Raw genomic sequence first — 130,835 nt, 5'->3', positions numbered from 1 at the left:
TCTCTCGCAGCACTGGAGGAGTCCCCAATGCTGCAAGAGAAATCTCCAGCGCCATCTCTCTTTGTCTGGAACGGCTTCTCTGCGTCTTCCAGCGTTGGGTTCAAACTTCTATGCATGTGCAGTCAGCTCAGCCATCAGGCCTCGGGCAGAGCAGACTGCACATGCCCGCGGCTATTTTACGTGGGCATGTGCAGTCGGCTCGGCCCGATGACAGAGCCAACTGCACATGCGTAGAAGTTTGAACTCGTGCCTGAAGAAGACGCGGAGAAAGGCCGTTCCAGACGAAGATAGAGGCGGCACTGGAGATTTCTCTTGCAGCATTGTGGACGCCCCCAGTGTTGTTTGAGCGCTGGAGACCGCCCCCAGTGCTGCAAGAGAACTCATTTGCATACCGATGAAAACTGGGATTTCTACGGAGGACAACTAAAGGTAGGAGAAGAGTAACCTTTTTAAGGCTAATCCTATGTGTCAGTGAGGGGGAAAATAGCATTTTAATGATAGGATCCCTTTAATGACAAAGTATCTTCCCATCGCTCTCTCCTCTCTATTGCTACAGCATGTGAGCCAGGAAGTTTAGGAGGAGAAGGCCGGGTTTAGGCTGAACACTTTGTCTATACAGTGAGTGCAGTATGAAATTATTACAGACGATATCCGGCACCAACGTGAAGTTTTCTTAAAACTTAGCCTTTATTTTCAGTGGTTAAAACCATACATCATCATATCTTTCTGTCCATGTCCATATACAAAAACATATCAGGAACTATTCACTGACCCGTTTCGAGGATGCATGATCCTCTTAGTCGTAGAAATTATTACTACTGTTCTCAACTGTGCCACCAGTAGTACACACAGTGACAACAATTCAATCCATTATAGCTCCACAGGCATCCAACTTTCCCAAACTGCTGAATGGCAATATATATAGTTATACTTTGATAACGCCCCTCTTTCCCATTACCCATGTTTGCTTTTTAAAAGCAGAGTACTAACCGATGCATAGGTATTGTGAATACCAATCCTCACTATTGACCTGAGACTGTGTACATGTATATGTACTAAATAGTGTGGCATACCATTCCAGATTTGCTTTTCAGAGTTCCTGGAAAGGTGAGTATCTTACCAGGTAATGCTGTAATAAGGATTGCTGAATAATATATGAAATAATATAAAATAAATTTACCTTTTAGACGTCTGGAAAGCTGTGTGACATAGCATGTGCAGCTGTAATAAGGAATAATGAATAGCATGTTTACCTCCATATACAGTATCTACCTCATTGTGCTATAATCCTACCATAGCAATCCAGGACTTCACTTTTAGTATTCTGGTAATGCTAAAAAGACTGCTGAATACTAAATAATACAAAAAAAATTGGTGTAAATGATACTGGAAATCTACACCATCTATAGATATTTTACAACAGAGAATGTAGACAGTCGCTGTAAAAAAAACTTAGTTTGTAAAAATAATCTAGGATCATTGTATTAATAATAGCTTGTATAATGACTCCGATACATTGAAGGCATCCACTGAAGCGATAGATCATGAAATCCTCCGATAGAAAACTATTAGGTTACTGTGGATGCAGACTTTACCGTCAGACCCGCTGCAATACAATGCATCCAGACTATGGAGACACTTTTACAGTCTACTCACTCTGTAGTAGCGCAATTTGGTACTTCAATGGAGCAGCATTTCAGTACAAAAACCCGCCACAACAAATCATATGATGAATGAGCAGATTGGCTCCGAGACTGTACCTGAACAGCCGGTCTGTGGGGGTCTTGGCTGTCAGACCTCAGACACATCTTATATTGATGGCCTATCCTAAGAATTGATATTAGGACCTGTATAACCTTTTATCATTTCTCTTCCTCACCCCTCTTTCCATTATCTGCAGTTGATGATTCTGGAGATGTTTTTGGGGGGTATGTAGGAGGCGCAAAGTTGTACTTTTTAATTGCAAACTCTGTGTTTACAAATGTGAATATTGTAACAGCCTTGTATATCTTGCCCTCCGAGAACATCCGGCTGTCAGTCAGTAACGAGAACAGGTCATGGATCTCTTGACATTGTACATAGTGTACCATTACTGTAATGCTTCAGTCTCTTGATAAGATTTTGATATAAAAGGTTATCAAAACTGATCTGAATTGTCCCTCTTGTCCCAGGGGTCCACCATAGTGACCTTCCTTCACTTCCCTGTCCTTCCAACTCTCCTACAGGTCCTTCTCCTGCTCTAACCCCCTTCCTCTTAGAGATTTCAACTGGTTTGAGAAAATCCCTGACTCTAACAGTCCCCGGAATAAAACCATTTCCGGTTAAGGACCAGGCCCAGAAGTACATTAAGGACCGGGCCTCTTTTTTCAAAACTGACATGTGTCACTTTAAATGGCAATAACTTTGAGACGCTTTAACTTACACAAGTGATTTTGAAATTGTTTTTTCGTAACACATTATACTTCACGTTAGTGGTAAACACTAATCAATATTTTTGTATTTATTTATAAAAAAACTAGCAAATTTGATGGAAATTTGGAAAAAATTGCAGTTTTCAAAATGTGAAATTCTCTGCTTTTCAGGCAGATAGTCATACCATCCAAATACATGAATAAATATTATCTCCCATATCTCTGCTTTATATCGGCATCATCTTTTGATCGTCTTTTAATTCATTTTGGACGTTACAAGGCTTACAAGTGTAACAGCGATTTTCCAGATTTACAAGAAAATTCCTCAAACTAATTTTTTAGGGAACACTTCAGTTCTGAAAGGAATTATAAAGGCCTATATAATAGAAACCCCCATAAATCACCCCATTTTCAAAACTACACCCCTCAAATTATTCAAAACAGCATTTGGGATGTTTGTTAACCCTTTAAGCATTTCATAAGAATAAAAATAATATGGAGGTCAAATTTAGACATTTCATTTTTTTTCACTAATACATTCATTTAGACCTAAAATTAACACATTCACAAAGGGTTAAAGGAGAAAATGCATCTCACATTTTGTTATACAATTTCTCCCGTGCACAGAAATACCCCACATGTGGGTGTAAACTGATTTTTGGGCACACGGCAGTGCACGAAAGGGAAGGAGTGACACTGGGTGTTTGAACAGCATATTTTGCTGGAATAATTTTCAGGCACCATGTCACATTTGCAGAGCCCTTAGCGTACCAAAACAATGGAAACCCCCCAAAAGTGACCCCATTTTAGAATCTACACCCCTCACAGAATTCATCAAGGGGTATAGTCAGCATTTTGACCCTACAGTTGTTCCACAGATTTTACTAACATTGGAATGTGTAAAAGAAAAATTACTAAAATGTCACTTTATCCCCAAAGTTTTCATTTTCACAAGGGGTTAAAGGAGTAAAAGCCCCCCAAAGTTTGTTAAACAATTTATCCTGAACACGGCAATACCCCATATGTGGCCATATTCTGCTGTATGGGAACATGGCGGGGCTCAGAATGGAAGGAGCGCTATTTGGCTTTTGGATGGCAGATTTTGCTGGAATAATTTTAGGTGCCATGTCTGATTTGCAGAGCCCCTAGAGAACCAATACAGTGGAAACCCCCTAAAAGTGACCCCATTTTGGAAACTACACCCCCCACAAAACATATCAAAGGGTAGAGTGAGCATTTTGACCCTACAGCTGTTTCACAGATTTTATTAACATTGGGACATGAAAATGAAAATTTACTTTTTTTCCAACAAACTGTCAATTTAGCCCCAAATTTTTCATTTTCACAAGAGGATAAAGGAAAAAAAGCTCCCTAAAGTTCGTTACACAATTTCTCCTGAACACAGAAATGCCCCATATGTGGTCATAATCTACTGTATGGGAACATGGTGGGGCTCAGAATGGAAAGAGCGCTATTTGGCTTTTGAAGGGCAGATTTTGCTGGAATATTTTTCAGGTGCCATGTCGAATTTGCAGAGCCCCTAGTGTACCAATAAAGTGGAAACCCCCTAAAAGTGACCCCATTTTGGAAACTACACCCCTCATAGAATTTATCTAGGGGTTTGGTGAGCATTTTGGCCTCACAGCTGATTCACAGATTTTATTAACAATGGGACGTAAAAATGAAAAATTACTTTTTTTTTCCAATTAATCGTCCATTTAGCGCCATATTTTTAATTTTGCAAGTAGCTGAAGAATTAAAAGCCCCCCAGAGTTTGTTACACAATTTCTTCTTAACACGGCAATACCCCATATGTGGCCATAATCTGCTGTATGGGTATACGGTGGGGCTCAGAATGGAAAGAGCGCTATTTGGCTTTTAGAAAGCAGAAGTGGCTAGAATAGTTCTCAGGTGTCATGTCGCATTAGCTGAGCCCCTAAAGTATCAATACAATGGAAACCCCCCATTGTGACCCCATTTTAGAAACTACACAGGTGACAGTAAACTGGAATTCACCAAGAAGTGACCCCATTTTGTAGGGACAATTTTAGGGCCTCTGCAAATGTGACGTGGTGTCCAAAAACAAAGAATCTAAATCTGCACTCCAAAAGCACATATCGCTCCTTCACATCTGCGCCCTGCTGTGTACCCAAATAGCGGTGTATGCCCACATGTATGACACTGGTGTACCCCGGATAACGGACTTAATGCCATATGTGGGTATAAATGGCTGTTTGGGCACAGCCGGGCACAGAAGGGAAGGAGCGCTATTTTGGTTTTTGGAGCACAGTTTGGTTTTAGGACACCATGCCACTTTTGCAAAGCCCCTGAATTGCCAATAAAGTGGAATCCGCAGACATGTCACCCCATTTTGGACACTAGCCCACTGATAGGATTTATGAAGTGTTGTAACGAGCGTTTTTAACCCTTGAGTGTTGCATTTATTTAGTTTCCAGAAATGAAATCACAGCTGATAATGAGAAGTTAAAAATGAAAAATTTCCAGAGATTCGCCATTTTAGTGCCCGATATGTTGTGCCCAACTTATGTCAGCAGAGACACTCCAAAAACTGGTAAGCGGGTATCCCGGGCACAACAGCTTTTAGAGCGTTCATCTCTGATACAAGGCGGGCACAACATATTACGCACTGAAATGACGTATTCCTGGAAAAATTGTCATTTTCACCTCTCACAATCAGCTTCGTATTCATTTATGGATAATAAGTTATAGCAACACTTGGGGGTTAAAAATGCTCTCTGTACCCCTGGAGAAATCCTTCAGGGGTGTAGTTTCCAAAATAAGGTCACATATCAGGGGATTCCACTTTACTGGCGTTTCAGATCTACAAAAGTGTCATGGCATCCAAAAACCAAACCGTCTGTGCTCCAAAAACCCAATAACCCTTCTTCCCTTTTGCGTCCAGCTGTGCCCTAATATCAGTTTATACCCACATATGACATTACGTCCGTTATCCTGGGTACACCAGTGTCATACATGTGTCATAAACTGCAGTTTGGGCACACAGCAGGGCGCAGAAGCGATGGAGCGCGATGCGGCTTTTGGAGTACAGATTTTGATGTTTGGTATCTGGACGCCATGTCATGTTTGTAGAGCCTGTAAGGTACCAGAAAAGTGGATTCCCCAAAGGAGTGACCCCATTTTGAAAACTGCACCCCTCAAAGAATTTCTCAGGGGGTGTAGTGAGTATTAGTATCCCAGACGTGACTGCACAGCGGATGGCGAAGAGGGAATGTATAAGCTGTGCGGAGAACATTGCAGACACCAAATTCCCTACTATGTCCCAGTAGCTCCTATGATTGGGGGAGTCACTCTGGGGGTCACTTTGGGGGTCACTTCTGGTGTTTTTTCGCTCATAAGCTGTAAATCTGGGGTGTCCCCTGATATTCGCTCGCACAGCTTATATATTCCCTACCTGCCGCAGCCAGTTGTGTTCTAATAATTTGGCGATTTTTGGGGGGTTTTGCCTTGACATTGCTAGATGCTATATTTTCTTTATTTTTCTGGTGACGTGGCCATATAAGGGCTTGTTGTTTGCAGGATGAGATGCATTTTGTAATGACACCATCTTTGGGTGCCTACAACTTACTGATTACATTTTATTAACTCTTTCTTGCTGGATTAAAAAAAAAAAAAAATCAATCCTGCATTGAGTTTTACATTTTAAATTTTTCGCCATGCAGCGTACAGCATAAGTAACATGTGTCCTTTATTCTGCGGGTCGGTACGGTTACGGCGATACCTCATTTATGTTATTTTTTTATGCGATACTAAGTCTGCAGAACAAAAACACATATGGGGACATAAATCAATGTTTTTTGCATCGCCATCTTCTGAGACGTAACATTTTTATTTTTCGGTTGACAGTGTTGGTTGAGGGCTTATTTTTTGCGGGAAAATGTGCGCTTTTTATTGGCACTGTTGTGGGGTGAATATGACTTTTTGATCACTTTTTATAGCATATTTTGTAGGATGAGATGGCAAAAAATCATTATTTCCGGCGAGTTTTTTCCGTTTTTTTTTTCCGACGTTCACCGTGTACATTAAATATTATTTCAGTTTTATTGTACAGGTTGTTACGGACGCGGCGATACCAAATATGCATTGCTTTTTTTAATTTTTAGTGCTTTTTTTTATATAATTCATTTTGTATAGAAAAAAAGGGATTTTTGGACTTTAGAACTTTATTACTTTTTTCATACACTTTATTATTTTTTTTTTAACTTTTTTTTTACTTTTTCATGTGTCCCTTTAGGACACTTGAATCAGTTGATGCTTTGATGAAAGCATCAACTGATTCTACACAGTAGCAGACAGGACACGAGCAGGACATGAACCTGCTCGTGTCCTGTAAGCTGCAGAGGAAGTGAGCTGCATCGCTCACTTCCTCCACCGCCTGGCAGGATCACCAGGTATGTGGGGGCTCCGGTAGTCTGGGGTCACTGGCCAGACCCCAGACTACCTGTTACTGACATCGGCACCCCTCGATCTCGCCGCGGGGGGTGCCGATCACTTTAAATTATCGGCGGATCCCTTTCGATCGCGCCGTGATGTTTCACGGCGCGATCGAAAGGGTTAACACGTCCAGTCGGACTGAGTTCCGACTGGACGTTATGGAGGAAGGGGTTAGGTGTTAGTAACACCTAACCCCTGTCCCCCCCGCACCCCTCCCCCCGCCAGAAAGGTACCTAAAGGCCGGACGTATTTCGGCAATAGTCCGGTCTTTAGGTACCAGCACATGAGGCCGTAAATTTACGTACGGCGGTCCTCATGTGGTTAAAAAAGGGAAAATAAAGTTTTTTAAAATATAAAACAATAAAAGTTTAAGGGCTAGTTCACACAGGGGTGCGGATTTTGGCACTGAGAGTGACGCGGGGAGTCGTGTCACTCTCGGGTCAAAACCCGCCTGCTACGATTGCCACGGTCGCGGCTTCCCCCTCTGGAGTCGGCTCAAATGAATGGGCCGACCTCGGAGGTTGCTGCCTCCAGGCGGACACCGTGTCTCAGCGAGCCACAGAATCTGCCTGAAGAAAGGTTAGCTCGCTTCTTTTTTTCTGCTAGCGGTCTCCATAGACCACCATTGTGAGAGGGCAGATTATGACGTGGATTACGCGCCATAATCCGCCCCCTCTGTACCCGTGTGAACGGGCCCTAAATCACCCCCTTTCCCTAGATCTCCTATAAATAAATAAACACACTAAGCATCTCAAAGTCCAAAAATGCCCATCAACTAAAATATATATTTTTTAAATTGTCCCATACAGTAAATGCTGTTGCAGGGGGAAGCCGTAAAAGAAAAACCCATAAGAAAATGGCAATACTGGGGGGGGGGGGGGGGGGGGTTTCTCAATTCCAGCTCATTCTGACTTTTTTTTTTTGTTTTTTTTTCCCCAGTACATTATATAAAATAATGGTACCATTTCGAAGTACAACTTGTCACATAATCAAACCTACGTAGACAGAAAAATGAGGAAATTAAAAGGACCCTATCAGTCAGACACAATTTTTTGTAGGTACCACGTCGGAATAGCCTTAAGAAAAGCTATTCATCTCCTACCTTTCATCGTCTTCTCCGCACCATCTTTCGCCTACAATCCCCGTTCTTGTCGGTATGTAAATGAGTCCTTTCGCAGCGCTGGGGGCGGGCCCAATGCTGCAATAGAACTCTCTCCAGTGCTGCCGCCTCAGCAGCATCATCTTTAGCCTCTTCTTCCGGCGATGGCTTGTAACTTCTAGGCCTCGGGCAGAGCAGATTGCAATACTGTGCAAGTGGCCATTTTCTCATGGCCTGTGGGCATGCGTAATGTGTTCTGCCCGAGGATTAGAAGTTACAAGCCATCGCTGGATGAAGAAGCTGAAGTTGACACTGCTGGAGAGAGTTATCTGGCAGCATTGGGGCCAATACTGTGCAAGCGGCCATTTTCTCGTGGCCTGTGGGCATGCGCGCAGTCTGTTCTGCCCAAGACCCAAGGATTAGAAGTTACAAGCCATCGCTGGAAGAAGAAGCTGAAGTTGACGCTGCTGAAGAAGAGGAGGCAGCGCTGGAGAGAGTTCTCTCGCAGCATTGGGGCCGCCCCCAGTGCTGTCTGAGTGCTGGGGCCCGCCCCCCGTGCTGTGAAAGAACTCATTTACATACTGACAAGAACCGGGATTGTAGGCGAACGGCGGCACGAAGATGATGAAAGGTAGGAGACGAATAGCCTTTCTTAACGCTATTCCGACGTGATACCTACAAAAAATTGTGTCTGACTGACAGGATCCCTTTAAGGCTTTTGGAATGTAAGGAGTGAAAAACGAAAACGCAAAAATTAAACAGATGTAATAAAACGTGGTCTGAATAGAGCCTTACATAGTTTATCAGGAGTTGGTGGTGCAAGAACAGTCCTTATACAGTCAGCAACAGAATAGAAGGGTTAACCTCCACAATACCCCCAATATACATACATATGAGGTACCTATAAGTATACATAGCACTCACACTGTGTGGCCCAGAGGCTTCTATGAGTCCTTAGACTGCATCACCTGCGTGCTATACTGCTCCATACATGTACAGGAGGATTTGGCGGGTGACAGCAGTGATGCAACATTGTCAGCAGCCACCCGTACTTATGTGCCCACTGCTAAAAACCATCAGTTGGGCTAACAATGTCCAAGGGGCACAGACATTGGCAGGACAGATATTTTTAGTAAAAATAAACTCACCAGAGAAGGGGGCTTATTTTCAGAGTACCCTGTAGCTCCCTAGCTGCCAAAAAAGTGTCAGTGCTTGCAGTTTATTAACCCTGCACCTTACGTAGGGTACAAATGTGATGTCGACTTATCTTAAAGGACCTAAAAAAGAAACTATATAAATGCTCAGGATGTACAGTACTATATCATTTTTTGCCATAAAAATATTTATGGTGTATTATTGCTGAAGCTCAAAGTATACCCAACCTTTCAATAGACTGCATAAATATACAATAATACATTGCATATACATACAGTAACATGTGGTCATTATAGACGTTATATTTTTGCTAATTTCTTTTTTGCAGTTTTCCCCTCTGAATGCGATCTGTAGTTTGCAGTTCTCTCTGAGCTTAGCAGTGGAGACCATGCCCAGTGATTGGAGAAGATTCTGCTCCATAATTGTCTGTGTTATCTTCTACACTTCAAGCTCACTCTCCCTTCCTTCTCCATAGACTCTCTATTGACATGTACAATGAGTCTAGTCTTGAAATGCATATCGTGAGGGAGGTAGCTCGGTAGCAGCAAAGGTGCTGACCCAAACAGACAGGGACTCAAAATATGCAGCAAACCGGTTTATTTAGAAAAAAAACAAGAAAATAAATAAACCTTGAATTCAGGCACGAAATGAGCAAAATAAAATACAGCCTTAACTTCAGGCAAATATAAAACAAAAACCTGCTCGTCTGAGCAACTAACTAAACAGAAATAACCTAACTATACATGTGGCTTACTATCAGCTACACGAACAAACAAGCGCAATATTGTCTCACCAGACCCAGATGCGCACTGGAATGCAGGATCTGCAGCCTTTTTTGGCCCAGTAATGAGCCAAGGATCTACACCTGGGCTGAGGCCTACTCAAGACCCGAACTGGACCACAAAAGTTAAAAATCTAGGGGAGATATAGTAAGATTCTAGCACTCTACCTGTCACCTTCTCACAATATAGCAGAAACTTTCAGATTAAAATATATTTTAGCAGAAAAAGGGTCAGTGAAACAGCATGATAAGAGCAAAAAGGGGCATTTTCCCTTGTTATTTTATGATGTATTACGTGTCCTATTCATTTAGGCAACGTTTCTTGAAAAGATAGTGACAATTTAAAGGGATTCTATCATTAAAATGGTATTTTTTCTGCCTATCACATCGGAATTGCCTTAAGAAAAGCTATTCTTCTCCTACCTTTAGATGTCTTCTCCGGGCCGCCATTAGGTGGAAATTCCAGTTTTCATCGGTATGCAAATGAGTTCTCTCGCAGCACTGGGGCTGGCCGCAGCGCTCAAACAACACTGAGGGCGTCCCCAATGCTGCGAGAGAACTTTCCAGTGCCGCCTCCATCTTCGTCTGGAACAGCCTCTCTTCGCGTCTTCTTCCGGCACTGGGTTCAAACTCTTCGTGTATTCTTCTGGTGCTGAGTTCAAACTTCTAGGCCTCGGGCAAAGTAAGTGTAAGCGGCCATTTTCTTGTGGCAGGCATGCGTAGTTTGAACCCAGTGTCGGAAGAAGACGCGAAGAGAGGCTGTTCCAGACGAAGATGGAGGCGGCGCTGGAGAGTTCTCTCACAGCATTGGGGCCCGCCCCCTGTGCTGTGAGAGAACTCATTTGCATACCGAGGAAAACCAGGATTTCCACCGAACGGCGGTGCGGAGAAGACATCTAAAGGTAGGAGAAGAATAGCCTTTCTTAAGGTTATTCCAATGTGGTAGGCAGAAAAAATACCATTTTAACGATAGAATCCCTTTAAGGGTATGTACACACTAAGCAGATTCACTTTACTCCATTCAATACATCTGACTGGGATGGTTTCTGTACATGAATGCCTGCAAGCTCTATGATAATTAATAGGATAGTGCCATAGCTATATATATGAAAATAATGTTAAAGCCACTACTTCAGGCTACAACATGTACAGTAAGGGCTAGATGCCCAGCTGCCACCTGTAATGTGATAAGCCGCCAGAATAACATTTTAATATCCTGTCCCTTTAACCAACCCCATCCCATTTTATGCCAAGCTTCAGTGATAGATTAGTCTTGCACACATTCCATGGTTTAGTTGGAGGTCAAGGAGATGTGACACTGACCAATGTTTACCCTCTTGCTAGAGAGATTGGAATCAGAAGACAGTCTGTCCTCGGAGGGCTACTAAATCCATATCTTCCCTGTCATATCCAAGGCTTCTTGCAACTTGTACTTTTGTAATGATCCTTGTAAACGTGAACTTGTACTCTGCAGACATCATCACATAATACGTAAGCAGGGACACGTCATCTCATGTATATTAGATATTTAGTATATAGAGATGCATAAGAAGTGTATTATAATGAACGTGTTTGATATATAGCAACAAAATATTCTGCACTGTCTTTAAAGGAAGAAGTAAGGGAGCCTGCACACGGAGTTTACGCTCGCTCATTCTGAACGTAAAATTCGTTCAGATTGAGCGGCGTAAAAACATCCCATTGACTTGAATGGGTGCCGGCATACGCGCGTATCACATTGAAGTGAATGGGAAGTGTTTAGAAGCACTGGCGTGTACGGCTCAGAATGAGCCGAGCGCTTACGCCATGTGAAGGGGCCCTAATGGTGTCCGCACCGCGGTTTTTGAAAGAATCCCATCCACTTTCTGTAAAACGTTGCGATTTTTCCCGTGGCGTTTCCGAGCAGTGGGGCACCGGCCTCCAGAACGTTTTTCACAATCATTTTGCACCTTAGTTGTTTGAATGTAGATTCAGGCTAAAGCTGGACATACACATTAGATCTTGTGAGATTGTTCCTATGAACCATCACGGGACGGAATTTACTTTAAAAATAAAACAAAGCAAAGTGACGCTTGGTTTACACTAAAATAATGGACTTATATAAACCCCAATGGGCCCCACTGACTATAATGGGGTCAGTCAGGAGTCCGATGTCTTTAACGCAAAGCATCAGACGAAAAAGTTGCGTGTACAGGACTTTTTCATCCACCGATTTTAGGAGGACACTGCAATGGAGTCTTCAAATGTATTCACTGATGCAGATGTGAATGTAGCCATAGCCTGCAGAAACTTAGGGCCCGTGCACACAATGTAACGCGGCGCTGATTCTGACACGTAAACTTGTGTCAGAGTCAGCGCTTCAAAACAGAATCCCATGGACTTCAATGGGTTCCATCTTATGCGCACTACACATTGAAATCAATGGGAGGCTTTTTAACCCATTGATTTCAATGTGTTACACATGTTAAACGGAACCCATTGAAGTCCATGGGATTCTGTTTTGAAGCGCTGACTCTGACACTAGTTTACGTGTCAGAATCAGCGCTGCGTTACATCGTGTGCACAGGTCCTAACTTAGCTTTTGGCTGATCATGTCGAACACCTGTTCCTGAAAATATCTAACAATCTTCTTTTGACAGGTAAAATTTAAAAAAATTAACCATTTCGGCTGACTTAAGTCTGATCCGTATAGCCGGCCGTTTAACGTCACACACAGCAGGAAGATGGGATTTGTTTAATTGATATGTTCCAACACTTGGGGAATCTTATGGGTGGTTTCAGTACCAAATACCCCCCTGAGCAGTTCAAAAGAAAACATTTGAGTTAAATAAAATCAAAATCCTTCTAGTGCTACTAAAAGGAGCAAAATAAATCCTATTGTAGTGAGCTGGAGGCAGGCAGAATTTTTTATATCTAAACAGTAAATCGATGATTTAGAGAGCTCTATAATCAAAAAATTAAGACCTCCCTTAAGAATTTTGTTCCAATTTAGATTAAATAAATTTAAATTTTAACATTCTAGGTATATTTTCCTATCCTGACCACTACCATTAACCCCTGTGTTTAATATTATGTAATATCAAATAAATTAGTAAACCACCCCAGATCTTTCAGGATATCAGACTTCAACCCCTTTAAACCTCATGAACAATGAAAATCTTTACTAATTCCTTCAGGCTCAGACTGGAGCAGGCGAATTCCAGGGTGAACCATTGACCCAGGAGAACTAGTGGGTTGTTAACCCCTCAACCCCTGCAAGATCCAACACGGTTTTTCCCGCTGCGGGATGTCCTGTGCGGCCTTAGCCTAAAAAGGGTTAGGTAGCAGGCTAATACTCAAAAAAGATGTGTGCAGTTTTATGAATTTGTGAATGGTTGGCAGGTAATATCCACATCGAGCTGTATAGTGGCCCCCAAAATGAATTCTACTAATTGGTCCTAGGCACCTCAGTAAGATACAGAATCCCCTCATCACTGTATAGGGGTGTTACCTCTGGGACATACAGATATCGGGAGAATACAGTTATGCAATTGCCTCTGAAAACCCCTGGTGAATACAGTGATGTTGCATAGATTTGTCCATCACCTATATAGGACAAACGAAGACTATTGTTCTGGAAGTCCCATAGAAGTAAATGGAGCATTGGCCACACTTGCAAACCACTGCTCTATTCACATGGGAAAGTCAGGGGCCCCTGTTCTCTTGATCTGACATTTATTCCCTATCCTGTTGATAGTGGATGAAGCCATCAATGGGAAAACTCCTGTAATTGCTAATGACTGTAGACACCTAGGTCAGGGGACACTCGTCCACATCAGATAGAGTGTGTGCCTACATAGGCAGTACGGAGATTTACAAGTCATTCCTGCTCCGATAGGGATTATGGGTAAAAAATATGCAATCTATTCTCCTGGATGGAATTAGGAGAACAGAGTGCACTCTGTACACCACCCTATAGAGGGCAGCATCCTTAACATCATGAACGACTCAGTTATAAAGTCTTTTAATCATGATGTGGATTTAATTGCCAAATCAGTATTTCTGTCCCAAAAGTTCTGTTCCTTTTGGGACAGAAATACTGATTTGGCAATTAAATCCACATCATGATTAAAAGACTTTATAACTGAGTCGTTCATGATGTTAAGGATGCTGCCCTCTATAGGGTGGTGTACAGAGTGCACTCTGTTCTCCTAATTCCATCCAGGAGACTAGATTTGCATATTTTTTACCTGTAGACACCTAGGCATGTTAGCCGAATACTATAAGTAAGTGACATGTGTAGTGCAAATAACTATGACATTAAACACTGAGCAACAAAATCTTGTACAATTTGTATCCAACACAATGTCACACACCAAGATTTTGTGGCCATATGCATGCATCTTCCAATTCCTGCCTGTTTTTTTCTGCCAATGCACAAATACACATTGATTCAACAATATAGGCAACGATCTGGACAGTAAGAAACATCACAGAAAGATTATATAAAACCAGAACAATGTACATAGAATAAGAACTTGAAAATGAAGAGAGATGAACCCTCCACGTTAAAGGTCCAACTCAGTGAATGTGCAGCTCCTGTGTGTCTTGCAAAACGGTGAGTGACTTGGAAGGTTCAGTTTATATTACCAAGAAAAGGACCAAAATCAAAGCAAAGTGGAACAACTTTAGTGTTCGCATCAAACACAATGGATGTTTATGGGACCAATGTTGCATGTGACAGTATATTGAGCATGTTTGGATTTTGTGTGACTATTGCGTCTCACTCATATCGTGTCGCATGTGACATTAATAGAAATACTTTGAATTTTTGGTGACTTTTTATATGCTTTTACCTATGACTACATTTAAGAATGATACAAGCAAAGCAAACTACACTTAACATGTCTTGTGCAAGAGTTTCCATACAAAATACAGGATTTTTTAAAATATCATTGAATAAGGAGATGTGGTTTTCTAGGCACTGGTATAGAAAGAGAAGATGCACATATGCTGTTACGTATGTGTGTACATGTGCCGAGTGTATTCTGCATGAGGTCACACCCACAATGGGATGGCTCTGTCTGACTAATATCTGCCTCTCTTTATAGCTCACACTTCATTCAGCTGCATAGACAACCTGCAAGCAGGATTTCTGCCCTAGGAACATGGCTCGGCCAGCTTCAACACTCTTGAGGACCTATCTGAACAGACTTCGCAGCCCTATGTGCCTTAAGAGTTATGCACAGGCGCTACCCAAGAGCTATACAAGGAGCTTCGCTACTTCTCCCAAATGCCAAGATGAAAAGTCTGACAATGGGTAAGAATAACATCCTAAATACTGTAATTACAGGGAAACCTGGTGCAGACACATTCCCTGGTTGGTATTCTATGGCAAGCTTTTTCCTATTCATTTCCTAAAGTTAGACCAGGTAGATTATAATTTACATTATTGCATTTGTGGGAAGTGCACAAGGCTGAGGCCCCAAATAGCGAGCGGCAGCCATAAAGCACTGCAAGAAAAATCACTGCGGAAACACCGTGAAATTCTGCAGAGATAAAAAAAAAGGTTTCCTATGTAGACTTTCTGTTTGGGCTCATTCACATCTGCGCCCGGTCTCCGTTCTGCAGGTTTCCGTTTCCTGCACAAAACTGAGCAAGAGACGGAAACCTGCATAAAACGCTCACCGCCGCTCACGGCCGGACCCGGTCTGACAGCTTTCCGTCTTCTGCATGCAGAAGACGGAAAGCTCAGAACGGACTCCGGGCGCTAGTGTGAACCCAGCGTTATATGTATACAGAAAACAACAGAGCTTCCATAGTTAAAACTGACATGCTGCAATTTACAAACATGCAACGGTTTTTGAAATGGCATGGATATTTTTCTGCAATGTGCGGATGAGATTAGACAGAATCTCATCCACTTTGCAGGTAATGTAATGTAACCTAAGACTGGGCCCCCACGATATGTAAACGCTGCGATTTCCGCCATGGGAAAAATCATGGCATTTTACAGTAGGGCAAAGTGGATGGGATTCTAGGAAATCCCATGCCCACTTTGTGGTAAAAATCGTGGTACAGACACGTTGCAATTTCCAAAACCGGCGCTGTTTTGGAATTCGTAGCATGTCAATTATACCTACGGGAACGCCAGCGGTTTTCTCATAGGTATAATTGAAACAGAAAGTTCGCAGAGGGTTCCTCTGCGGACATTCTGTCTATAATCGCGATGCGTTACCACCATGGTTTTTCCCACAGCGCTTTTTTGCTGCGGGACGACCTGTGTTTCCTTAGCCTAAAACAGTTTTTCCTGGGTTTTTTTTTATTTATTTTTGTTTAAAAGAGAACAAAAAATGGATCCTAGAAAGTGATAAAGGACAAGTGTTCTCTGTCATCTTTCAGTTAGGAGTTTTTGTTTATGTGTATTTTGGAGAGGTTTCCCCTCTAAAATCCATATTAAAAACTCCTCACATTATTTTCAATGGGAGAATAATGAAAAAAATCACCTGCTCTGTAATAATAAATAATAATAATAATAATAATACATTTTATTTATATAGCACCAACGTGCTCCGCAGTCTTTCTATTTTACATGAAAAATTGTGGGATCAGATCTACTATATTACTATATTTGTACAATATCGGAGCACATATACAGTACATATTGGTGCTATGTTATATATGTTTATCCAGTCTCCAATCGACAAGCATATTACAGATTAGAAGAATTCAGGGTCACAATAATACACCAAGGTCTTGTCAGACTACAGTAAAACTTCTGTGATGTCAGGAGTTTCAAGGTCCTTCTGATACGATAACAGTGGTCATTGACCTTCTACAATGCAAAGTGTAAAGGATGGTTGTGGAATATAGATAAATGTAAGTGTCACCCCGGGCTGTCCTGAAATGATGTGATAATACATGAGACTTTCTCACATCATAGAATGTTACCGATCAGTTATAGAATCTTATCTACGGAGTATTCTGCTAAGACACCTAATGATCTGTAGAAAGACTTGACAGCTAAGAGAGAAAACAATTGTGTGTAACCGAGTGATCATTTCCAGAAGGACCTTCCATGTCCTCGTAGATGGGTGGTCTTAAAGGGATTCTACCATTAAAACCTCTTTTTTTGTGGATAAGACATCGGAATAGGTTTTAAAAAGGCTATTCGTCTCTTACCTTTAGATTTGATCTCCACCGTGCTATTCCTTAGAAATACCGGTTTTTACCGGTATGTAAATTAGTTCTCTGGCAGCGATGGGTGCGGGCCCCAGCGCTGAAAATGCGATGGGGGCGTCTCCACTGCTGCTCGATAACACGCTCCAGCGACGCCTCTATCTTCGGCTGGATCCTCCCCTTCTCTGTCGTCTTCCTCCTGCGTCACCTCCGACGCCTGCGCAGTTAGCTCTGCCAGTGAGACACTAGTAGAGCCAACTGTGCATGCTGGCCGGCGGCCATTTTTGGGAGGCCGCTCTTGCTCTTGTAGTTCAATACAGGAGTAGCCTCCCAAAATGGCTGCCGGCCGGCATTCACGCTGGTGTCTCACTGGCAGAGCCAACTGCGCAGGTGTCGGAGGTGACGCAGGAGGAAGATGACAGAGAAGGGGAGGAATCAGTCGAAGATAGAGGCGTCGCAGGATCGTGTTCTCAAACTGCAGTGGGGCCGCCCCCATCGCATTTTCAGCCCTGGGGCCCACCCCCATCGCTGCCAGAGAACTAATTTGCATACCAGTAAAAAACTGTATTTCTAAGGAACGGCGCGGCAGAGACCACGTCTAAAGGTAAGAGACGAATAGCCCTTCTAAAAGCTATTCTGACGTCTTATCCACAAAAAAAGAGGTTTTAATGGTAGAATCCCTTTAAGTACTGTCAACTGGAAAGCTGAGCTTTGCACCCCAGGGGCCGGAGATATCTGTGCGGCCTTAGCTAGGCTTTGAGGGACTCTCCATCTGACAGTACTCTTCCATAGCCTTGCACTGTGAGGGGTAGGGGTTGGGTTGATGCTGAGCTATAAGGCCCCCTCTTCTGACAGTGGAGGGATATCAGTGCAGACACTTCTGGTCCCTGTGCGCATACAGGCAAAGCTGACAATGCGCTGAATACCACCCATCTCCAAGGACATGAAAGGTTCTCATTGGGCCCAATGCAAGATCTATAACAGGTCCCCTCAGACATCAGTGCTGGGTACAATTCAATGCTCAGCTCTGCCAATAATTATATTCCTGCTAAGAGCACAAGATAAGTGTGTGGGTCCTAGTGATCAGAAAATCAATAATGCCTGATTTTATTTATTTTTCCTTTAACGTTGATCAGAAATGGTACGGTATTGTTAAAGAGGTTGTCCAGGATATTTTTTAAATTTTAGGCTGGGGAAGATGTAACAAATCATTAAAAAAAAAAAAACATGCTCACCTGTTCCTGTTGCTCCGGTGCCTCCCAGCACAGTCCGGTCCTGCAGCTCCGCTGTTTTCTTCTGGTAGTAGTCCCCATCCTACGTGACCACTGAGGCCAATCAGCGGCCTTCGCAAAGGACACAAAAAGTCACTACTTGTGATGTTCTGACTTCCTTCCTTAGCCCACTGAGGGCGTTGATTGGAAGGGACACATGACATCACGGCCAGATGGGACTTCCAGCAAAAGAAGACACACGAGTAGCAGCACCAGACCACGCTGGGAGGCACTGGAGCATCCAGGGACAGATATGAATTTTTTTTTTTTCACCTTTGCCAATCTAATTTAAAAATAATTTTGATCCTGGACAACCCCTTTAAGAAGACACCACCTTGAGGTGGAAATGGACCTATTAAACTATGCATGTCCTGGGTAAGGGATATGCAAACAGATAGAAAAGAGGAATTTGCTCTAGCGCCAACTTTTGGAAGGTGGTCCCTCTTCCTTTTGAAGGAAGTTGGCTTGGCTTTATTCCTAAATTATGCTCTTAGGTTTCATGAAAACCAGGCATTAATTTATAGAGAGTTGCCTTCCAAAAGGTGGTTCATGTGATCTCATGGTAACCCCCTGAGAACAGAATGCCTTTCTATTTTCTCAAGGGGGTCGCCACTGCAGGCACCAGAACTTCCAATATAATAAAAACCAGGTGCACTGTACCACACAGGCTTTCCACAAGGGGGCACAAACTTCTTTCACTTGCTACTAATGATGATTAGACAGGTTCCTAACACAGTTTAGGCCTGGTTCACATCTGCATTTGGAATAGCGAACGCATTGACAAGTGGTGAGCTTATGAAAGCACATGGACCCCATAGACTATAATGGGGTCCGTGTGCTTTCCGCATGGAGTCCGCACAAGTCATGCGGACAGGAAAGTAGTTTATGAAGTACACCAGACACCTGGACACCGCGCGGAAAACACACAAACCCCATTATAGTCTATGGGGTCCATGTGCTTTCATAAGCTCACTGCTTGCCAGTGCAATCAGTATTCCATTTGGAGGGTCCCCATGCGGACTCCCCGAATAGAATACCGAATGCAGATGTGAACAAGGACTTAGCCTCCCTGACTGTATTTAGGTTTCTCTTAAATTATTTAGAAGACTATAAAAAGAAAGTAATATTTGCACTGCCCCCAGCAGACAGAGATGGTATCCTCTCTAGCTGCTCATGTGACCTTTGATCATAAGCAGATAGAAAGGTGAACGACAGGGATGTGATTGTAATATACATGAAAGAAATGCCTAGTATGATAGATAATCAGATGAGTGTTGCAGGGATGGAATAAAGTGTTTCCACTGGAGTTCTTCTTTAACATGTGTTACCTATGAGTCTAGCATTCTTATCGATAAAGTTATCCCTGGATGCCTTTCTTGAGGGCAGCAATATTACAGGTTAGGTTATAGTTACTTCTAGGTTTTTCGTGTTCGAATTTGGAATTTTTCCCTTAAAATAAGGTAAATCTGATTATAACTGGTGTGGTTATTCCACAGATACCAGATCTTTTGCTGTTCCCCAGAAAGGGATAATTTTGGGGGTACTTGTAAAAGCCATTGTATAAACATCCACAGGCTTCTGCACCCAAAAGGAGTAATTTTTGGACAGTTTCATTTTTGGAAATTCAGTAGAGTCTTACAGTGGATGAATGAACCTAGCCTGCGAGAATTTCTCCTGCATATAAGCTCTCTACTTTGGTTCATAGAAGGGAGTCTTAAGCAGGAGACCCTTGAGTATAATGTTGGTTAACAATATAGATTTTCCAATCATTTGGTAACTTTGGCAGCTTTACAGAGAAATATTGTGCACAAATTCAGTTTTTCATTATTTATTTATTTTTTTAATAGTAACTCGGAAGAAACCTTGACTGTTAATTTCATTAATCGTGACGGTGAAACCTTGACAGCCAGAGCTAAAGAAGGCGAGAGCCTACTAGAAGTGGTCATCAGACACCGCCTGAATATTGAAGGCTTTGGTAAGCGTGTGAGGTGTTTTATGGGCAGAAATGCAGTATCAAACCCTTTTAATAAAACAATCACTACAAGTACAATTCTGAAATGGTTGACCAATAACAGATAATTGTTGATATAAACGGTTTGCCTCCTTTGTTTCCTCAGGTGCCTGTGAAGGGACTCTAGCCTGTTCCACTTGTCATCTTATATTTGATCAGAAGGTATTTGACCAGCTCAGTGCTATTACAGATGAAGAAATGGACATGTTGGATTTGGCTTTTGGATTGACTGATAGGTACGGTCGTATATATATATACTCAGATGCCCTCTCTCTCCCCTTCCCTCTTTCACATCCCATCCCTGTTTCCCTAGCTAACCTGTGGTCTATTAGCCCTACCTAATTAACTCAGTCCCCTCCCCATCCCACCATACTTACCCGTTTTCCTGCCTGGATCTTCTGCTTCTTCTCCTCTTCACGTCTGCCGGCGTCTCATGTCTTCCTTCACTTCTGATATGGGACATTATACTGTTTGCAGGGGGCGCTATGGTACATTATTCTGTGTGAAGGGGCCATCATGGAACATTAATTTGTATAATGGTGTGTTCTTGCATAAAAAACGCAGGTAGCTTTTTTTTGCGCAAAAACAGACCATGTGAATGCAGCTTTACATCAAAGTAAAAGTACCAGTGGCCTAGGAATATAGCTGCATCCAGATACATAGTGTGTATCCACCATAAGCGTGCTGCCATACGATGTTCCTGGACACATACATTTACCAATTGAAGTCTGCACATGGACCTTCATTGCTTCTAATGTGAAAGTACAGCTGCCTCCTAATAAATAGCAGTAACTATATGCACCCTGAAGCGTCTTGTGGCAGCACTTCTGTGTTATGGTTTGTGGTATATGACTTTAGTATAGGGACCGTCAGCCTTACAATTACTGACCGGCACTCCAAGGACCTCATCTTTTATTTTTTAATTTATATCGGCACGCCAAACATAAATGGTTGCCTACCCCTGGTGCAGAGGGAGGAAAGGGGAAATATAATTAGTCTATTTTAGGGCTGGGGGATGGCATTGAGAGTTAAATGGACATATATTAAGGGAGGAGAACAAATGGCAGAGGGACGGGGAACCTGGATGAGGGAACCTGAATCTACAGAAACGTCCAAAGTAGAACTTGGGGTTTATTTGCATATTTATAATAAGTTATTTGGTATTTGTCGATGCTGGACAGGAGTAGACGGGAAAAGGTGATAAACAAAATAATCATACTCACCTGTCCCTGGATCTCTGTTATCCGCCTCCACTCTCAGGTCCAGCATGTGGAGATCCTTTGCCAATGGAAGGGAGTATGATTTATTTTTTGTTTTGTTTTTCACCTTCCTCAGCCTCATTCCTGAGTCCGGAAATTTGTGGAAAACCTCTTTAATTCTAATGAGGCTCCTACAATGAACTTTCTCCTTTTATAGGTCCCGTCTCGGATGTCAGATTTGCATGACAAAAGCCATTGATGGAATGACAGTTCGAGTTCCAACAGATGTATCTGATGCCAGAGAAGACCAAGTTGAAAAGCAAAGCAAACAATAACTAAAATGCAAATATTTGCCAGTTCACCATATAATGCCTGTCCTTGGATGAGGAATTCATTAAACTCAGACAGAACCGTGCTATTTCTGTTTGATGTCATCATGTTAGAGCTGCTTTGGACAAGTTATTTGCATTCTATATCACCATTCCTTACAGTTTGGGTGCTGTGATAACAATGCCATTGTAAATAATATGAAGTGTAGGCTATTAGAAGGAAAGTTATTATTGAGCTGAGCATTGTAACCTATATAAGTATTACAAACCTATATGTGTGTGTTTACATGTGCCAGGCTCTGTTCACATCTGCACCCGGTCTCCGCACGGCCATTTTGTTCGCCTCTCCGCATGAGCAAGCAGGGCTTTTCTCTCTCCACATTTTTCGCCCTTATCAAGCAGAAACCGAAAGGAAACTATGGGGAGCCCATTATACTCTATGGAGTCAGTGGGTTTCCTAAGGTAACCGCCTTTTTAATGTGGATTAGGTTTCAGTCTGGGGGTCCCCAAGCAGTTCCACCGAACGGAAACCTGTACACAGATGTAAACCTAGCCTTACTGTTATAAAGCCACCTGATTTTTTCTTTTTTTTGGTAAGTGATGGTTCAGAGATTGAATCTTATCTGCAAGAATATCACTTGGACCCCAATTGATCACAAGAACAGGGGTCTCATGTGCCCCTACTGAATGGAACGGTGGTAGAACATATTCATCAAAACTCTATGGCATTGCTGCATCACTTGGTTCTCTTCAGCAATCCCACTATGAATAGAGCAGCAAAGTTTAGGCTTGATCACAGCTCTGCGGACACCAGACTCCCATTCTTATGACAGGTGGGCTTTCAAGTAGTCAGACACCCCCCCCCCCCCCCCAAGCCTATGGATAGGTGATAAGTTTCAATCTTAAGACAACCGCTTCCCACTGCAGCAATTTTTGTTTTTTTACTAGAGATGAGCGAGTAGTACTCGATCGAGTAGGTTTTCGATCGAATACTGCAGTATTCGAAATACTCGTACTCGATCGAGTACCACTCGCTATTCGAAAGGAAAAGTTCGACGCAGAACCAGCATTGATTGGCCGAATGCTATACAGTCGACCAATCAACGCTGGTTCTTCTCCTACCTTTAGAAGTCTTCTCCGTGCAGCTTCCCCGCGGCGTCTTCCGGCTCTAAATTCACTCTGCCAGGCATCTGGCCTGGGCAGAGCCAATTGCGCATGCCCTCTTGTAGTGCGGGCATGCGCAGTCGGCTCTGCCCAGGCCCGATGCCTGGCAGAGTGAATTCAGAACCGGAAGATGCCGCGGGGACGCTGCAAGGAGAAGACTGCTCGGAGGATCCAGCCCAACCCTCACTCGTGGACTTGGTAAGTATAATTAGATCGAACGTTGCCTACCCCTGAAAAGAGCATTTTCCCCCCATAGACTATAATGGGGTTCGATATTCGATTCAAGTAGTCGAATATTGAGGGGCTACTCGAAACGAATATCGAACCTCAAACATTTTACTTTTCGCTCATCTCTATTTTTTACATTTTCACATTTTCACTCTTCCCCTTCCAAAAGACAAAACTTATATTTTTCCATTTGCAGAGCCATATGGAGGGTATACTTTTGTGGGACATATTGTACATTGTAATGGTATCATTTAATATTATGTATGGTGGTAAAAATGGAAAAGAAGGGGTGGAATTATGAAAAAACTGCAATTGCGCTATTTTCTTAAGGGTTTTACTTTTACAGCATTCAATGTACAGAAATAAAGATGTTACCTATATTCCATGGGTCAGCACCAACATTGTGATACAAAATTTATGCATTTTTTGTTATGTTTTAAAATCTTTGAAAATATCTAAAATTTTGCAAAATAAAGAATTTCTTTGAATTGCCATATTCTGTAGCCTGTAACTTTTTATATTCTGTTTGACCCTTCATTCACATCTGCGTTCAGTATTTCGTTCGGGGACTCCGCATGGGCTCCCCCCGAACGGAATACTGAACGCATCTGCAAGCGGTGTGTTTAGTAAAAGCACATGGACCCCATAGACTATAATGAGGTCCATGTGCTGGCCGCATGCTGCCTGCGCGAATCATGTGGGCAGGAAAGTAGATTGTAAACTACTGTACTTTCCTGTTTACATGATCCCTGCAGAAATTTGGCGGCAAGCACATGGACCCCATTATAGTCTATGGGGTCCATGTGCTTTTACTGCCCTGCGCTTGCAGTTGCGTTCGGTATTCCGTTCGGGAGGGTCCTCATGCGGACTCCCCCGGAAAGAATACCAAGGCAGATGTGAACAAGGCCTTAAGCTAAAGCCACACGTTGTAAAAATGTAGCGTGATAAAAAGCATTGTGTACAGTACCTGAAAAGTGAATGAGATTCTGGACAATCACTTCCACAGAATAAAAACCGCAGCAGAAAATATGCATTTCCAAAAATATCTGTGTTTTCGAAAATCACAGCATGTCAATGATACCTGCAAAAACACTGGCGATTCCCTATAGGAATGGAAAAATCCAAAGCAAAATACTCAACAAACGCAATGAAAAATGCTTCAGAAAAACTGTGATACTTTTCTGCTGCGTTTTTTAGCTACATTTCCCTATGTGGGACCTTAGACGTAAGGTGTCTTTTTTGCTAGACAAGTTGTTAGTTGTAGGTTTTGCAGGGCAAGTTTTTATTCATACCATTTATTCATACCAATTTGAGCGTTGTCCGAGGTTTTGATCACTTTCTATTAAATTTTTTCAATCGGCTCCTGGCTGTCATGGTAATTGATTCCCGTATCTGGATCTTGTTCCAGGCAATAGTGATTCTGGGCAATATGGTGGCACTGTCACCGCTCTTCAGATGTCTCGTCTGCAATTGGGCATCTGAAAAGAAAAATGTCCACAATCATATTGCAGGCATTACTGATGATGCCTGCTGAGGAGACCCAGTAGCTATGGCACCCACTTAGCTTCTGAGTGGACACCATGTGTAAAGATCTGACATCCGCTAGGTGTGAATGGTGGATGTTGAGAAGGTGTTAAATGCTGTAAATTAAAGGGATTTCCTGGGACTTTGATATTAATAGTGTATCCTTAGAGTAGGCCATAAATATATTTGTGGCGGACCAACTCCTAGTACCCTCACCAATAAATTGAATAAATGGGCTGAGGCACTCAAGCAAATGTTGCAGCTCCAATATTAACCAGTGACTGGTACAGTGATACAATGGTTAGCAGAACAGCCTAGCAGCAACCTGGTTTCAAATCTGACCAAGGGCAACATCTGCATGGAGTTTGTATGTTCTCTCCATGTTTGCATGGGTTTCCTCCCACATGCCAAAATTATACTGATATGTTTATTGGCTTCCTTTAAAAGTTTTGGGGATGAAGGCCAGTACAGCAAACACTTGACTTTTGGATATGGGATGTCCCTCACTCCTTCCTAAAACCACCCAAACTATGGTAAATAATGACTTTGGAATAAATGCACAAAACACTTTATTTTGAGTGTCAAAATGGCCACAGCTTTATTAAACTCACAGAAGTAAAATAATGACAGAAGGAGTCAGGTGAAGTGCTAGACCATTGGGATTCACGAATACTGTGAGATCCCCAGCTGTCTGACATACAGCACCCGGCCAGACAGCAATAAATAAATAAATAAAGGGGGGGGGGGTGGCACGCTCCAGCTTGCAATTCTAGCAGAGCCAGTACACTTTAAGGGCACCAACGACCCTGTGCTTAACCACTGTGCCCGCCTCTGGATGACGTTACTATTACGACATCCTTCAGGCTGGCCATTCCCAAAGCTCAGCCTGTTCACCACCTCCTCTATTAGTTAAAATAAGTCCACAATAACTTGCCTGCAACTTCCACCTGACTCCTCAACCGCCACAGAAGAGGCCATTTGACACCTTAAATGGACTCGACCGCCACCAAACTGAGTAGGAATGCACTAGCCTCTAGAAACCTTATATACTACAAGTCCCCATACTACCTGCCCGACAATACCAAGCTATTAATGTGGCTGAAAATGCAACAAAAGTGATCTGGCTGTAGTCAGAGACTAGTAAGGAGAAATAGACTATAACACTGAAATTGCCATAAACCAGTATACATGGGGATACCGCCATACCACAAACATGTAATTGCCAACCATTTATGCAAAGAAGTACCTACATCCCACTTATGAGGTGTGAGGTCCCACTTATGGTGGTAACTGTACACACATGATACAGATGTATATACCATGTACAAGATAACACCTCTTCAAGGAATACCTCTCCCACTAAAAACTAGAACTGTCGATTTACATACATTGGCAACCCTATACCCACTGATACTGCAAGGAAAGACATAGAGAGTATAAAGAAGGGAAGAGAGAAGTACTTGTGGTGCTGCGGCTTCTCCAGATACTACAGCAACCCCAGGGCACTTACTGGAGTGAAATAACCCTCCATTATTGTTTGATGGGTCACAACCACATCAACAGCTAAACAAGCCATTAAATGATGCTTAGCATGATGAGAAGAAGCCCATGGTCCGCTTGAGATACCGTAGTCTCTGAAGGCAGTGAGAAGGCTGTAATGTCATCTCTCAATCATTTTCAGAGCACTTGATGACCTTTACCCTTAGCCGCATGCACTGGCCCAAGGGCACCAAGACTGAAAGTAGAAGCTGAAATTCTCATCTTTGCTGGACATGGACCAGCACCATCCTGATGCTGCCCGTTCTGCAAGGAAGGGGGGGGGCATAGGACTATATAACTCCTGCACACAGAGCATGGGGTTATCATGGTAAGCAGTGCTGGGCTCCATTCACTAGCTGGCTGCGATAGACACCTTGCTGCAGCTATGGCGGTATCAAACTGTCGGCAACCTTAAGAGAAACATGAGTTGGTCAATATAAGCGGTCATATATCTTCACTAAAAAAAAGTACAAATCATCAGAAAGGGTCCTTGAAGCTATAGATTTTTATCAAACCATGCCTTTTTTTTTTTTTTTTAATAAAATATTTTTTTCTCCCTCCAGCCGCAACCAGCCCCAGCTCGGAGGGCTCAATTTAGTGCACAGGCATGTGAAAAATGACAGCCATGACCCTAGGGACTTACCCTAACAGGGTCTTCTTAAATTTAATTAGGTTGCCGTAACCAGGGGGTCCATAACTCTGACGGTTACCCCTCCACACCCAGGGGCCATACCTCCGATGGTCACCCCTCCACACCAGGGGGCCATACCTCCGATGGTCACCCCTCCACACCAGGGGACCATACCTCCGATGGTCACCCCTCCACACCAGGGGACCATACCTCCGATGGTCACCCCTCCACACCAGGGGACCATACCTCCAATGGTCACCCCTCCACACCAGGGGGCCATACCTCCGATGGTCACCCCTGCACTGGGCTATACCCAAGGTGGTTGCCCATTACTAGCCAAATTAAAAGTAACTTCAAGGACCCATTAAAAAACATATTTAATGTCAATAGTACGAATTATAATGCACAACAATAGCGATAGTTTAGGATTACATTTAAGCTAAAGTATTAAGAAAACACATTAGTAAATAACTATATTACATTCTGTTATACATGTTTGAAGAAGTAGCAAAAAACAAACAAACAAAAAAAAAAATAATCCAGAGTCATGTAGGTAATAAGGAAAGACCTAGCAGCTGTCAGTGGGATCGGCTGCATTATATGATGTAACATAACATAATGGTGATCCATATACTTATCTGGATTCAGACTGTAAATGCTCTTAAGACACAAGTTACATGAAGACTAAGAAATACAATAATCCGGTGCAGTATTTGTCTGATATCCATTATCTAAGTGTGTTGGGCTCTAATACGGAGCTCATAAATAGATCAGTAGATGCCAAATAAAGGAATAATAACACAAGCTCTTAACTTTTCCGGATACAAACCCCTTCCTCTTCAAGGGGAGGTCCTTGGAGCTACAAAAATCTAGCTGCCAATCTGTTCCATCATACCAAATTAACCCCAGCCGCAAGCACTGGCTCAGGGGCCCCAAACACCCAGAATGGCAGTTTTCTATATATAATAACCCCTCCCCGGGACACCCCCCAGCAGGAGCCCAAAGACTGACCAGACCAAGATAAATAATCCTAGTGGACACTAACCACCATGTTTCCCCACCGTTTACAATTTCAACCAGCTCCAAGAACCCCCTACCAATTAAAAATAACCTGTATACAGTATAGCCAGTATATACAGTATGACCTGTATACAGCCCTGAGAAATTACATAGAATTGTAATTAGTATTATCAGAGCTGGAGGCCTATGCAGGGAGTATCAGTGCGGCCGCCATTACCCTCACTACACTGTACCAGGCTGTCCCTCTCTCACCACAGGATCTCCATTACATGTGTCCTCTCAGCTCCACCATAGAGACCCTCAGTCCCCATGAACAGTCTGTATTATATAGTAGTATTTATGAGATATCAGCCATGTCTGCAGTGTGAGGTAAATACATGAGAGGACTCTGTGGTTGTATATAACCTGAGGTAATACTGCAGTATATATGATATATCAGCTATATACTGCAGTGTGCGACGTAAATACATGAGAGCACTCTGTGACTGTATATAACCTGAGGTAATACTGCAGTATATATATATATATATATATATATATATATATATATATCAGCCATGTGTGAGGTAAATACATGAGGGGACTCTGTGACTGTATATAACCTGAGGTAATACTGCAGTATATATGATATGATATATCATATATCAGCCATGTGTAAGGTAAATACATGAGGGGACTCAGCCACACCTGCAGTGTCTACGGCAAATACATGAGAGGACTCTGTAGCTGTATATATCCTGAGGTAATATTGTAGTATACATATGATATAGCAGCCATGTCTCCAGTGTGTGGTAAATACATGAGGGGAGTCAGCCATGTCTGCAGTATGTATGGTAAATACATGAGAGGACTCTATGACTGCAGACATCTTGTGCTAACACTGCATCATATACAGTACAGTTGGTGATACTACACTAGTAGTGCTGTGCAATGTGATGACACCAGCGCTGTGTGAGGTGATAAATCTCAGTCTTATACTCCCTGATACAGCAGACATGCTTCATCCAGGTCTTGTGATAAGAGGATGAAGATGGAGGAGACAGGAAGTGACATCTATTCCTAACTCCTCCCTCCCTACAGTAACACACTAAGCACCATATACTAAAGCTGAATATACACAGATATACACTCCTAAAGCAGAACATACAGATATACACTCCTAAAGCAGAATATACACAGATATACACTCCTAAAGCAGAACATACAGATATACACTCCTAAAGCAGAATATACACAGATATACACTCCTAAAGCAGAACATACAGATATACACTCCTAAAGCTGAATATGCACAGATATATACTCCTGAAGCAGAATATACACAGATATATACTCCTAAAGCAGAACATACAGATATATACTCCTAAAGCAGAATATACACAGATATATACTCCTAAAGCAGAATATACACAGATATATACTCCTAAAGCAGAACATACAGATATATACTCCTAAAGCAGAATATACACAGATATACACTCCTAAAGCAGAACATACAGATATACACTCCTAAAGCTGAATATGCACAGATATATACTCCTAAAGCAGAACATACAGATATATACTCCTAAAGCAGAATATACACAGATATATACTCCTAAAGCAGAACATACACAGATATATACTCCTAAAGCAGAATATACACAATATACTCCTAAAGCAAAACATACAGATATATACTCCTAAAGCAAAATATACACAGATATATACTCCTAAAGCAGAACATAGAGATATACACTCCTAAAGCTGAATATGCACAGATATATACTCCTAAAGCAGAACATACACAGATATATACTCCTAAAGCAGAATATACACAGATATATACTCCTAAAGCAGAATATACACAGATATATACTCCTAAAGCAGAACATACAGATATACACTCCTAAAGCTGAATATGCACAGATATATACCCCTAAAGCAGAATATACAGATATATACCCCTAAAGCAGAATATACACAGATATATACTCCTAAAGCAAAATATACACAGATATATACCCCTAAAGCAGAACACACAGATATATACTCCTAAAGCAGAATATACACAAATATATGCTCCTAAAGAAGAATATACAGATATATACTCCTAAAGCATAATATACACAGATATACACTCCTAAAACTGAATATACACAGATATACACTCCTAAAGCAGAACATACAGATATATACTCCTAAAGCAGAATATACACAGATATATACTCCTAAAGCAGAATATACACAGATATCTACTCTTAAAGCAGAATATACACAGATATATATTCCTAAAGCAGAACATACAGATATATACTCCTAAACAGAATATACACCGATATATACTCCTAAAGCAGAATATATAGATATATACCCCTAAAGCAGAATATACACATATATACCCCTAAAGCAGAATATACAGATATACACTCCTAAAACAGAACATACAGATATGTACTCCTAAAGCAGAATATACACAGATATATACTCCTAAAGCAGAATATACACAGATATATACTCCTAAAGCAGAATATATAGATATATACCCCTAAAGCAGAATATACACAGATATATACTCCAAAAGCTGAATATACACAGATATATGCTCCTGAAGCAGAATATACACAGATATATACTCCTAAAGCTGAATATACACAGATATACACTCCTAAAGCAGAATATACACATATATACACTCCTAAAGCAGAATATACACATATATATACTCCTAAAGCAGAGTATACACAGATATACACTCCTAAAGCAGAATATACACATATATACACTCCTAAAGCAGAATATACACATATATATATACTCCTAAAGCAGAATATACACAGATATACACTCCTAAAGCAGAATATACACAGATATACATTCCTAAAGCTGAATATGCAGATATATACTCCTAAAGCAGAATATACAGATATATACCCCTAAAGCAGAATATACACAGATACATACTCCTAAAGCAGAATATACACAGATATATACTCCTAAAGCTGAATATACACAGATATATACTCCTAAAGCAGAACATACAGATACATACTCCTAAAGCTGAATATACACAGATATATACTCCTAAAGCAGAATATACACAGATATACACTCCTAAAGCAGAATATACACAGATATATACTCCTAAAGCTGAATATGCAGATATATACTCCTAAAGCAGAATATACAGATATATACCCCTAAAGCAGAATATACACAGATACATACTCCTAAAGCAGAATATACACAGATATATACTCCTAAAGCTGAATATACACAGATATATACTCCTAAAGCTGAATATACACAGATATATACTCCTAAAGCAGAACATACAGATACATACTCCTAAAGCTGAATATACACAGATATATACTCCTAAAGCTGAATATACACAGATATATACTCCTAAAGCTTAATATACACAGATATATACTCCTAAAGCAGAACATACAGATACATACTCCTAAAGCAGAATATACACAGATATATACTCCTAAAGCAGAACATACAGATACATACTCCTAAAGCTGAATATACACAGATATATACTCCTAAAGCAGAATATACACAGATATATACTCCTAAAGCTCAATATACACAGATATATACTCCTAAAGCAGAATATACACAGATATATACTCCTAAAGCAGAACATACAGATATATACTCCTAAAGCAGAATATACACCGATATATTCTTAAAGCTTACCCAGTCTGTATAAATCTACACAACTACTGCACGAAGAAGAAACTGCAGGAGTTATTGGTTCCCCCATCCCAAAGTCATGTCCCCCTTTGCTGATGGCTCCGGGGGTGTCAAAATTCCACAACAAAAGCTGCCACAAAAAATTTATGGGGCAGATTGTCATTTTCAAGGATGCACCCAATGCATGGCGGAGCACAGATTAAGTGCACCTGGACTGAATCCTACACAGGCTATTTTAGTCATCACTTATTACATATATAATTAGAAATCTGGTGATGAGACCATTAGCCCCACCCACAGAGCTCCCTTGCCACACCCCCTTCTCAGAGAGTGGTGAGAGCTGCTTAGCAGTGCCATTGACGATTAATTTTTGTTTAATTAAAAAGTCAAAACATGATGTTTATAACTTTCTTTTCAACAGTTTTCTGGTATAGAGAGATAATACATCTCCCCATATAGCCCACAATTACTAACAGTGTAAACATAAGGCCCAGTACACATCTGTGTTCGGTATACCGTTCAGGGAGTCTGCCTGGGGAACCCCTGAACGGAATACCGAACGCATTCACAAGCGGCGAGCAGTGAAAGCACATGGACCCCTCAGACCATACCTCCTACATTTAACCCCGCCCACTTTTATGTTGACTCCGCACACTCATTCATTTTTCATGTGCCCCCACACAGTATAATCCTCATATAGTCACCTGTAAATTATATGTCCCCCTCCATCTCTCCCCCAGTTTCATATAACCCCTTCATCTGCCCCCAGTTTCATGTCCCCCCTCCATATGTCCCCAATTTCATGTCCCCCCTCCATATGTCCCCAATTTCATGTCCCCCCATCTCTGCCCCCAGTTTCATGTCCCCCCTCCATATCTGTCCCCAGTTTCATGTCCCCTCTCCATATCTATCCCCAGTTTCATGCCCCTCCCTTCTCTGCCCCCAGTTTCATGCCGTTCTCCCCCCCTTCATCTGCCCCAGTGTCATGCTGTTTCCCCCCCTTTCATCTTCCCCCAGTTTCATGGACCCCTACATTACGTTTCCCTCAACGTTTAACACAAAAAAAAAACTTATACTCCCCCGCCGCTCTCTCCGCAGTCTTTCTCATAGTTGTAGGCATGAAGTGACGTCATCACATCGCGCCTACACATGCAGGAGCCGGAGCGTGGCGTTAAAGCAGGAACTAAGCTGTGACAGCTCCTGCTTTAATCGCCTATATATTCAACTCATCGGTGTCCTCCAGACGCCGATGAGTTGAAACCAGGACATACCTCCTGCCGACCGGGACCGCGGAAACTCCTGTTTCCGCATAAGTCTTGCAGAGACAATAATAGTTCATGAAGTACTTTCCTGTCCTCATACGAACACCGCACGGAAAATACACTGACCCCATTATAGTCTATGGGGTCCGTGTGCTTTTACTGTACACCGCTTGTCAATGCGTTCGGTATTCCATTCAGGGGGTCCTCATGCGGACTCCCGCGCATGGAATACCGAACGCAGAACCACACGGTCTGAAAATGTGTCAGATTTCTCACAGTCACTAATGTTGGATGACAAATCTGGTGAAGTGTTAGATCATATTTTCCAATACTGGAAAAAATATCTCAAACTAGATGTTATATACGAGTCTAGTCATAACTGCAATAGTAAATCAGCCTCAATGTTTGACACCAGCCTAAAACATCTCTGACATGGATATGGACACCAAGTTCAGGTTTTATTGCGGTTTTTGAAGCCAACATTTGTTGTGTTTCATAAAGGAAGGGAACATATTAATGTCAGATGGTACGTCTCATTTTTTTTTTGTCTACTCTTTTTTTTTTCCCCTCAAAAACTGCATCTATAAACCTGAATGTGTATCCTTATCTTACATGTACCTTATGCATAGGATCATGATTAGAGATGAGCGAGATGTTCAATTCGAGTTGTACACCAGGTGGAAAACTCGCTAAAAATACATCAGCCAGCACTGCTACATCGGGCCGTGCGCTCAGCTCGACTACTCCGGAGATGCAGCCAAGCAGAGCGCACCGCCAGCACTGCTACATCGGAGATGCAGCAGAGCTGGCCGTTCACGGAGCTTGGCTACTCTGGAAATGCAGTCGAGCAGAGCGTACGGCCAGCACTGCTACATCAGACACTGCTACATCGGCCAGCACTGCTACATCGGGGCATGCGCTCAGCTCGGATGCTCCGAGCTGAACGCACGGGCTGATGTAGCAGTGCTGACCGATGTAGCAGTGTCCGATGTAGCAATCCGATGCAGCAGAGCTGAGTGTGCAGCAGGGTTCAGCGCACACTCAGCTCTGCTAAATCTCTGATGCAATAGAACTGAGTGTGCAGCAAGGTTCAGCGCACACTCGGCTCTGCTTCGTCTTCAGTGTAGCAATGCTGAGTGCACGGCCAGCACTGCTACATCTCGGCATAGGAATGCCTTGACCTAGATGCTTCCCCTGCTGTCCCAGTTGCATTCCAGTTGGCATCTTTTCCTGGGGTGTCATAGTGGACTTGGTGACCTCCTGAGTTGAACAGTGGTTTCCCCCTAAACGAGTATTTATTCCCCATAGACTATAATGGTGTTCGATCGAACAGTCGAGTATTGAGCGGCTACTCGAATCGAACTTCGAACAGTTCACTGTTCGCTCATCTCTAATCATGATCAATGTAATTTTTGTGGAACAGGAAGATGTATCTATCTGGTGCCAGGGTAACTGGAGATTACTAATACACAAGATCATCCCAGGAATATCTCTTGGTATTTTCCACTTCCGTGGTTTCAGAGTCTGCTACTGGATTGAAATTCATGAGAATTATTACCAGGAACCTTTGTACAAGGTGAATTGGCAGCCAAATGACAAAGGTGAAACTATAATATTCCTGTGAAACATTTACACTGTAATGTGTTAAATCAAGTATTGAGATAAGCAGTGTGTACACGATCCAATAATCCTATTAATATTATAAAGGTGAACGTTTGTGAGTTTGGATGTTTGTGGGTTTGTGTTTTTGGATGTTTGTTCCTCAATCACAGCCAAACGGCTGAATGGATTTTGTTGAAATTTCACACACACACACACACACACACACACACACACACACACACACACTGCCCAGGAAAAGGTAATAGGCTACTTTAAATGTGGGTCACTCACCCCAAATCGCCACCGTCACCCTCCAAAGACACCTCCGGCCCGGCTGTAGCAGCTGGCATTCCGCCAGAGCTTGTCTGTCCACGCACCTCCTATTGGTGCACGGCTGGGTGTGGGCGGGCTCTGGAGCCAGGGCTGCGGCACCATACGTTTGGGGGCTGAATGTGGGCATGCCGATTGAGCAGGGACACAGTGAGGAAGATGGCAGCAGCCCACATGGTCCCGGCACCGCAGCTATTCCACACAGCCTACACACTTCGCGGACACACTTCAATGGGAGCACTCGTAACGTCGGTGAATGGGAAGTGTTTAGGAGCCGTCCGCAGCGCTCGCGTGTACGGCTGTGAATGAGTATTTTTACAAGCCCGGCGTAACTCCGTGTGTATGCAGCCTAATAGTCATCATCTTCCAAGACTCCTGAATGACATGGGCGAGTTCTAAACAGCTCACCACTGGTGTTTTCACCCAACTTTTCTAGAATCCCGAGTGACAAATCTTTGTCGTATACGCAATACATGTCTTATCACTACATAAATAGGCACAATTTTTATTCTGGATTCTAGAAAAGCTTCTTTGCAACTAATATGGTGTCGGTCAAAGCTCACCCAGCTTTCATAGAATCCTGAATGACAAATATACATTGCTTTACATTAATACATCTGCTCTCACTGGATAATCAGAGTTTTTTGCCATTCAGAACTTACAAAAACTGGGTGAAAACCCTTGTGGGACTTGTTACCGCACCCATATTAGTTATCATGCAGCTTTTCTATTGCCCTGAATGGCAACTCTACAGTGATAGGGAAGGTTTGTTATAAATGTATAGACTCTTTTACCATTTTAGACTCCAGAAAAGCTGGATAGCTGAATAGCAAAATAAGAGATGCAGTGATGCATTGCAAACAAGGCTTTCCATTCAGTAGTCTAGAAAAGCTGGGTGTACAGAGTGTAACAGTTTGTCATCCAGATTTTCTTTTTTTTCTTTTTTTTTTTAAATGTAGATTGTGAGCCCCACGTAGAGCTCACAATGTACATTTTTCCCCTATCAGTAGGTCTTTGGAATATGGGATCCATATTCCAATCCATGCAAACACGGGGAGAACATACAAACTCCTTGCAGATGTTTTTTTGCCCTTGGTGGGATTTGAACACCAGGACTCCAGCACTGCAAGGCTGCAGTGCTAACCACTGAGCCACCGTGTGGTCCCCGTCATCCAGATTTTCTAGACGGTATAAGGTGATGGACTGACACTGGAGCATCACAGATATGTGCCAAGACTGAAACTCCTGCATCACTATAGCATTCTGCAGTCCTGGATTCCAGGTAGTGTCCCGCAGTCCCGGTTGGCAGGAGCCATACCCCAGATTCAACTCATTTGCATCTGGAGAGTACGCAGATGAGTTGAATACAGTGGTGAAGCAGTAGCGGATAGCTCCCATCTCGCCAATGTTTCCCTCCCTATGCTCTGGCCCCTGGAGCTGTAGGTGTGATGTTACTGCACTCAACCCACTCACTACCCATTTCTGGATCTGTACTTGTAGGCAGTGAACAGGGTAGGTGGTGAAACTCCAGCAGAATAATCCCATGTGACATCTGCACTGTGTTTTCATGTCATAATACAGAGCAAAGTGACAGGAAGAGGTTAAAAAATACTGACAATTGATATAAAGGAATAAAAACAAAAACATTTAAAATTCACCAACAATTCATAAAATTAGTTAAGTTATACATAATATTTTATACAAATAGTTGCAATATTAGCATTGACCTCAAGGGTGCAGTAGAGTATGGGTGTATGAGACCAGTTTCGCTCTCTGCTGACTGATGGTAAAGCTAGCTGCTCTTCTCACTGTGACCCGTGGTCAGACCGCCGTCACTGCCTGCCTGGCTCTTTACTGCAATATTCTACATGGTAGTGAGTGGCATCGTAGTAACCCGCAGAATCATGTGGTTGGAAACTAACACCTTAATCATCGGGATATTTTTGGCTTACTGACTTGCCTATATTTCAAAAGCCATAAATAGCCATCAAACCGAGAGCATGTTTTTTTTTTTACAGGATCAGTTTTATTTTTCAATGGCACATTTTTGGGTTCATAAAACTTATTCATTAAATTTTATTACTTCTGTCTGGCAGAGGGATGGGAAAAACAGTTTATGGCCATTAAAAATTGCAATTAACGTTAAAATTGTGGGTCGTTAACAGGTTACCTTTATTTTGTGGGTCAGTAATATAATTATGCCAATACCAGATATGTACAAGTTTTTATGTTTTACTGTTTTTGTACAGTAAACCCTTCATAAGAAAATAATTAGTTTTATACCACTGTATTCTTACAGCTATAAGCAGCTTCTCTGTTTATTGAGGACCTCGGAGACTTGTACTAGTTGTTGCCTCCAGTGGCGTAATGGCTGGGCCCCAAGGCGAACATTTGACATGTCCCCCTCCTGCATAAACCGCAGTCCTGCACACACTATTATGCCCCGTTGTGGAATTCCCCCCCTCGAATATAGGAAGAATATGCAAATCTGACTTCCATGATGTAATTAGGATGCCAGTGTCTCAAGTATGCACACCAATAGAGGGCGCTGACTGAGAATGTGCAAGTCTATCTTCCATGATGTAATTAGGAACACAGAGTCTCAGTCAAGCAAGCCTATAGAGGGCGCTCCCTTTAACATCATGCCGACCTTATCAGAGGCCTTTGTTTGCAATGATGTTGGGATTTTACCAGATACAGTTTTCTCAGCCAAAGACAGCTGTTCTAATGTACTTGCATCTCGTCAGCTTGGCGCAGAGAGGACTGACCTGCTAGAGATGAGAGGCTTAGACAGGGTTCAGGGGATAATTGTGCATACTTGAGGCACTGGCATCCTAATTACATCATGGAAATCAGATTTGCATATTCTTCCCATGTTCCTTTGCACAGTGGAGCGCTCATGGCTTAATAAGACTCCACACACCTATATGGTGGTCTCTCCCTATGGAGTGACGATATCCCCCCCCGAAAATAGTGATAGTGGTCTTTGGGGGGTTCGCGACATTACTTACCAATCCCTTCTCCTGATCACAGACTTCTCCACAGAAGGGGATATGTGATCAGGAGTGAGGATTGGTGAGTAAATAGGGCCTGTTACCTGATGGAGTTACTCCAGCAGCTAATGGCCTATTAAAAAAATAAAAAATAAATCCTGGGCCTTGTGGTAGAGGCTACTGCTGCTACACCGGTAGTTATGCCACTGGTTACTTACCTCTCCCTGGATCCGGCACAGTTCCCTCAATTTTCGGCCATCTTCACTGTTGGACCAGATGTCACATGAGTCAGGCCTGCGTTGTGGATGCATAAGGATGCTGGCTTGGCCTGTGTGACATCTGTGACGTCACCACATAGGCCCGAAGTCTGTCAGAGTGCAGGAGAGGTAAGTAACAGTGTTTTTTTTATGTTTCTTCACCTCCCCTTGCCCTCCAATCATTATACTCTGGGGTCTGAGTATAATGATAGCATTTTTTTGGGGGGAGAATCATGGGCCTGCGGCCTTACTTACTGATCCCCACTCCTGATCACAGCCGCCTCCGCTTCTAGGCAAAGCTAGGATCGGTAAGTAAATAGGGGCCAACAACAACATCAGGAGCTTGCTAGGGCCCCTAGTCTCCTGAGCTTTGTGGCAGCGGCTACTGCTGCTACCTCTGGTTCCCATTGTGACCTGTGATCTGAGGGCTGCTGCATGAAAGTCCTGCGTCCTGCTTGCTTGGCTCTTTATTGTAGTATTCTGTATGTAGTGAATGGCATTGCAGCGCTGGAGTCCTAGGTTTGAATCCAGCCAAGGACAACATCTGCAAGGAGCATATTCTCCCCAAGTTTGTATGGGTTTCCTCCACATCCTCTGGTTTCCTGAAAGGAAATGTACAATGTGAGCCCTATATGGGACACTGATTGACAATATCTGAAAACGCTGCGGAAAAATCTGATGGTGCTATATAAGTGAGCAAAATGAATAATTCAAGTAAAATATAGAAAGGGGTTTTCCTAAACTCTAACCTGTGGGGATATGACACTGAGATTGGCTGTTCTGGTAATCTCAGGAGAGTGCCAGTTGGCTACAAAATGGATATGTACTGCAATATTGCGAGAACTGATCAAGCGAAGGTGTGCATTTCTCGGTTTTGTTAGCTAAAAGTAGGATAGATGGAACTTAAAGGTAGTCTGTCAACAGGAAAATCTGAACTAGAAGGGCCACTTCTAAACTTTCCAAAAATGCATTTGTTATTCTGCATTGCTCCTCCATTTTCATAAAAAATTATGTTTTACCCCTAAGTGTGACAATCTAGAAGATGTGACTCATGTGATGGGGCAGAGCGGAACAGCAGCTAGGGGTGATTCTTTAGAGCGTAGAGCGAAGTCACAGCAGGAGAAGAAGAAACACCTCTAAAGCCCTTTTCAGCTAATTTGAATTAGAATGAAAAAAACAAAAATTGATGTTCTGGAAATTGGAGCTGCAATGCAGAAAAAGAACGGCATTTTTGGAAAAGTTTAGAAGTTGCACCACAAGGTACTATCATTAGTTTCATACTGATTTTCTTGCTGACAGACTCCCTTTATTTGACGTGTAACCTTACATTCTTTTACTTAAAGAGGACCTTTCATGTTCTCATGCACATGCGGTTTTATAAACCGCTAGAAAGCTGACAGTGCGCTGAATTCAGCGCATTGTCGACTTTTCTGTTATGTAACCTGGGGATGGAGATATCAGTGCTGTTACCAATCTCTGCCCACAGTCAGAAGGGCGTTCCCGACAGTATAGCTGGGCTGTGAGGAACGTTCCCTCCTGACAGTACTCGTCCATAGCCCCGTACTGTCAAAGGTGACATTCCTAACCCCCCAGTGATGACGCTAAAGCTGTGAAGAATACCTGCCTATGGGTGAGTGCAGCGTGATCACTGGGCGGTAAGGAACACCCCTTCTGACAGTACAGAACTATGAACAGTACTGTCAGGGAGGAGGGGGGGCATTCCTCACAGTCCAGCCAGACGGTCAGGAATGCCTTTCTGACAGTGGACAGAGATTGGTGCAGTTATAACAGCACCGTTATCTCCAGCCTCGGAGCACAAAACAGGAAAGCAGACAGTGCATTGAATTCAGCGCACTGTTGGCTTTCTAGCGGTATATAAAAACACATGTGCCCGAAGACATGAACGGTCCTCTTTAATTAGGTTGATTTATAACCAATAAGATGCCGCCGTTTTTGATCATTATACCGATGTACTGACTACCAAATAACGTTTATTACTCATCTGTGGTCATTTTGTGACAGTAACACATATCAGCTGTAAACTCAGCTAAGAATAAATCTCAGCTATGAAAATGAAACAAGGGAAAAAATGTTCCCACAACACTGTGTGACTCTGCCATCTGCCTCTGCCTGCAATGGAACTTGTTCCACTTGAGGCTTCAAAGAGAGCTGTCAGCTGGTCGGGATGTTTAAGAAACACACACGACACTGACACATAGACTTCCCCATTGGGACTTCAACTTGCTCAGACACAAGAAGAAGCTGCAAGATCTTGTGCCATCTACTAACCCTAAAATAATATCTTGTACAAACACAAGTATCCCGTGGGGTAACTGAGTTAAGTGGAAGCTGCCAAACAAAAAGTCTCCGTTTCAAACATTTGTGATTTCATGAGAATTGTCCTACATTTACTAATAGTTAGGCAGTGTCAACTTAGACCAGGAAGTCTGAAAAAATACCAACCTTATATACTCGAGTATAAGCCGAATTTTTCAGCCCAGTTTTTGTGCTGAAAAAGCCCCCCTCGGCTTATACTCGAGTCAGCAAAAAAAAAAAAAAAAAGAAGATTTTTTTTTTTAAGGAAAGGGGGGGGGGGGTCTGTGACCAGCCACAATATCAATGTATAGAATCTCCCATAAAATAGTTCAAAAAGGAAAAAAAAAAAAAAAAGATTTAAAAAAAATAAAAGTTGTAAATCCCTCCTTTCCCTAGAATACATATAAAAGTAGAAAATGACTGTGAAGCACATACACATTAGGTATCCCTGTGTCTGAGAGTGCCTGGTCTACTGAATATAGGGGATCTGCAGTGCTCCTGTTCCATCAGGAAGGGGTTAATAGGAGCACTGCTGATCCCCTATATACAGCCAGACTGAATTCCAAGTGGGGGAAGAAAAAACCCATTCCTCAAGCTCAGGGAAGGGGCAGACAGACAACCAAAACACCCCCCCCCCCCCCTTCCCCAGCAACTACTGCACCCAAAAACTCCAACCATTTTAATTTTTGAAATTTTCCAGTAGCTGCTGCATTTCCCCCCCTCGGCTTATACTCGAGTCAATAAGTTTTCCCAGTTTTTTTGTGGTAAAATTAGGGGCCTCGGCTTATATTTGGGTCGGCTTATACTCGAGTATATACAGTATATCAGATGGCAAACGTTTACACCATGATTCGGTGTGCCAAAATTTTACACACAGTTTTACACAATTGATGTGGCACAAAATGACTGATTCAGATTGAATTAATCAGAGACCCAGGGGAGGATACAGACACGAAAAACACTGTTCATTACCTCTCTCTCTGGGCTCCAACGCACTCCCCGGTAATGTCGGCCATCTTTAACGAGGGAAGAGACGTCATTTGCGTCACAGACGTCTCAATGCATAAGGATGCAGGCCCCGGCCTATGGGATGTCTGTGACATCACCAAGTAGACCCCAAAGCCTGCCAGAGCCAGGAGAGCTAAGTAACAGTGTTTTTTATGTTGCCTCACCTTCCCTGAGCCTCCGATCATTATCATTATTTCCCCCTTCCCCGAGTATAATGATGATGCCTGTGAGGTTCACAGGCCCGCAGCCTCACTTACCGATCCCGGGTTCCTGCTCACAGCCTCTGCAGAAGAAGCAGCGCCACGGCTGTGAGCAGGAGCCAGGATCGGTAAGTAAATACGGCCCGTTACCTGTTACTCTAGCAGGTAGCGGACTATTTAAAAAAAAAAAAAAATCTGCAGTGATAGCAGCTGCCACCAGGTCTCCTACTGTCCTGGGCCCTGTGGCAGCCGCTACCGCTGCCATTACAGTAGTTACATCCTGCTAGTGCGCACTGCAATAAGTGTCATACCAAAAGCATTCCCCACCCCCTTCACCTGTCACTTTACAGGACCTGTATATTGCTATTCTAGTACATTATTGGAATTTTATGGTGGTGGCCAAATCCTTTTATATATACCGCATTATAAGAATGGTTGGTTTAAGCATATGAAGATATAACAGACGTCTGCTCGGAGATGCGGTAAATCTGTAACCAATGTGCTTTTCATCATGTTCTCACTTCAGAGTGTCAGTGATGCGAATATCACACTGAACACAAGGTCCTTCATTGCACTGCTTGGGATGACGACGCCTCTGCCTCGCTATTTATTACCTCTCTCTCTAGTCCCAAATTGCAAAGTGGAAAATTATCCCATATGCAGACATCGGCCACTCAGCTTGGACCCATTCCAGAAACATTACGTCATGTGAAGCACCAAGTAATGGCAAGTATTTGGAAGTGCCTCCGCTGTGTAAACACACATCCTGCACTACAGTAGACGCCAGTCTTTCCTTAGTACAAATACCTGACAATCCCCTTGTGAATTTGATGCCCACAGACAAACACAAAAATGTCTAAAAATACAAGTGGAAAAAAAAAAAAAAAAAACCTCTAGCCATTTCATCATGTGTCCTGTTAACCATGTCACTGCCCATGAGCTTTAAACATAATATCTACAGGAACTCCAAATCCAAGGGCAGTAGTATACAGATGGTCCATGTTTGTAAATGAAAAAGCTTTCACTCTCTGGGAAGGTTTTCTATAAGATTTTGGAGCGGGTCTGTGGGAATTTTTGCCTTGTCATCCAGAAGAGAATTTGCAAGGTCAGACACTGATGTTGGAGGAGACCGTTCCTGTTCTAGTTAATCTCCAAAGCGCTCCCTGGGGGTGAGGGGTCGGGGCCCTGAATAGGTCAGTCAAGTTCTTTTACACCAAATGTAGCCTACCATGACTTTGTTTTGTGCAGTGGGGTATATTCATGCTAGAACACTCTCCAAACTACATACATACAGATGTCCAAAATCTCTTGGTATGTTGAAAAGTTTGTTCCAATGAAGTGGGCTCGGCCAACTCCTGAAAAACAACCTCACGGTATTAGCCCTCCTTCATCAAACTTTACAGTTGGCAAAATGCAGTCAGGTAGGAAGGGGCATAACTGGGGGGGGGGGGGGGGAGGTGCCAAGGGTGCAGTTGCACCGAGGCCCAGGAGCCTTATGGAGCCCATAAGCACTTGCATCAGTATTGAGACTGCAGCTTCCATCTGGCCCATAAGTCAAGAAGACCCACAGATTCCCCTAACCACACTAAGGTGGATTAAACTGCCTAGCACCCATAACCATCACTATCAAGAATTCACTGTAGGGATAAGGTAGGGAGCCCCGGACAAAAGATTGCACCAGGCCCACAAGACTGTAGTTGTGCCACTGCAGTTAGGTATCCCTCAATAGGCATTCACTAAACCCAGACTTGTTTATCAGACTTCCAAATAGAGAAGTGCAATTCTTCACCCCATAAAGCTCTAGAGTCCAGTGACCACTACTTCTCATGATTGGCATTATGTTTAGTGGTGCAAATCTCGCAAACAGCTGCACAAATAAATCTTGACATGAACCTAACGCATATAATAGTAGGCATTCAGTAGAGTGGTGGCTCCAGACAGAGGGTGCGGTTTCCATTAGATATTGACACCCCACCGAAAGTGATCACCGGGTGCTGATATCTTTACATCTGTAGTAAGAGGGGCCTAATGCTGGGGTACCCTAGATATCTATGTTAATGAAACATATATATATATATATATATATATATATATATATATATATATATATATATATATATATATATTATTTTTTTTTATTTTTTTTTTAGGGTCTGGGGTTGCTCGGTGGGGTGGCATAGACACACAAGTCCAGTTTCTTTAGTCCAAAACAAAGGTAGAGCTTTATTTTCATTAAAAAATATAGCGCGGAAACAACACAAAAATAAATCCCTGCCCGGCTAGGCTCTAACTAGACATAGAATAGGTTACCTCACCTAAAATAACAGAAATCCAAAAGCCAGTAGAATCATTCAGGACACAGCTATAAAAATATGACCTCTTTCTTTGGCTCTCCAGCCAAGCTCTGCCCAAAGTCTGCTGCTGGAGCCGGCTTCTTAAGCTCCCTTGATGAGCAGACTCTCTGTCGCTGCCGGGACATCCCCAAAGTGTGGATTGGAGGGGGGTGGAATGACAAGTCCCACTACCAGCCTACCTGCCATTCCTAAAAATCCAGCCCAATACTGAGCATTTACCAAAATGCTCAGCAGACGAAAGTTGTCTGCTGAGAACAAACATTCCTTCTGGATATGCGCAGAATGAACTAATGGATGCTGAAGATGGCCAAATCCTAATATCAGCCCTCTGTGTGTATACAATCATAAAAGCCAGATCCTTTATCCACCCTAAGGCATAAAGCCCATAGAAAATATACATAATAAATACAAACAATACAATAAAACGTGCATAAAATATCAATACGTGTTAATAAAGCACAACTATGCATACCATGTATATGAAAAAGAATTTATAGTATATTCAATATAAAGTGACAGTGCAACGTTACACATAAGTGAATGAATGCAAGACTGAAGGGGTTAATTATATATAACTCGAATAATGGTAAAGTTATAAATGCAAATGAAAAGTAATAAAGAAAATGTCAACAGAGAGTGGATAAGTGCAAGTGCACAAACAAGAAGACAAAAAACACATCAAGAACAGATAAAAATAAATCAAAATAATAATAATAAAAAAAAAATTAAAAAAAGGGGGGGGGGGGGGAACGGTCAAAAGTGGCCAGGTGGTATGGATATGGCACAACCATTTAAATGGTAATGGATCACTCCAATCAAACACAATAAGAGAGGACAATCTGAAATTAAAAAAATACAAAAAAAACTCCACACTGTTAAAATCAATAAAAACAACTATAAAACAAAAAGAGAGCACGGAAACTAAAAGGAAGGGGGCAAAACTATTGTCCTCATTGAGGGCCATGTAGAGCGACTGAGTTCAACATATAAATCCGGCAGCATTCTTTCTGAGCTACTGAACATTTCCAATCACCCCCACGGGTGGCTCGATCAATAGCCTGTACCCGAAAACCTGAAGGATCACTTTGATGGAACGTTTTGAAGTGGAATGGTTTTGAGAGTAGTTAGATGGGATATATGACAAGTATTCAGGATAACATTACATGTTCTAGTCATTTTCTTGATGTAAATAAGGCCACATGGGCAAGTGGCAAGATAGATGACACCTGAGGATTGACAGTTCAATGTATAGTTAATAGCGCACTGACGACTATGAGTGGAATCCCAAATCGAATCAGTGGCACTATCAACATACTGTATGTACATGCCATGCACTTGCCACATGGACAACAACCCTTTTTAGGGCCCTGCAAGTCGAAAATTGATACAGTTTGGTTCTCTTTGGAAAAATGACTCTGTACCAACAAATCCATCAAATTCTTACTTCTGCATTATGCAATTGAGGTCTAGGACCTAAGTAGTTTTTCAAAGCGGGGTCCTGGGTCAAAAGCCCCTGGTACTTTTGAAGAAGATTTTTCAATAGGCATCAACAACAGTTATTCGAAATATAAATCTGACTTGATTTTTTATGACTTGTGGATGGACCCAGAAATTCTTGTCTAGACCCCATATGAGCTTGTGTGTATCCTGTCTGTATCCGTTTATTCTTGTAGCCCCTCTGTCTGAATCTTTGTCCCAAATCTGTTGCTGATGCATCAAACCATTGGTTAGTGGAACATATTTGTCAAATTCTTATGAATTGGCCAGTAGGAATGCCATGAATTGCTGCATTGGGATGAGCTGATCTGGAAAGTAATAAGGAGTTAGTAGCTGTATTCTTGTGAAATAAATCGGTCGTCATTGATCCATTCTCACCTAAAGTTAAGAAAATCAGTTTTGGATTTGCACCATTTGGATGTAAGCTTGATGTTCATATTGCTTTTCTTTAGTGTATCTAGAAACAAATTAAGATCTGATTCAGACCCTTGCCAAATCATGATGATCTCATTGATATATCTCCCCCAGAACTGGACCTGGTCAATCCTGTCCACGGGCTCTTTGAGAAAGATACGTTTCATCCCTAAGCCCATGAACAGATTGGCATATGAGGGTGCACAAGACGTCCCCATAGGGGTCCCCTGGGTCAGTGGATATTCGCAATTCGCCAAACAGAAAGAAATTGTGGGTCAAGGCAAAACTGAGCTAATAAACTCACCTAATGTATCATAAATATCAGATATCCATAAGAACGTACAGACAGCTTCCAATCCATCCTGGTGGTGAATGGAGGTGTACAATAGCTCTATGTCACAGGTCACTATCCAAATGTAGCCCATCCATTTTGCACAAAAAAAAAAAAAAAATCTGTGGTGTCCCTACGATGGGTTGAAGGTGGAAACCGATATATCTACAAATGGGTTCACACAGACTATTACGGATAAATACTTTAGGCTGACCAGATGGACATGTGGCATTTTTATATCCTTTGGGCAACATATAGAATGTGGATATAGTCGGATGTTCCGGATATAAATATGTGAGTTGTTTATTATTAATGACCCCATTTTTAACTGCCTGTTGTAGGATAGATAACAACTCACCACCAAATTTTGAAGTTTTTTATAACATAAACCATTCCGTAGCTGTCGCTGTGCCTCCTTAATGTACATTTTCAAAGCCCATAAAGCCAAATTTCCTTAAAAAAACCAAGCCCTTATGGTGTTAGGCTATCTTTACATTTGCTCTAGTGTCTCTGGACTTTTTTGTTTACTGCTTTGAGTTTTAAAACAACGGAAAACCAGCAGATCCTTTTATAGTCAACGCAGTCCACTGGGCTCCATAGGTAACCACAATTTTCGTGGTGCGCCTGTCTATTGTTCTGGTCTTCCAATGGACCAGTACAATAGACAGGCGACCTTTGTGGGAACCTAACGTTACATTGCTGAAAAAAAATTGTAAAAAAGTTTTTCCAATAAATAGCTTGGCCGCTAAGACTTGAAATCGCCATCACTAATGGGTTGAGGTTGGTATAGTTCCGAATCCGCTCCTTCCTCACCCCTGAAACTACCAAGATGCTTGTTCAAGCCTCATAATCTCCTGCTTAGACTACTGCAACACCCTTCTCCATGGACTCCCAGCAAACACCCTCGCCCCCCTCCAGTCCACCTTAAACTGTGCTGCTCGTTTAATTCACCTCACCCCCCGATCTTCATCGGCTGCCCCCTCTGCCAGTCCCTCCACTGAATACCTATAGCCCAGCGAATTGAGTTCAAGCTACTAACATACAAAGCCATCCACAACCTGTCCCCTCCATATATCTCTGAACTAATCTCCCGCTACCTGCCCACACGTAACCTCAGATCCTCCAATGACCTCGTACTCCGCTCTGCTCTCATCCGCTCCTCACACAACCGTCTCCAAGATTTCTCCCGTGCATCCCCCATACTCTGGAACTCCTTACCACGACACATAAGACTGACCCCCACAATCACAGGCTTCAAGAAGGCCCTGAAGACTCCCCTATTCAGGAAGGCCTACAACGTCCAATAACACTATCACCGCACCACCATCTGAACAGTCTCCCCCTCTCCTTCTGTCTCTATCCCTCTTCCCTCATAGAGTGTAAGCTCTTGCGGGCAGGGCCCTCTACCCCACTGTGCCAGTCGGTCACTGTTAGTATTATATCTACCTGTATATTCTGTGTATTGTATGTAACCCCCAAATGTAAAGCACCATGGAATTAATGATGCTATATAAGCAATAATAATAATAATAATAAGTTACAATTGTAATAACCATATACAGTGATATTTTAGTGAACAATCTGTTTAACTTTATTAAAATAGATACAACTGTGAAATAAAGAATGTGAACATCATGTGAAACCCAAAATAAGCTATGTACATATCCTTCAGAATACACAGTCAGAGCAATGTACATACTGTACACTTAACACACAAGGGTCAGTCCGGAGAGTATTTACAACAGATCGGGCTACACAAGCTGCCAGAACATGGGAAATATCAGATTATAATCCTCATTGTAGACATATTCTGCTCTTACATATACAGTTCCTACCTTTTTTTTTTTCAGAAAGTGTTGGGATTTCAGATACAAATAAGAAATAAATACCTATATATTATGTAAGAGAGTTACGACTAAGCAGTGTGAACGTGCTGATAAATGAAATAAGCCTGGAGGACGTGTGATAGGTGACTTAGAAATTCTGTAGAAATTCACAATATTACAAGACAGTACAGTAATAGCCTAAAAGCATAATAAATATAGTCACTACTCACCGGACAATCTCTTGTATGCCCATCACATGGTTTACATTTTGGCCACAGCCATTATGTTGTCCCTTAGATTGGGTTATACCGGGGAGTAACAAGGCTTTAGGGTAAAGTAACTATAATGTCTAATGCACATACAGGAGCGGAATTACACATACAGACCAGGATATGGATCACGTTCTTTGCTGTGGGCCCTCACTGTACGTCTGGGTGTCTTGGAGTCATGTAACCTCCATCCCCGTTCTCTCCCCTCTGGTTGCATTGTTCACAATACCTCATTAGCGCATTAATTTCACCGCACATTTTTGTCGCGTCTCGTGTGTCTGATAGTTACATACCACTTAGTCTTGGCTCATAGCGTAACCACAAGATTTTGCTAACATTTCCTAATTCAACAGTGCTAAGATGGAGAGCACCAGTAACTCATCAGAGGTCGTCTGGATCGTATTAAAATCAAACCGTAATTTGCTTATTTAGGAAACCTCGGATTGATAGATTGACATCAACTATCACATACAAGAACATATGTTTATACATCCGTGTGTCTGGAGACCAGGAATCTGTGGCTATAAAATAGTTTACAGTAATCCTAATGAGAGCCCTCTGCAGGTAGCCCGGATGGCTCTTTAGTAGCCACACAGTACGGTGATGGCAGAGCTGTAATATGGCCATTGTTTATGGCTTTATTTACTCTCAGGAAATGTTTCCATAGATTTCAATGGATATTTTGATGACAAATCTATTAGCTACCATTGTGTCAGCTTTAATGTACCGTACATTATGATGTAGGATTCAGAATGCTGTAGTGTAAAGGTTTTTCTCACCAAACATCTCTCTAACGCCCCATAGAACAAGATCACAGATAAAACGCTGCAGAGAAAACACAGAACAAAGCACAACATAAATGATTGGATTTTTCCCTCCACCATATAAGTCTATGGGACGATGCAGCATTTTTTCAAATAAAGTGAACGTGCTGCCTTCATCAGTATTCATGTAGTTTTGTAAACTTTGTTCACATATTCACATTGCAACAAGTGTGAATTTTACCTGCTATGGTTCCGCCAAAGTGGGACCTTAGACTAAAGGGGTTTAAGATAAAAGTAAAGCATCTGCTGATTTTTTGGAAGCAGTTCCACTTTTGTCCATTAACCATGCCTAGTATTCTAGGTAATGAAATGAATGAAGTTGAACCCCAATAACAAACACAGCCCATGGAAATCAGCGGCTGCTTCCAGAACACAAATAGGGTTGTTCCCCCCCCCCCCCAGTTTGGATGAGGCCCCACGTTACAGAAATGCAGCTTTTTTTTGTTGCAGATTTTGCTATGGTTTTTTTGAACCAATACCAAAAATGGCTTAAAAGGACTGAGAAATATATAGTAAGTTCTTACATTTTTACCGTCTGCTCAATCCACTCGTCTTTGGCTCAAAAAAACGCAGCAAAAAAAGCTGCGTTTCCGCAACGTGGGGACTTAGCCCCTTTTAGAAACTGTCTGTTTTATTTCTTACTGCACTTCACAGAAATAAATATAACAATAACCTTCACCTTCTAAATACTGTATATTTAGGAAATCTCCTATTGTCACATGCATAAAGCCTTCACATTCTATTAAAAAAATTGCATTTTAGCACAGCTTCATTCTAACCACATGCGCAAACCATTGTCGACATTCATTATTCCTTCCTAATATACTAATATTCACCAGTTACTAGTTGATCCATGAATAGTGTAAGTTTGATACATCGTCATCGGGATTTGGACTCTGTTGCAGCTACTGTGCTCTCAAAACATTAAGCAATCTTGCTCATCACGATAACCCAATGAAAATTGGACCGTCCTCCACGGGGGAAGATGAATGAAGAGACCGCGCTCGCCCAGATACAGAAACAGACTTTAATTTGCACAACGCGTTTCAAGCTAAAATGCTCTTTTTCAAGTGCATACAATTTACCTCGAAACGCGTTGTGAAAATTAAAGTCTGTTTCTGTATCTGGGCGAGCGCGGTCTCTTCATTCATCTTCCCCCCCCCCGTGCAGGACTGTCCAATTTTCATTGTGTTGTCTTGACGTCCTATGGAGTTTTTCCGGCGGCTGCCCCACCTATCTGTTGCATTCATACATTATATACGTCCTTAGGGTTGTTGTGACCTACACAACCCAGTCAGGTGAGCGGCCATTCACTCTGCTTACCGTTTTTTCTTTCTTGCGCATCACGATTAGAAATGAGCGAGTAGTACTCAATCGAGTAGGTATTCGATATACTCATACTCGATCGAGTACCACTCGCTGTTCGAATGTAAAAGTTCGATGCAGAACCAGCATTGATTGGCCGAATGCTATACAGTCAGCCAATCAATACTGGTTCTTCTCCTACCTTTAGAAGTCTTCTCCGTGCAGCTTCCCCGCGGCATCTTCCGGCTCTTCATTCACTCTGCCAGGCATTGGGCCTGGGCAGAGCCGACTGCGCATGTCCGATGCCTGGCCCAATGCCTGGGCAGAGTGAATGAAGAGCCGGAAGACGCCGCAAGGAGAAGACTGCTCGGAGGATCCAGCCCAACCCTCACTCGTGGACTTGGTAAGTATAATTTGATCGAACGTTGCCTACCCCTGAAACGAGCATTTTCCCCCCATAGACTATAATAGGGTTCGATATTCGATTCAAGGTGTCGAATATTGAGGGGCTACTCATATACGAACCTTGAACATTTTACTGTTCGATCATCTCTAATCACGATGTCTTACAATGGGATACTGAGGTTTTTTTTGTTTTTATCTCATAAGGTTCTGACAGAAAATATAAAATCGGGGCATATTCCTTAAAAAACAATGCTTGAAGGGGAGGGTATCTTTAACAAACACTGTACAACAGCACTTGATTCCTGCACCACCGTACAGCATCCACCATATACTTATTAAAAAGTGCTTGAAAATGGGTCCTGCCAAAAATAAATCCAACAATGTAGCCCATTCTTTACTAACCAAATACGGCAGAGCACTGGAGTACAACTACCTTGAACAATATCCGTGAAATTCTTGGAAGGTTTTGGCACAGAGGATCCAAAAACACTTCCACTTATACGACGCAAGAGGACTTCATGCCTTGATGTGAAAATATATTATTTTTGCCCCATTTAAACAAGGAATAAAAGGAAAGATAATATAAAATCTTGTAAAATATAATACATTTTCACACTAAAAAATAAAATCTGTACAGTAAACCTACCACTCGCGCTAACGCTTTGTACAGCCGAATTGTACACATCTTAATCTTTTTATACTATTTTCTTTGGCAGTAATATTTTCTACACCATGAAATCAGTTCACTTTTCCTTAACATTTTACACAAAAGATTCTTCTCTGGAACAGCTGTTCTCCTTGGTCTCCTCAGAAGATTCCCGTGAATTACATGTCTCAGTTTTATTCTGGACCTGATCACTTTCCACACTCAACTCTTGTGATGTACTGGAAGACTTATCAGTATTCTCGAAATAATCCTTCACGGTGTCCTTGACAGAAGATGGTAATACTATACGGATACTCTGGCTGAAGGAGGTTAAGGTCTTGCTTGGAGTTTTAGCATGTACGTTGTCTTTGCTAGCCTCTTCTGCTTGAGGTTCATGTAACTTCTGGTCTTCATTTATGATCTCTTTGGCAACTGTGGAGAGGTCTTCAGGTCTCTTCTCAATGATTGCTTCACTTGGAAGGTTCATATTGAGAACATGTTTGAGTTGTGTCTGCCAACAAGGTTTCTCCACTTCTGGGTGTTGCTTCCTAGACACAGAATGCAGTACAAGAGGTGCATTTTGACCATAGAAGACAGTCTGTGGGATCTGGAATTTTGCGCTTTGGGAAGCCGAACTGTTAGAGTCAACGTTGAGATTTTGGTCACTTTGACTCTTAACCGACATGATATTAGGAGACATGAAGTAAGTCACTTTTGATCGCTGAGGACCATCATCATTAGAAGACTCCTGCTTTCTAATCTCAATGTGCTTAACAGAAGTTTCCTTGTGGACACTGTGACCATTTTCTGGAGCAGCACAAGCTCTGAAAGATTCTTTTACGTTTTCTTTGGTTTGGACTGGGAAACTAAAATTTTGTTTCAATTCCTTGTTCGAATATAACCTTTGACTGTCGCTATAAACTGGGACTTCATTGGCCTTTGCACTCTCTCTCGCTGTACTATCCATTTCCCACTGCATCTCCCAAGAGTCAAGATTGTAAGAGTTGCCACCAAAGAGGGTAGACATAGGGATATGCCACTCTCTTAATTTCTTTTTGGTTATTTCTGGGGAGAGTGTGTGCAACCTGGCTGACGTCCCAAACATAAAAGGTAAAGATGTGACATCACTGGGACTGAATGGTGAGGACTCGGAGCAATAGGAAAACGCACTATCCAAAGAACTTAAGGAGGAGATGGAAGGAGAGGTGGTGGTAGAAGAAAGACTTGAAAAGCTTGACCTGCTGGAACCATTTATATTTTGTTGATTTCTTTCCTTCATTATTGTACAAGCCTGAGTTGACCTCCAAAACGCATGTGGGGTTGATTTCATGCTCGGGCCAAGTTCTTCATGTAATAATTTCTGACTTTCCAGCTGCAGTTGCTTTAGCTGATTTATGTAGTCAATGTGATTGTGTATTATGGTGGCATCACAGCTAGATTGGCGGGTAACTGGCTCATGGTCTTGGGCAGGATGCCTTGAACTGAGACATACACTTGGTTCTGAAGAGCATCTGTCTCTAGCTGGACTCAGAAAGCAGGCAGAACCAGAACCAATGCAGCTTAGTGGGTCATTGCTATAGCATTCTAGGATATCCATCTTGGTTTTGCTCTGATAGCAGGCTGCTATTTCACTAAACAGATCCCAGTCTTCTTTCTCCTCTAATAACAAGGACTCATCAAACATAACATCGTCATCTTTTAATAAATTTGTCTCAGACTTGTCCAGGTCTGAAGATGCAAATTCGAGTTCATCTGAGGAGTCTTGTGCATGTATAAGATGTATCCCTATAGAACAGTCAAAAAAAAGGGAAAAAAAGAGTCAAACTCAAATCTATAGGACTGAACTCACAGAGATGACAATTTCGATAAAGATGTTGCGAGATGCATATAAGAACCTTACATTTAACAATTTTAGTAAATTTCTAAATTTCTATTAAATACAATTTAAAAAAAAAAAAAAAAAAAAATCCAAAATAGATTCTAAATTCTAAGGCCTGAAGTTCCTGTCAGTGGCATCCACAGGAAATTTTATTATTTAATAGCATGCCTACTAGGAATGGCGGGGGCCTGTGCCAACTTTTGACATGGCCTCCCTCCCCCCCCCCCCCGACCGACATGGACCCATAATATAATAATTGGAGACCCAGGGGAGGATACAATCATAAAAAACACTGTTACTTAACTCTCTTGTGCTCCAGTGCACTCTCCGATGATGTCGGCCATCTTTAATGAAGTTCAGGGACATCATATGAGCCCGAACTTGTCGCGGCGCATAATGACTAGAGATGAGCGAACACTAAAATGTCCGAGGTTCGAAATCCGATTCGAACAGCCGCACACTGTTCAACTGTTCAAACGGATTTCGAACCCCATTATAGTCTATGGGGGGAAATGCTCGTTTCAGGGGTAGGCAACAGTCGATAAAATTATACTTACCAAGTCCACGAGTGACGGTCAGGCTGGATCCTCCGTGCAGTCTTCTCCTGGCGCAGCGTCCCCGCGTCTTCTTCCGGCTGGAATTCACTCTGCCTAGGCATCGGGGCCTAGGCAGAGCCGACTGCACATGCGCGGTCGGCTCTGCCCGGCCCGACGCCTGAGCAGAGCCGAATGCCTAGGCAGAGTGAATTCCAGCCGGAAGACGCTGCGGGGACGCTGCACAGAGAAGACTTCTAAAGGTAAGAGAAGAACCAGCGTTGATTGGCTGACTGTATAGCATTCGGCCAATCAATACTGGTTCTGCATCGAACCTTAAACTTCGAACAGCTAGTAGTGTTTGATCGAGTACGAGTATCTCGAATACCGTAGTATTCGATCGAACACCTACTCGATCGAACACTACTCGCTCATCTCTAATAATGACGAAAGCCCCGGCCCACGTGACATCTGGGACATCACACAAGTAGGACTGGAGCCAGGAGAGGTAAGTGGCTGTGCTTTTTATGTTCCCTCACCTCTCCTGGACCTCCGATTATTATACTCAGGGGTCTGAAAAGAACCCCCACCCACTCAAGTATAATGATAGTGTTTGTGGGAATCAAGGTCCTGCAGACTCATTTTCCGATCCCAGTTCCTATTTTAAAAAAATTTAAAATCTGCAGCGGTATTGGCTGCCGCTGGGCCACTGCCACCCCAATAGTCACTCCCCTGCTTCACAGACTAAGTAGTAGCTATGTCAAGCTACATCAGGTCAGCTTTCATTTAGATGAATAGGAGCTGAGCTTCGGTGGCCCAGCATGGCCTTTGCACAGTCTATGGAGCTGCGTGCCACTGGCTTCATACACTGTGCAGTTTCGGTGGGCCAAGACTGCTGATATTGGCTAGTTGGTATCTTTATCCCAGAAAAAAAAAACCACAAAAAAAAAAACCACAAAGAAAAAAATGTAGCTCTGACCACCCTAAAGATATATAGCATACGATAAAGGAGTTCATCTAGTTTGGACTTATTTAGATGATATATCCTGATTTTTTTTTTTTTTTTTAATGATTTCTAACAGTTTACCTGACAAGTCATCTGTACTTCCAGATTCCTGCTTTTTGTGTTTGTTAAAGAGGGATGTAGCATCTTGTCCAAAGATAAGCTCGTAGTTTTCTATCAAGAATTGTACCAGAAGGGCCACCTGTATGAACAGAGCACATAGAAAATTCAGTTATAAGATCACATTCTAAACATTGGTTTGTGTGTATTCAGCATTACCTTAGCTTAAGGGTGGGTTCGGTCAATCATTTGTACAGTCCATTGCTCTCATCCATCACAGGATGAAAACAATTAACTTATGCGCAATAAAATGACTAATATCATCCTTCTGCATTCACAACAACAGACTTTACTAATGGAAGTGGAACGTACCCATAGGATAGCAATTTCTCAGGAAACCTATTGAATACAGTATCACAACATCCTAGCAAAACCTGTAACCTGTGTCAGACTGCAACTCACAACACAACCACCGAGTGGCAGCACAGACAAAGAGAGACGTCTCATAAAACTATGTTATTTTTTTAAAAAGCTGCTCATGCTTCTCATCTCCTGAGCCAAGAGGAAAGGTAAGGAAGGACACATCTGTAGTTCAGGAGACAGATTTATTTATTTTTTTCATTACTTTCAGATTGACTTATTACAATTAGTCATTTCTTAATGAGTCACAATGTTTAGATATTAAGGAAATCCGCCAAAAAAGGAACAAAGTGTGCAGCCATGCCAAATATACAGCTCAAAGGTGGACACCAGCCAGCAAACCCCGCTTCACACGAAATGAGTCCCCAGTACGTTTAGTGTTTCTTTCCATTGCTAAGGGAAATATTTCTATAATTAGGATATTTGGAATGCAAAATAGCAAATATACATAATAACTGCACCATGATCCCTGCCCTAGAATACTTACAGTGTAAGGTCAGAATAAACACAAAGCAGAACCGGACTGCTGATAAAAAACAAAATTAACCTCGGATTTTGTAAATTTCCTCTTTCCATATTAAAGTTTCAGGTATTAGGCAAAAATAATAAAGATTATAGGTTTCCCATTGTGGCCATAGTCTGTTGCTCAAACCTTGTTTGGCTCCATTTTTTGATTTATTAGTTGCTGTTTATGGTTATTTCAGTGTCCGCTCCTAGGAATGTGGCAAGTAACTGAATGTCCTTTCTGTGACTTTCCATAAAAAAAAACTATTTTTCTATGGGTTTTCCTATTCCAATGACAGATAATAAATCTGTGTACTGTAGTTAAAGTATTTTTCCGACCGTGTTAATTTAGGCTAGCTCGCCAATTGAAGACGACCAAGGGACAGTTTTATAATAAAAAAGAAGCTAGATAGCATAATAAAGCACATGACAAAAAAAGGTTACCAAACACCCACTGACACTTTAATGCAAAAAAAAAGTTAATTTCTGGCTCTGCCATTACCTTTTTGGTTGACTTGCTCTCTTCTTCTGGGTCATTGACAATAGGCAGCCATAACATATTTGGGGCTATGCAGACAGCCAGGTTGGAAGCCGTCATTTGATTCTCTTCAGAGTTCTTCTCTATATGATTTAGTACAGCAAACAGGTGCTGCAGCAAGATAAAATTTGCTTCTGGAAGCTGATCCAATAAGCTAAAAATAAAAAAGACTGGGATTTCAGTTAAACAAGTCTAAATCCTGGCTTTAGAGTGTTTCTATAAAAGTTCTAGTTGACACATACGGTAGATTTATAGGATTCTATTAAAGGGAGTCTACCACCACCAATATGGGGTTCGAGGTGGTACCTGGAGATGACAGCAGAAGACTGCAGGGGTGCAACATGAGGTGGTAGGGAGAGTGCCGTCACATTTGAGCCCAGAAGCCTATAAAGTGTCTCTTCCAATACAAGAAGACCAGTACTATAGAGGATACGTCATAGTAATGAAGCCTGGTACAAATTTATGGTACACGTTACACCTCTGGATAACTGCAAGTAGTTTCAGCACCTAGACCTTCTCCCACTGCTTCTTCAAATAGAATAATGTATTTGAAGGTTCTTCATTTTTTTTTTTTTACTTTTATTTCATTTTTCATTAAATGTTCATTAGGCGAGAAAGTCTTCAGCTGGTCATCCACATTATATAGTGGTCAACCAATCGCTCATTCTGACATCGCTTACACTAGATGGACAAAATAGTCTGACATATCGCTTAAAGAGGACCTTTCACCACTTCCACCAATTCTAGTTCTTTTAATAGGTGCTGCTCCACTAATTCCTGCACAGTTGGAATTTTTTCTCTAGACCCCACCTTTCCTGAGCAACAAGCGCAGTTAGTTTTGCTGTCTGATGAGCTGATATAATCTCTATAATGTTAGAAGGGCAGTGTCAGGCAGGGGGTGCGATTCAGATCTCCAATCAGAGAGCCACTGTCAGAGCTCAGAATCACACCCCTTGTCTGCTCCTGTCCGACACCACCCTCCTGACTGTATAGAGACTAAATAGTATATCAGGGACCAAAACTAACAGTATTGATTGCTCAGGAATGGTGGGGGCTAGAGAAAAATTCTAACTGTGCCAGAATCAGTGGAGCAGCGCCTATTAAATGATGTAAAGAGCTGGACTTGTTGGAGGTGGTGAAAGGTCCTCTTTAATCCCTCCTGATAATACTCGTCAATGGACGAGCACTGTGAGCAGAGGGAGGGGGCGTTCCTCCCCGCTCACACTGTACAGCGCGATAGGCGCTGCTGTGGAGAAGGATGTACCTGACTGACTGTCAGGAACGCCCTTCTGACTGTAAAGAGCTACGGTACCGGGACAGATAGCGCTTTACCCGGGGCACAGATCGGGAAAGCCGACAGTGCGCTGAATTCAGCGCACTGTCAGCTTTCCAGCAGTATATAGAACTGCCTGTGCCCAATCTGATGAAAGGTCCTCTTTAATGGGGACATTTTAGGGAAGACCATTTACTGTTTCAGCATGACTGAGCCCCGAGTGTGGAAAGCAAAGTCTGTGTGAGCTTGGCGTGTAAGAAACTGACTATTCCATACGAAGCAATGACTTTAACCCCACTTATCACATTTGGGATGAACTAGGACAGAGATTACATGCGGGGCCCTCTCATAAAACTCTTCAATAATGAGGAAAAATTTCCACAGACACAAAGCAAAATCTTGTAGAAAGCCTCATCAGAAAAGTGGCATCTAGTTGTATAAGAGGAACCAATTCACATGCCTATGGAGTTACAATGGGAAATCATAGTTGTAATATGTAGGTCTCCTAATCTACCTCTCCGGACAACCCCATGAATTTGGCTGAGTGGGCCTCTGTTCTGACTGGAGAGAGCAGAGTTTGCCTCTGCCTGACATCTCTAGCCACAACTTATTTACCCTTATAACAAAGGATTAGGTTTGAGACAATCTTGAGATTTCAGATTTCCGATCGTTTTCCAGCCGATCCCAATCGCGATCATGAAATTTGCTCGATCGACGATCGGCATCTGATCTTTCCCGATCCCTCAATCCTAGTCAATGCTTCTCTATGGGAAAAGTCACTTTGAGGGTTTAGCCAATCGTCAGATTTCAAACTCTGATTTCCGATCATTTTCCAGCTGATCACGATCGCGATCTTGAAATTTGCTCGATCGCCAATCGGGATCCAATCCTGATCGCTCAACCCTACAAAGGATGTGACATGCAGAAATCCAACTGCCTGCATAACTGAATGTAAATAGGCAGCTTAAAGGGACACGTCACATTTCTAATATGGATTAGGACAGGCTATAATATTATGAAGTGCCCTCAGAAGAAGGTTTTTCTACGGTCTGGTTAACTATAAATGAGGAAATGTAACTTAAGGAAGCAAGAAGACATAATGGTAAATACTGTACTTGGTCTCATGATCTAAACTGACCTTTTTATAACTTTAATCTTATATTCAACTTCCTCAATTTCTGTAACCTCCATCCAAAGTCCGTGCATGTCTGAGGATAGAATACTGTCAGGAATATTGCGTAGAAAATCCTAAATCAAATATACATGTGGTATGATGGTCAGTTTATTAAGAAAGAGGTTATAAGACACACATCTAACAGAAGACATAATGTAACCATATCATCTGATGTATCAGGCCCGGTTCACATCTGCGTTCGGTATTCCATTTGGGGAGTCCGCTTGGGGACCCCCCGAACGGATTACCGAATGCAATATAAAGCAGTGAGCAACATAAACAGCGACAAACAGTTCTCATACACTTTTAGTAGGAATAAGACAAAAGAATGTAACAATGCAAAATAATCCAGAATTGATAGTTATAGGGAATGCAAGTATTTCCTAAAACAGACGGTCAGACAGGTCCTCTGTAACATCATATAATGTAGTTCAAAGGAGCGATGGAGAGCACAACATTTCTCCTGGTTGTTTAATCCAGCTGTCAGCGGGCTGCTGCGAGTTGACATCACCGGTCTGGCACATAAAGATACAATAAACAGCCCATAGTTCTAGAAGGTTACTTTCTGGCAGCTGTTTAAAGAAGTATGAGAAATGCGTGCTACATATTTTGCCCTAAATCTGATCCTGATGCCCCATGCTGAGGCTCCACAAAGGGTGGACATAACCCCACTTCCTAACAAATATGTCATTGTTAGTAGACCGAGGGAGTTCAATTAAAGGGGTCATCCAGGGAGTAGTTAAATACTTACTTGCCCCGAGTTCTATTTAAGCTGTACAGGCTGGTTTACAGGCTGGTTCTTACCGCGAGTCATGTGATCAGAACCAGGACCCGAGTCCCTCCTCCTCCCTCCTAGTACAGGTAACTGCCTATAAACACAGGGGGAGGCAGACCGAGTGCTGGTTCCAATAAGACATAGCTTCGGAACCAGCCTGTAAACCTAAGATACCATCCAAATAGGACTCAGGGAAGAAAGTGCATAAACCCCTCCCTGGCTAACCCATTTAAGCTAAGGGTAAAGGTGGACACTAGAGATGAGCGAGTACTGTTCGGATCAGCCGATCCGAACAGCATGCACCTGGTACTTCCACTTTGACGGCGGCCGGCCGCTTAACCCCCCGCGTGCCGGCTAGGTCCATTCATTTCTATGCGAGCGTGCTGTTCGGATCGGCTGATCCGAACAGTACTCGCTCATCTCTAGACTGGACACATCTCTTATGGTCATAGATAAGCCAAGTGCTTGATCATTATATAATAAAACGGTAACTATAAATGACTGTGCCTACCTCCACCCACTTTTTATTATACTCAAAGAACATGTAGAAACAGATAAGATAAGATAATCCTTTAATACTCCCATTCAGTATCAATGCAGGGTATTTTCTCTATATATAACTTGGCTAAAGGAACAAATATTTCCATATACAGAACTTTCTGATAAGCTGACCACAGATGCAGACGAGGGATGTTTTTCCCATTGTGCATAATACATTTGTTAGTATATCTGTTATTAGAGAGAAGCTACTCTGTAAGATGCCCTTAAATAAGTGTTATTTGACATACACAGAACCGCTATTGTCCTTATACTGAGAAATACTGTATTTCAGTCATGTACCGTAATCACTGCAGCTGCCACAAAGACAGATTCTCCATCCATATGGACTTCATCCCCAGAGATCAACTTCTCCTTAAGCTCCTTGCAGGTTTTGGCATTGGCCGAGCGTCTGAAAATCCCCCTGGTGTTTGGTCCTTCTTCATACAATAGAAGCAGCATATCCTGGAGGTGTCAGAGTCACAAATATACATAAAGTATAAGAGCTATGTGCGGGTAGCATGTTATAGAGCAGGAGAGAAGCAAATTAATACAGAGAGTTTTGTGGTCATAGTAACTGTCTCCTACGACCATGGGAACGGTCTCTTTTTGTGATTGACAGGTATCTATGTATGACTGTATATACAGAGCTTTTCCTTTTGTATAACAGGTTGTTTGCAAATAGCACTACATTTCCCATGTCATGGGTTAGCAGCATTTTGCACCTGTGCTTTATCTATCATACGCTGTCTACCAATAATAGAGATGAGCGAGTAGTACTCAATCGAGTAGGTATTCGATCGAATACTACGGTGTTCGAAATACTCGACTCGATCGAGTACCACTCGCTATTAGAATGTAAAAGTTTGATGCAGAACCCACCTTGATTGGCCGAATGCTATACAGTCGGCCAATCAATGCTGGTTCTTCTCCTACCTTTAGAAGTCTTCTCCGTGCAGCTTCCCCGCGGAGTCTTCCGGCTCTTCATTCACTCTGCCAGGTATCGGGCCTGGGCAGAGCCGACTGCGCATGTTCGATGCCTGGCCCGATGCCTGGCAGAGTGAATGAAGAGCGGGAAGATGCCGCGGGGATGCTGCAAGGAGAAGACTGCTCGGAGGATCCAACCCTCAATCGTGGACTTGGTAAGTATAATTTGGTCGAACGTTGCCTACCCCTGAAACGAGCATTTTCCCCCCATAGACTATAATAGGGTTCGACATTTGATTCGAGTAGTCGAATATTGAGGGGCTACTCGAAACGAATAATCGAACCTCGAACATTTTACTGTTCGCTCATCTCTAACCAATAAGTATTTGGACACCTGTGGTCCATGCGGCAATTACAGCCTCAACTTCCCGGGACATGCTTTCCACAAGTCCTTGTATGACGGCTAGTGGTATTTTATTCCATTCGGCTTGGAGAAGACAGTTAAGATCTTTCACAGATTTTGGTCGGCTGCTGCACCCCTTAATTCAGCGATCCAACTCATCCCAGAGGTGCTCGTTAGGGTTCAAGTCTGGGCTCTGGACAGGCCAGTCAGTTAACCTGATTGTCACTGTACCAAGCCATGGTAGACCTCACTACATTACAGCTGGGGTTGTCATCCTGGAAGTAACATTGGTCCGACCCATAGCACTGCCATAATGTAGGAAGCACACGGTTATCTAAAATAGTGCAAAAGGCGTTGGCGTTGAGTTTACCATACACTGGGACCAAAGGTCCCAGTCCATACCAGGAGAAACACCCCTAGACCATAATTCCACCTCTGCAGAACTTTACTTGGTGTCCAAATACTTATTGGTAGCCAGTGTATACTGCAATAGGTCTTATCTGCATCTTGCACAGCCATGTCTCATCTGGTATTGGGTAAATGTCGCCTTTTTCCTGTGATGTGTTTTTTTTGTTTTTTTTTTATATATTATGGCCTTTTTTAGTGATCTCTCTCTAAGTCCACCTTACCATTATGGGTTTGGGTAGATTGCCATTAGCACAGACAGATGACAAGGAGTGACCAAAGAGCTTGCGAGGAGTGAGCGGTGAATGTGAAGCAGGGGTGCTTAAAGTGCTGCTTCCGGTCCGTCTCAAAGCCCAGTCTATCAGCGACTTTTTCCTTCTACAGTGCTTTGGTGTAGGTTCTGAATAAAAGTAAAAAAAAAACAAATGCCTGTTGTAATCGAGATTGCAGATTATACTGTCAAACACCTAGAAACATTGAATAAAAGTGGTTCATCTGTCACAGAGTTACATGCAAATCTATTACAGTGCTGTAGAATAGTGTATGAGGACTATAGAAATAAAAATAGTTATGTTACAAAGTTCAAGATCGGTCGCAGATGTATATATATTTTTTTCAATCCCTCTTGAGCCAAGAGGAGTCAGGAGTGACTTGTTCAGTAGATGCTTACCCCTCCTCATGTATAGAGGAACTTGCGGCTTCACTTTAATAATGAACTGGCAGAGTCTTTCCTGAGGGATCTGTTCAAAACACATGTCTTCTGTACTTTCTGTACCTAACACAAGATTATTGTTGCTTCCTTTGGGCATGTCCATTGACTCCCTGAGGCAGTTTACTGCAATGCTATAAGGGTGTTCATGACCTGGTAAGAGAAAAATAACTTAAGACTAACAGCAGATAAAGAGGTTGTCATGTAGGCCTAGAATACAGTAACTTGGACACAAGAAGCGAGATCAAGTATCATGTGTGCAGATTAATACATATATAGTATACTTCCTGGCGCCGCACTGAGTGGCTGCCTCGATACAGAGCTCCAAGCTGGGAGCAACCTTTATCTTTCCTTTTCAATCTTTTTGTCTGTATCTTCAAGAATCCTCTAACTAAGCAAACTAGCACTATGAGTTAGCAACTATAAATCGAATCGAAGACCCTGTGGAGTATTTTTAACTTTTGTTTCTATTGTTAAAGCATGGACAATGACTCAAGACCTTGAGTTTTCCTGTGTGCACATGTGCCTGTTACCATCCCTCCACGAGCTAAGGACAGCATGGACACCATGAGGCAGAGAAAGCTGGAGGAGAGACCTGCAGGAAAGTGTGGACTTCTTCTTTCAAGGAGATGATTTTTGGTGTCTATTGCTGATGTGTGAAGATGCCTACAGCTGACTGGCATTTCTTTCTTTTACAGTGGACACATAGGACTCTGTTACAACCTGGGAACCTACCATCACCCACCTACCCCATGTGTTTATGGAAGCTTGGCAAGAGAGCAGCACCCTGTCTACCTGGATGGCTTCAGACTTCTCTGGGCAGTAGAACACAGTGGTAAGAAGAAAGGAGGAGGGCTTGTGATGAAGGACATTTGGGGCATTTTTTTGTGTGTGGTTAATGGACAATAGTGCTGATGCAAGATACCGAACTATCAGCTGTGATCATGAGATCTCACCACCTACCAAAGGAACTGCCACGTTATCATGATAGCTGCATATGTCCCCACCTCTGCAAAAAAACCGTTTTCTGCCTGTTATATCTACATGCTGTGACCCCCTCCTCGTGTCCTCCAACCACATTCAGCTATATTATTAACATCACTCCGCACAGAGAACTAAATGATCCTGCAGTGTGTCTGTTTCTTTCTTTCTTAGTTGCTATGATTCCTAGGATTTCTCTATCTGCCATGAGCTTGTATGTGTTTTCTCTCTTGTTATATACTACTGTACGATCTATGAAACTGTATCACTGAAATTTCCCCATTGTGGGACTATTAAAGGATTATCTTATCTTATCTCTTATCTCTTATTATTTTGTGGAATTAGAATTAAAGGGCTATTGCATATTAAGATCCCGCCTGTTATGGGCCATGCTCATCTCATATCCGTGTTCATTGGAAGGTCACATTCATGCGCTAAATATACTATCTATTGAGAATTTTGTTATGATCATTTTTTTTAATCTGCATTGGCAACATGACAGAAGCCTAAGAAACCCCAATGGACCCCATTATATTCAATGGGGTCAGTTAGGGCACCAGTATCCATCATATTATGGACTTGATATTATTATCATATGACAGACAAATGACAATGAGTAATGCAGATGTGAACCTGGAATTATATACTGTCTTTTATGTGGCATAGGTGCGACTATTTCATGATACTTTGTTCATTTATATTAAAAAAACACGAAAACTTGGTAATCTTCAGTAGTTGATACCTTTTTAATGGCTAACTCATAATGATGACAAATGGCTGACATTTCGGAAAGCAAAAAGACTCCTTTATCAAAGTAAATTTAAAAACATTTCTGAAGGAGCATATTTATATACAGAGCAGGCACAAAGGGTGTTAGATTTCAGGAGGAAGGGGGGGGGTTGTTAGTAATTGGTGAGACAATGTAAACACTTGGTAGAGACATTTGGTAGAGACAATGTAGTAATTGGTAGAGACAATGTAAACACTTACAGGTCCTTATCAGTTCACACGTTACTGTAAAAAGACATGAAACCCTGTGATGCATTAAGTCCACACTCTAGTGTCTGAAGCAGTGTCATGAACCTATACTCATGTATACATCGTTCTCTCTTTGATCTGAAATTCCCTCTCAAAACCAGAATTTTCATGTCATTGGTGATGTTGTAATCCCCACTGCAAAAATGTTTTGACACGGGAAGGTCAATTCTTTGTTCTTTAATTGTATGGCGATGTGAGTTCATACGCAGTCTAAGCTGCTGTCCGGTCTCTCCAACATACAGATTTTCAGTGGAACATTTGGTACACATAATTAAATATACTACATTGGAAGTGCTGCAGGTGAAGGTACCTGGAATGTTATATTCCTTGTTCGAGTTTGGTATCTCTATCCTGTCAGTGGTCAGTATGTGGGGGCAGGTTTTGCACCTCTTATTTCCACATGGAAATGTTCCTGTGTTAGTTGGGGATGATAATGAGCTACTGACCACCATATTCCTGAGGTTTGGTGGCTGTCTATAGCACAGGAGAGGGGGGTCCAGAAATATGGATGTTAGACGGTTGTCTTTTTGTAGTAGTGGATGTAATTTGCGTGTGATACCTCTCAGCATCTCCATGTGGGGGTTATATGTGACAACCAAGGGCACTCGATTGTTCTCCTGTTTGGTATTGTATCTTAATAACTCCGGCCATTTGTCATCATTATGAGTTAGCCACTAAAAAGGTATCAACTACTGAAGATTACCAAGTTTGTGTTTTTTTATATTTCCAACCCACTAGCTAACACGGTACAACAATGAACATTTTCCTTTGTTCATTTATATTCATTTATATTGTTTATTGCATTAGAAAGTAGTGGAATATCATATCAACAAATCATTCAATATCTTCATATCATAATATGTCTGAAAGAAGTTAATAAAAGCAGTACCAGATAGGATATGGAAGTCTGTGGATAGCAAGCACTTGTATTATAAGGAGAGAGCATGTGGTGCCCAGATACCCATTTCAGACACTCAGTAAATATCTTACCGAAAAGAGGATATGGAGACTCATCCTTTGCAGACATCACCCACAGGTGGTAGTCACTTATTCTGCCCTGGACAGAAAAATACAATGAATCAGGATATTAAATGATTTTTATTCATAAGGGAGCACAAACTGTTGTGGGCCATATACTCAAGTTATATCAAGCAAGCTATCATTTCTTTTAAATTACAATGGGATGATTTATCACGTGAGGATTTTTAGGCCACTTTACATATATACACACACACCGTATATACTCGAGTATAAGCCGCATTTTTCAGCCCAGTTTTTGAGGTGAAAAAGCCCCCCTCGGCTTATACTCGGAGGGGGGGGGGGGGTCTATGACCAGCCACAATATTAATGTATAGAATCTCCCAGAAAATAGTGCAAAAAAAAAAAAAAAAAAAAAGTTCTAAATCACTCCTTTCCCTAGAATACATATAAAAGTAGAAAAATACTGTGAAACACAAACACATTAGGTATCCCTGTGTCTGACAGTGCCCAGTCTACTGAATATAGGGGATCTGCAGTGCTCCTGTTCTGTCGGGAAGGGGTTAATAGGAGCACTGCAGATCCCCTATATTCAGCCAGGCTGAATTCCAAGTGGGGGAAAAAAACCCAGTCCTCACGCCCCCTGGGAAGGGGCAGACAGACAACCAAAACACCCCCTCCCCTACCCCAGCACCCAGCAACTACTGCACCCAAAAACTCTGACCATTTTAATTTTTTAAATTTTCCAGTAGCTGCTGCATTTCCCCCCTTGGCTTATACTCGAGTCAATAAGTTTTCCCAGTTTTTTGTGGTAAAATTAGGGGCCTTGGCTTATATTCGGGTCAGCTTATACTCGAGTATACCTGTATATTTCTTTTTACAACAAATTTAGCAATTTTCTGGTTCATAAACTTTGTTTCTGTAGTTGGAGAGTACATTAAGTATTTTGGTGCCTTTTTAAGTCAAGGTAGAAGTGAAATGCACTTGCACAATAATTAAAAAGTTAATTTGCTATATACCCATCAGCCATCTAAGCCACATTCACATTACAAGTCACCTTTTTAAAAAAAAAAAAAAAAAAAAAAAAAAAGCAAGCAATTTATAAATTAGGCACATAAGAAAAAAAAAGTGCAAGATAGGGGAAAGCAAAACCTATCAGAATTCTGCTGCAATACCAATGATCATTTGACCCCAATATTTCTTTACTTAGTATAATCAGGGATAAGGATCTTCTTCAGACACAATCATGGCGTCCAACCTGTATAGGGTCAGTCAGGTCTATCAGCATATCAAAACACTGGACATTAGTCAGACTCTAAAGGTCATACAGTACATTATATAGCACGCTATATACACATTTCGGCCCGCTTACTTACAGGGATTCCAAAGTGTTGCGCTGCCAGTTTAATCACTTTTTCTGCATCATCTGTGTTACATACAGTAATTGTTGTACTCTAGTATAAGAAGAGAAGGTAAAACATCAGAATGAGTGGTGACAGCTACAAGTATATAACCGTGCATCATGATTAACTATTTCATTATTTCACAACATTTATTAACACGGGATCACGGTATTCAATAGGTTATGTGGTTAGAATATACCGTAATGTACATTATAACTGCATTTATATTGTATTTGTCATCAGTATTGTTGTGCTTTTTATAGCAGGGGTAGCCGGAGACCTATGTGGACTATTGGTCACTTTGCAGGAGACCGAATAAAAAAAAAACCTCCAAAACATCAGATTTCTTATGCAACACTGTGTATAGATCTGCAAGATAAGTGAGGAGTCAGCAGCTCTTCCTTCACAGCCAGATGTGAGCTGATGTAACTGCTGGGGAAGTGATCACATATGGGGCTTGTTTACCTTCTATTCAGCAAAGTAAGCAAGACACCATTTCCCCCAACTACGATAATATGCTACAAATATCTGCGCATAGACATGGAATAGGTTAATAATGCTGATAGGGAGTCATGACTGTATATTGTACTATATGGCAAAGAGAAAATTAAGGAAAATTTATATCAAATTCATATTTATTTTTAAAATATTCGCATCTCCTATCTGCTATTCTGAGCTCATGTTCGTCTCCTTCTGTAATATACTATCGTTTACATCCTGTATCCGAAATTTCACACTGCCATAACACATTAAAATTTCCCCATGGTGGGACAATTAAAGATGATCTTATCTTATCTACGGTTTCTAGAAATTGTACAAGATGACGTGGATAAGACTAACGGTACAATACACTAAATTTGTGACATATGCATGGAATGTAAACACAGACGTGTCCAGCCTTAACCTTACATGAATTGCGTCAGGTCATATTCGGTCATTTTGAATGGGTACGCCATTTATTTGGTGTGTGTTTTTGTCATTTTTTTTCCCTATATATTAAATCTATAGGAAATTGCCTGAAAAGAAAAACCCAGACCCTGAGCATGCTGTGTTTTGGGGGGAAAAAAACAAAACACCAGAAAGTGGTAAAAGGGACAAAAAAAAAAAAGTAAGGTTTTTAACAATATCAGGGGTTTTTTAAGGTTTTTAATATATCAAATGTGTCTAGTATGAACAGTAACCTGTGTCAGATGTAACATACCGCATTCACCATTGAGAAGTCTCCCCAAATTGCGTATAAAATGTTCCCCAGATTTAGGAATACACGGGTACTACTTACAGACATGAACTCCTCTGCATCCAGGTACAAAACACTAATAGGGATTTTCCTGGGGTATTCATCTTTCTTTACTTCACTAATATGCCTGAGAATAAAAAGAAACTACCCATGTTAGCCCTAGGAAAAAATTCAAGAATCTCTTAAGACTGGTTATTAGATATGGAGCGGACTTGTCTATCACCGTATATACTTGAGTATAAGCCGAACTTTTCAGCTCAGTTTTTGTGCTGAAAAAGCCCCCCTCAGCTTATACTCGAGTCAGCAAAAAAAAAAAAATATATATATTTTTCTTAGGGGGGGGGGGGGGATGGTGTCTATGACCAGCCACAATATTAAAGCATAGAATCTCCCATAAAATAGTGCAAAAAATAGAAAAAAAATTCAAATAAATAAAAGTTCTAAATCCCTCCTTTCCCTAGAATACATACAAAAGTGGAAAATGACTGTGAAATGCAGACACATTAGGTATCCCTGTGTCTGACAGTGCCGGGTCTGTTGAATATACGGGATCTGCTGAATATAGGGGATCTGCAGTGCTCTTGTTCCATCAGGAAAGGGTTAATAGGAGCACTGCAGATCCCCTATATTCAGCCAGACTGAGTTCCAAGTGGGGGAAAAACCCCAGTCCTCAAGCTCAGGGAAGGGGCAGACAGACAACCAAAACACCCCCTCCCCTTCCCCAGCACCTACTGCGCCCAAAAACGCCAGCCATTTTATTTTTTGAAATTTTCCAGTAGCTGCTGCATTTCCCCCCCTAGGCTTATACTCGAGTCAATAAGTTTTCCCAGTTTTTTGTGGTAAAATTAGGGGCCTCGGCTTATATTCGGGTCGGCTTATACTCGAGTATATACCGTATTTATTTAACAAACGGCAAAAAATTCTAGCAGAATTATATAGAGCTAAGATTGCCAGTTCTTACAGGGACCTCATCCTTATGATACATATAATACGTCTATGATAACACATTTAACAAACACAAAGTAAGCTTCAGTAAATATATACTATGCTTGTAAACAAGCGTAGGCCCCGCTTTGTGGCAGGATATATAGGTCCCTTCTGGAAATGATAGAGTTAAGATGTACGTAAGTCTTACCAGCATAAAGTTGAGAGCCACTTCTCCTTTGTCTCGGAGGAACTACAACAGAAAACAATGCAGAAAGAAAAGAAATAACTAGTGCTCTGACTGAAGGCACATTTAGAGACATATCCCAGTTCCTTCCTCCCATCCACAATATAAGCAAATGGCCCTTCCTGCTTCTATTTTAGCCTCATGGCCAGTCTAGATTTCCTTCTCCTCATGTCAAGATCTTACTTCTTGCCAAGGTTTTCTTCATTGACCTGAACATTGCGTTGTTATTGTAGTATTAAGGAGAATTAAGCGCTTAAGCAATGAAAGACATTCCAGGGTGATAACTAAGAAGCAATGTTTAATTCTATGGGGGCATTATTTTTATAGCAGGCATTTCGAGCAATTTCTGGTATATCGCCACTGCCAATGTTGCCAATTTACTAAAAAGTAGGCATATGAGGTTGGGGGCTTCACTGGTGGGTTTGTGGCCTCATGCAGCTACTTTATACCAGACATTGGCGCAATTATAGCCACTACCTGGCATAGATTTTATATTCTGGTGCACACAGCGATAGAGATTTATTAGAAGCCATGGCTCTTAATAAATTAGGCGCGTCTTACTCCAGCACAGGGAAGATCAAGACCTCCCTAAGGCCTCGTTCACATCTGTGTTGGTAATCCATTCGGGGAAGTCCGCATGGGGACACCGACACCAACACCAACACCCCCCCCCGAATGGACTACCGAATGCATTTGCAAGCAGTGTGCAGTGAAAGCACACGGATCCCCATAGATTATAATGGGGTTCACTGCACACAGCTTGCAAGTGTGTTCGTTACTCCATTCGGGGGGGGGGGGGGGGTTCCCCATTGGGACTCCCTGAACAGATCACCAATCGCAGATGTGAACCAAGGGTTAGGTTGAGGCCCCATATCGTGGAAACACCACTTTTTTTGTTGCTTTTTTTTTTTTTTTTTTTTTTCAGCCAAAGTCAGGAGTGGCTACAGAAGGAATGGGGAATAAATAGGAAGTTCTTCTACTTTCCTACCTGCTGCTGAATCCACTCTTGACTTTGGCTCAAAAAACCGCAGCAAAGTCTGCAACAAAAAATGCTGCGTTTCCGCAATGTGAGGCCTTAGGTCAGCTGCATAAATAAAAAAAAACACTGAAATTAAGCTAACACATGCCAATCTATAGATTAACCATACTGCATATGATCCATTTCACAGTTTATTATAGGATTTGAAAAAGCAAATAAAATGTACTTTTTAATTGTAATAAAAAAAATAAAAATAAAAAAATTAATCAGAAATCACTAATCAGAAATTAAACATAAAAAACTATTGAAATAGAGGTCACTGTAGCTTTGGTCCTAAACTGAACATACAGTAGTCACACACAGCAGCAATGTCACTTCTCTCACAAATCTATGGGATATTTAGAGAGTAAAACTAGAGAGAGCATTCATTCCTACTGTCATATATGGAAAAAGGAGATAAATGCTTCATTGCTGGGGGGTATGACAGGTGGGACCCCAGTAATGATGAGAATGGGGGTACCCAAGTTCCTTGTGTGATTGGAGTGGCAATGCGCACGTACAGGCAGCACATGGATACACACAAATAAGTAACTACAGTACAGCACCCAGTCAGTCTCATAGAAATGAACAAAGTGGGGATAATGCATACCACTCCATCGTCACAGGGACTCATTCTCATCATTGATGGGGTCCCAGCAGGTAGACCGCCAGTGATCAGATACATATATGGGACAACGCCTTTAAATCTGTACAAATTATGATGATTTGAAAGAAAACAATTCAACCACAGCCCTAAAAGAATTTACCTAAATGTGACCACATAATTTGTCATGGGCCACCCTATTACAAAGGAGTCTTCAGGGCAATGTTTTTTCTCAGATACTTCTCCAAGAGATGTTGAGACCCACATATCACTTAGTCGAACTTGCTTCTTCAGCTTCATGGTGGAGGACCTTGGAGAAAAGAAGACTTAAAACCCATGCAAGACATAGACACAAACCATGGATATGCAGTAAGACACAGATATGATAGTTGTTCATATGATATCTACTGTATCAGACATAACTACTACATCTTTGGGATTAAAGGTGCCCAAACGCAAAACTAGGACCTTCTGATCCTAAACGCATTCATACTTGGTTCAGCCAGGCACAAAATATAGCTTGTGGGTGGGGAACCCCCAAAATTTGGGGTTCAGATGAACCTGAATTTCCTCAAAATTCATAACAAACACCATAGGGGCCACAATGTACATTGCATTGTGTTGAGGGGCCTCTTTGGAACATTATACTGTGTGGATGGGTCACTATGAGACATTATACTATGTGGAGAGGCCACTGTGGATCATTATACTGTGTGAAGATATACATAGTTAGGCGGATATTGTCACTCCTTGGGGAGAGACCACCATTTAGGTGTGTGGAGACTTATTAAGCCTTTAGCACTCCACTGTGCAAGGGCACATGGGAAGAATATGCAAATCTGTCTTCCATGATGTAATTAGGAAGTCAGGTGCCTCAGTGTTGCAAACCAATAGAGAGCATTCACTGGAATGTGCAAGCCTGTCTTCCCTGATGTAATTAGGAAGACAGAATCTCAGTGATATAGCCCAATAGAGGCTGCTCCCTTTAAGATCATACTCGACCTTCCAGGAGGCCTTTGTTTTGCAATGATGCTGGGATTATTACCAGGTATAGTCTCTCAACCGAGGACGGCCGTTTCAATGTTATTGCATCTCATCAGCCCGGTGATCTCTCCCCAAGGAGTGACGATATCCCCCTAACCCTGTCTAAGCCTCTCACCTCTACCAGGTTAGTCTTCTCTACACTGGGCTGATGAGATGCAATAACATCGAAACGACCGTCCTCGGTTGAGAGACTATACCTGGTAATAATCCCAGCATCATTGCAAAACAAAGGCCTCCTGGAAGGTCGAGCATGATGTTAAAGGGAGCAGCCTCTATTGGGCTATATCACTGACATTATGTCTTCCTAATTACATCAGGGAAGACAGGCTTGCACATTCCAGTGAGCGCCCTCTATTGGTTTGCAACACTGAGGCACCTGACTTCCTAATTACATCATGGAAGAAAGATTTGCATATTCTTCCCAAGATATACATAGAAATAGTGATTTCTAGTTGGTGTGTAAATAGGCAGATCAGTCTACTGATCACATGATCAGCCACGGATAAAGTGAAGCATGCACAGTGTTTTTCATAACACATCAAACATACCCTATATTACAGGTCTAAAAAATTCAAAATAAAAAACTCTGGAGTGGGGCTTTACAATAATAATGGTTACAGTGCAGGAATGACAATCCAGATCATGTCAGATCCGCTTACTTTGACTTGGCGATAAGTAGGGAGTCGCTGAAAAGGAACAGATGCCTCTCTTGTGTCTGCCATCCACTTGATAGATGAACTTTTTCTCTTAGGATGAACATGTTGTTGGGGCTACAGAAAGCTCCCAGGAGAAGTCCATTCCCAGAATGAGCAGGAAACAAAGTGATCTCCCTTGGAGGACAATACAGCATATTAGTGTGATCAGCATTAATACTAGAATGTCATTGTGGACGGACATCTATGTAAAGGCACACTAAAGATAGGAAAAAAATGGCCATGCTCCCTTCATTGAATGTTCTTCTTAACCTTTATCTTATTTTGTCTCATATTACAATGAAAGCAGAGACATATAGACAAAAATCAGTTCTAAGCGTCAGAGGTGAACATTGGGACCCTCATTCTCTTCAATATCTTGTATCTGACTGTAAGACAACTGGCTGCAGCAGAGCATACAATTGTCAAATGTCCCATTTGTTGAAGGACACAAAGATTGTGAAGTTCCACCTGTGCCTAAACCCTCAACCAAAAAAAAAGAAGGTTAAACCCCAGTGGCCCTGGTGCGAAACTACAGCCTGGGCCCCCCCACAGCAATTTTTTCCCCTTTTGTGGTACAATCACCGACCTGCCCCCCTAGAATCTGTCCTTGACTATACTCAGGCGTGTTGCTCTATTTCACATGAAAAGATTCATTTTCTCTTTTTTTGCCAATGGAAGGCTAAGTATCATATATTTTCTCACTCCAGCTCACCAGAGGACAGGGGTAATAAATTTACAATGTGCAAAACTGTGATCAGAGGGATTCAGAAATGTGATCAAAGACGTTTAATCAGCCTTTGTGTGGTGAGGGTGACCTATGGACCTAGTGGTAGATGAGACCACTGTAAACCATTTAAGTTATGCCAGTGCTTATGGGCCCCCTTAGGCTCCTGGGCCCACACCCCCTCAAGTTACACCCCTGTTAACCCCTATGTTCAGTATTTCTATTCCACTGTTAAAGGAATGTACAGAACATCTGAGCACAGGGTTGGGATCAGCATAGAAAATTTTATTTGCCGTTACCATCTTGACTTCACTTCTAGGTTTAGTGTGTTTTATGACAATGAATGTCATTCTATGATATATGATATGTATAAGATTATTCGTAAAACAACAGCTGCTTGTGTGCCTTGTCTTCTGAATGAGAAGCCGTGCGGGTTGTCACAGTACAGGGTTGGGCACAACATCATTCCACTGCAGGGTGGAACATGGATGGCAATAAAGAACAGATTCAACTCTAGAGCTCTATTAGGAAATGCCTGGGACAACTGGGAAATGCAAGGAGCACATTTCTGGAAGGTTCTAGAATGTGTCTAATATTCTTTATCTTATCTATTCATCTAACGTTGTATTAAGATTATAAGTATCGTTCATTCATCTCTTTGACCTACATAAGATCACTGAATGAGGTCATGGTCTATGGTCAGCCCTTGTCCACCAATTTTCTTACAGACTGTAAAATCTTATGAGCTCTCTCATCTTAAGTATGTGGTTATATTAGGTTACGTTGTAAATTATATTCCTAATCACATGGACGAATATGGAGAGGAATTTGAGGTGATCTTCCATATTTGTATACCCTTAGGTCTTAAATGTGTTTTGTGCGGCAGAAAATATGTTGCATGGATTGCTATGGCAGCCTGTGTCTATGCAACAAAACAAGTATTCAGTACTCTAGCTCAAACTTGCGTTGCTCCTGGATTTGCGTTTCTGACACAGGGTGCGAGACACCAATTTTAATCGATCTCCCCGTGTACATAATCTTTCATATATTCACTTTATGTTCTTTCAAAGGGGACTGAAGTTTCCAAAATTCCAACTATATTTGCCTTACTGACCGATTCAGGAGTTATTATTTGCACTTGTAAATATATAGACAAGTAACATTTAGCTTCTTCATGCTAACATTTCCACGTCATTACTCATCCAACTAAGACATCTATTTTGAGGAGCAGATGAATGAAGTGTCTTAGAATCTCTTGAGAAAATCCTGGCACAACCTGCTACATTTTTCCATTCCATGAATAAATATCTCCAAAAATGAACGGCCACAAAATTTGGAAAAAGCTGGAAGATCAGAACAAAAGGTTAAAAGGTCTTCGTATCAAAGAATTTTGCAGGAAAAGGTAGGATCATTTCAAGGAATCGTCACCAGACTGGTACAAGAACAGCACAAAGAACAGAGACAGTCTTCCATATTTACTACAGGGTACATGGGCACATTTAAGATGCTGCTTCTGATCTAAAAATGAGAGTTGGCAAAAACAAGAGATTATGAGGAAGATTCTATCAGAACAGAATTTCTACAGGAAACCCAACAGGATGCCTGGAGCACTGTATCCTTTAGAGAGGGATCTTGAAACAACAGGAAAACAACCGTTCCCTTTATATTATATAAATGTAACCTTATCTTCAGCTCTAACCGTCTGACCTTGTGCTGTCCTTGGACACACCTGGTTTTCCAGGCTTCTACTCAAGACATGTCTCTTATTGGTCCTTAGTCTAGAGGCTAAAAACTACATCTTGCCTCTAGACAAGTCACAAGCACATTAGGGAATTCATGTCTCCACATTTATTACATCCTGTACGACTGATACATTTCAGTTTCCAAGTCGTTTATTCAACAATATGCAGATTGCTAAGACAATAGTCTTTAAGCTCTATATGAATCTGTTCCCATCTGCATCAGGGATGTATTAGGAGATAATGGGAGGAATTTATCAAACTGAGCATGCCAGCTTTCTGGAGAAACCGTGGCAGTATTTTTGGCCAAAAAAAGACACCAGTTTGTCCTTTTTCTACAGCAACTTTAGAAAAAAGTGAGTGGAGCCTGGAATGTGGGTTCAGAACCAGGACGAGCCAGGGTGCCGATGCCTTTGACCAAGAGATTTACTAGCACCAGAAAACTGGTACAAGGTAGAACTGAAATCCCTGCCTGGTGTAGATTTCAGTTCTTGTGTATGGAATCTCCCAAGAGGCACCCAAGTTATTGCTGGAACCTGTGCTTCTTAGGTTCTCTGCTATTGTACCTCCTGGTCGATCTCAACAGAAAGAAAAATGACTGTTTAGCCAATCCCTGAGCTTTGACCCACCTTAGTCAAATGGTATGTCCTGCGAGTAAAGAGGGACCGGCAAGTAAAGAGAAACAGGGGACCCAAAAAGCACTAGAACTATAACCACAGTCTGAGGAGATAAGTAGTACTTATTAGAGATGAGTAGTATTCGATCGAGTAGGTATTCGATCGAATACTACGGTATTTGAAATACTCGTACTCGATCGAGTACCACTCGCTATTCGAATGGAAAAGTTCGATGCAGAATCAGCATTGATTGGCCGAATGCTATACAGTCCGGCTCTTCATTCACTCTGCCAGGCATCGGACCTGGGCAGAGCCAACTGCGCATTCCCGCTTGTAGTGTGGACATACGCAGTCGGCTCTGCCCAGGCCCGATGCCTGGCAGAGTGAATTCAGAGCCGGAGGACGTTGCACGGAGAAGACTTCTTGATCCAGCCCGACCCTCACTCGTGGACTTGGTAAGTGTAATTTGATCAAATGTTGCCTACCCCTGAAACAAGCATTTTCCCCCCATAGAGTATAATAGGATTCGATATGAGTAGTCGAATATTGAGGGGCTACTCGAAAAGAATATCGAATCTCGAACATTTTACTCTCCGCTCATCTCTAGTACCTATGTATGATCTATGGCCCTTTTAAAATGGCATCCTCTCAATAGCTCGAAATATGGACCAGAAGATGACCCAAAAATAACTAAAAAATGTCAGGAACTGTGCTCACCCAGAGATAGTAGTACAAATCCAAACATCCTTTATTACAAATTTCACACCACGCATTCCAGGGTGCACACCCCTTTATCAAGTGTACAATTAAAATGGAATAAAATCGTATGGGTTCCAATGCAATTTATAGTGGATGTGGCTGAGCTCACAACCCACTAAGGTGAGAGAGTCATCCCTTCTCCATCTATTCTTACTAACCTTTCCCAAGCGGTTTTACACTATGCACTGCTCGGTGCCTTGTTTGTGTTTTATTTGAGCATCCTCTCAAGAGCTATCATTGCCATGATGGCTGGATGCCTAGTGTAGACTCCCAGGCTTGTCCTCCTATTACATAACGCCACAGGCATCTTGTAACACCATTCAATGGATTTTACAATCTACTGCGGTACATAAACATTGCAGTATATTGTATAGGTAATCAGACCACCTATAAAGATATAAAATTACTAGCAGTACCTGCGACTTCGTCCGCGGCAGTGTTCCCGTGTTCGCGCCCCACCTGCAGCGCGGGCCCTACCTCATTGTCCAGCGTCCCCTGCCCCCCTTTCCACCACCTCCCCTTACCCCGGCCCCCTTTCCATAACCTCCCCCGCTCCACGACCCTGGGATCTTTTCCCCCCCTGCGAACAGGTCCCTCCACTCCGGAACCCTGGCCCCCTACCCACCCCCCCGCGACCACGTCGTGTTAGGGGAAGAGGGCGGTTCGGGGAAGTGTCCCAGTCCCTGATTTCTTTTCACACCCCCGGCGGACATATCTTCCCACGCCGGGTGGCGGGGTCGTCCGATGGCTGCATGCTGTGTACTGCGGGTGCCACCAAGTTCTTCCTACCGCGGCCGGCTGGAGCTTCAATAGCTCTGCCCCCTCTGTAGGCCGATAGGCTCTACGGCCGGCTGGAGCCTGTATAGCTACGCCTCCCTACCGCTAGCTCCAATCGGCGATCAGCAGTGACGTCATCTCAGGTCCTTCATCAAACCCGGCAGCCTACGGTGGTAAGCATTAGAGATGAGCAAGTACTGTTCGGATCAGCCGATCCGAACAGCCTGCTCCATAGAAATGAATGGATGCACCTGGTAATTCCACTTTGACGGCGGCTGGATGCTTAACCCCCCGCGTGCCGGCTACGTCCATTCATTTCTATGCGAGCGTGCTGTTTGGATCGGCTGATCCAAACAGTACTCGCTCATCTCTAGTAAGTATGCGCCTATGTTTCATGCCTGGTGCCATTGTAGGTATGTGTGGAATTTGAGTGTAATCCGTTCGGCTGTTCCGGCGTGATGGATGAACAATCACACAAAGGCTTCCCCTTCGGCCCGCCCCCAGACTGCAGCCAAGCAATCGGAGCCCCGCTGAAAGACCTGTGATGACGTCATGTCAGGTCCTGCAGCGGAGCCGGAGAGCACTTTCGCTGGTCGCGGTCGGGATTCCGGGTGAGTGTGGGACCTAAAAAGCAGCCTATGTTTCCTTCCTAGTGAATATCTAGGTCTGTGGCAAATTTCATGCTAATCCGTTCACCCGTTTTTTCGTGATTGAGGAACAAACATCCAAACTCACAAACATCCAAATACACAAACTTTAATATTAGTAAGACCTATCCCATACAGGAAACACTTTAGGAGGAAAAAAAAATGGCTGAACCACCACTTTTTCATCATTTTACCGCCCCCCTCCAAAAAAATTAAAAGCTATCAGAACATCAGACAATAGCGTTGGAAGGCGTTAAATGTTCATTAGTACCCAACCAGTTGGGACTGTGATGAAAGTTTTGAATATTATGTAGAATGTTTGACTTGTAAGGTCGGTCATTTGTCCTTCTTAGGTTTGCTGTTAGAAGTTTCCCAGGACTATATTTAAATTGGGAGAATTAAAAGTTAAACCTTTTTGAAAATGTAAAGAATTCAAACTTTCATAAAGTTTTAAAGATTTCCTTCTTGTGGCTGGATTTTCTTCCCATGCATGTGGTGTCCCTGCCCGATAACCTGTCCACAATAAATCACGACTGGGTTTTAGAAATGTGCCAGACCACAGAGTTCCTGCAAGTTCCAGCATTCATGGTCATATCTATTGGCAACTGATCAAGACACAGGATCGTCACCACTAAGATGGTTAGAGAAAATCTTTCAAATCTGCAACATTTGGAATAAATTGTATTTGCAAAATGTTTAAAATGATGGTTATAGTCGTGGGGGAAAAACCCTTTAAAGCCCAGGGATTTATGTTGCGAAAATGCAGTGTTCTAGATTATCTGCAAAGTGGGGGATTCTGGCTAATCCATAAAGCGCGTTGGTCTCTTTATGCAGCTGAATTAGTAGGTCTGTACCAGATGTAAACTGTAATGTGTCATTAAACAAGTTTCTCTTCCATTTGTCTAATAAAACCAATTAGCAGCAGTTTCACAATACACAAAAGATGTCAACGTTTAAGAAATTATTCTTAAATTGCATATGACGAATGACACAACACAACACTGTAACATGATATCAAAATCATGTGGCTGACTATTGGTTCTCTGGAGAAACCCTTAACCTCGAAATAAACACCGCGAGGAACCATTTATACAAAAGCCGACTGATAAACACAATGAAAAGACTTTCGGCTGTCTTTGTCTCCGCTCTGTTACTTTTCTACAGAGGGAAATTCTCTTTTTTGGAGAGGGACCAGATAGATTCTCTGTTAGGTCAGTGGGTAAAGGCCAAATACAGTTTACATGGAAATAATTAATATAATAAGATTAACTCAATAAACCAGCAATAAAACCTATTGTATAAAAAAAATACAACTGACTTTATAAACTCTGTTTCCTAACATGCCATCGCTCTGCCAACAGTCTCTTCCCTGGCTATTCCCAAATATACAATGCTCAAACTGGTTCAAAAGGGGCACAGGTGAATCCCTGGTGGTCCCCAAACCATCAACATCTGACTAAGCATTATACATCACACTACACTCAGGCTAGGGTCACATCTGCACATGGGTCTCCTCCGTTCGGGTCCACCAAAACAGTAGTTACCAGCGACCCTTATAGCCAACTGGGTGTCCACCGGTACTCAGTATTTTAAATATGTGAGGGTATACACACGCAACAAACAGGCTATGGATGGCTCAGAGAGACCACCAGTAGCAAGGACCATTTGATCCACCAACAAGCAACATTTGTAATAAATTGTATTTGCAAAGTGTTTAAAATTGCCTACAAATGTGAATATTGTTATAGTTCGGAGGAAAAAAAACCTTTAAAGCCCAGGAACTTGTGTGGCAAAAATGCAGCGTTCTATATTACCTGCAAAGTGGATGGGATTCTGGCTAATTGCGTTTCCCCCTACGCCCAACAGCAGCACAACTGGGGTATTCCTGCCCCTATGAGCTGTTAGGACAGGTGGAATTTTTAATTACCTAACAGCTTTTGACCTCTATAAGAGGCCGGAAGACCTGCTCCTCCCTTGTGTTTTTTTCTGTCCTGTGGGACAGGACAGGTGGTCAGGGGGGGAGCAGATGTTCTGACCTCCTATAGGGGTCCACTACTCTCCCCCACCGGTACCTGACAGCAGAAGATCTTTTTTCTGGACATCCTCTTTTTTTCAGCAGAGGTCCCCTTCTCCCGGCGGGGACCCTGCCGGCTCGTGCACGCTCCTGTCCGGCTGGCGCGCCGGGTCGGGGCTTTCCCCTAGGAACGCTAGACCTAGGAACCTTTCTCAGGTTCCTCCGGTCCGCCGTCTAATAGGGTGTGCCGCACATGCCAGGAAGAGAACAACCCCTAGACACGAGCATTGCACGGTAGTTCGGGAGGGGGGTCCCCCGGTCCTGGGGACCATACCTGGGTCAGATCCCCCTCCCCCTGTCTTCTCCCCTCCCCTTTTTTTTTTCATGAGATTCTGGCTCCGTTGTAGCCCCTACCCCTTGGGCGGGGCTCCGGGCAAAACCCCGCCCCCTGGCCTATTTAAGTCCCCTTAGAGCTTCAGTTAGTGCTTGTCGCTCCGGTTGCAAGCACATCAGTTGGTGAAGCTCCCTGGTCAATTTCTGTGCTGGAGAACTGTCTTCATTGACTAAGGTTTGGTGGACATGGCCGGGAGGGGGGGGGGGGAGGGAGGTTGGAGAGTTGCATCTCTGAGTGCAGTAAGTAGTTAGTGTATCCTTTTTCTTCCTCCTCAGAATGTCTTCTTCTTCCTCCACTGTTCCGCCTAGAAGGAAGGCTACTTCCAAAAGGAAGCATCTGGCGTGCACTTCTTGTAGAGTGCCGCTGCCTGATGACTCCCAATATCGCTTCTGTCAGGGGTGCAGGGCCCCCTCTGTTGAAACAACTCCCATGCGAGAGATGGTGTCCTGGGTGAAGGGGTACGTCCAGGACTCCATGAAAAGAATGGAAGCCGTCTCCCTGGCCAAGAGGCCACGGCTGGATTGCGAATTGTCCCTGCCGCCTCTGGAAAAGCTGCGCCTCAGGGATGTGGAGTCGTCTTCTAGTACGGAGGAGGAGAAGGAGATTTTTCCCCTGGACAAAATGTCCAGAGTATTCAAGACCCTAAGAATCAGAGACCGGGAAGGCGGGGAAGGCTCTAGCCGTAGGTCTCGTACCTTCAGGCCCTCTTCGGAGATGCTCCGCCTGATGGAGGGCGAATGGAGGCACCCGGAGAGATCCTTTGCGCCATCCACACGCTTCAAGGCACTTTTTTCCGTCTCTGAGAGTCAACTAAAGGCGTGGGGTCCCCCGCCAAAGGTGGACGTCGCCGTGGCCAAGTTATCAAGGCGCTCCATCCTTCCATCAGAGGACGGCTCGGGCCTCAGGGACCCCATGGATCGCCGAGTCGAAGGATCTTTGAGGCGTGTATATTCGTCCGCCTCTGCCCAGGCCTCTTTGGGCATGGTCGCGAATGAGGTAGCAACTGGCTTACGCGCAGAACTGTCATCCCTGGCCAAGGACATCGATTCCGGCGTGGATCGTGATGATCTCCTCGCGGCAGTGTCCGACATCACGCTGTTGGTGGATCACCTGACAGAAGCTACCCATTTTCAGACCCGTCTGGCGGCTAGATCCATGGCACTGGCTACTGTGGCTCGCCGACCCCTATGGCTGAAGCCCTGGAAGGCTGACCTTACTTCCAAAAATAGCCTCTGTGGTCTCCCCTTTGAGCCCGGACGGCTGTTCGGAAGGGAGCTCGACCATATCATGGAAGGCTGGGCCGACTCTAAGAGCAAGAACCTGCCACAGCCGCTTGAAGGTCGGAGTACCTCCTTTCGAGGAAGAGGCACTCGAAGAGGCACCAGAGGCCAGCGGCGATCCGGGAAAGGAAGAGGTCGGGGCTCATCTCGTGGCCGTAAGAATGCCCCCTTCTAATTCCCTCTCAGTACACCCCCCCTTCCTACTCCCCCCCCCCTCCCCTGGGGTGGGCGGTCATCTTTCCCACTATGTGGAGGCCTGGCGGCAGAATATTCGGGACCCCTGGGTCATCCAGATGATCCAGGAAGGTTATAAAATTAATTTTGTTTCCCAGCCGCCAGAGAAGATGGTAAGAACCCGCCCTCTTCAGTGCCCCAAACAACTTCATCTGGAGAGATTGATTCAGGAGTACGTGGACAAGGCCGCGCTAGAGATGGTTCCTCGCGCAGAACAAGGCACAGGCGTCTACTCTCCAGTCTTCTTGGTCCCCAAGCCATCAGGCGAGTGGCGTATGATCATCGATCTCAGGTATCTGAATCACTTCATCCGCAGGCTGCGGTTTCGCATGGAAACCATAAGGTCAGTACTACCTTTCATGCACCCTGGAGATCACTTCGTCACTCTGGACCTGAAGGACGCCTACCTCCACGTACCCATCTTTCTGGCACACCGAAAGTTCCTAAGGATTGCCGTAGACATACAGGGGAAAGAGGCGCACTTCCAGTTCGCAGCCCTCCCGGTCGGCATATCCTCCGCCCCCCACACCTTCACAAAGGTCATAGCTCCGGTCGCTGGGCGGCTGCGCCTTCAAGGCATATTCATAGTCCTGTACCTGGACGACTGGCTTCTGAAGGCTCATTCACAGGAGGTTCTTACCACGCAGGTGCAGACCGTTGTAGCTCTACTAGACAAGCTGGGGTGGCTGGTAAACTGGCACAAGTCAGTGATGGTGCCATCAACACGAGTTCAGTTCCTGGGACTTATTCTAGACTCTCTCAACATGACGGTCTCTCTACCCTCTCCTCGCAAAAGAAAAATTGCTCGGGTGGCACATCATTTGTCTTCCACACGGAAGCTCACCATCAGGACGGCGATGAAGGTCCTCGGATTGATGTCCGCTGCCCTAGATGCAGTTCCTTGGGCCCTATGGCATATGCGCCCTCTACAGAACGAGATCTTGAGAGTCTGGAATCACAGTCCTTCAGGTTTACAGAAGCCAATCCAGTTAACCATCAGCACCCGGCAAACCTTGCCCTGGTGGACCCATCTGCAAGATGGGAAGTCCTCGGTCCAGCCCGCCTGGACCCTGTTGACTACAGATGCCTCCCTCACAGGCTGGGGAGCTCATCTGGGGGAGACCCCGGTTCAAGGTACATGGAATCAGCGGGAGAGGACGCACTCATCCAACTGGCGCAAGCTTACCGCAGTTCATCAAGCCCTTCTGTCATTTGCACCACTTCTACGAGGGAAAGCGGTCAAAGTAAGATCAGACAATCTGACGACAGTCCACTACATCAACAAGCAGGGAGGAACCAGGTCCCCCTCGCTCATGCAAGTCACCAACCTGATCTTCTCCTGGGCAGAACGAAACCTCTCCCAGCTGGCCGCGGTACATATCCAGGGCCGCCTGAACATCTTAGCGGATCAACTCAGCAGAGGCCGGCCGACCGCAGGCGAATGGTCCCTGAACCAGGACATCTTCCACTACCTGACCAGGAGGTGGGGTCTCCCCGAGGTGGATCTGATGGCCACCCAACACAATGCCAAAGTAGAAAGGTTTTGCTCCCTGTACCGGGAAGACAACCCTTTGGCTGTGGATGCCCTGTCAATACCATGGAGGTTCGAACTGGCATACGTGTTCCCTCCCATCCCGATGATACCGAAGGTATTGGCGAAACTCAGGCAGGACCAGACTTCGGCAATAGTGATCATGCCGTTCTGGCCAAAAAGGGCATGGTTCACCGACCTTATCCTTATGAGTCGGGGGAACTACTGGAGGCTTCCACCAGTCAGGAACCTGGTGTCACTGAACAGTCGGCCGTGCCTGGGCCTAGACAAATTCAACCTCACTGCCTGGAGGCTAACCGCGCCATACGCGCAGACAGAGGATTGTCCCAGGGAGTGCTAAGTACCTTAGCCCATTCAAGAGAAGAGGCAACCAATCAGAGCTACCAAAGGATCGCCCGGATATTCCAAGATTGGTGTACAGGCAGCCACCGCGATCCAGACAGAGATGCAGTCCTAGAGTTCTTACAGAACGGCTTGGAGAGAGGATTAGCACCTGCCACCCTCAAGGTTCAAGTGTCAGCTCTATCTGCTCTCCTGGAGACACGGTTATCACAAGATCCTCTTGTCAAACAGTTCCTTAGGGGGGCTGCCAGGCTCCGCCCCCAGGTACGGCCCCCTGTCCCCAGGTGGGACCTGGCCGCGGTTCTACAAGGGCTATGTGCGCCCCCCTTCGAACCATTATCTGAAGTGGACTGGAAGTACCTGTCATTTAAAGTGACCTTTCTGTTGGCAATAACCTCCGCCAAGAGGGTTGGCGAATTGCAGGCTCTAGCAGCCTCCGAACCTTTCATAACTTTCTTTCCTGACAGAGTACAGCTAAGGTTCGTCCCAGGATTCTTGCCGAAGGTACCCACACTTCAGAACACCAATCAAGTGATCACCCTACCGGGGTTCTTTCCCTCCCCTGCCACTGAGCAGGAGGAGAAGCTACACACCCTGGATCTGGTAAGAGCACTACGTATCTACCTGGATCGTACAGCACCGTTCCGAAGATCAGAGAATCTTCCGGTTAATGTGTTTGGCCACAATAGAGGCGCTAAAGCATCAAAGGTAACCCTGTCTAGATGGATCAGAGAAGCTATCAGCTGTTCCCTACGGGCTCAGAATCTTCCTGTTCCAGATTTCCTACGAGCCCATGTCACCCGATCAGTGGCAACATCATGGGCAGAGACACGGTTCCTCTCTCTAGAGCAGATATGTGCTGCAGCCTCTTGGAGCTCACAGCTGACTTTTGCCAAACACTACAGATTGGACTGGCGTACGGCCGATGCTACAGCATTTGGGCACTCCGTCTTGGCATCAGCCTGCCAGGAGGTCCCGCCCTAGGGGAGATAATACTTGCTAAATCCCCAGTTGTGCTGCTGTTGGGCGTAGGGGGAAAGAAAGATTATGAATGATAATCTGTTTTCCCTTAGCCCAAACAGCAGCACAAGGCTCCCTCCCTAAGAGGTGCTATTGTACAGATTTTGTGTATGTGTGTGTAGCTCTTGGCATAGATTGCTCTGTATATCATACTTGTTACTAACACAAGGGAGGAGCAGGTCTTCCAGCCTCTTATAGAGGTCAAAAACTGTTAGGTAATTAAAAATTCCACCTGTCCTAACAGCTCATAGGGGCAGGAATACCCCAGTTGTGCTGCTGTTTGGGCTAAGGGAAAACAGATTATCATTCATAATCTTTCTTTATTACCTGTCCTGCCGGTGGTAGCCATCCACCAGCACATTCATGTACACCACTACTATTGGCAGGAACCGTATCATCTTTAGTGACAAATCCAGGTTCTTTTTGGGATCTGACAACAGTTGGGTCCGAGTATGTTAGCGGCATTTTTTTATAGAAGTAAACTACGGTTTTCATCTGCAATGCGTTTAACCAGTTGGCGCTCAGCATTTCTTCTATTAAAGGGATCCTATCATACAAACTTTTTTTTTTTTTTTTTGTGAGTAACACGTCAGAGTAGCCTTAAGAAAGGCTATTATTCTCCTACCTTTCGTTGTCTTCGTTCCGTAGGAAGTCTGGTTCTTGCCAGTATGAAAATGAGTTCTCTCGCAGCACTGTGTGCGGGTCCCAGTGCTCAAACAGTACTGGGGGTGTCCCCAATGCTGCGAGAGAACTCTCCAGCGCCACCTCCATCTTCTTCAGCAACGTCCTCTTCAGCCTCTTCTTCCGGCGGTGGTTTGTAACTTCTAGGTCTCGGGCCTCAGCATGCCCATAGGCCATGAGAAAATGGCAGCTCGCTTACAATACCGTGCAAGTGGCCATTTTCTCGTGGCCGGTGGGCATGTGCAGTTTGCCCAAGGCCTAGAAGTTACAAGCCACCACCAGAAGAAGACACTGCTGACAAAGAGGGAGGCGGCGCTGGAGAGAGTTCTCTCGCAGCATTAGGGATGCCCCCAGTGCTGTTTGAGCGCTGGAGCCGCCCCCAGTGCTGCAAGAGAACTCATTTGCATACCAACAAGAACCAGGATTCCTATGGAATGGAGGCGCGGAGAAGACAACAAAAGGTAGGAGAAGAATAGCCTTTCTTAAGGCTATTCCGACGTATTACTCACAAAAAAAGGGTTTGTATGATAGGATCCCTTTAAACTGTTATAGTAAAATACAAGCGGTGCTATTCTTGGTATTAGTTTACATAGCAGATACTGGAGATGTACTCACTGTCAGGGTAAGTTCACACTGCAGAATTTTTTTTTTTAATTCTCAATTTTTATTACTTTAATTATTGTATGACGTAACAAGTGACATGCAGGATACAGAACAGAAAGTAATGAAATGAAGGGTTCGCTGCTCAACATCAAACATACAAAAAAAAAAAAATCAGATAGAATTCAAAGGCCTTGGCTGGATGGTTGTCGGAGGGCCAGGAAGAAAAACATCTCCGGGACAACCTGGAAGCCCCCGGCCCAGGAAGCCGGGACGTCTATTGGCCAATATCTAATAGCAACTGTTAAAAACTATATGAGGGAACTGTGTAGAATTTTTATTGAGGAATTTGTTGCTAAAACAAAACAAAAAAAAAAAAAAAAAGTATCCCACTCATTTTAATGGAAGGCAAATTTACCTGAAACTCCTATTGTAGTGAATGGGAGTCGAAAATTTTTCCGCAGCGGATTTTGCATGGCAGTTCCCGTCATAAAATTTGCCGTATGAATTTATTTGTTCCATAAATTATATGTAGTACAGAAACTGATATTGGAGAGGTCTGATATACTGACTTTTACCATAGATTATATAGATATATAACACTGCTTACGTGTAAGGAAACATTCATACGGAGTAACGCCGGGCGTGCATCACAGCCGTACACGCCGGAGTTATGGCAGACTGCTGAACACTTCCCATTCACTTCAATGGGAGCGCTCGTAACAGCGGCGTTTACAAGCGCTCCCATTGAAGTGAATGGGAAGTGTTCGGCAGTCTGCCGTAACGCCGGCGTGTACGGCTGTGATACACGCCCAGCGTTACTCCGTGTGAATGCCCCCTAAAACAGCACAGTTATTAGAATAAATGTCCAGGCAGATATATGGGCGCCATATGCAGTTATACATTTGGCATGCTATCAGTGAGGTTATTAATGGTTCTCTGAGGAATGTTATGCCATGCTGAACGCACTTGGGCACCTCATTCATCAAGAATTGGTTGCTGGCGACTTCCTTTGCAATTGCTGACCAATGACATTCCATTGTGCTCAATGAGAGACAAGTTCGGAGACACTACAGGCCGTGATAGCACATTCAGGTCTTGCTGGTTGCTTCCAGTGGCATCAGCAACATGTGACCTGTTGTCTTGTGGCTGTAACCACTGGCTACATGGCCAAATCAATGTAACACTGAGCTATTAGTGTACCTGAAATGAAGACTAGATGGGTCCAGCTATACAATGTACAATATAATACAGTACTATATAATGTACAGATATTATGCTACCCTTCACCATAATCCCTGAGGTAGAACCAGTGTGACATGCCCATGAGAAGGCTTCTTTGTGGTGTTGCCCTCATGGTGTCCAGATTAATCTCCAGCTATCATTGCTTCCAATAGAAAAGTGGGACTCATGGCTGAAAACGATAGCCCTCTATTCCTGCTTCCATCGCTGTCTTGCTATGCACCATAATAGGCTTTTAGAAAGTTGGCATGAGGTCACTGGTATACCTGTATCTGGATGTCTGGTTACATGTCTGGCCCAACATTGTACAAAAGCCTTCTGATGGGTTGTGTTCACACTATTTGGATGTGACATATAATTTCACTTGCAGTATAGACTCACTAAGCTCCATTCTTCCAATGTAATATTGCATTCCTGTGCAGGTTCACTTTCTAGCACCTCTGTCTGCCATTCTAGTTAGTCATTGTTTTCCCAACCACAAGGACATTTGACCAGTGTTTGATTTTGACCTAGGCCCACATATCAATCTGCCCTTTCAGTTCAAGGACTATGTACCTCTCGGTTTTTAAGAAGTGGTGATAACTGGCATGTCAATGAACATTAAGCATCACACGGTCATCCCACACACATTGCAATTTTGAGGTTTCAAGTCTGTAAAAAAAACCTGCTCTCAAATTGGCTTATATGCCCTTTCCACACAAAGAAGTCACCAACACCTGCTAATCCTTCTATTACATAAGCTTATAGTTTGTCCTTCTAAATCCCGGTTCACATCTGCGTTTGGTAATCCGTATGCATATCCCCCCCGAATGGACTACCGAACGCTTTGGCAAGCAGTGTGTAGTGAAAGCACATGGACCCTATAGACTATAATGAGGTCCGTGTGCTTTCCGCACAGTGTCCATATGGAACATGCGGACAGAAAAGTACTTCACAATCTACGTTTGGTAGTCTATTCGGAGGGGTCCCCACGCGGACTCCCTGAACATATTACCGAACGCAGATGTGAACCAGGCCTCACAGACATAGCTTTACATAGACGAATAAGAACAACAGTTACATATAATAAGAATATAGAATAAGTCAAAACGAAAAGAGTCGGGGACCCGATACTGAACACAAAGACATATGCGTATGCAATAGTAACAGCAATGTTACACACCAGCAACATAAACCATTAAATATATTGTATGGAATGTAGGCAAAGAAGACAAAAATTATATTTAAATAAAACCAAAAAAATAGAAACTACTACATCTGGGGTGACTTGTGATGCGAGAAAGGCCAGAGTCCTGAACTAATAGAGTTGGCCATGTGTATAGATATTTTCAATGTGTATATGGTTTACACTGGAGCAGATATTCTAATACTTTCTCAAATTTTGGACAGTGGAAACTAAAACTACTCCATAACTGACATATATCTGAGATTTTTTATGTCGAAAAATTAGCCTGTGTGGGGGATGATAAATGCTCTGCTATGTATTTGGACACTTTTTCTATCTTTCATGACAAGAGATAGTCATCAATTCCATAACAGGATACCATGTAGACCCACCAGGGGTGCTGGGAGGAGGTCGTCAATCAGCTCTATAGATTTATAATGAATAATGCAAAATAAGTTTAATGTGTGAGAGAGTGAAGGGTGTGGTCTGGGAAGACAGGTAACCAGCCCGGCAGCTAAAGGGTGTTTGGTAAAAACCCACACCAGGGAGGTCAGCTGACTAATCAAGGCCTGATAATAGCCTGTGTGTAGGACTAGGAGTGTGGCACCACACTGACAGAGCGGACCTGTCCAGACCGGACCTCCAAAGCAGATACTGTGCCACCCGTTGCTGTTGCCAAGGTGGGAGACTGGTAGCCAGTCTCCTGTATAGTCAGGGAAAAGTTTCCTTAGGTCTAAGTTAGTTTCTCAGCCGAGAAGGGTTTTGTTTATTCTGTGCCTCTGCAAAGGCAGTGTATGCGTTACATGTGAATAAAGCCTGAACTCGTGTGCAATCCAGTGTCTGTGTCCCTGTTTCCTGCACTGCTACAAGCATCTACCTGAGCGGTTCCCCCCAAGCAAATATTCACTATCACAGTATACATGTTAGTATAAGTGTTAATACATAACACAACAATAACTAATTTTATATGTACTAAATAATTATATTTTAGATCGATGTGGGAAAATCAGAAGCGGCACCGCATAGCATTTTCTCCCGCAGCGATTTTCAAACAAAGTCTGCAGAGGTTTCCTTTGCTGACTTTGTGTTTCAATTAAACCTATGGAAACGACAGCAGTTTCTCTCTAGGTATAACGGACATGCTGCGATTTTCAAAACTGTAACAGTTTTGGAAATTGTGGTGTGTCTGCAGCGCATATTTTTTTTGTTTCGCTGGAATCCTATCCACCTTGCAGTGACTGTAAAACGCTGCGTTTTTTTTTCTGCCACGTGGAGCCCCGGCCTAAGAAGGTTTATAATAAATTCTGTACCTGGGATGAGGCTTGGTTCTCCCCAAGGCCCTGGTTATGGCAGAAGAGGAGCGTCGTCTTTGCACAGAGGCCCTCATTTTCTGTGAAAAAAAAAGAAAAAAGGTTAATACATTTAAGCTATAGATAAAACTATGACTAGAGATTAAATGAAGGAAAAAAAAAGTTCAAAGCAGCCCAGTTTATACAAAAGACCAGGGGCGTAACTACCGGGGAAGCAGCGGAGGCCGCTGCCACAGGGCCCGGGACATCAGGGGCCTGGCGACAGCCGCTACCGCTGCGTTTTTTTCTTTTAATAGGCCGTTTTTTTTAACGGGCCCTATATACTTACCGATCCTGGCAGGGGCTGGGATCGGTAAGTGACGGCATGGTTGGTCGAGGTCTTCAATGTTTGGGGGGGGAAGGGTGGGGGGGGCCCCCATGTCAAAAGTTCGCCACGTGGCTCAGCCATTCCTAGTTACGCCACTGCAAGGGATCGTACTAACCCCAGTGTCTGGTTACAAACCTTCCAGTAATAATGGAAGAAAGAGTATTAACTGACATTCTGTGCAGTTTTATTTCTTATATGAGAAATTTTACAGTTTAATAATATGAAATAAAGTTATCTGTTTTTGGATTTTGTTTCGTTCAGACGTTATACACATAGGCATCTAGTGGTATCTACGTGCACCAACTATAATCAGGAGCGTGGAGTACTACATTGGTGAGCCAATAATGACTTTTCAACTTACAAATCCTTTCTGCAGAGAACCATTTACAATTAGGTAACAACGGTCTTAAAAGTCAAGAGGGTTTTTTTTGTGGCCACTTACACAGTACGCTCGTGCAAGCGGCCACAAGAAAATGGCCGCAGACATGCCCAGTTGGTTTGGCCCGAAGCCCGATGGCAGAGCCAACTGCAAATGCCTGGGATTTTGAAGACGTGTCAGAGAGGCGTTGCACAAGAAGACAGAGGAGTCGCTGAAGATTTTTCAAAGAGGATTGGGGACACCCCCAGTGCTGTTTGAGCGCTGCAAAATGCCCCCAATGCTGCAAGGAAAATCATTAGCACACCGCAGAAAATCGGGAATATCACCGGAATGACAGCATGGAGAAGTATTCTAAAGGTCGGAGAAGAATAGACTTTCTTAAGGCTATTCCTACAGGTTAGTCTTAAAAAATGGGATTCTAATGATAGAATCCCTTTAATAGGATAGCGCCCTGTGTGCTCAAATTGTAAATTGCATAGAACTTTTGTATTACTTCTCCATAAGTTACTATCTAGGCCTTTACAAACCGTTTCATACAAGGTTAGACTGTCTCTCTCAGTTTGCTAGACAGCTATAAATCCTACAAAAGCTAGTGATCAGAATCTTTTCGGCAGTCAGGGTTTTCCAGCTCGAGTCTCACATCTTGCAGGAGATGCATTCTCTTTAACATTTACGACTTCATATGAAGTCATTCCAAACTGGGAGTTGTTCCCTCCAGTGAGGCCATATTGGGTAACGGACGTTGGCTTTGACTGGGCTTCAACTTCAAACCTGTCACTTGGACAACTTCATCAACAACTCTGTTTCTGTGTTTTGTATCCAGGGCAACAGCTTGGAGTTTACCCACTTGTCTCTGCTTGGCCTGCTGTAACTGTGCATTATCCATCAGTGAACTGCCAGCTCTAGATCTGTATTTCTTGGCATGAAAATTTCTAATATTGTTCATTTCAAACCCATTTATGGATTAAAGCAACATCCCGTTGCCTTGTATTTACACTGTACTTGGAAATTCTTCCGTAAAAGAAATACTCTACTGTTATGCGATACCCTCAATTAACGCAAAATATAAAGCAAATACCGGCATATTCAGCATTTATTATATCACATGAAATATATAGTATGCACCATATATTTTTTCCAGCAACATAAGTAAATACATGGTGGCCATGACTAAATGAATACACAGTCAACTAGTATGAATACACAAATACACACAAGGAGGCTCCAGTCATATCTATAGGACACATCAACAGTCTATGTTTGGATAGAAAAATTAATCTAAATTTATAGTATGACATACTTTTAAGAATAGGTGAGCAGAATGTATGCTGAAGGGTGTACTTGTGGCGTATGGTTGCAATGTTTACAGTGCATATTGTGTAGACAAGTCAAATGTTTTAGAATGGTTCAATGGTAACATAGGGCATATCGTTATATATGTCAGGAGCCATACACTGGGCGTTTACATGAGGAATTTTCCCTAAGATATACAGTGAAGAAAATAAGTATTTGATCCCTTGCTGATTTTGTAAGTTTCCCCAATGACAAAGACATGAACAGTCTATAACAGTGATGGCGAACCTTTTAGAGACCGAGTGCCCAAACTGCAACCCAAAACCCACAAAATTTTTGCGGAGTGCCAACACGACAATATAGACTTAATACTATGCGGATCCACAATTGCGGACAGTTACTGACCAAAAATTACAGTCATGTGGGGCTTTACAGAGCTTTCAATAATACAAACAACGTTGTACTGAAATGTAAAGGTCTCGGCATTTGGTACTTTGAACAATTAATTTTCACTATTTACATCGCACAGGATCTGTTTTATAGTTACCGTGTAATATTCTTACATCCTGTACTAATATCACGTCTGCTATAAAACAGATACTGTGTGATATAAATAGTGAGGGGACCCCAGACAGTATTATATGCTCTGCAGTGGGCCCACCACACAATATTATATTCTCCACAGTACCACAGTAGCCCCCCAGTGTTATATGCTCCGCAGTAGGTGTCCCCCCCCCCACAGGATTATATGCTCCACAGTGGCATCCACACACAGTATTGTGTGCTTAGAAATAGGCCCCCCCCAGTATTATATGCTCTTTAGTACACCCCCCAGTATTATAAGCCACCCCAGTATTATAAGCCCCCCCAGTATTATACACTCCCCCCAGTATTATAAGCCCCCTCAGTATTATACACTCCCCCCAGTATTATACACTCCCCCCAGTATTATACACTCCCCCAGTATTATACACCCCACCCAGTATTATAAGCCCCCCCAGTATTATACACTCCCCCCAGTATCATACACCCCACCAAGTATTATAAGCGCTCCCCCCAACATCATATACACAGTGAGCCACTCTCATACTCACCCCTGAAGAGCCGCCGGCATCCACCTTCTTGTCACTGGCGGCGCTGATGACGTCATCGCGCCCGCGTCGGGGCAGAGATCAAACTCTGCAGCCAGTGTAGGCCGTGGTCGCGCGATCCGCGGCCTACCCTGACAGCTTTCAGCTGTATGTGCATTTGCACATACAACTGAAGGCAGTGATCGCTCATCATCGGGGAATCCTGTACCGTATTCCCTGTTGGTGAGCGATCCGGGCGACTGCACGCGTGCCAGCATGGAGGGCTCTGCGTGCCCTCTCTGGCACGCGTGCCATAGGTTCGCCATCACTGGTCTATAATTTTAAGGGTAGGTTAATTTTAACAGTGAGAGATAGAATTTCAAAAATAAGGGGCCACACGGAGGCTCAGTGGTTAGCACTGCAGCCTTGCAGCGCTGGAGTCCTGGTATTCAAATCCTGCCAAGGGCATAAAACTATCTGCAAGGAGTTTGTATGTTCTCCCCGTGTTTGCATGGATTTCCATCCCATATTCCAAAGACATACGGCTAGTGAAAAATGTACATTGTGAGTTCTATGTGGAGCTCACAATCTACATAAAAAGAAAAAAAAAAAAACAACATTGACCCATAAAAAACAAAAACAATAAACCAAAAAAACAAGCAAAGCTCAGTGCTTATGTAAATGTATAAGTTTAAAGTACAAATATTTATACAACCTGATTGTTATTTGGTTTCAGCAAGAAATTTGTAGCGTACTTTTGTTTCACTTAAAGGGGTTGTCCCATCTCAAGCATCCCATCTACAATGGTAGCTTATGTAAATTGAAGACTTTTCCTGAATATATTGCTTTAGAAAGTCTGCTTTGTTTGCCTGCTATGTGATCTTATTCCTCCCATTGTTTACACAGAATTGCTATAACCACAGACCTATAGGACAAGTGATGTCACTCAGAACAATCCTAATTGTAGTTTGCGGATAAAGCCTAGTCTGTTATCTCTCTATGTAAACACACAGATAACACTGAGTCCATTCTGTACATGCATCTGTATATTATTTGATCTGTATATAAAAGTGTTGTGAGACTTCTCAAGTCCATTCAGCAAGAGGGAGGAGAAATACAGGAAGTGAGATGAAAAGACTTCAGCTAGATTGCTGAAACACCGAGAGAGGAACTAGAGATGAGCGAATACTATTCGAAACGGCAGTTTCGACTAGCACGCTCCCTTAGGAATGAATGGGAGCGGCCGGCACACAGGGTGTTAAGCGGCCGGACGCCAGTGCCGGCTGCGTCCATTCATTCCTATGGCAGCGCGCTATTCAAAACTGCTGTTTCAAATAGTATTCGCTCATCTCTAAGGAAGACCCCTTTAACTTTTCAGGATAGGATATTATGTGTTTGTAAATAAGGATTAAGACTAGTTCATTAAATGACTTGTATTCTGCAGTTTTAGCAGTTTTCCCATTATATACAACAGATGAAATTTGCAGTTGTCCTTTAGCTAGTGGATGGAGACTCGCTGCCGTACACTGATCACAGTAAGTAGAAGAGTATTCTGTTCTATAACAGTCCCTTTATCTCACTTAGAAACAATCCCAAGAACCTGCAGGACATATATAGAGATTACAGACCCGTACTTACGTGAAGAAACTGTTTTGGATGTCATAGAAAGCTTTAGAGACTAAAAGCTATCCTTCTTGTCCTCTCACTCTCTCTTCCTCTTCTCCCAAGGCTTCTATAGAGAAGAGTCATATATCTTAAGAGTTGTGTGTTTCACAGTGAAACTCAGTACCTAAGAACCTCTGAAGCCTCTTCAGCTCACCTAGATCCTTTATAGAATGTGGAGCCCAAAACTGATTCATATATTTCAGATAAGATCTTATGAGAGATAATAATACTTTCAAAAGGAGATGTTGCTTGATAGTCAGGAGTGCTGCTCAGCTGACTGTTAAAGGGATCCTATCATTCAAACATAACTAACTAACACGTCAGAATAGCCTTAAGAAAGGCAATTCTTCTCCTCCCTTTCAATGACTTCTCTGAGCCGCCGTTCACTTGAAATCCCGGTTTTTGTTGGTATGCAAATGAGTTCTCTCGCAGCACTGGGGGCATTCCCAATGCTGCAAGAGAACTCTCCAGCGACGCCTTCATCTTCTTAAGGAACATCCTATTCACACGTCTTCTTCTGGCGCAGGTAGTCAAACTTGTAGGCCTCGGGCCTAGGGCAGAGTCGAATGAACGTGCCCACAAGAAAAAGGCCGCTTACTTACTGTGCAAGTGGCCATTTTTCTTGTGGCCACGGGCATACGCAGTCGGCTCTGCCCGAGGCCTACAAGTTTGACTGCTTGCGCCGGAAGAAGAAGCGTGAAGAGGACGTTCCTGAAGAAGATGGAGGCGTCGCTGGAGAGTTCTCTCACAGCATTGCGGACTCCCCCAGTGCAGTTTGAGCGCTGGGGCCCGCCCCCAGTGCTGCGAGAGAACACATTTGCATACCGACAAAAACCAGAATTTCAAGTGAACGGCGGCACGGACAAGACATCGAAAGGTAGGAGAAGAATAGCCTTTCTTAAGGCTATTCCGACGTGTTAGTGAGAAAAAAATGTGTTTCAATGATAGGATCCCTTTAAGCAGAATACCCAAGTACTTCTCTATTTCTGTGAATGTGGTCTTTTTCACACCATACTAACTCTTCTACCATACGACTAAGTATGGTAAACCTAAATACTGACCCTGAAATGCAAGTCTATTTTAAAAATATGCATATCTATTCTCCAGGATGTAATTAGGAGTGCAGTGCCTCTGTATGCTGCCCATATTTTTTACCCAGAATCCCTAGCGGAGAAGGAATGACTTGTACGTCTCTGTACACCTATGTAGGCACACACTCTCCCTAATTTATTTTAAAAGTGAATGTAAGGGTAAAGAACATCTTTATTGACTGTGAATAACATGCTGACTGTCAAGTTTAAGGAATGGTTTATTTGTTCTCTCCAGTAGAGAAGATTCAAGTATGTTCTACATCATTTACAGCTGGTATTCAAACCCCTATAAAACAAGGTAATATGCCGCACACCGACTATCTGAATTTCTACATATGTTGTCTGTGTATTTTTTTGGCAGTTAATATGACGTAAAACAAGGATTCCATTGGTGACCTTTGAGACGGTCACTTTGACATCTTAATGCAACTCTAAAAAATGAAAACATAAGAAAGAAAACAAGGAGAAATAGCTCAATGTATTTCCCACAGTAAATCACCAGTAGTATGCAGTTGCATGTAAAACCTTAAAGCTGTGACGAAAATGGCTCAGCTTTTTGTACTTTGGTCCTTGTGACCTTCTCTTGCTCTATGACTGGTGATCAGCTACGGGAAGTAGACTCTGACCTGCCGATAAAGCAGATATCTAACATAGGATGTCTCACCAAGTCTCTGTTACATCCTTAATATTTTGTCCATAATGATGGAAAAAGCGAATCATCAAGATTAGCAAAAAAATGTACAGGAGAGGGAAACTCCCTTCCTATTGGCAGAGCAATTTAGAAAATAACAGGGCAAAACAAAAATATAATAATAATAATAATAATAATAAATTAATAAATCTAGATTTCCTAAATATGTCACCCTATTACATTTTATTATACCATTCATGGGTGCATGACATGATAAACTGGAATTAGAGGCAGTCTGGATTCATTTACTTAAGATTTTTCTAGATTTGTCTTCGCTAAAATCTTCATGTACACAGAGCACTAATAAATTGCGTATAGACTTCTATGGGGCCACAGTCTCTTTGCCTCCGGTTTCATTGGAGTCTTTGTTATGGTCCATATGGGTAATATTTTGGCATGTTCCATCAGAGGACATGCAATGAGAATAATCACTGCTTCCAAGTGAGAATATCCATTCAATATGACAATGTACAGAATACGGTGGACACAGAATGACTGTAGCTCCTTAGACACAGCCTTTACTTAGTGATAGATGGGGTACATGAAGACTTTTGTAGCAAAGCTTCTACAGCTGTAGTCGAAAGGAATCCTTGCGAGTTGAATGCAATGCAATGAATGCTCCTATGGATTGCAGCTGTCACTTTATTCAATTGGAAATTAGATAAAGCTTTCATGTGGTCTGAGCACAACCTAGATCATACAAATTAATAGCTGGTTTGTGTAGAAATAAAGACCAATGCAATATGTTCACTTTCCTCAAATAGCCCTGAATGACTATTCATACACAGTAGGAATTTCTTGTTTTCTAAACCACAAAGAAATGAACTTTGAAAGGGTTGTCCAGCAAAATAGAATTGTAATTCAAGCTGCTTAGTAGGGTATATAACAAGGGGCATACGCCCTCTCACCTACGCCTTGGGGGTCTATTTTTCACATAAGGGAAATGACTGTCAATGCAGTGATCCTCCTCAGACCGTGATCGGATGAGCAGACATGTTCAGGCTTTTCAAAATGACACCAAGAAGTACAAACTAACAGGGAACGGAACAGCCGAGGATGCACCAATGAAATAACATTCAAGGAGACTGCGCAGAGCTTTCCCCTTAGGCTCTCTAATAACTACCCAACAACACTGCTTCCCAAACTATGGGTCACAACCATCAGTGGTAAATAGGCAGGAGAGTCTCATGGAATAAACCGGGGCACCTATATATATATATATATATATATATATATTTTTTTTTTTTTTTTTTTTTTTTAAATCGCCCACTACTTATTGTATTATTGCAATAGATTGCGGTTGATAATTTACTCACCTGTTCACACTCGTGACCTGGTCGGTCTCCACTGCCACCTCAGGGTGCACCTACATCATGACTCTGAAGAACAGCGTCTTGGCATTTTTCAGTGTCTGGTACAGCAGGTTCTGAAGGTGACAGCAGAACTGGCCCAAACAGGAACGTGGACAGGTGAGTAAATTATTGGTCACTACATATTGCAATAATACAGTACATAACGGCCTAACATATTATATATAAATAAATATATAAATAAAAGTGGGGAAAAAAAAAACAGTCATATACTGTCTGGGGGCCACTGAGGAGCACTGTACTGTCTGGGGGCCACTGAGGAGCACTGTACTGTCTGGGGGCCACTGTGGAGCACTGTACTGTCTGGGGGCCACTGTGGAGCACTGTACTGTCTGGGGGCCACTGTGGAGCACTGTACTGTCTGGGGGCCACTGTGGAGCACTGTACTGTCTGGGGGCCACTGTGGAGCACTGTACTGTCTGGGGGCCACTGTGGAGCACTGTACTGTCTGGGGGCCACTGTGGAGCACTGTACTGTCTGGGGGCCACTGTGGAGCATTGTACTGTCTGGGGGCCACTGTGGAGCATTGTACTGTCTGGGGGCCACTGTGGAGCATTGTACTGTCTGGGGGCCACTGTGGAGCATTGTACTGTCTGGGGGCCACTGTGGAGCATTGTACTGTCTGGGGGCCACTGTGGAGCATTGTACTGTCTGGGGGCCACTGTGGAGCATTATACTGTCTGGGGGCCACTGTGGAGCATTATACTGTCTGGGGGCCACTGAGGAGCATTGTACTGTCTGGGGTCCACTGTGGAGCATTGTACTGTCTGGGGGCCACTGTGGAGCACTGTACTGTCTGGGGGCCACTGTGGAGCATTGTACTGTCTGGGGGCCACTGTGGAGCATTGTACTGTCTGGGGGCCACTGTGGAGCATTATAATGTCTGGGGGGCCACTGTGGAACATTATACTATGTGGGGGTCACTGAGGAGCATTGTACTGTCTGGGGGTCACTGAGGAGCATTGTACTGTGTGGGGGCCACTGTGGAGCATTATACTGTGTGGGCCACTGTGTAGCATTATACTGTGTACGGGCCACTGTGGAGCATTATACTGTGTGGGGGCCACTGTGGAGCATTATACTGTGAAGGCTGCTCTGGAACATTAGACCATGCTGTGGAGCATTTTATACTGCGAGAGGAGAACAAGGGAATAATAATTAAAAATATATATATTTATATAGCACCAACATATTCCGCAGCACTGTACAATTTACATTATATACTGTGTAGGGGCCACACAACAGATAACTGTAATATACATTGGATGGGGGGGGCACAACTTTGCTGTAATGAGACCCTAAAATTTCTGATCGAATAGAATAAAGGGCTAAAAGACAGGGTAAAAGGGGGGTTACAACAGAATAATAGATAGAATACATGCTAGGGACATTTATTTTTCAAATGCAGCCAAATACAGTAGTGGGAATCCCCGGGCAAAATTCTCGTTGACAAGTAGGTCCCGCTTCAGAAAATTTGGGAACCACTGCTCTATATAAAGCTACCTACACATATTAGTTATGTCATACCTCCCAACCGTCCCGATTTCCGCGGGACATTCACGATTTCGGTGACGTGTCCCGCGGTCCCGGTTGGAGGGAGGTATGTACCGATTTCAACTCAGATCTGCGTCCAGAGGACGCAGATCTGAGTTGAACACATACGCGGCTGAAGCAAGGAGCTGTCACAGTTCAGCTCCTTGCTTCGCCGCTGCACGCGTACTGGCTGTGTAGACACGATGTGATGACATCACATCGCGTCAACAACTGTGTGCGAGTGAGAGAGAGAGGCGCACAGAGCAGCGGGAGAACAAGGAGAAGGTAAGTGTAATGTATACACTGAGGTGGAACGTGAAACTGGGGGCAGATGAAGGAGAAGACGGCATGACACTGGGGGCAGAGATGTGGGGACATGAATCGGGGGGCAGAGATGGGGGCCATGAATCTGGGGGCAGAGATGTGGAGACATGAATCTGGGGGAGAGATGGAGAGGACATGAATCTGGGGGCAGAGATGGGGGGACATGAAACTGGGGGCAGATGAAGGGTGTATATGAAACTAGGGGAGAGATAGAGGGGGGACATATAATTTACGGTTGAGTAGGAGGATTATACTGTGTGCGGGCACATGAAAAATTAATGAATATGGGCAGAGTCAACACAAAAGTAGGCGGGTCTAAATTCGCAGCAGCGCGCTGCACATTTTGTCCCTCTTTCAGTTCTTCAAAAGTTGGGCGGTATGGTTATGTATATGTACAAGTGTGTGGTGATCTCACATGACCTAACAGTAACTAGATGTTATTTCCACTTGTCAACTGTAACCCATAGAAAAAAAAAAAAAACAACAGGATATAACAGTTCAAAACTGCCATAAAACCTTTAGTATCATCAGTCTAAAATACTCCTTATTAGTAAAGTTCCAGAAAGCATATACACATACAGATAAATACTGAACTCAAGGGGCAGAAATATAATGCGCCATCATAGGGAGTGTACTGTATATGTATTGTCCACAACATCCCACAATATATGCAGGACTAGACCCAGAGGAGGAGCGTTATCTCTGCTAAAAACATAAGGGCTAGTTCACACGTGAACTGCCCGCGCGGGTTTTGACACAGAGAGAGACGCGGCGAGCCGCGTCTCTCTCTTGTCAAAACCCGCCCGCCGCGACCATCGCTGTCGCGGCTTAACCCTCTGCTGTCGGCTCAAATGAATGAGCCGACATAGGAGGGAGCTGCGGGGGAGCCAGCGCGACTGAGCCAGCGCGGCTTCCGCCTGAAGAAAGGACATGTCCTTTCTTTTCTCCGCTAGCAGCAGCTCGCCGCTAGCGGAGAACAGAAGCCCGGCGGTCTCCATAGACCACCATTATAAGGGGAGGTTTTGGACGCGAAATCCGCTGTCAAAAACCTCCCCTTATACTCACGTGTGAACTAGCCCTAACTGTCCCTCAGAAACAACCAACTGGTGGAAAACAAAGAGCCTATACTTTCCAAACCTAGTGGGTGTGTGTGTATATATATATATATATATATATATATATATATATATATATATATATATATATATATATACACACACTGTATATATAGTGGGGAACTGCTCAGATAGATGCTTGTAGCAGTGCAGGAAGCAGGGACACAGACACTGGATATATAGATAAGCCACAGAATAAACAAAACAAAACCCTTCTCGGCTGAGAAACTAACTTAAACGTAAGTAAACTTTTCCCTGACTATACAGGAGACTGGCTACCAGTCTCCCACCTTGGCAACAGCAACGGGTGGCACAGTACCTGCTTTGGAGGTTCAGTCTGGGCAATTCATCTCTGTCAGTGTGGTGCCACCCTGCTAGTCTTCACACTCAGACTGTTATTAGGGCCTGATTAGTCAGCTGACCTCCCTGGTGTGAGTCTCACAACACACCCCTTAGGTGCCTGACTAGAATATACTTGTCTTCCCAGACACACACACACATATATATATATATATATATATATATATATATATATATATATATATATATCTTATATGTTAGATACATAGAGATGAGAGAGTAGTATTCGATACTCGTATTGGTTGAATACCACGCGGGAAAAATTCCATTGAATTCAATGCAAAAACCTCCTCGTGCTCCTCGTCCTGCTACTTCCGGAACTTGGAGGATCCAAGGTGTCGAACTTTGGTTTCCATGGAAACCGGAACATTCCCGTTTTTTCCCATAGACTATAATAGGATTCGATATTCGAATGAATACTACTCGCTCATCTCTAATAATAGAGCCTATTCCTTTGCGTTCAATGTAATTTCCTGGTGTTCAGTGAAGGACACGCTCCCCCCTCCCATATTTATATATGGTATATACAGTATGTGCACCTGAGCCATGTAAGTAACGCATCTGCTGTATCCCTTACATAATGGCAGAATAACACAGATATAACCAGGGCTTGACTGGTCTACCAGAGTACCAGAAGACCCTCGAGTGGGCCGAGGGGAATCCAGCAGAACACAATTCACTGAAAACCAACTTTGTAGACAATCACTTGCTATTAGAATCTCATGAAACGCAGAAAACATAGCCTGTAGTATAACAATGTCTCACATATATTACCACTATTTTCTATGTATAAAACGTGGGGCCTCACCCTTAGGCTGCAGCATTCTATAGTGGCTGCAAAGTGGATGGGATTCTGGCTAATCCTATCTACAAATTGCAGAAAAATATCTGCAAAAGTCATGTTGCAATATCAAAAGCCATTGCATTTTGTAAATCGCACTATACGTTGCGACACCGCTGGTGTCTGCCTGCTGCCTGTTCATGGGGAAACCATTTTTTTTAGCCGGACTTTGTGTCCGGCTAAAAAAAAAAAAAAAGGTTCCCCACGGAGAGGCCGTAGGCGGACACCGGCGGTCACCTTTACAATCTCATTCAAGTGAATGGGTTTTAAAGTTGACCGCCGGGTTTCTGTCCCCTGTCAACTGGCCTTACTCCCTCTTCTGATTTTATGAGTTGCAATATGACGGTATTCTCTTCCATTACTCGAGATCACACTCCAATCTTTGGCTGTGTAATGAGAGTTGTGTCAAAAGTGCTCATGTAACCCTAACACTAGTGAAAGGGGGAAGCAGAGTAGTTTAGTATTGCATAGTAGTCCATCATTTTTTGCAGTCACATTTTATTCAGCCAATGCAATTTGAGAGTGCTACACACAATCACTGTCACGCATATAAGACAGTACACACATTTAGCACATCGAAAGAGAAATTACCTAAAACAATTCAATGAATGACTTGCCTCCATATATATACTGAGAATGAGCAATGCCGTGTGTGTTTCATGGAGGCTGCAGGCTAAATGTTGCAATTAGGTGGATGAAATGTAACTACACAACAAGGTGATGCAAATCCTGTGGTTCCTTGGAATTTCCTTGCTGGGATGCTGGACCTGTTCCTATTTTAGTTTTATGCTGCCTTTTTTTTTTCCTTTATGTGTCCATCCATACTCAGTGCTGCTACTACTTTGTACATTAGTGGGGTTGCCACATCTCATAAAAAAAAATAAAATAAAATCTGTATATTTCCAAGGGATGTGGGGAATCCCTCTACTCTAAGTTAAGGGAAGATCCACTAATATGCTGTGGTAGGGAGGAGGGAGCTGCTGCAGGAAAATTATGAGCGACAGCAAATTCCAGTTATATGGAAGTGGTCTTATAGTAAAGGAGTTGTTTTTGCGGACACCTGGTCTTATATGCCGTCATTCTTAGCATATTTCTCTGTAGACTATTTGCATCAGAAACCCCATAGACAAGTTCTTGTCTATGTAGGAAGGAGGTTGTGGTCTATGTTGTAGTCTATAGTAGTGCGTGCGAGACCAGGTCAGAGGATTGTGGTTTCTGTTAACGGTTTAATTCATGTTGGCTGCGGTTTGGTCTTTCTTATCGCTGGGATAGTGTTTACCGTAACGTAATACAATTGTTAGCAGCTTGGCACTGAGCGTTATCCATTGAATAAACACAGCTCCCAGCATCTGGACTTCATTAGGACATGCTGCTCGTGCCTTACTGAGCAGCACCTTGTGCAATGGATCCCGCTTGTTAGTAAACCAGCATTCAGCACAATGCTTGGAAACAAGTCTTATTACGTATGAGATTAGTGGCACTTGGCCCATGTACTTATCAATTTTCTGATTTCACAACTGGACGTAAATTTTCTGAGAACTCCACATTACAGTTACTGGTATACAAGCTATAAAGAAGTCACGTTACTTTGCTGGCCCTGTCAATTTTATCATAATTTACTCTTGTTTTCTGTTCACCCGTTATAGGATTTGCCATTCAACCCCTCAGGCCACAGATAGCGAGCAGTAAGGAGCCGACATCAGACTAAATAACAGACGCTGGCGGCAAACAATAAGGCACTGGGGACTGGAGAATATGCTTTTTTGGGGGGTTTATTCTAATTTGACACTTCACTGGCTGTCACGGGGGACCCTCCCATTCATGGACAACCCCACTAATATTCCCCCCTAATATAATATTGGGCCTCATCATTGCCCCCACATGATATAATGACACTGGTTGATTCTACAGTGGCCCCTCACAGTATAGAGAGGCCAGTGAAGGGGAACCTTATATGGGCACCATTGCTGGGCCCTCTGTATTGTGGACCAGTAAAGGGGCCATGGTATGAGGGACCGGTGATGCTGTCATATTGTTTGTGGTCAATAATAAGGGCCAATATTATATTAGAGGAAAATGGCCCACTATACAACTGAATGAGCAGATTACTTCTGTCTCCTCTCCATCCCAATCGGTTTCTCTGCTGTGGGGGAACCATTGTGATGTCATATGTGCCCAGAGCAGAAAGGAGAAGCAGACAGGCAATTACTAATACTTCCCTCTTATGCCACAAAGCTTGTAGGCCACCATTTGCGCCACCACTTCTCGAGGTTTCAACCACATTGCAGAAACAGGGAGAACCAGCTGCATTCACTTACTGATCCCTGTTCCAGCCCATGGCCTTCTCCGATAAAGCTCCTAAAAACATAGGGTCTTCCAACCCAGTGGGCCAGTCTACGTCTATATGCAGTGCATACAGTGATGGAAAATCTCCTAGCATATATGCCGACGTTGATCAACTTCTATAAGTAAATGTGTGTAAATGGGTATCCTTCTGCCATATTGTTTGGTTGGGACAGTGTCAGGATCTCGAAGCCTCACTTGTGATGAAAAGCACAGTAGTCTCACTTTTCAATACATACCAAGAGGTAAACTATTTGGCTGACATATACAGCTGTCTAGGTATACAGGTATATACTGTACATCTGACTAGATGTTCAATAGGAACATTTCTAACTCTGAATTTACCACTATTGAAAAATAGTTCGACTGTTCGAACGAATATCGAACCCCATTATAGTCTATGGGGAAAAAATACTTGTTTAGAGGCAAACAAATATATGACTCAGGAGGGTCACCAAGTCCACTATGACACCTCAGCAAATGATGCCAACACCTCTGGAATGCAACTGAGATAGCAGGGGAAGTATGTCTGGGGGCATCTAACACGCCAAAGTCCCTGTATTACGCCACTAATAATGCAGGAGCTGACTTTTCCCCATAGGAAAGCATTGGCCAGCGTTGATTGGCCGAATGCCATACAGTGATCAACTTTGGTTCTGCTGGAGGAGGCGGGGTCTAAGATCGGTCCACAGCAGTCTCCATTGTGGTCCGATCTCCAATGTAGCAGAGTTGACAGAGCTCTGTACATCTCAGATGTAGCAGTGTTGACCGCACAGCACTGCTACATCTCCGGAATAGCAGAGTTGAGTGGGAGCTGACTTTTCCCCATAGGAAAGCATTGGCCAGCGTTGATTGTCCGAATGCCGTACAGTGTACAGCATTTGGCCAATCAACGCTGATTCTGCCGGAGGAGGCGGAGTCTAAGATCGGTCCTCAGCAGTCTCCATTGTGGTTCGATCTCAGATGTAGCTGCTACATCTGAGATATAGCAGAGCTCTGTCAACTCTGCTACATCTGACCACAATGGAGACTGTTGTGGACCGATCTTAGACTCCACCTCCTCCGGCAGAACCAGCATTGATTCCTATGAGGAAAAGTCAGCTCCCACTCAACTCTGCAATTCCGGAGATGTAGCAGTGCTGTGCAGTCTACACTGCTGCATCTGAGATCGGACCACAATGGAGACTGCTGTGGACCGATCTTAGACTCCGCCTTCTCCGGTAGAACCAGTGTTGATTGGCCAAATGCTGTACACTGTGCAGCATTCGGACAACGAACGCTGGCCAATGCTTTCCTATGGGAAAAAGTCAGCTCCCACCATAACACAAGCTGACAGGGATCCCGACTAGCATATAATGGGCTGCCACGAGATAGAGCCCCAAAGAGCTGTTTAAGTAACATTCCTACCGAAATAACGCTAATCCCTAGCTAACCCTGCCAGTACATCTGTCCCTTTCTCACAGTCACATAGTTCACAGTCTCATTTGAACCGGATCTGAAATCCACCATTCGTATAAAGTGGCGGTCACCTGATTTCGGCAGCCAATGGATTTTTCAGATTTTTTTCGATGCCTTCGTTGTCATAGTTCCTGTCCCACCTCCCCTGCACAGTTATTGGTGCAAAAAAAGCGCCAGGGAAGGTGGGAGGGGATACAAATTTTTAGTGAGTTCGCCACATGGTGCTTGACTGGAATCGAACATCTCGAACAGCCTGATATCTGATCGAACATGTACTCGGTCGAACGCTGTTCGCTCATCTCTACTTATATGTATATGGCAAAGTGTTTCAGTCACTATACCCATGCCTAAATTGATAAGGCTGCTGGTATAGCGCTTAAATGCCTTAAAAGTCAAACCAAACTTAATTCTGACAGTACTGTGGCATTTTGACTTAATCTTCCTTTTATATATTGTATGCTTATTAAGGTACAATCCATTCTGGACATTGTCCCGAGGTTGAGTAGCAGCAGGTGATGTTACATTGTTGTACTTGTACTAGAAGAACACAGATGAGCACCCTGTATACATTTCATATGCTTACCCTGGGGCATGGAGCACCGTGTCTTTTCTAAATTTTTCTTCTCCTGTACTTGACATTATAAATATATAATTATTTATAGACCATGGAGGAATTTATTACGATTATTTTTCTGTACACCAGACTTAATGAAATCCCCGACTGGTGCTAACTGTTTCCTATAAAAGGGTATTTTCATACAGTGGAAAACATCGTGAAAACCGTTTCCGCCGTGTGAACATTCCGCATGGCTAGCAACGACGGGATGCCAATGCAGCATCGGCATTCGGTCATGGCATACAATGAATGGCCTAAACAGGAGCATGTCTTGAGCCGCGTTTGATTTAGGCGCGGAATCCACGGTAAGATCGGTCATCTCGCTTCTTTTTTCCACTACTAGTTAGCAGGGGGCAAAAAAAAAGAGCAGCTCCCATCAAAGTCAATGGGAGCCATTTTTGTAGGCGGATTCCACGTCAAAATCCGCCTGCAAAAAACTCTGAGAACTAGCCCTAAAACTGACATGAGTTAATTAGTAGAGATGAGCGAGTAGTATTCGATCAAATATGACTATTCGATCGAATACTCGTATTGGTCGAATACCATGCAGGAAAAATCCATTGAATTCAATGCAAAAACCTCCTCATGCTCCTCATCCTGCTACTTCCAGAACTTGGAGGATCCAAGGTGTCGAACTTTGGTTTCCATGGAAACCGGAACACCATTCCCATTTTTTCCCATTTGACTATGACTAAGGGAGGTATACTCCTGAAACGCCTTAAGGCTATACCATCGGACTTATGAAAAACTTTTAATATGTTTTTTGTACCTAATAAAGAGAAAATTTGATATTTTAATCAAGAAAGAGTCTTGATCCCGTGTTTTCCCATAGACTATAATAGGATTCAATATTCGAACGAATACTACTTGCTCATCTCTATTAATTAGTAAATTTATCTGGCCATGATGTTCCTGCTCCAGCTCATCTTGGTCTTCACCTTGCTCTGTCCGCTTTCACAAAAAAACATGCAAGCATGGTGCAGAAAGAGGGAAGCGGTGCATGTTTGGCACAATAATTCCCACCCAGGAGTGAACCATGGGTTTCTGCCGCCTGAGGCGGACGTCAGAAAGCCCCCCCCCCGGATGGGGCCATGTGGAGGGGGCGGGACCGAGTGGAGGGGGCGGGGCCGAGCGGAGCGAGCGTCTTTAGCAGGTAGGGAGAGGACCTCCTCTCTGCCTGAGCGTGAGGGGCGGCCGCTGGAGCAGCGCTGCTCCAGCAGCCTCCCCAATCCACCGCTCAGTGACGGTGACCCTAAGCCAGTCCAGGACAGCTTGTTCTGGACTGGCTTAGGTCAGCAAAAATTCCGCCCTCCCCGGGGCCCTGGCATAGCGCCGCCTGAAGCTGTCGCTTCAGGTCGCCTCATGGGAGGTGCGGCGCCGTTCCCACCTAAGGGTGCATTCACACTACGGAATGCCAGCGTGTATCACAGCCGTACACGCCGGCGTTACAGCAGGGCTGCCGGACACTTCCCATTCATTTCTATGGGAGCCGGCATGCGAGCGCTCCCCATAGAAATGAATGGAAAAAAGCAGTCCATTCATTTCTATGGGGAGCGCTCGCATGCCGGCTCCCATAGAAATGAATGGGAAGTGTCCGGCAGCCCTGCTGTAACGCCGGCGTGTACGGCTGTGATACACGCTGGCGTTCCGTAGTGTGAATGCACCCTAAGGCTAAAGCCCCACGCTGCGGAAACTGAGCTTTTTTTGTTGCACATTTTGTTGCGGTTTTTTGAGGCAAAGCCAGGAGTGGATTGAGCAAAATGAGAAATATATAAGATTCCTAGATATTTCCCATTCCTTTTGTAGCCATTCTTGGCTTTGGCTCAAAAAAACGCAACAAAATCTGCAACAAAAAAAGCTACGTTTCTGCAACGTGGGACCTCAGCCTAAGGCCCCACATTGTGGAAAAGCAGCTTTTTTTGTTGCAGATTTTGCTGCAGTTTTTTTTTTTTTTTGAGCCAAAGCCAAGATGGATTGAGCAGAAGGGGCAAGTACAAGAGCTTACCATATATTTCCCATTCCCTTCTCAGCCATTGTTGGCTTTGTCTCAAAAAACCGTAACAAAATCTCCAACAAAAAAAGCTGCGTTTCTGCAACGAGGGGCCTCAGCCTAAACTAGTTTTCTGGGGTAGAGAGATTAGTAAAGATACAGACCTGTCCAAAAGAAAGGGCGTAGATATGGCTATAGCTTGGTTTTCTACTCTGACAGAAGCCCCAAACACAGCATCAGTACCTTATTATAGTTGATGGCATTTGCTACACACTGTTGGGATTCATCACACAAAGCACTGCCAATATTTTCATTGTACTGCTGCAATAATAGAACACCAAAACAGAAATACAAGCTAAATTTTGCTTCCTGCAACACAGGATTATTTACGGGATTACTAAGAATCTTCAATGTATTCAACATAAACAGAAGATTGACAGAAACAATGTAAGTATTATGAACAGATACATTTCATTGTTTACCACTACAGAATGGTGCCAAACAGGTGTCGTCAGTCAGAGCTAGACTACATAACTGACATAAAAATTGGACAATGCCGATATCCGAATAGATCTTCTCCTTACCCGTCACATGCAGCGGGGACTTCCACCAGAAACAAAACCAAAACACGGGAGCAGCAGAACTGGACCACACTGGGAAACACTGGATCAGGAGGGTGGGATTTAGTTTTTTTTTTTCCCACCTTCCTCGGCCTCATATTAAAAAATTTGTTACCTTGGATAACCCCTTTAATCAAGTAAAGGTAGGGCAGGGGGCAGCCATTACTTAGTTATAGGCCATAACTGCACTACCTATACTTTATGAAGCCCAGAATGCCCTTACGGCCTAAACCTTAGTCTAAACCTTCGCTCATTCTGAACGTAGAACTCGCTTTAAAGAACGGAGAGGGGAATATCACACTCCTCAGTCTCAGTGTCAGTCTCTGTCATTATAGGTCAAAAAAATCCCTGATCAGGTGTAGAGGTCTAAATTAGTATAGAGGTGCAGCTATGCTTGTACATCAGAGGTAGTGGCAGCAGCCGCAGCCTGGACGTACAGACATCCCATCTACAATATGTTACGGGAAAGCCACATCCACATAAGAAAAGTCTACACCTAATGGCCAAGCTGAAAAGTTCATATCTGTGCATCTGCGAATGAATGTAGGAGTGAAGATTGCAGATTATTAATATGGTGAACATAAAAAAACTTGTATAAACAATGTTTACAGTCCTGTCCAAGCTCTTGGCACTACGCAAGACCCATGTAAAACATCCTAAGGATCTGAGGCTTCTTTGTTGCAGCATTGATGCGTTGTTTTGGGTTTTTTTGAGCCAAAGCCTGAAGTGGATTTAGCAGAATGGAGAAGTATAAGAACTTCCTTTATATCGCCCATTCCTTTTGTAGAAATTCTTGACTTTGGCTAAAGACAAACAAACAAATCTGCAACAAAAAACGCTGCTTTCTACAATGTGTTGTCCTCAAACATCACAATAACAAATGTATATTTAAGTAATCCAACAAAAACTCTAAAAAGCATGCGAGACATCGTAATATATATATATATATATATATATATATATATATATATATATATATATATATATATATTTATTTATTATAGTTGCAGCAATGGGAGTCTTACCATTGGTATATTAACGCCTTTTCTCAGCAATGAATTTTCTATTTTTTTCCCACCCTGTCTGCCAGAAGCCATAACTCGTATACGGGTCCATTCACACGGAGTAAATGCGCGCTCATTTTGGCAAAATACATGTGTAAAAATAAGACTCCCATTGACTTCAATGTCTTTTTTTTTTTACACTTGTAAAATAAACACATCAAAATACACGTCAAAAAAACACGGCAAAATACACATGTAAAATGTCATTGAAGTCAATGGGAGTCTTATTTTTACATGTGTATTCTTTACACATGTATTTTGCCAAAATGAGCGCGCGTTTACTCCGTGTGAATGGACCTTACAGTTTTCTGTTCCCTTAGCCATATGACGGCTATATTTTCTGTGGGAAAAATACTTCCTATATTTTCTACTTCCTATTGGCACCGTTTAACATCCCATACTATGTACTGCCTGATAAATATTCCAGATGGGGTGGAATTGGAAAAAAAAAACTCAGTGGTGCCATTCTAAGATTCAGTATGATCACCATGGTGCCAAAAATCTATATAGTTTTTGTTATGTTTAATTTCTTTAAAAAAAAAATTGATACAAAATTGTCTTTGTATTATCATATTCTAACAGGTTTATTTGAGCTATTATGGGGGTTCATATGACTTTTTGATCTGCTATCGATTGCTTGTGGATGTGGCAGTACCGAATAGGTTTGTTTTTTGGTTTATTTTTCTGTTTGTCATTTGGGGAAAGGAGTCGATTTGAAATCTTATTTTTTTTTAAATATTTTTAGTCCGTTTTGGGGGATTAGAGCCTAGGGATTTGATCACTCATGCAATATGCATCAAAAGAAGATCTAGGATGACAGGCTTGGGAGCTGAAGACCGGGTCCCACAGGCTGGAAACAGCGCCATTTTACAGTAACTGCAAAGTGGATGGGATTCTTGCGAATTCTATGCCCACTTTGCGGTAAAAAAAAAAATAAAAAAAAAATAAAAAAAATCGCAGTGCGGACACGCTATGATATACAAAAAGGGTACGTTTTTGGAAATCGCAGCATGTCAATTATATCTATGGAAATGCTGGCGGTTTCTCCATAGGTATAATTGTAACAGAAAGTCAGCGGAGGAAAACTCTATGAACTTTCTGTTTAAAGTGTTGCAGAAAGAACCGCAATGTGTTCCCGCCGCTGTTTTTCCCGCTGTGGATTGTCCCGTAGGACCTTAGCCTTAGATAGGCCTCCAGTGGTCATGAGAACTGATCACCCATTTTAACATTGTAAGGGTTGGTGATTTCATTCAATATGGTGGCACTTGTGCACAACAGCTCGCTTGCTATAGTCACGTTGGTGGACACTGAATATAAATAATTAACACCCACCATCGGTGCTGGCACGGTCCACGGTTGGAACCCTCCATATACGGAGAGGGTTAAGTTTCTGGGTCCTCTCTATATCCCCCACCTAACATTATGACGTACATGTACGTCAAATATCAAGATGATTAGAATTTACCATAATGGTGTTAACTGGTTCCTCGCTGGTCACTATTTCCTGGTCCCCTTTAGACACACAGGAAATGCTCAGTCACCCACCCCCGTGATTGGCTGCATCCGCATTTCCTGTATGTCAAGAAGAGCCCAAAAAGAAGAAACCAGCAGGCATAAGATTAGGAATATTGGGGTTTCAACAAGTCACGTATTGCTTCTTTAATTTTTTGCAACCCACTCTATGCAGTATGATTAAAAAAATTTCCGAGCTGGACAACCCCTTTAAATAGATACACTGCATCTAGAAGTTCATTGCTAAGAGACAATGTATTTAATGATTCTTTTGTCTCCCAATGTGAAAGAATTAAGTCTTGAAATTCTTATTTTGATATTGTAATTCATTGTATTTCGTGTGTAAGGCAATTCTAGAAGTTACGACAGTCACAAACCAGCGTCCGTATATTTGGGATTGTGCGTGTAATTTTACTGTACAGTGAATATATATACAGTTGCAGTCTATTCATCTTTGTTGGTATCTGACACATGCTGGGTACTTTAAATAAAGCTGATGCAACTAAAGGAAGTCTGACCGTTCTAGACCGGCGAGATTCTGTTTTAGGATTTAAGTGCAATATTGTGGCAAAATGCAAAAAAAAACAAACACTAGACACTTGATCTATAATCTGGTGACAAACATGGTACTTGATATTGACTAATACAATTGATCCATACCCAGATGGATATGACAGGTGCATCACACCCTGCACAGAAAATCTAAAAGGATATTTCACTTATCGGCACAAATAATGTATATAGTTGGAGATATTCTATATACAGACAGAAATGTTTTTAACCAGCCCGAAACTCTAAGACATGTTTGTGATGACTGTAGTTGATAGCAGAACCATCATAAAGTGTACAGGTATAGCTCCTGTATTCTGCATCTGATAGGGAATGACAATACCCACCTTCCCTCCTTCTTGAAGCCACGACCCTAGGTCCTTGCTAGGCGCTTTCTGTTGAGGGGTCATTTTCATCCTGATCTCCTCCAGGCAAACACATTATACTGGCATCCTAATCCCTTCCAGAGGAGTCACAGTTTCGGGATTCTTGGGAATAGTGATCCTGTGGGTTAAATCCTTGCAGTCATGTCTGTGAGGCTGCAGGGAGGACACAGAGTTAACATGGGCTGATGTCTGACTCTTCTCCCCTGAGCTGCGGGAATGCAGAGAACTGCTCCACCTCACAGGCTGACTAAATAAGGACATTCATATAGGAGGCAGAACTTGTCCTGCCTCACATCTTTCAGCCTGGAAGAAATACCAGGGCTCAGCCAGCTGGGCACAGCATAGCAATGTCACTGTCTCTGCGAGAAATACTTACTGGAACACAGATGAGGGCTTTACTAGATGCGTGCCAAATGGGAGACATTACAGGGCTGAAGCTGTCCGCACAGTAGGACTGAGTATGAAATAGCTCCTGGGATATTACTTCCCAATTTCTAACTATTAATCCCATTGCTCCGGGTATTACCTAGCTATCTAAATCCAAAAAAATCTGCACTCCAAGTATAATGAAAATGGTAGGCTACTTTCCTCACGCACAGCATGCAAAGTTCCGGCTTATTAATCTACTATGAAAACACACGGGCCGCACTATCATAAAGGTGGGTGCACTCCTCAAGGTCTAGACCGATGAGCGATAGATCCAAAAACAATAAAAATATAGCACTCCGGGAGAAAACGTAAAAAAAGCGGGGTATATTAATGACATATGTGCGACGTCTCGGCTCTGTACCAGAGCCTTTGCAATGATCATACTTCATAACAGTGGGAGAGAGAAGTAAGTGAACCCTTGAATTTAATAACTTGTAAAAAAAAAATAAATAAATAAATCACCTTTACCAAATGTTTTCTGTAGCTGTAAATAAGATCTGAACAATGCGGAGGAGGACTCTTGTTCCATTCATGCCTGTAAATGCACTTCAGCTCAGGGCTCGTTCACATCTGCGCCTGGTCTCCGTTCTGCAGGTTTCCGTTTCCTGCACAAAACAGAGGCAGGAGACGGGAACCTGCAGGACTCTCTCACCCATTCATTTGCGTGCACAGCCATCTTCAGTTTCTGCCACATCTCAGTAGGATTAAGGTCAAGACTGTGACTCAGTCATTCCAAAAGACAAATTTTTCTCAACCCTTCTTCAGTTGACGTACTTGTGTCCTTTGGGTCATGGTCATGTTGCACCATCCAAAGTCTCTTATTAGCAGGTCTTCATGGACTGCTGAACTTATATTCTCTAGGAAATATATCTTCGAATTCATTATTCCTCAAGCAATAGCAAGGCATTGGGTTAAAATGGATTCCGTTATATTTTTAAGTTTTGGACATTTTAGGTATTTTGTGTCTATACAAAAAAGTATTGTTTACAAAAACCCTTATAGCTATCACTGCATAAGGTAGGAAAAAAAATAAAGAAAGACTGAGGCCACATCTGCATTTGTATTCCATCCGGGAAGTCCGCATGAGGACTCGGGGCCCCCCCATTCCCCGAACAGAATACCGAATGCAACTGTAAGCGGTGTGCCAGTGAAAGCACACGGACCCCATAGACTATGTTGAGGCCCGTGCGCTTGCCACCAGATCTCTGCAGGGATCATGCGGACAGGAAAGTAGTTCACAATCTACTTTCCTGCCCGCATGATTCATGCAGCCAGCGTGCAGCAAGCACACGGACCCCATTATACTCTATGGGGTCCGTGTGATTGCGCTTGCAATTGTGTTTGGTATTCCATTTGGGGGGTCCCCATGCGGACTCCCCTGGACGGAATCCAAACGCAGATGTGAACAGGGCATAAGATATAACATTTATATATACTAAAAGCTTTGGTCATAAACAATTACAAACAAAAAAAATAAAAAGTACCTAGGAGGGCCCGACATTCACTTCCCCTATAAAAAAAAGTGGCAAACCTTATAAGAAAAGTTCCCTCTATGAAAAAAGGTGACAACTAGAGATGAGCGAACACTATTCGAAACAGCTGTTTCAAATAGCACGCTCCCATAGAAATGAATGGATGTAGCCGGCACGCGGGGGGTTAAGCAGCCCCTTCCATTCATTTCTATGGGAGCATGCTATTCGAATAGTGTCCGCTCATCTCTAGTGACAACCTCTTTTTGGACCAAATACTGAAATCGGATATAGATCTGTGACTAAATATGAAGCTTTTTCTGGCTTCAGTATGAATAACTTGGTCTGCCATGCCCACTTTGTCAACTTTTGAGAAGTGTGGCACAAAAAGTGACCCTTTAGATCAGAATCTATGCACAAAAATCGGCATAAACTGATTATTAAATAAAAGCCTGTGTTCTTTTGGTATATTTTACATTTGGCACCATTTCCGCAACTGCTTTTTAGGCTAAAGCCCCACAGGACAAACTGCAGCTATAAAGTGCTGCAGGAAAAACCGCAGCAGGAACGCATCACGGTTCTTCCCCCAGCGCTTTAAAAAGAAAGTTTGCAGAGTTTTCCTCCGGGGACTTTCTATAACAATTATATCTACGGGGAAGCCGCCGGCGTTTCCATAGATATAATTGTCATGCTACGATTTCCAAAACCACACCAGTTTTGGAAATTGCAGCGTGTCCGTGGTGCGGATTTTACCGCAAGGTAGGCATGGGATTCGCATCCACTTTACAGTTACTGTAAAATGCACAGCGCTTCTGGTTCGTGGGTCCCTGGCCTTAATATGAGAGAAAAGTAGACAAAAGTAACAGTATGGGCACAGAGTTGTATACATCTAGCGCATAGGTTCAGCCGAATTAGTTGATATGGTTGTGCTGAAAGTCATCCACAGATGTGATGTGAAACCAGCCAGACTAACTTCTCTAAAATCTATTTTGGAGGGACATTGATGACATTTTTCCTGCTTCTGGCCACATGACATTGCCAGAACACTATGTGACACTAAGTTTTTAAAAAAAAAAAAAAAAAAAATCCAAAAACAATATTGCAGCACATTTACTATTGTGAAAAAAAACACTTGGCCTATGTGTAAGATCCATCAATGACTTTTGCTGTGTTTTGACACATTTTGGTGCATCTAGTTTGAGATCAAGATTTTCCAGATTACTTGTTAAGTATTCATAAAAGGAAAGGACAGGACAGTGCTGGGGAAAAGAATATGGTTGGAGAGCCATGATGCGGCAAAACACAGGGTTTTTTTGTCGCAGATGTTGCTGCAGTTTTTTGAGCCAAAGCCTGGAGTGGGTTGAGCAGAAGTGAAACATCTAACGCCAGGTTCACACGGGGTAGGGGGGGTTGGGGGATAGGACCGGATTTTGAGGCGGAACAGTGCACCAGCATCCAGTTGCGGCATTCCGCTCTGGATTAGGGCCAAATGAATGGGCTTAATCAGGACGGAGGGTCACGCCATGGACATCCGCGGCTGAATCAGCCTGAAGAAACGGGATATTGCTTCTTTTTTCCGCAACAAAATCCAGCCCAAAAAACCCAGCCTAAAGGTGCATTCACACTACAGATACGCTGACTGATTCTGAACATGAAAACACGTTCAGAATCAGCGCGTATAAAGCAGATCCCATTCATTTCAATGGGAGCCGGCATACGAGTGCTCCCCATTGAAATGAATGGGCTGCTTTTTTCTCTACGAGCGCTCCCATTGAAGTGAATGGGAAGCGCTCGCGTGTACGGCTCGGAATGAGCCGAGCGTTTACGCTGTGTGAAGGGGCCCTATACACGAGCCGTAAACGCGAGTGCTTCCCATTCACTTCAATGGGAGCACTCGTAGTGAAAAAAGCAGCCCATTCATTTCTATGGGGAGCGCTCGTATGCCGGCTCCCATTGAAATGAATGGGATCTGCTTTATACGCGCTGATTCTGAACGTGTTTTCACATTCAGAATCAGTCAGCGTATCCGTAGTATGAATGCACCCTAAGAGTTTCCTTTGTAAAGCCAAAGACTGGTCTGGTCTGATCCAGTTTATACATTTTCCACTTAGAATTTGCCTTATTCATAGGTGCCGGGTAGTTTGGCTGTTACAGACTCCTTTCAGTGACACTAGTTAATCTGTGATGTGACCACACCCAAGCAGCGGGGTCGGCAGAAGGGAGGCAGCCAAAGCTAAACACTGAAGCATTTGGTGAGAAGTATCTACTGCCCCAGTACTTGTTTACCAGTAACCCCTGACATCTTCTATCTAGTTTGTGAATTATTAATGCCCCAGCCATACAGCCAAGTTTGCTTATTAATGTATTTACAGCTTTTTTTTGTAGCAAATTTTTGAGTAAATAAATCACACACTGTATAGTTTCAGTTATACTTCTCCCTATGGCTCCATTCCCACGGAGTAACGCGCCGCTCATTCTGACACGTAAACATGTGTCAGAGTGAGGTGCTTCAAAACCAGCTTACGCCCGCTACCCGTTGAACTCAGTGGTAGTCTTTTTTACCTATTGCTTTCAATGTAATACGCGTGTATCACATTGAAAGCAATAGGTAAAAAAAAAAAACCTCCCTTGAGTTCAATGGGTAGCGCGCGTAAGAATGAATTCATTGAAGTCAATGGGATTCTGTTTTACTGTGCTCATGTTTGCGTGTCAGAATGAGCGGCGCGTTACTCTGTGGGAACAGAGCCTAAGATCGAGGCCACACAGCCAGAAATCACAGCAAACTCACCAGTGATGACCTTCTGCAATCCGAAATAATGAAACTGGTGGACGTTTAGACAAATCTAATACACAAGCTGTGACTATATCCCACAATCCTTTCAACTGTTGCAATGCAGAGGAACCTGTATAGAAGTCTGCAGGTGAATCACAGCCATAGTGTGAGCTGGGTCTTATAAATCTGTTGTATGTTAAATAAATGATAAGGCCCGACAGGACAACCCGCAGCTATAAGGCACTACGGGAAAAACAGCAGTTCTTCCTACAGAGCTTTAAACAGAAAGTTCTCCTCCTTGGACTTTCTGTTAAAATTATATCTATAGGGAAACCGCCAGCGTTTCCGTAGATATAATTGACATGCTGCGATTTCCAAAACTGCGCCTTTTTTTTTTTTTTTTTTTTTTTTAGACATTCCTGCACCAGAGTACTTGGCATAGATACCCATTCTAACTCAAGCTAGAAAACTGAGTCAGTTGGGCTGAGACGTCTTGTACCAGATGTTCTAGAAAAATGTGTATAGAAGGAATGATGAATTTATTAAAACTGGCATTTCCTACACCAGGGTTGATAGTCCAGATGCGTCTCATGCCGGTCCAGGGCTTTATTGAGAGGCTCCAGCCTCTGAATAAATCAGTGCGCCAAAAATAAATCTACTTATAAATTAAAAATCTACTTATAAATTAGTCGAGAACGTGGCGCAGTACAGGGGGAAGTGTGGCATTTTTGTTGCAAGAATGGGTTGTGTGCCAAAATGCACCACATTGTTATCTACCTTTGCTGGAAAAATGACACAGATGGGTTGATAAATTCTCGCTACTGCAGTTTTTTAAACCAAAGTGGATGCAGCAGAAGGGTAAACTGAATTAAAAGCTGCCACTACACTACCCTTAATGGTGGTTATAGTTTACAAATACTGATACAAAGTTAAAGGTTTGCATGGTTTTCAGATGGAACTAGCAATACCTGCAAAATTGTGAGTCCATTGAGGTTGGGTTTACATGGCGCTTCTTTGCTGAAGAACTGCATGCTGTTTTTAATTGCAGTAATGAGTATCACATGTTACTATTACTGCATATGCCACATATGCCACTCATTACTGCAATTAAAAACAGCATGCAGATCTTCAGCAAGATATCTGTTTGACAACCCCTCTGATCATAACTGCATGTTAGCGGCGTGTTTTTTCTGCACCTTTTTTTTTTTCTGCACCTTTTTTTTTTCTGCATACTTTTTTTTTGCATATGCTTTTTGTCAAGGTTTTTTTTTTTTTTTTACTAATAGGGAAGTCTATTCAAATATACCAGTTAACCAGTTCCATACCAACCATAGATTATATATGTCCGGGCAGTCCACCAACCCTACAAGGACGTGTATATACATCCATGCAAGGCTAGGCTGCTGCACAAATTCATACAGCTTTAGGAATGGGCTGTGCTACAGAAAAATGTACCCATTGAAGTCAATGGGAGGCTCTTTTTCAGCGCTGAAATTCCACACCAAATTCCTCACTATTTTCCTCCGTGTGAATGGACCCTAAGGGTAAGTTCACACTGGGTTTTTTTGACCGGATTTTGACGCGGATTCCACCTCAAAAAACCACCTCCCATTGACTAGTGGGTAGAAACTCGCGGAAAAATGAAGCGAGCTGCCCTATCTTGCCGTGGATTGTATGCATTGTAGAAGATGTCATGAGCTCTAATAAGTGATATATATACATTAGTATATATTATACGTCATGCGGCATTATCCACTGTGACGCTAGGTTCACACTAGCATTCGGGTCTCTGTTCTTAGCTTTCCGTCTTCTGCCGGCAGAAGACGGAAAGCTGTCAGACTGGGTCCGACCGTGAGCGGTGGTGAGCGTTTTATGCTCTCCGCCGCGAAACCAGTTTTTAAAACTAGACACAGAGTACTGCATGTCCGGCTCTGTGTCCGATTTTAAAAAAACGGTTTCGCGGAGGAGAGCATAAAACGCTCACCGCTGCTCACAGCCAAATGAATGGTCATGAAAGAGTCCTGCAGGTTTCCGTCTCCTGCCTCCGTTTTGTAGAGGAAACGGAAACCTGCAGAACGGAGACCAGGCGCAGATGTGAACGAGCCCTTATAGATAGATATATATATATATATATATATATATAATGGATGTTAAGACTGCCTGTATACATTTATATTGTCCAAATATTAGATAGATTTAAAAAATTTGCCTTGGAACTGGCAATATTTAATTAGCAGAATTTAATTTATTTTTTTACCGTCAATGCATAGCTGTGTACTAACTTCTGAAGTGTGTGCTACTTGTATCTAAATCACCCTCACACTGACCTTGTTTTGCAAACTGGCATCATTTATTTTATAACTTACTATACATAGATTTGCACCAACATGGGATCCGCACTTCAGGTGAGGAGGATCTGTAACATGAAAGCCTAATGTATGGATTAGTAAATAAACCAGAATGAATATGGAGGCTGGAACCAGATGTTACTGACAAAAATAAACTCCCAGGTGCACAAGAAAGAGCCGTATAGACATCACATCCTGGAAATAGGGCAATAACAAGCACCATCTGGATGCTAGTCATTATAGCGTATGCACTTACTGACTGGAGCAGGGAAAAACTAGCGGAAATCAATGTAAACTATAGTACAAATATATAGGAAGAAAGAGATCAATCCTGGATGGCAAGTTATGGAGGAGCTACAAAGTATAGACAGCTTTCTGATTATTGTCACATCAGCCATACAGCCCAAAGACGTTCTGTGCAAAGCTATGAATCAGCGCGTACAAAGCAGATCCCATTCATTTTAATGGGAGCCGGCATATGAGCGCTCCCCATTGAAATGAATGGGCTGCTTTTTTCCCTATTGGTTTCAATGTGATACGTGCGCTCAGCGTATTCTTAGTGCGAATGCACCCTTATTAGACTGGATCAGAATTCAAGAGGTTGCCCCCAAACTTAAACTAACAGACGGAATACCAATGCAGCTTTGCCACCTCCCTCCTGATCTCAGAGTAAATTTACTATAGTCAGCCAGTTGAGATCAACCCCTGGGTTCATGATGAAAAGTGTGACGGATAAAGCAAGGTAAATTTAATTCCCGGAGAACCCCTTTCAGTTACCGCTCGTTCACATCTGCGTTGGTATTCCGTCCGGGGGAGTCCCTTGAACAGAATACCAAACACATTTACAAGCGCTGTACAGTAAACGCGCACGGTCCATGTGCTTGCCGCCAGATTTCCACAGGGATCATGCGGACAGGAAAGTAGTTCACAATCTACTTTCCTGTCCGCATGATTCATGTGGGCAACGTGCGGCAAGCACACAGACCCCATTTATAGTCTTTGGGGTCCATGTGCTTTTACTGCATAGTGCTTGCAATTGCATGTGGTATTCCATTTGGGGGGTCCCTATGCGGAATCTCCCGGACGGAATAGCAATGCAGATGTGAACGAGGGGTTACATTTTGCTACATACATGTGAAATAGATTATGAAACGGAGGCTGATAACTTTCTGCAGTATGATATCTCTCCATAGAACACAACAAAAGCCACTGAAATAATCAACGTTTTGTGCCATGTGCTGCTAACCTGTTATCTGCCAGTATATTCTCTACAAATCCAATAGAAAGAACAACCATTGACTTAGGTGAGCTTTGTGGCACATAACTCACCTATCCCCACTCCGTCTCACTGCGGTCTTCCTCTTCAGCCTCCAGGGGGCCCCTTTTAAAGATGTTCAGAAGATGAGTCAAAACAACAGATCATTGATCCCTTATCTTGTGGAAGGCCTTCTGACAATTTTGCAGGGCACAATCGATGGCATGAAACGTCATCTGGAGTAGTCACCTGCAAATCCTAGCATATGAGACTAGGATCACTTTAGGCTGGTTTCACACAGCCTAAAGTGATCCTAGTCTCATATGCTAGTCTCATATGCTAGTCTCATATGCTCACAGCCTAAAGTGATCCTAGTTTTTTAAGGAACTGCATGCATTTTTTAAGTGTAGTGATGCTTAGCAATGTTACTATGCATATATACTAATTAAAGGGGTTGTCTGGAAAAAAATGATATTTCTACTCTAAGCTAAACATGATGCCTACTTTCTAATATACCGTACTTATTTTTTTTTTTTTTTTTTAAAAAAAGGATATTTATCTAGATTGCCGCCCACATCTGTGCAATAGAGCCAGAGTGCTAGCTACTGGCTGCAGCACATGCCAGGACTCCAGCTCTATTACACAGGTGCCGGCGGAAGTCAAGAAGAGGAGGAGACAGTCCCCTAGAAGAAAGTGATGTTCTGTGCCCTGAATATCCGGACAGGAAGACTGGTAAGTATGATGGGGTGAAGGGAGGGTGGGATGAGGTAATTGAGAAGGCCTAGTAGAGGGTGGACTAGCTAAGGAAACAGGGAGGGGGTGTGAGGTAGTGAAAGAGGGAGGTAGTGAGAGACAGCTCTGATTGAGATGCAATGCATCATGGTATTTGTAGTAAAACAGAACTGGAAGCTACCCATGTATACCAATGCAGAAGATGCCAGGAGTTACCAGGGAATATCCCCCCTCCCCCCCCAAAAAAAAAAAAAATCACTCAAAACACTGCCAATGGTTTTTGGTTGTGCTTATTAACCTATTAATAGCGCTAACAGACCTTCTTTGAAAAATGATTTGTTTTGCCCAGAAAATCCCTTTAAATTATAAACCTTTAGGGTAAATTCACACGGGGGTTTTTTTGGACCGGAACCTGAAGCAGAGGCCGCCTCAGGTTCCGGTCCAAAAGCTGGGTAGCTGCGACTGAAAGCCGGTGCACTGCACCGGCATCCAGCCGCGCACTCCGGATTAGACCCAATGAATGGGCCTAGTCTGGAGGATGAAGTGTCTTCAGGCCGAATTGCGAGGCTTCTTTTTTCCGGGAGCCAGAAGAAACGGCTCCTGGGGAAAAAACTCCTGAAATCAAAATAAAAAATCTCCGTGTAAACTTACCCTGAGTGTACTGCCATAGTGGAAATGTCCTACTCATTACTGCAATTAAAAACTACATGCAGGTCTTCAGTAAAGAAGCGCTATGTAAACCCAGGCTTAATGAAACCTTGCCGCCTTCCCTCATCTTGTGATAATGAAAACCTTCTGTCAATGACTAGACAGCTGTATAAAGAAATATTTGGGTGAGACAAATGTGAAACCCTAGAGAAAGAATAATATAGTTAGCAAAGATCCCCAAAGAGTGCTTTGAACAAGATCACTGTGGGGCTGCTATGTAAAAGAAAGAATCATATATAGCACAGTAGATCGTACAGGTGCGGACAGGCTGGATATCTCTCAGTAATGCACGTGCAGCACCAGATGGCAAAAGTAATTAATTTTTTTTATTTATTTTTTTTATATGCTGTTCGGCCACTTTATACAAACTTTGAAGTCAATATCTATTCTGCCAAAATTAACAGGGAAATATTCCTCATTTATAGGATTGTTAAAAGCCATTTAAGCTAAACCATAAAAGTTACATCTGTCATTGTAATCTGAATTTAAAGAGTTCTATCTGATCCACAGTTATGTAAGGCCGGGCCCCCACAACCGTACAATACGTAGTTTTTATTGATATTGACAACGAGGAATGTATGATGTTTTGATCACTTTTTATTCCATTTTTTAGGGAGGTAAGTTGTCAGAAAAAAACGTATGGGACAAATTTTTTTTAGGTTTTAATAGCTTGGTTATTATTGGACTTGGGGATGCGTAATGTGTTTGTTTACTTTTATTTATTCTAGGGAAAGGGAAGTGATTTAAACTTTGTTTTTTTTAAATTTTTTAATATTTTTAAAAACTTTTTTCTTTAAGTTTTGTTTTGTCCCCCTAGGGGGCTTGAACATGTGATCTCTAGTTCACCTGTGCCATAAACTGCAATACTACTGTATTGCAGTCTATGGTGGATTTCTCCTATATAACTATTGAAGCCTGCTGCAGGAAGGCTTCAGCAGTTACAATACTATGGCAGCGCTGGGAGCCTTCCAGCTGCCATAGTAACAGGACGGCTCCCGTGATCGCGCTGCGGGGTGGGGAAGGACGTCGCTTTACCAACAATAAAATAGAAAGTGAAAGTACCAACTCAGATGTATTTAAAAGTACCAAATCTGAGTATTTAAACGCCCGTGATCAGAGTCATCTCTAATCATGGGTAATGCTGCCAGGTCCCTGCTGTATGAAACAGCACAGACCCAGCAACTAGTGCAGCCACTCGGTTTCAGGGCGGCCGCCATGTTTTTTCACGTGCACCAGGACTACCAGTTCCAATAGAAGCCACTGCTCTGCTACTTCCTCAATTCACTATATAGCACTCATTCAGCGCTATCTACTGTGTAAAGGAGAAGATAGAAACCACTTCCTGCTTTTCCCCCAGAGTTTCCGTCTGACTCTGGATTGCAGGAGCAGGATAGTAAACTGCAGCAATTCTCAATGATGTCATCGCAGGGTTAGAACCTGCATTGCCTGAGGTCTAAAGTCAATGCTTGGTTCTCATCAGGTTAAGAACAAGAGTAGTAAAAATCTATTTACCCATTCACTGTAAGGAAGCGGCACTTGGGAAAATAGTGGAAAGTGCCGGAAACAGCTGTAATGGAGGATTAGCAGATACAGCCTGCTCCTATTCAAGTAATAGGAGCGGAGCTGCAGTTCCCCAGAGCCACCGCTAAAAAGTGGTCAGGGCCGCAGCTCTGCTCCTATTAGGTTGAGTTTTTAGGATAAGTTACCATGTGTCTACATGACAAGTAACATAATTTCTGGCCTTTATATGACTAGATTTTGCCATTTTTTGCAGTTTCTCCCACTAAAGACGTTATCTTATAAAGCATAAAATATATTATTATAGGATTAAAGGGGTTGTCTGGGATAACCCTAAAACCCTACACTAAACTAAACACCCTCCCCTCACCTATTTTCTAAATTTACATGGGGGGAAAAAGGTTATACAGTACATTCAGATGAGCCTGACATATCTAACCGTATTGCTGGTTTAATCTGCTTCACTCTGGTAACAAACCTAACGGGATGTAATTAGATAATTTCTATTGCAAATTTATATTAACAGGTATAATCAGTATAAACAAATCATCATGTTTAGTTTAAAAATTTAGTGTAATTTCACTGGTTTTGTGTGTTTAAATTCCATACTAAGCCAGCCAATGACTGGTCAGATCATGGAGGAATGTGGATCATGTGGACATGTGTACATCATGTGTACATCATGTACAGATGTGTACATCTCACCCAGACTACTCAGGTGGGTGAGATGGAAAAACTCCAGAAAAAATGATTCTCCGCAGATAACTATTGTCTGCTGAGTGTTATTTCAAAGTTCTGCTTATTGGGCTGGATTTTTTTTTAGGAATGGCAGGTAGGTTGGTAGTGGGACCTGTCATTCCACTCCCCTCCAGTCCACACTTTGGGGATGTTCCGGCAGCGACTCAGCTGCAGAGAGTCTACTCATCAAGGGAGCTTAAGAAGCCAGCTCCAGCGGCAGACTGTGGGCAGAGCTTGGCTGGAGAGCCAACGGAGAGGCCATATTTTTGGAGCAGTGTCCTGAATGATTCTACTGGCTTTTTGATTTCTGTTATTCTAGGTGAGGTAGCCTATTCTATGTTTAGTTAGAGCCTAGCCGGGCAGGGATTTATTTTTGTATTGTTTCCTTTTGTTGCTGCACTACTTTTTTGAGTGAAAATAAACTCTACCTTTGTTTTGGACTAAAGAATCTGGACTTTTGGTGTCTATGCCACCCCACCTAGCAACCCCAGACCCTGACAATATATGTGTAAGTATATATCACACACATATATACTGTATCTTGAAGCTCCTGGGCCAAAGTAAAATATATACCATGGCCCTCAACTACCATGTCCTATCTATAGCAATGTTTTTCTCTTATGTTGTACAGAGGCCTTGGGTTCCCCTGAGGCTTCAGGACCCTTTAGTGACCTCTACCTCTGCACCCCCTATAGGAAATCAGGGGCATTCATAACCCTTGTGGCCATGAAGTGGATTTTTCCTGTGGAGTATGCTATAATTCCTTTTTCCAGACATCCTCCTTACTGAGCTATACTGTACTCTGGGGAGTGTTCCTGCCTTTGGGACTTGTTGCTCTCCAAGACTATTTATTCCTATTCTGAATAGGATGCTAAAAGGGGTTATGCCATTAGAGACACTTATATTCTATTCACAGCAAAGGGAATTACTGTCATATTGCTTGGAGTGTGACCGTCGGGTTCAGGAAAACAGGTAACTCAAGTGCCCCATGCTTCTTCCAAGGGAATGAGCCACTAGAGCGCTTCAGTGACCGGTGCTTGATTTACTGCTATTGGGCTGCTATCTCCCGCAGCCTCATCAACTCCATAGAAGTAATCCCAAGCCTCGGCAACCCCAGTAGTCAGAATATAAGTGATGTATTCACAAAAAAGTATGACATGTCTCTAATGGCATAACCCCATTAAGGCTGGATTCAGATCGGGTTTTTTGGTCCATATTTTGATGCGGAATCCGCGAAAAAATCCATCTCAAAAAAACTGCTTCCCATGGACTTCAATGGACCCTTTTTCGTGAGCCGTTTTTAAATAGTTTGACATCCCTCAATTAAAAAATACACAGATATATATATATATATATATATATATATATATATATAGTGGGGCAAAAAAGTATTTAGTCAGTCACCAATAGTGCAAGTTCCACCCCTTAAAAAGATGAGAGGCGTCTGTAATTTACATCATAGGTAGACCTCAACTATGAGAGACAAAATGAGAAAACAAATCCAGAAAATCACATTGTCTGATTTTGTAAGAATTTATTTGCAAATTATGGTGGAAAATAAGTATTTGGTCAGTAACAAAATTTCATCTCAATCCTTTGTTATATATCCTTTGTTGGCAATGACAGAGGTCAAACGTTTTCTGTAAGTCTTCACAAGGTTGGCACACACTGTTGTTGGTATGTTGGCCCATTCCTCCATGCAGATCTCCTCTAGAGCAGTGATGTTTTGGGGCTGTCGCTTGGCAACACGGACTTTCAACTCCCTCCAAAGGTTTTCTATAGGGTTGAGATCTGGAGACTGGCTAGGCGACTCCAGGACCTTGAAATGCTTCTTACAAAGCCACTCCTTCGTTGCCCTGGCGGTGTGCTTTGGATCATTGTCATGCTAAAAGACCCAGCCATGTTTCATCTTCAATGCCCTTGCTAATGGAAGGAGGTTTGCACTCAAAATCTCACAATACATGGCCCCTATTCATTCTTTCATGTACCCGGATCAGTCGTTCTGGCCCTTTGCAGAGAAACAGCCCCAAAACATGATGTTTCCACCCCCATGCTTTACAGTAGGTATGGTGTTTGATGGATGCAGCTCAGTATTCTTTTTCCTCCAAACACGAAAAGTTGTGTTTCTACCAAACAGTTCCAGTTTGGTTTCATCAGACCATAGGACATTCTCCCAATGCTCTTCTGGATCATCCAAATGCTCTCTAGCAAACTTCAGACGGCCCGGACATGTACTGGCTTAAGCAGTGGGACACGTCTGGCACTGCAGGATCTGAGTCCCTGGCGGCGTAGTGTGTTACTGATGGTAGGCTTTGTTACATTGGTCCCAGGTCTCTGCAGTTCATTCACTAGGTCCCCCCGCGTGGTTCTGGGATTTTTGGTCACCGTTCTTGTGATCATTTTGACCCCACGGGGTGAGATTTTGCGTGAAGCCCCAGATCGAGGGAGATTATCAGTGGTCTTGTATGTCTTCCATTTTCTAATTATTGCTCCCACAGTTGATTTCTTCAATCCAAGCTGGTTGTCTATTGCAGATTCAGTCTTCCCAGCCTGGTGCAGGGCTACAATTTTGTTTCTGGTGTCCTTTGACAGCTCTTTGGTCTTCACCATAGTGAAGTTTGGAGTCTGACTGTTTGAGGGTGTGCACAGGTGTCTTTTTATACTGATAACAAGTTTAAACAGGTGCCATTACTACAGGTAATGAGTGGAGGAAAGAGGAGACTCTTAAAGAAGAAGTTACTTAAAGAAAAAGTGTGTGAGAGCCAGAAATCTTGATTGTTTGTAGGTGACCAAATACTTATTTTCCACCATAATTTGCAAATAAATTCTTACAAAATCAGACAATGTGATTTTCTGGATTTGTTTTCTCATTTTGTCTCTCATAGTTGAGGTCTACCTATGATGTAAATTACAGACGCCTCTCAACTTTTTAAGTGGTGGAACTTGCACTATTGGTGACTGACTAAATACTTTTTTGCCCCACTGTATATATATATATATATATATATATATATATATATATATATATATATATATAGCACAATGAGTATTCAGTCATAGTTTATTTATCACAAGTAGTTCCTGTATATTACGGAACCATATCTGCTATATATACCATAGGTGTAATGTATTCTTATACAGTATGCTTCAGTTCATACTGAATCTAAAGATGCACGTGAATATTCCAGTATTTACATTGGGACTTTGAATTCCTCGCTGTAATCTTTATTTTTTAAGTGAATGAACCAAGATTCTTTGCATTAAGTATTGTCAGGAAATGCCTTCACATGTGAAGTATGCAGAGCCCTCTCATCTGACGGGCAGGGTTTCCTGACACATTCCACAGGTTAGACTGAATCTTGAAGTCACTTCATTCCATGGCTATGATGCTTAGTAAATGATATACCATTCATTAACGATTGGATTGTAGCAGCTGAAGGCACCGGAATTCATTTCTAGCCCAACTCTTACGTATTCAGGAAGTAAGGCTGGGTCATCAAAGAGGAAGTCTAGGAAATAATGTCTGACAGTCACTGACTGATTGAAGTACCATCAAAGACATGGCATGTGGAAGATATGTTGAATAGAGATGAGCGAACAGCGTTCGATCGAGTACATGTTCCATCGGATATCAGGCTGTTCGAGATGTTCGATTCCAGTCGAACACCAGGTTGCAAACTCACTAAAAATTCGATTCCCCTCCCACCTGCCCTGGCGCTTTTTTTGCACCAATAACTGCGCAGGGGAGGTGGGACAGGTACTACAACAATGGAGGCATTGAAAAAAAATCGGAAAAAGTAATTGGCCGGCTAATTCAGGTGACCTCCAATTTATATGAATGGTGGATTTAATATCCGGTTCATATGAGACTGTGAACTATGTGACTGTGAGACAAGGAAAGATGTACAGGCAGGGTTAGCTAGGGATTTACTTTATTTAGGTGGGAATGTTACTCACCCAGCTATTTGGGGATCTATCTGGTCAGGATCCCTGTCAGCTTGTGATATGTGCGAGCTGACTTTTTCCCATAGGAATGCATTTACCAGCATTGATTGGCCGAATACCATACAGGGTACAGCATTCGGCCAATCAACGCTGGTTCTGCCAGAGGCTAGTCTGTGAGGAGGCGGAGTCTAATATCAGACCAGACAAGACTTTGTCTGTCTTGTTAGATGGTTGGCATGAGGCATTTGTGCCGATATGCTGTGTTTGGTTATCACCAAATGTGGCGCTGTTCAAATATTTCCACTTTTGTCTCATCTGATGCAACTTTGCAAATTTAATCCCTGCTCAAATGCTGTTTAGAAAAGATTTTCTTCTATCATGAATGTGAAAATTTAACATGAAACTAGTAAACTAGTATGGTGGGGGAGAAGTGGACACTACCAACAAAGGGTTCCACGATATGCAGTTGGCTGGAGTGAGAGGCACAGAATTTAGTTGAACACCTCAATGGGCAATAGCCAGAAAGTGCTGAAGAGGTGAGCAGAGCTACGTAGGAGACCCCCGCAGAGAGCCTGTAAGAGGAGGTCATGTCAGACATAGTGCTAAAGGGCACATCAGATCAAAGAGAGACCAGTGTAATTCTCCCCAACAAGAAATACCCCTGAATCTGGGAAATTATACACTAGCATAGCTTTCACTGATAAGAACTGCTATTGCCATGTATTTCAGTGTACCTGTATATAAACTTTTATGTAGCGTTATGTAATGTCAGAAACAGGGGCCTTTGTGGTCACCTGTTGAGAAAATGTGAGTGACTATAGCTGGCCAAATTCAAAGACAAAGTTGCTAGCAATGAAGGTTCCAGACCACACACGAAGAGTTTGGTATAAGATCTTCTCTCTTAGCCTCAGCAGTGCACACAAAGAGAGCTTTATTACATACATGCAAGTTTTTATATCCACATACAGGAAGTAAACAAACAGCAAGTTCTGTTGCTGTCTGTTTCTGTCCGATTGGTTGGTTGGGGTATCCGTATCCTGTGACATCAGCTCCAGGGCACTACCTCCAGGAAGTCGGTGACCTTCTGTGACGCCCCTTCCTGTGATGTAGCTTCTTTCCATGTGGTTTCTGTGATGTCGTTTCCTGTGGGAGTGGCTTCTTGCCATGTGCTTTTCCACATGGTCAAGGCCTACACCTGAGCACCCCATAGAGGCCATCTTGTTATGTATCCAGGTTCAAACATAAGTAATTCATACCTCCCAACTTTTGAAAAACCGAAAGAGGGACAAAATGTGCCCCATCCACTTTTGTGTTGACTCCGACCCATTCATTAATTTTTCATGTGCCCGCACACAGTATAATCCTCCTACAGTCACCCGTAAATTATATGTCCCCCCTCTATCTCTCCCCAAGTTTCATATACACCTTTCATCTGCCCCAGTTTCATGTCCCCCCTCCATCTCTGCTCCCAATTTCATGTCCCCTCCATCTCTGCCCCAAGATTCATGTCCCCTATCTCTGCCCGCAGTTTCATCTCCCTCCATCTCTGTCCCCAGATTCATGTCCCCCATCTCTGCCCCCAGATTCTTGTCCCCTCCATCTCTGTCCCCAGATTCATGTCCCCCCATCTCTGCCCCCAGTTTCATGTCCCCCATCTCTGCCCCCAGATTCATGTCCCTCCATCTCTGTCCCCAGATTCATGTCCCCCCATCTCTTCCCCCAGTTTCATGTTCCTCCATCTCTGCCCCCAGATTCATGTCCCCACATCTCTGCCCCCAGATTCATGTCCCTCCATCTCTGCCCCCAGATTCATGTCCTCTCCATCTCTGCTCCCAGATTCATGTCTCCACATCTCTGCCCCCAGATTCATGTCCTCTCCATCTCTGCCCCCAGATTCATGTCCCTCCATCTCTGCCCCCAGATTCATGTCCCCACATCTCTGCCCCCAATGTCATGCCGTCCTCTCCTTCATCTGCCCCCAGTTTCACGTTCCACCTTAGTGTACACATTACACTTACCTTCTCCTTCGCTCCCTCGCCGCTCTCTGCGCGCCTCTCTCTCTCTCGCTGACACAGTTGTAGACACGATGTGACTTCATCACATCGCGTTTACACAGCCAGTAGGTGGCGGCAGCGGGAAGCAAGGAGCTGAACTGTGACAGCTCCTTGCTTCAGCTGTGTATGTGTTCAACTCAGATCTGCGTCCTCTGGACGCAGATCTGAGTTGAAATCGGGACATACCTCCCTCCAACCGGGACCGCGGGACACGTCACCGGAATCGTGAATGTCCCGCGGAAATCGGGACGGTTGGGAGGTATGGTAATTATACTGCATTTAATTTTAAGGATAACAATGCTTT

The 130,835-nt window shown here is 43.0% G+C and overlaps 2 protein-coding genes across 2 annotated transcripts; one reads left to right on the top strand and one right to left on the bottom strand.

Annotated features, from left to right (window-relative positions):
• Positions 1–15,066: 15,066 nt before the first annotated feature.
• On the top strand, positions 15,067–21,893 carry LOC142184387 (adrenodoxin-like). The gene is made up of 4 exons (XM_075259231.1): positions 15,067–15,218; positions 20,196–20,323; positions 20,466–20,595; positions 21,776–21,893. Exons 1-4 carry the CDS (start codon positions 15,067–15,069, stop codon positions 21,891–21,893), a joined length of 528 nt encoding a protein of 175 aa, XP_075115332.1.
• Positions 21,894–51,495: 29,602 nt separating this feature from the next.
• LOC142184478 (rho GTPase-activating protein 20-like) lies at positions 51,496–112,762 on the bottom strand. The gene is made up of 15 exons (XM_075259365.1): positions 112,524–112,762; positions 89,926–90,005; positions 72,793–72,963; positions 71,253–71,399; positions 69,432–69,473; positions 68,339–68,423; positions 67,033–67,110; positions 65,669–65,735; positions 62,621–62,812; positions 62,175–62,350; positions 60,519–60,680; positions 58,868–58,977; positions 56,421–56,610; positions 55,019–55,136; positions 51,496–53,304 (listed from the first exon to the last, which is right to left on the bottom strand). The coding sequence occupies exons 1-15, from the start codon at positions 112,590–112,592 to the stop codon at positions 51,635–51,637; spliced, it is 3,357 nt and encodes a 1,118-aa protein (XP_075115466.1). The 5' UTR covers positions 112,593–112,762; the 3' UTR covers positions 51,496–51,634.
• Between the last annotated feature and the right edge of the window lie 18,073 nt (positions 112,763–130,835).

The sequence above is a fragment of the Leptodactylus fuscus genome, chromosome 11, assembly GCF_031893055.1.
Source record: "Leptodactylus fuscus isolate aLepFus1 chromosome 11, aLepFus1.hap2, whole genome shotgun sequence".
In the NCBI taxonomy this organism is placed as follows: Eukaryota; Metazoa; Chordata; class Amphibia; order Anura; family Leptodactylidae; genus Leptodactylus; species Leptodactylus fuscus.
This window is presented reverse-complemented; position numbering and strand designations above follow the sequence as displayed.

Excerpts from the sequence above, each read along its gene's own strand:
- LOC142184387 (XM_075259231.1), top strand. The coding sequence starts at position 15,067 with ATGGCTCGGCCAGCTTCAACACTCTTGAGGACCTATCTGAACAGACTT. Across the intron at positions 20,324-20,465 it reads CCTGAATATTGAAGGCTTTG|GTGCCTGTGAAGGGACTCTA; the intron begins GTAAGCGTGTGA and ends TTGTTTCCTCAG. Across the intron at positions 20,596-21,775 it reads GCTTTTGGATTGACTGATAG|GTCCCGTCTCGGATGTCAGA; the intron begins GTACGGTCGTAT and ends CTCCTTTTATAG.
- LOC142184478 (XM_075259365.1), bottom strand. The coding sequence starts at position 112,592 with ATGAAAATGACCCCTCAACAGAAAGCGCCTAGCAAGGACCTAGGGTCG. Across the intron at positions 71,400-72,792 it reads CTACTTATCGCCAAGTCAAA|GTCCTCCACCATGAAGCTGA; the intron begins GTAAGCGGATCT and ends CTTTTCTCCAAG. Across the intron at positions 62,351-62,620 it reads TCCTCTATACATGAGGAGGG|AACCTACACCAAAGCACTGT; the intron begins GTAAGCATCTAC and ends ACTTTTATTCAG.